At 40.1% G+C, this 144,179-nt stretch overlaps 2 protein-coding genes across 2 annotated transcripts in view; one reads left to right on the plus strand and one right to left on the minus strand.

Annotated features, from left to right (window-relative positions):
• Nucleotides 1-3,090: 3,090 nt before the first annotated feature.
• On the plus strand, nucleotides 3,091-87,914 carry PGBD5 (piggyBac transposable element derived 5; the record flags this gene model as incomplete). Its single annotated transcript, XM_081333699.1, has 7 exons — nucleotides 3,091-3,787; nucleotides 50,054-50,481; nucleotides 60,644-60,778; nucleotides 70,236-70,416; nucleotides 73,844-74,041; nucleotides 75,397-75,502; nucleotides 83,102-87,914. 7 exons carry the CDS (start codon nucleotides 3,091-3,093, stop codon nucleotides 83,295-83,297), a joined length of 1,941 nt encoding a protein of 646 aa, XP_081189825.1. The 3' UTR covers nucleotides 83,298-87,914.
• Nucleotides 87,915-96,842: 8,928 nt separating this feature from the next.
• The window catches only part of GALNT2 (polypeptide N-acetylgalactosaminyltransferase 2), a 75,376-nt gene continuing 28,039 nt past the window's right edge, over nucleotides 96,843-144,179 (minus strand). Inside the window, exons 2-16 of the mRNA XM_081312708.1 lie at nucleotides 125,866-125,956; nucleotides 123,876-124,029; nucleotides 120,713-120,811; nucleotides 120,520-120,587; nucleotides 120,040-120,105; nucleotides 119,482-119,603; nucleotides 116,333-116,420; nucleotides 111,891-111,978; nucleotides 110,606-110,709; nucleotides 109,621-109,747; nucleotides 107,532-107,624; nucleotides 106,761-106,844; nucleotides 105,190-105,316; nucleotides 102,893-103,012; nucleotides 96,843-99,595 (exon numbers count right to left, since the gene is read on the minus strand). Of these exons, the coding sequence (XP_081168834.1) occupies nucleotides 99,440-99,595; nucleotides 102,893-103,012; nucleotides 105,190-105,316; nucleotides 106,761-106,844; nucleotides 107,532-107,624; nucleotides 109,621-109,747; nucleotides 110,606-110,709; nucleotides 111,891-111,978; nucleotides 116,333-116,420; nucleotides 119,482-119,603; nucleotides 120,040-120,105; nucleotides 120,520-120,587; nucleotides 120,713-120,811; nucleotides 123,876-124,029; nucleotides 125,866-125,956 (1,587 nt within the window). The 3' untranslated portion in view covers nucleotides 96,843-99,439. The remainder of the gene's footprint in view (nucleotides 99,596-102,892; nucleotides 103,013-105,189; nucleotides 105,317-106,760; nucleotides 106,845-107,531; nucleotides 107,625-109,620; nucleotides 109,748-110,605; nucleotides 110,710-111,890; nucleotides 111,979-116,332; nucleotides 116,421-119,481; nucleotides 119,604-120,039; nucleotides 120,106-120,519; nucleotides 120,588-120,712; nucleotides 120,812-123,875; nucleotides 124,030-125,865; nucleotides 125,957-144,179) is intronic.

The raw sequence follows: 144,179 nt of genomic DNA on the forward strand, positions 1-144,179 counted from the left end.
TATATATAGAAAAGCAGCTTAGTTGAAGAAACATATCATCCTTGCATCCAAATACTCATTCAGAATGTGAGAAATGAATACACTTCATTTGCCCTCTTTTACAAAGTTAATTGGCTGCATTGCATGGCGCATCATTGTATTCACTATGTGATCCCTAATTGCTTGATACCTTGGAATAAAATAGGAAGATCTGAACGCTACATGTGGAATCAGCAGGAAAGCTACTTGTAAGAAGCATGAAAAAAGTGATTTGTCACAAAGATAAGGTTAATCCATTATACTAACAGGATTAATAAACCTGTGCAAGGAGCATGCACACTCCCACTGCTGATGTAATAGATTACTTAAATTTATACAGGGACATTTTACTACCCCTCTGTCGTACACGTTACTATCTGAATTAATCTGTAGACATGAAAGATTGGAGGACTATTTCTGAAAATTTTGTTGTACCTCATCCTATGATTTTATCTGGTTCCATTTAGAATCAGACTTTTCTCCAAGTTCTCCTTGGACAATGAATCAACTTCTAAGACCTTAGGTAGCACCCGATCCCACTCTTACTTTTTACGTCTTCATCTTTCCTGAATGAATTATTTCATTCATATTTCACCTTTCTATTCAAATAACTAATGATGCCTAACAATATAAACTCATAGAATGTAAGGATGGGAAGGATCTTGGAGATCATCTTATCCAACCCCCTGCTCAGGGCAGCAACCCAGCTATTCTAGCATCTCTGACAGGTGCCTAATCCAAACTCTAAATACTTCTGTTGAAGGAGAATCCACAACTTACCAAGATGGTCTGTTTCACTGTTGAACAGCTCTTATCATTGCCATTTTTTTTCTTGACATTGAAGTAAAACCTACAACATTCTTTTTTAGTTTAAATCCATTTTTTCTTGTCCTGCTTTCTGGAACAACTCTGAATACTCTAATTCTACTCCATCTTCTATAAGACAGCCTTCCAATATATGTTGACCATTATATCCCACTGTAATCTTCTTTTGTCCAAAATAAACAAACCTGATGCCTCCAATCATTCCTCATATGGTTTTCCTTCCAAGCCCTTATCTTCTGGGCTGTTATACTTCACACATGCTCCAGAAGCTTGATGTCTAGAACTTGGCTGCAGTATTTTAAATGCAGTCTGACCAATGTACAACCAAGAGGAAAAATAATCATCTGATATCACTAAATTGGGATCAGAGTTAATCATATGCACAAATACTTGGCAACTCTCCTCCCTGTTTTTCATGATAATCTATAAGACTTCCAGGGATATTCCAATAATCTTTATTCATCCCTCTTTTCTTCCCCTTCTTCTACCTCCTCAAGTGTTGCTAGGCATAGTTGTTTTTGTAATCCATAATCTGCTTGCATCGTATGCCCATAAGTCATTGGTGGGATTCCAATATGTGAACAACTGGTTCTCTGTGTGGATGCTCCTTCCAGAAGTCCATTCTGGGCCTGGGCAACAAAAAATTAGCTACCGGTTCTCCCGAAGTGGTGCAAAATGGCTGAATCCCACCACTGCCATAAGTGCATTAATTTTTGGTTTTCCCACTACATCACAGTTGCAATTAAAATATAGGCATAATAATTATGCAATCATCTATTTAATAGAGATCTGGATTAACTAAATTGCATGAATAAATAAATCTAATTTTCGAGTTACTTCAATTTTAAATTAATTATTTTGCTTATTCCTTTGTTTCTATTTAATGACTTAAAGTTTGAGTTAATTAAATTTCAATTGTATGTTCTGCAATATGGCTCAACAATAATTTGTTTGTGGGGGTACACGTATATATTTCTTATAAAGCAAGAGAAATACGTAGTTGGAAAGCAACAATCACCTTATGTATATGTCAGTATATGCCAGTATACGTACAGATTGGAGCAACCTTAGCAAATGAACTTTTTCAGTGCAGCCAAGAATTACTAGCACTCTGCTTCTAAAGTACAGACCACTATATGATATAGTCATTGCCATTCTTGTTGCTAGGTACAATCATTTTATTGCTATGTATGATCAATACATTGCCAGGTACGATCAACATATTTTCCATAATGGTGGCAAGGTCTCAGCTTCTGTAGTCACTTCCAGATCTCAGCTTCCCTCTTTGCAATCTTTTTGTTGTTGTTGCTTTGAAATATGCTCTGCACTCTCTTTGTCATGATGGTAAATTAGTGACACTCCTATTTACACCAACATGAAAGTAACTTGAAGACCCTAAATCATAGCTGAGTGCAGCATATTTGCCTATAGATGCTTTTTTCCTAGGAAGTGGAGGTGACAGGACGGTTATTATTGCCAGGCGCGTGTCTTACGCTGCTGTTTATGCAGAAAGGCATGCAATTTTTCTCATCCCTTTCTGCCTACAGGCATGCCTCCTGCTGGGTCCTGCTGCTTGTCCTCTTCTTACTTGAACACGTGCCAAATCTTTAATAATCAGTGGTGATCTCAACCTCTTCTTATAATAATTACTGTAATTACTGCCTTGATTCATAATCTATTCTAAAGGGTCTTGCGGCGGGACTCCAAGCATTGTGGTCTCTTCAGCACTAGATCGGCGGACAGCTCCTTCCTGCAGCATTAAAAAAAAAAACAGACAGGAGAGCTGCTGAGCTCTCTTCCCAAGGTAGATCCCACGGAGATCCGGGAAGCCGTGGGATGCGCGAGAAAGGCATCAAGCACCTTAGGGCAGGGGTCTTCAAACTTGGCCCTTTTATGACTTGTGGACTTCAACTCCCAGAATTCCTCAGCCAGCTTTGCTGGCTGAGGAATTCTGGGAGTTGAAGTCCACAAGTCATAAAAGGGCCAAGTTTGAAGACCCCTGCCTTAGGGGCACGGCTCGGAGTCAATTAGCCACTTGCAAACTTCTCGCGTTGGATGGGTAGGTAGACTTTGCGCAGCATCTCGTCGTTCTCAAAAACCAACTCTGTGATTTTAAACGGCGGAGATCCTCCCACTTAAAGGCGGGGAATGGGTGGTCTCGGGGCCTCGGGAGCGCTCATAAAACCCCCCCTCTCGTTTGAGGACTGCAGCTGTAATTGGCTAGATGAGGAGGTGCTACTGGAAGAGATGTTAAGCTGGCTGCTTCCACCCATGGCTCTGCACACACACCGGGGCGGGTTGTGCCGGGGAGAACGGGAGGCTGGGCTCCGAGGTGGCGGAGGCGGTGGAGGAGGAGAAAGCGGTGGCGGAGCCGATGTTTCCCCAGCCTGCTTGCCTACTTCGGTGACCGAGCCGCTCCTGCTGCTGGGTTGCTGCCTGCGGCCGGAGGAGCCGTCCGAACGAGGGCGGCTGTTGACGCCGCCGGTGGAGATGATGGCGGAGGGCGGCGGCGGCGGCGGCGGGCAGCGGCTCAAGGCGCTGTCCCTGTTAGAGGCAGCCCGCTGCCGCTATGAAAGCCTGCAAATTTCCGACGACGTCTTCGGGGAATCGGGCCAGGACAGCAGCGGCAACCCATTTTACAGCACCACCGCGGAGTCGCGCTCTGCCTCCGAGGAGGACGACGAGGAGGAGGAAGAGGAGGGCGAAAGCCCCGAGGGTGGACGCAGCCATCGGGGCAGGACTGGAGGACGCCAAGGCTCCAAGGCGTCGGCAGCGAAAGAGCCGGAGGAAGAGCAGCCCAAGCGGCAAGTGCAAGGTGGCTTGGAGGCGACTTTCCTGGGTCCCGCGGAGCAACAGCGGCGGGAGGAGGAGGAGGAGGAAAGCGAGAGGGGCTGGAGCCAGAGCCTGCGGAACACCCCGACCCCTTCTTTCAAGGATAGCAGCGGTAAATCGGCTCGCGTCTCGGAATGACTTGGCGGGTGACTCAGGATGTGTGGGTCTCTGTGCGTGTGCTGAGAAGTAGGGCTCTTGTTCTGGCGGAGTGTGGGAGAAAGTGGGGCTGACGAGGCAGTGAAGGTCGCCAGCCCCCGACCCCCAACCCAATACTTCGAAAGCATCCCAGAACTCCACCTTAGGGGAGAATCTTTGGGTTAGGAAAGACGCCAGGACTCGATGCAGGGCTAGACTGCTGCTTCCCATTGGGTTATAAGAAGCAGTTCGTTCCCTCACTTACGTCTCTTCCAAATGCCTTGGACTCCAACTACCATCACTCTTGGCTCAGTAATCAAGAGTCGTGGTGCCTGACCATTGGTAAGAGTTATTTAGCTCAGCTAGAAGGGCGGGGGGGGGGGGAAGGGTGATGCCTGCCTTAAAGGGTTGCATTCACTTTATTTCCACAGAAGTGTAGCTAGCCTTTGGTGACCTTCTGTTGCACTGGAGTGATTGTGATGCCTCTGCTCTTTTTTCTGCAAGTGGAAAGAGTCAAGAAGGGGGTTTGTGGAAAAGCACAGCTGTGTGGAAAAACAGTGTCCTCAGTTGTAGTCCCTTGGGGCAAGACTCCTTTATGGTAGAAAATTGTGCAAGTGCAAGGAGGAGGCAGATCTCCTGCCAATGCCAGTCACTAAATTTGTATTACTGAAATTTTATTAGTGAAATTTCAAGGCAACGTGAATACAATTCAGTGATATAAAATGGAGAAGTTAGAAATAATCTATGCCTCCAGATCTATGTGGAGAGCAGATCCTCCAAGTAATTATAAATATATAATGGGATGCATAGATTCTGAAATGCAAAGATCCTGGGCTACTGAGCTGCCTGGTTTATTATTTTTAAAAGTTCTTTGGAATATGTCACTATAGGTAAAGGGACAGCCATCTACTATAACTGCCTTCAAACTGACATATGTGGGGGCTGCTGGACTTCTGCTAGCTGTAGTCCAAAATATATTTCAAATAATTTGCTTCTTCCAAGTAATATGAACCGTGTGGTAGATCAGGACAATCTTACATGTGCCAGCTAATTGTAAAGACTTGGGCACTAACCAACCACAAACATAGGAGTATCTTCTGAGCATCTGATTTTGGATCTCCAGAATGAGATCCTAGCTCTGAATATCTAATGCACTCTAGTTTACTGAACAAATTCTTCATTATTATTATTTTTGTAATTAACACTTTGAGAGCTGGGGTGAGGGAAACAACTGCAAGTAGATTTTTAGCTTTAGTTTTCTTTGGTTTCATTTTAGTATTGTCAATCTCAGAAAGCTTGCCTTTGGAAAACAGTTGCAGAAACGGAAGTGAATCACATGCAAGTAAAGCAGGGATATGTTTGAGAGTAAGGGGTTGTTGCTTGTTGCTTTTGACAGTTAGGGGTTAAGTTCCACAATTGAATGTTCCTTATTTAGTTGCCAGGAAGAAAGAAGATGGACATATAATACATGGCAGAGAGCCAGCTTTTTAAACTCATCCTATCATATCTGGTTTTCCTCCGAAACAAGCACATTGAGCCAAGAGTCATTGAATAATGAATTATGACTTATAAACATGCATGCATGAATCAGCCGTAAGGATAATTATAATCCATATAATCCAGGATTCTGGCATTTTGCAATATTGCACAATTTGTAGTTCTTGATTACTTTCAACTTGGCTGTATGTAAAAAAAAAACTCCACTGAATTAATGTATGTAGCTTGTGGACCATCAACATCAGATGAGACCTCCAAAGACACCAGTTGTGAAAGTCAGTTTGATCAGAAACCTACGCACAATGCTTGACTGGGTCTAACAAATATGACATCTTACATATGTGCAAGACCAGATGTCATTGGAAGGTGATAGTTTGGGTGAGTGACAATTTTATTTTTGTGTTTTGCCTTTTGCATAATGCAGAATGCCCTAATTATGCTGAACATTCATTCTGCTCAGTTATAGATAGTGAAGACCTTTGGATACAAGGTGATAAAAACAAGTAAAATAAAGCCTCTTTTGACTCCTGATGATTTAAGGAACAGATCGGTGGTTTCCTAGCGAACTAAGTGATTTATTACAGCTTTCTTCTGATAGTTTTTCAAAGTTCTAAACCTAGTCAACAGATTTGGAAGACTTTGTAGTCTCTCTTCTCCTAGCACTAACCAGGCCCAAATTTGCTTAGCTTCCATGCCCAGACAAGTTTAACTGGGTGCTGCCACCTGCTGAGGTATCCCAGGCAATAGATTTTTTAGAAATAAGTCTCTTTGGAATTGGTCTGGTATTTATTAGAATTCTGAAGGGGAATAAAGTTTTATTTTCAGAAAATTGTTTTCTAGCCTGGAATATTTTTTTCTCTCTGCTATTTTTAAAATAAAACATAAAAGTATGGGCAGTATAAGGTTCAGATGGGAGATCCCAGCTGGGTTGAGCTTCTTGTATGAAGGCAAAAGGTACTGTTTGGGTACTGTGAAGCAAGCGCATGATTTTTACAACAATGTCTTAAAAGTAACCCCATCAACACTTTTGGAAGCTGCAGAGGGATCTGGAGAAGGAGAACATCAAGAGGATGGACAGATAGACGAGAATGGTACAGGAGGAGATCAAGATGCAACTCTTTTGGATGATCTTAGAGAACAGAGGGTGACGCGTGCTGCCTTAAAACGCTCAAAAAAGAAAAGAAAATAGGTCTAGTAGAAATCTATGGAACTTCCACAACATACTGATAGTCAAGTGGTAGTTGTGTTTTTAAGAGTTTTGGGATGATATGTATGGTAACAGAATCTTTAATTTGGAATTAATGGACAATTTATTACAGAGGAAGAGGAAGAAAGTTTTGTGGGTTAATGTGGGTTAATTTGTGTAAGAACTATCTATTATAGCCTATTTTGGCTAGAGAGGTTAATAGGGATAGGTGTTTGTGATGTGTAAATGAGAATATGTTTAGGAAATAGTGAATTGTGGAAGAACATAGATGGGAATGACGCTAGTTTTCTTTTATTTTAGTTCTTTATACACATTTAGTATTATTAAGGATTGGTTTACTCTATATAAGCTAGAGAGTGATGGATTTTAGAGTTTATAATTGTTAGTATATGATTGTTCCTGATTGCTTTTTAGATATATACCTTGTATTTTGCTCTGGGAAGTCGGGGGGGGGGGGAGGGGGGGAGGAGGGGAAGTAGGGGGGGGGAGGCAGGGGAGGGAGGAGGGAGAGGGGGAGGGGGGGATAGGGGGGAGGTAGGGAGGGGAGGAGGGAGGGGGAAGGGGGGGGGTTTAAAGGAAAACTGTATTTTAAAACTTTTCAATAAAAAAAAAAAAAAAAAAAAAGTATGGGCAGTGGCCTCTCCAAATCTGGACAAAATTGCAAATCTGTCCAATAGTACAGAAAACACGTAGAGCCACATTCCAGAGAAAGCTCCAGCTATGCTACCCTATCCTCCAGCCTGGGAGAACAGTCAGGTTTTTAAGGCACCTGGGACACCATCAAGGAGGAAATCATCCAGATTCCCCAAGGACTCTCTTCCCAGAAGGCAGGCATCTTGACAAGAAGGCAAGGTTTCTAGGTTCCTGAAAGGTAACATAATTTAACTGAAGGGATTTGAAATGGGCCAAACCTGTTGGTTCACATTGGCTGAACAGATAAGGCAGAAGATCCATGGTCCCTCAAATAACTGGGTCGTATAGGTCGTATAGGGCTTTATAGATCATAAGTAGTAGCAAATTGGAAATTAATGCAGTTCATGGAACGCATGACGCTTGGACATATTGAGGCATGCCCATCCATTGTATACACCTCTGCATTCTGGACCGGCTAAAGCTCTTCAAGAGCAGCCCCATTGAAGTAACTGACTATGAAACGATTAATGCATAAAGTGTCTGTCTGACAGGCCTACTGAGTCAGGAAAGAGTACAACTGGAAATGTGCAAAAGACCTTTTTGCCCACAGTTGCTAACCTGCTCTTCAGGCAGGAACTGTAAGTCCAAGAAAGACCTCCAGACCGTGCACCACTCTTGAATAGACAAATGCTACCCTATCCAGATTTCAAATGGAATCTTCCTGGATCTAGATAGCAGTAATAATAGCTACTTTGATCTTGATTGAGCTGGTCACAGTTTCTCCACATCCAAGCAATGGAAAGAAGCCTTGTCAGCTTGATTTGGGAGGCCTGCGGTCAAAAATTAAAAATGGGCATCTTTAGCATACTGCTGATATCCTGGGGGGAGGTTTGGGGTTTGCTATCATGTAGATGGTGAATAGGGGGGAGGGTCAAGTCCTGTGGTACCCCACAAATAAGGAGTCTAGGTAGCAATATCCCCCTATCCCAGGGGTAGGCAACCTTGGCTCTTTTAGGACCCGTGGATTTCAACTCTCAGAATTCCTGAGCCAGCATAGCTGGCTCAGGAAATCTGCGAGTTGAAATCCAAGGGGCCTAAAAGAGCTATGATTGCCTACCCCTGCCCTATCCCTTTAATCAACCAGCCTACTGTGAATGAAAGAAGAGAACTACAGTAAAGCGATTTCAAACTCCTGGAGCTTAGCCAGAAGGACACCATGTCTATGGTTTCAAAAATTGCTGGAGAGATCAAGGAGCATAAGGATGGGTGTACCACCCCCATACTGGCTCTGCCACAGATCTTCAGCAAGTACAACAGAGTCTGTCTATTCTAAATTTCAGCCTGAAATCTGTCTGAAACAGGTCTAAATAATCTTCTGCCTGCAGACTTCTTGATGGCTGCCATGTGACAACCTTCTGAACAACCTTCCCTTTTGTAACTATTTTGTATTAAGGTGCATTGGACAATATATATTATATTTTCCCTATTGCCCCTAAGTTTGGCCAGAGTCTAATCAAACTATAAATCAAAATGGGAGGTCTGTCTAGACATTTTGGGAAGGTTCCTTTAACTCAGCCAGGCAAAGTCAGTGGTTACATAATTTCCGTGACTGCAATATGGCTGTAGAGAACAACAGCTCAGGAACTGTACAGTCCTATGAAAGGCAGCCTTTCATTGGAGCAGTAACTTGAGGCTCTCCAGATGTTGCTGAAGTCTAGTTCCTAGCATTCCTCACAATTAGCCTTATTGGCTGTTGCTGCTGGGAGTTTTGTTTTAGCAAAATCAAGAGAGTCTCCACAGGTTTTAGACGGCTTACTATAGTTTGTGTTGTGCTTTCGTATGAATAAGCCAAAAGAAACACAACCCAATCTCTGAAATTTAGTTTTAGGTCATCCCTGGTGGAATATTAAAATGTGCCCTTTGAACCTCAATCTCTATATTCAGAAGAAATATAACCTGTTGATTTCAATAAAGCTTACCGCTATTCTTCATAAAGTAAAACCATGGAGTCGGAAAAAATAATTGAGAAACACATTCAGGATTGTGTGAATTGTAAAAAATCAAACAAAAAAAGGACTGCATCGTGAAAAAGTTTGTAGAAGTTTATAAAAATGATGTCTTTATTAGGACATTTCTATTCTGGAGGAATTCAGTGTAGCTACTGTGGTTCTTTTTTAGCTTCACAAGTCTACGGGATAGGTGGTGGAAATGCAGTGGCTGGTCCTATGTTATCTAATGGTTGCCTCTCACTCATATTTACCCACATATGCTGGCAGCACAACACCACCAATGTCCCATCAGATGGGAACTTGGCATTTTCTACATCTTTTTCCTTGATGGATGGGAGGTCTTTATATCCTTCTGTTCTACTTGCCTTTACTTTTGAGGGGAAATAAATAATGGAGATTTCAGGTGTGTACTTTATGTCAACAGTAAAAAAGGAAAGAGATTGTTCCTGTACAGCAGCTCCTATTTCCCAGGATTGCTCTAGGACTTACTGCTGGCAGCAGGTAGAAAAGGTTAATTCTGTTAACTCTTACATACCTGGTTTCATCATCTGGCAAACTGAGGTTGGTTAGTTTCTCCTCAAAGAACCTTGGACTCAGATTATCCTCTTTTTATTCCCAACTGACTGTATGCAAGTATTTGTACATCATGCTGAAAACCAGTTTGTTGTAAAGGCTGAAGGCCAGAAACTGGGAGACTTTGAGTCCTGCCTAAGGCACAAACCCAGTGGGGTGTCCTTGGGTCAGTCTGTCTTTACATTTGTCCTGAGCCAGGAAAAATGCAGATTTGTTCATGTGGTGGCCAGGAGTCAAAACTGATTCAAAGGCAGCCCCTCCTGCAACTTTATGTTAGTTCTCTTTGAGCGAGTAAAACATATTGTGTAAAATGTCCTATTGACCAAATTCACCTATTATATTTAATTATGGAGGGGGAGGAGAGACAGAGAGACAGAGACAGAGAGAGATCAAGATAGTAGACATGATAATCCAACTGAAACAGTGTCTCTCTGTACATGAATGTTATGCTGATGCATAGACAAAGGGGTGGGAGGCTTTGACAATGTGGTCATGTCTGCTGTCTAGGCCTCTTTCCCCACCCCAACTATAGCCATCGCTGCTTTATTACAAATTCTTTAACCATAGTTTTCTTAAATAAATCAAAATAGGCTTGGATTGCAGTCAAGGCTAAATAAAACATGTTTTGACTCAATGTATGTATAAATCCAGTCTCTGCTCCTTGATATTAAAATGAAAAAGAACATTCTATTGGTATTTCAGCTAGTCAAATTTTCAAAAGTCAGGACCATATGAAATGCAAAGAACTGAGGCCTTGATGTGTTGTCATGACTAAATATCTGTGTATACCCTTAAGGAAAGTGAAATTCTCAGTAGACCAGAGTTAAAGGAGAAAATGTAGTCCTACCTTCAACCAACTTTACATTAACACATTTGTTACCACTTGTTTTGTTGTGCATTGTAGCATTTTGGGCTAGTATTATTTAAAGCAACACTCACAGAAGTATAAATTAACAAGCTTCAGCAACTGGCTGTCAGTCCAGGCCAGAGATGGTTCCCGGCGAGACGGGGTTGGGGACCTCTGGTTTTCCCAGCAGTGGGGTGGGGTTTCAAATCCCCACGGCAATTGGGAACGGCAGCAGGTGTCTACACGGAGGGCCATATCAATTTTGGGGATCATGCCCCCGCTGTCTTCAAGCGGTGGTGTGCTCTGACCCTCCGGTTGGTACCCATTTATCTGGGGGTGAGGGGGATCAGGTCCCTGAGCTCAGGCTGGTGTACTTTAATGCCAGATCCGTTGTGAACAAAGCTCCCCTCATCTGTGATTTGATCGAGGAGGAATGCGCGGATCTGGCATGCATTATGGAAACCTGGTTGGGCTCGGAGGGAGGTCTCCCTCTGACTGAGCTCTGCCTTCCAGGTTTCTGTGTGCTTCACCGGCCGCGGGCTCAGGGCAGGGGTGGGGGTGTGGCGGTGGTTATTCGGGAGACCTTGTGTCCGCGGGAGACCACTGTTGTACAGGTGGGCGGGAGTGAGTCACTCCTCCTGAGGTGTGGCCCTGGGGCTCAGTTGGGCTTGTTGCTTACATACCTGGCACCCAGCTGTGTGGCAACGGCCCTGCCCGGGCTTCTCGACGCCCTCTCAGGGTTGGTGGTTGAGTTTCCCAGACTCATGGTTCTGGGCGACTTTAACCTTCCTTCTCTGGGGGGGTCGTCAGAGTTGGCTCGGGAGTTCATGGCTTCCATGACGGCCATGGACCTGACTCAAATAATCCAGGGCCCGACTCATGGGGGGGTGTCACACTCTCAACCTAGTTTTTCTATCTGGACAGTGGCTTGATGATCTGGGAGGGGGCTCGCCAACGATTACTCCCCTGTCATGGTCTGATCATCATCTCCTACGGTTGTTCTTTTGGTTTGCCGCCCCTCACTGCTGGGCTGCGGAACCGACCAGGTGGTTCCGCCCCAGGCGCCTGATGGACCCGGAACAGTTCCAGATGGTGCTTGGGCCTGTACCTATCTCCCCCACTCACAGCTCGGCTGATGCCTTGGTGGATGCCTGGGAAAGGGCTGCCACCGAGGGGCTCGACCATGTTGTACCCTTGTGACCCCTGATCCGGCGCAGATCCTGTTGGGCCCCATGGTTTTCTGTGGAGCTCCGGGAGATGAAGCGTCGGAGATGGGGTCTGGAGAGCAGTTGGAGATCGAGCCGGTCTGAATCTGACCAATTGTGGTTGAGAACCGCTACAAGGCTTTACCTCGCGGCGATGAAGACAGTGAGGTCTAATTACTTCGCTGTCCTCATCGCGTCCACAGATAATCGCCTGGCCGCTCTGTTTAGGGTGACCCGCTCCCTCCTTAATCAGGAGGTGAGGGGGGAGCCCTTGCAGGGGTGGGCTGAGGAGTTTAGTCATCATCTTGTGGACAAGATCGCTCAGATTCGGGCCGGTTTGGACTCTGACTGGGCAGAGACTGACGGGGAGGAATCGAGCGGTCTTGAGAATGCCATTTGGACTGAATTCGATCCTGTGACCCCGGATGAAGTGGACAGGTTCATGAGGAGACTGAGCTCCACCACGTGTTTATTGGACCCGTGCCCCTCCTGGCTGGTGTATGCAGCTCGGGAGAGGACAAGAGGCTGGTTCCAGGCAGTAATAACTGCTTCTTTGAGGGAGGGTATCTTCCCCGCCGCCTTGAAGGAGGCGGTGGTGAGGCTCCTCCTCAAGAAGCCTGCCCTGGACCAGGCTATTTTAAATAACTATTGTCCGGTCTCCAACCTTCGCTTTTTAGTGAAGGTTGTTGAGAGCATGGTGGCGCATCAGCTTCCCTTGTTCCTAGAGGAAACTGATTATCTAGACCCATACCAATTGGGCTTTAGGCCTGGGTACAGCATGGAGACGGCATTGGTCGTGCTGGTGAATGATCTCTGGCGGGCTCAGGACAGGGGTTGCTCCTCTGTTCTAGTCCTGTTAGATCTCTCAGCAGCTTTTGATACCATCGACCATGGTATCCTACTGCGGCATCTCAGGGGGTTGGGAGTGGGAGGCACTGTTTTACAGTGGTTCTCCTCCTACCTCCTGGGCCGCTCGCAGTCGGTGTTGACAGGAGGGCAGAGGTCGGCTCTGAGGTTTCTTGTTTGTGGAGTTCCTCAGGGGTCGGTTCTCTCCCCCCTCCTGTTCAACATCTATATGAAGACGCTGGGCGAGCTCATTCGTGGTTTCGGGGTGGGGTATCATCAGTACACTGATGATACCCAACTTTTTCTCTCCACCCCGAACCAACCCAGCGATGCCCTCGACGTGATGTCCCGTTGCCTAGAGGCAGTCCGGGTTTGGATGGGGAGAAACAGGCTTCGACTCAATCCCGCCAAGACTGAGTAGCTGTGCATACCGGCATCTTGGATGAACCAATTTTGTTCATCTTTAATTATGGGGGATGAGGTGTTACCCCCCGTTGATAGGGCTCGCAACCTGGGCATCCTCCTGGATTCACGGCTCACTTTGGAAGATCATATAGGAGCCGTGACCAGGGGGGCTTTTGCCCAGGTTCGCCTGGTGCACCAGTTGCGGCCCTATCTGGACCGAGATGCCCTACGCACAGTCACTCATGCGCTCATGACCTCCCGGTTAGACTACTGCAATGCTCTCTACATGGAGCTGCCCTTGAGGACCACTCGGAGGCTTCAGCTGGTGCAGAATGCAGCCGCGCGAGTTGTGATGGGGGTTTCCCGACACTCCCATGTAACACCTCTCCTCCGCGAGCTGCATTGGCTTCCGGTTGCCCTCCGGGTGAGATTCAAGGTGCTGGTGATGACCTATAAAGCCCTAAATGGCATGGGTCCGGGTTATCTTAGGGAGCACCTGCTGCCAGCATCAATCTCCCATTGTCCTGTGTGCTCCCACAGGGAGGGCCTCCTTAGGGTGTCGCTGGTCAGTGAGTGCCGGCGGGTTATCCCTAGGGGGAGGGCGTTCTCTGTGGGCGCGCCTGCCCTGTGGAATGACATGCCTGTGGAACTCCGGACCGCCCCCGACCTTCGTTCGTTTCGCCAGGACCTAAAAACCTGGTTGTTTGATTTAGCTGGCCTGGACTGAGGGGTTTTACATTTTTAAATTTTAAATTACATTTTAAATTTGGGCTAACGTTATTTAATTCTATTTTAATTTTAACTGTATTCTAACTTTTGTACTGTTTTAACTGTTTTTAATTTTGCCCTGTAAACCGCCCTGTGTCCTTCGGGAATAGGGCAGTATAGAAATCTAATAAATAAATAAATAAATAATAAATACATTATCATCAAACAGAGACAAAGTTCGTTGAAGCAGTTAGCCATGGAATCATTTACTCTGTGATAATATCATTAGTCATTCTCTTACTAGAAAAATGCTTAAAATGAATTGCCAATTTTGTCTTGGAGGGGAAGAGTCTAAAAGAAGGTTTTTAAAACTGAGCCCCATGATTCCAGGTGGCTTCAATGAACCTTTTCCATCTTTTTATACAATTGCAAACTTATTGCTCCTATATTTTAGGAAAGGAAGCAAATATCTAATTTAAATCAGGTTCATATTGTAGAATGTATAATATGTGTGTGTGTGTGTGTGTGTGTGTGTGTAAATTTTTTGGGTTGCTAACAAAGAGTAAAGGGAGACCGATATGATCATTTCAAACTTATTTGTTCTCATCAGTCAGCCATACCCTTCTGAGATTCGAACCTGGGCCGACTGCATCTTAAGCAGTTGTTTTAACCCCTAGGCCACAGGCTCTCTCTCTCTCTCTCTGTTAGCTGAGAAGCAAGGAAGATATGTGTTAAATGTTCAATTATTCAGCCTGAAGATGACAAGTGGGACCTTGTCGAAACGTCGCCAAGACACTATCAATCTTACACAGGAAAAGACCCGAATGTGTGTGTGTGTGTGTGTGTGTGTGTGTGTGTGTGTGTTTGTGTGTGTGTGTGTGTGTGTGTGTGTGTTAAGCATTTAGAATACCTTGCTAGGCCCCAAACATGGGACAAATCTTATTTCCTGTTTCAGCCTAACCCAAGGCCATCCACAGGCAGTAATCACAACAGTGACAGCTCATATTTGTGTAAATTTTTTTTTAGATTGCTAACAAAGAATTAAAGGGAGACTGAAATGGCCATTTCAAACTTATTTGTTCTCATCAGTAAGCCATACCCTTCTGAGATTCGAACCTGGGCCAATTGCACATTAGGCAAGGTATTCTAAATACTTAAAAAACACTTAACACATATCTCCCTTGCTTCTCAGCTAACAAAGCGAGAAAGAGCCAGTAGCCTAAAGGTTAGAACAATTGCCTAAGGTGCAATCGGCCCAGGTTCGAATCTCAGAAGGGTATGGCTGACTGATGAGAACAAATAAGTTTGAAATGGCCATTTCAGTCTCCCTTTTCTTTGTTAGCATGAATGAATAATCTTCAAATTAATATCTACAAATTGCCGCTCAACCAAACCTTGCCAGAAGACTGGAAAAAAGCCTATTTTTCAAGAAATAATCCTTTGCAAGCAGGAGAATGTCATGAAATGTAAGAACAAGTTTTCTATGACAAAATTTCAAGAAGAATTGGGCTTCTTGTGCATCCCCAACTTCTACCATTTCTTTGAATATTCACAAACCTGTGAAGAAAGATAGTAATAGAATAGACATTAAATATTTTGGATGTTGTTAAGCCTTCTAGGTTGTCTGGACAAGAAGGACAACAACGAAGACCAGCCCTGTCTAGGAAAGGTTCTTTCTGAATCATTTCCCATGACCCATGATCTGCATCTGTGGGCCAAGATGCCTTTTGCACAACAATTTTCTAATCTGTAGGCTCTTCCTCCAACCACCCAAGGACATTCTCACATACTGTACCATTACAGGGTTCCCACGAACAGCTCTTACTTAAAGCAACTAAGTAAGCAAATATGTTCTCTTTGGTCCAATAAGTGCTTAATAGAAAAGGCACTAGATAGAAAAGATAATTTCCATGAAGAATTAATGGGAACTAGGTTAGTGTATGAGGCAGCCACACTTGGCTATGTGAAGATTGTTTGTGCCAGTAGTGAAGCCAGTGGTGGGATTCAAGTACGTGAACAACTGCTTCTCTGTGTGGATGCCGCTTCCGGAAGTCCATTCTGGGTCCGGGCAACAAAAAATTAGCTACTGGTTCTGCCAAAGTGGTCTGAACCGGCTGAATCCCACCACTGAGTGAAGCCCAGAGGAATCACATTTTACTTTTATGAAGGTGTTTCCCCATTGTTCCAAGGCCTCATCTGGAAGTTCTGCCAACCAAAAGAGGATTTTGTCCTTTGAAGGGGCTGGAGGTGAAGTGATACAGCTAGTTTTGCCTTTTAGAGGTAAAGTGTGTGTGATAGATGCTGGTTCTCAAAAATGATCCAAAGCTGCATACACATTAGTTGAGCAGAGGCATCTCCTTTACTCACAGTCCTAGCCAGGGCATTAATTAACTTAACTTTTAATTTGTACTAATTTATTACGGGCACCATTGTTTAATTACTTTTAATAATTTTTAATTTTTGTATCTTGTTTTTTACAATGTATTGCCCTGTTCACCGCCCTGAGTCGGTAGGGCGGTATACAAATTAAATAAATAAATAAATAAATAAATCAGATGTTTGGCTGCTGAAAGTCAAGTAAAAAGATCCTCCCCGATCTGGCTGAAAAAGGTAACAAAGGTGGCAGATGAAATCAAATGTAAGAAGGATACACTTTCCCAAAGCGATAACCATTGGAAAAGCATCATCAATGGGTCATATGTAAATATAGTTGAAATAATATGTAAATAATAATATCACATGTAAGTAAAGTCACTTAAGTCAGTAACATTAAATATTCTGTGGCTTTGTCATGGCAAGGACTTCTGAGATGATTAAACCTAGGAGAAATCTAAAGCAAACACTGAAGTGATAAAGGTATAGCACTGGGCTATGGCAGGATTGGAGTCCACCCATCTAGTGAGAACATCCAGTTGAAAGTCCCATCTCTCTCTGAAATGAAAAAGGAGAGGAGGAGGTGGCAGATGGCTTCCCAGCCCCACCCCACTCCACCACCTTGGATTGTAAAGCTGCCTCTTTTATGGATTAAAACACAAACTGTATTTTAAAAACTTTTTAAATTTACTGCAGGGAGGACACTCATCAAGAAATTATTCCTCATCCTGGTGCCAGCAGTGTAAAAATCCCATCTCTTATGTCTACCACTCTCTCTACATTTCCACATTATTCATTTACAAATTCAGTCACAATAGGAAGAACTGGGAATTTAAATTGTCTCCTGGGAACTGGTTTGTCTAGTTTGAGAGTGACATACAATGTTCTTTGGCAATGTACACATAAATGCAAAACCACTGCAGTTTAGTCTCATTAAAGAGAACAAATGTGTTGTGTAGCACTAGAAAGTAGAAAGTCTACTCTACGTGTACTTTGACAAAGCAACTAACCTTCACTAACACTGGGATCTTCAAAAGATAATAAATAGATTTAGAAAGGAAAAATTCACAAGACATCACAATCAAGAACATCTGGGTTCATTATTTTGACTTCCATCAGCAGAAATTACATAGTGATGGCATGGGTCCGGATTACCTACAGCAGCACCTGCTGCCGGTGTCAACCTCCCTCCGTCCAGTGCGCTCCCACAGAGTGGGCCTCCTCAGGGTGCCTCCGATCAGAGAATGTCGATTGGTGGCCCCCAGGGGGAGGGCGTTCTCTGTGGGCGTGCCAGACCTATGGAACCGCTTGCCGGTTGAGCTCCGGATGGCCCCCGACCTTCGCTCCTTCCGACGCAATCTAAAAACCTATCTATTTGAACAATCCGGCCTGGTCTGATGGGTTTGGGGTTTGGATTTGATTTTAACATAGTTTTAATTGTTGTATTATATTGAGCATAATTATTTAATCTTTTTTAACTTTTGTATTTATATTTCGATATTTATTGCCCTGTACACCACCCTGAGTCCTTCGGGAGAAGGGTGGTATAAAAATTTAATAAATAAATAAATAAATAAATAAATAAATAAATAAATAAATAAATAAATAAATAAATAAATAAATAAATAAATAAATAAATAAAATAAAGTACATAGTGCAAAAATATCTAGCCACATTTGTTAGTCTCTAATTGTCATTTTGGTATCTAGCTGTACTTTTGTTATTTACTGCAAAAATAAGATTCATTCATTCACTCAATTTTGATGCAGCTTGACTCCAATGATTCTGGAAATGGCTCATGAAATGAAGAATAATATGAAAACAACAAGTAAATAGGAATAGAATAAAAAATCAATCCAGGGTAATATGCGGTAAGAATAACCCTGAGAAACAGGAAGAACAGCGGCAACCAAGGCAATGATCACTTAAGAGGAATTTGAGTCTGAGGCAAAAGCAAAAGGCACTTTCTAGATGATGATCAGCACTTTGAACCATACTGGGAACTACTCTGCCCACCAGCACAGCTCATGAAGCAAAAAGATCAAATGTGGGCATGCTGAGCCCAAGGCCATCACAACTCACTACCCTGCATTCTGGATCTGTTGGAACTTCCAGCTGGTGTTCAAGGATGCCCCCATGAGAGCTCATTGTAATTGTCAAAGTGCAAGATGACAAAGGCATAGAATATAGAATAAAGGGATTGGAAGAGACCTTGCAGGTTTTCTAAACCAACCCCCTGCTTTAGCAGGAGACCCTAGACCATTCCAGACAAATGGCTGTCCATTTTATTCTTGAAAACCTCCAGTGATGGAGCACCCATAACTTTCAGAGGTAAGCCATTCCACCGATTAATTGTTCTCACGGTCAGAAAATTTCCCAGCTTCTGCCAACCTAGCAGTTCGAAAGCACGTAAAAATGCAAGTAGAAAAATAGGGAACACTACGGTGGGAAGGTAACAGCGTTCCATGCGCCTTTGGCGTCTAGTCATGCCGGCCACATGACCACGGAGACGTCCTCGGACAAGCGCTGGCTCTTCGGCTTTGAAACGGAGATGAGCACCAGCCCCTAGAGTCTCCTGTAGTTTCTACCCATCCTGCATGATCAAACAGAGTTGGCGTGGTTTAGGTCCCATCCGTTAAACAATGCCATCTTATGAGATCCAGAAAATGGGTCTTCTCTTCTCATGCTTGTCAGAGACACAATTATATCTTTCCAACTTGGAGGAAATAAGAGCAGTTTGTATGCCGTGGTGGCGCAGTGGTTAGAATGAAGTACTGCAGGCTACTTCTGTTAACTGCCGGCTGCCAACAGTTCAGCAGTTTGATTTTTACCAGCTGAAGGTTGACTCAGCCTTCTATCCTTCTGAGGTCAGTAAAATGAGGACCCAGACTGTTGGGGGCAATATTCTGACTCTGTAAAACTGCTTAGGCAGGACTGTAAAGCGCTCTGAAGCAGTATATAAGTTTAAGTGCTATTGCTTTTGCTATTGTTGAACATGTGGAGCAAGCAGGGAAAGCACCATCTGAACATTGCTGTGAGCTTTATCAACATTGTAAGCCCATAGATACTTAAAAGTTGTTTCCAAAAGAGGCCTTCTGTCCTAGTCTACCTTGAACATTTCAGTAAAGGCAGTAAATCTTTCAGAAAGATTTTGTGCAGAGGCTTCCAACTCTCTCTTATTCAGGAGTCCAAGTTCTTATAGATAGAAGAAAAATGCTCAAAAAGCAAAATAACTATTTGAGCTTACTGAACAATAAGAGGAAGCATTGCCTGCCCATAAACTCAGTGGAACCACCTTGAGTAAACAGCCTTTCCCAGTCCTCTTTTCTGCATAGTCTTGTTTGTTTCTTCTATAGGTGTAAAATTTGAAACTCAAATACTTTGGCCACCTAATGAGAAGGAAAGACTCACTGGAGAAGAGCCTAATGCTGGGAAAGATTGAGGGCAAGAGAAGAAGGGGACGACAGAGAATGAGGTGGCTGGATGGAGTCACTGAAGCAGTAGGTGTGTGCCTAAATGGACTCCAAAAGATGGTAGAGGACAGGAAGGCCTGGAGGAACGTTGTCCATGGGGTCACGAGGGGTTGGGCACGATTTTGCAACTAACAAAAAATAGGTGTAAAATAAAATCTGAAATAGAAAAGCGGGAAAGCAAATGAAGAAACTGGGAGGGAATTGGATCACTTACATAGGTAGGTCATGTTTCAAGCAAGACTTAAAGCTCTAACAGATGTTGGCTTTCTATTTTGTTTCAAGGTCCCATTCAAGCACTTCAGTGACAGAAATAATGGTAGAAGTTGGTTTACGTACATCTCTCGGAGTTCCTGATGTATCTAAACTGGATATAAACATACCGATACAAGTGTCATGCCTGGAAACCATTATTTTTACTGGATTAGTGACAATAAAGTGATCAAGATTCTAAATCTAATATTTGGACATAATTAATCTATTATGTAATTGTAAGCAAATTGGAATTCTGTTCTTTGAATTAGAGTGAGCTAGTTTGTTAGTGGCATTTGTGATGGAATTGCCAATGGTATGTTGTGTACAGTATCAGTTCCGCAATAACTGCTCCATTTTAGAGCGGTTTATTACTGACTGAAAACAGTTATTTCTTGAGGATGAAGATATGATTGATGGAAAGGTTGTTGTTACTCACATACAATGAAACTCATATGCGGGATAGGTATTCAAGTGAACCGGCCAATGGATGGCATTTTTGAGAGGTTTACAGCCAAAGGAACAGCTCATGTACTTTGATTCCACAGAAAGCAGACTAGAATTTGAAGCAAAGAAATAGTTTTGGGTGAAAAAGAAAAATATCCAGGAAGAAAGATGTGTGATATTTTGTTATATAACAGTTAGTTCAGAGGAAACAGGATCAAGATGATTTCTGAGACAGCACTGGCTTTGAGGGAGCTAGGTATGCCTAGCCTATAAGGGGTTAGGGTTAGGGTTAGGGAGGGACATGACACTTCCAGTATTTGAAAGGCTGTCACAGAAAAGAGGGGATTGACTTATTCTCTAAAGCACAGGAGGACAGGACAAGAAGTAATGGGTCATTTGTTAAAGAGAGACCCAACCTAGAACTAAGGAGAAATTTTCTGACAGTGATTACAATGATCAATGAAATAACTTGCCTCCTGGAGTTGTGGGTGCTCCATCACTGGGGGTTTTCAAAAATAGAATTGACAACCATTTAACCAGGATGGTATACATTCTCCTGCCTTGAGCAAGGGGTTGGATTAGAAGACCTTTGAAGTTCCTTCCAGCCCTGTATTCTATGTTAATCAAGATAGTCCTGACTAGCTCACTACCAGCTTATTTAAGGGATCTTCTTTTCCCAAAGTAAATTCCATCCTAGTCCTTCATAGCCAGAAGGCTGGATCCATGTCTCAGTCCTTAGCAGGCCCCCTTGGCACAAACAACTCTTTCATGGCTTCCTCTGACAGTCCTAATCCCAAATCCTTACAGAGTTATGGAGTGTGGATTCACATGAAAAATTATTTACTCTCCCTTGCCTGATGACAACTCTGGTTGACAGTCTGAAAATCCATCTGCTGTTATTTGTCACAAAGCAAACAATTTTAAGGCTTCAAATAACCAACTTTAATAGCTAGAAACATAACTAAAGGGATGATGTCTTGCCAAGGGGCCTTGGATCACATCCAAGGTCAAGAAAGCAGGAGGAAAAACCTGTTTGCTCAAATTCTTTTATTTACAGTATAAAGAGACTTTAATGGATGCCAATGAAAAGGTTTTTGGGTGTGTTTCAGATAGATTGCACTGAATCAGTTAAGGTAGTCTATTAGCTGTCATCCAGATACAGGTCCTCACATTCATTCTGATCCCACTATCATCGTTGAATTTCTTTGGAGAGCTAATCAAAATTAAAATATTACAAAGAGAACAAATTTGGAATAAGAGGAAAAAAGGGTTATGTTCTTTTTGGATCCTCTTTTAAGTGTGATGTAAATGCAAAGAGAATTCTAGTTAACTCATCTAAAACTTACCACAGTTACCTTATGGCAAGATGGGTGGCCAATAACTTTGATAAACAAACAAACAAACAAATCTTCTGTATCCTAAGATATTTGGTTGTCCATGAAAATTGGCAAGAGGCAATGACTCTGATTATCTCAATTCACTCAGAAATGTTATTGGTTTGGAGGGTCAGTGGGTCTATCAATCACCATCATCACCATCACCCCCACCACCAACACCACCACCAACACCATCATCATTATCATAATCTTTCCTGTACTTTTATCTTTTACAAGTAGATCAGATAATACTTAAATTACTTTAGGAGCCATTCAAAAAGAATATGCTCCTCCCCTCCTCCCCAATCACAGTGTTCCACATTGAGGAATTTAATGTAATGGAAATAGAAAGCAGACCAAGAGGATACATGTAGTCCTCAAGTAGCAACTGTTCAAAGTTATGACAAGTGCTGAACAAAGGGAACCCACGATGGGTCCCCAAAATCCTGGCTGTTGCGGCATCCCCAGAGTCACACTGTTGTGATATAGGTGCTTGGTGCCTGGCTCGTGATTACAACGTTATAGTGAGCCGTGGTCTCATGATTGCAACTTCCGACATTCTCTGCTGGCTTCTCACAAGCCAAGTTAATGGGCAAGCTGGCAGGAAGTACAAAGTCATTCCCGCTCCTGTCGCTTTCTTACCCACCCATACTCTATAGCATCAGCCTGTGCTTCTGAGCACCTCCCCACAGTACCTCCTCCTCCCCTCCCCCCATGCACTCAACCACCTTGCTTGTCTAGGACTACCATCTCATTTGAAATATGCTCAAGACTTATTTATTTTTTAACAACCTGTTCGATGGTTAATTTAGTTGAGATTTTGGGAAATTGCTTCAGTTTTACTTTCTGGTTACACACAGAAAGTAAAAATTATTTTCTTTCGATAAAAATTATCCTAGGTGTCCCAAATACCTGAGAAATTATATTTTAATAGTTTCTTGCTGGAAGAAACACAGCTTGTGGATCAACAAGATGATGGTGGTGGTGGTGATGATGATTTTAATTTACATGACCACTCATGTACCATATGATTCTAGATAATTTACAACATTAAAAATGGCCCCCAAATACATCTGTAATAAAAATGCAACAAACTAGTAGAGACACACTTGATATACATAGCACTAGGCTTAGTAATTTTGTAATTTTTGTAATTTATTAATATTTCTATACCGCCCTTCTCCCGGAGGACTCAGGGCGGTGTACAGGGCAAGAATAAAACACAGAAATTTACAAAAACTAAAAGATAATTAAATGCATGCCCGATTAAAATACAATTGATACATAGTAAAAACCCCAATAAAAATGATAAAAACCCCACCAATCCCCCCTCAGGCCAGGCCGGCTTGCTCAAACAAGTATGTTTTCAGATTGCGGCGAAAGGAGCGCAGATCGGGCGCCGTCCGGAGCTCAACCGGTAACTGGTTCCATAGCTCCGGGGCGCCCACAGAGAAGGATCTCCCCCTGGGGGCCACCAGTCGGCATTCTCTGACCGGTGGCACCCTGAGGAGGCCCTCTCTGTGGGAACGCACAGGGCGCAGGGAGCTTGATGCCGGCAGCAGATGTTCCCTGAGGTACTCCGGCCCCATGCCATGGAGGGCTTTGAACACCATTACTAGCACCTTGAATCTCACCCGGAAGACAACTGGCAACCAATGCAGCTCACGGAGCAGAGGTGTCACATGGGAGTATCGGGAGACTCCCAACACAACCCTCGCGGCTGCATTCTGTACCAGTTGGAGCCTCCGGGTGGTCCTCAAGGGAAGCCCCATGTAGAGAGCGTTGCAGTAGTCTAGACGAGAGGTCACGAGCGCGTGAGTGACCGTGCATAAATCATCCCGGCTTAGATAATTCAGAAAGCACACATTAACATATACAGTATTGTTGGCTCATGTATCATCATGGCCCAAAGCTCTAGGAAAAAGTCAGGTGAACCACTGAAACTATCCAAATCTTGAGGGAGATGTTATTCCACAAGGCAGGTGCAGCAACATAGAAGTAGTACTTCCGGACTCCTTTAAGATGGTACTACTTTATATACAGGATGTTTAGATAACAATAGCAATAGCATTTAGACTTATACACTATCCCATAGTGCTTTACTGCACTCTCTGGGCAGTGTACAATGTCAGCATTCTTTGCATATTGCTCCCAACAATCTGGTTCCTCCTTTTACCAACTTCGGAAGGATGGAAGGCTGGGTCAACCTTGAGCTCCATCAGGATTGAACTCCAGGCTGTGGGCAGCTTGCCTGCAATACTGCATGTAACCAATGTGCCATCAGTTTGGGGATGGTTAATTTGGGATTTAAAGCATTGATTCTTTAGTCCAGGGGTGTCAAACTGCTGGCCCACAGGCCAGATACATCATAGCGAAACTGCACCCACCCCATTGCCGACAATGGCAAAAAAGTCATGATACATCACAACACATCACATGATGTTGCAAGTTTGACACTTCTGCTTTAGTCTATGCATCTTGGCAGAAAAAGATATATGTATCACAGTGAGGAACCCTTGAAAGGTTGAATGATGCCTCCAATGTTATAAGTCCCAACAGATGACAGTACTGCTTAGCATTTTCTTTCATTTCAGTTAGTGGGAAGTTGCTATATAGTTAATGAAATAGTAGCCTGCCATAAATACCTGTCAGCACACATTAAGATGGTGAACCAGGAAAGATGGATTTGTGTGATCAACAACAAAGTAGATGGCCTGTGACAACAACCAATGACTTTCACATGAAAAAGTTTGGTAAGCAGACTAAGAGTAATTGGCAGACCACTCAAAGGAAAATTGCTGTCAAACTTGGCATTTTGCAAGAATGCACGGGTCACATTATTGATGGCCTTCAATATCAAGAGATTAGTGCATGATGGGTTCCTCACATGTTGAGGCATTCAAGAACTGAAATAAATCAGCAACTCATGTTACCCTTATCACAATGAAGATGATGAATTTCTTTACGGTATTGTGTCAGCTAAAAAAAACATGGACTCATCATTATGACTCCCAAAATGAAGTATTAATGCATGGAATACCATGGAATTACAATCTAGGCTTTGGTAGAAAAACACTTGAATGTGGTTTTTTTGGGGAGGAGGGATGCATTGTTTTTCAAATAGCTTTCATTGAGCTTGGCACCTCTATCAGTTTACTGTACAGGTAGTCCTCAACCTATAACCACAACTGAATACTGAAACAACAAAAAAAATCCTTTGGATCATAACAGCATCATTAATCTTAATCAACTCTTATGTAATGAGGTTTTTAAAACTTTTGAGATTTTTTATAAAAGGAATAGAATTGACCTGCAAAGATTAAATGGTGAAGCTTACGGTTAAATATTTGTTAAAATATTTCCCTGTTCCTTGCAAAACCAACAATGTAAGTCAAAGCCCCATTTCTGCCCCTTCTGCCTCCACAACAATCCAGGTGTTTTCTCTTTTAATTTCCTTCTTCCAGGCTGTATTTGCTTTTCTGTGACTTTTTTTTTTCAATCCGCAAGTTATATGTCAGGTCTGTCTTTTCCCAGACCCATTTTTGAACTCGGTGTTTCTTCTACTGTACCAAATTTGGTCCCTTTCTATTCAATTCTCAGAGAATTATCCAGTGGATGGATAGAAACAATGAACAGATGAATCCCCTGTACATAGTTTGTTTTGAACATTCTGTTGGTTTGGAACAAATAAAAAGTAGAGTTTTCAAGAGAAAAAGCTATTGCAGGCATCTATGAGGGGACAAAAACCAAAAGCTGCTGATCCTGTGGACATTCCTACTGCTGCTATCTGAGCAATCACTCATGTAGGTATCGCTGTATCAGTGTTCCCTGCAATAACAAGGTCTCTGTAGTTTTGAATGTCACAATTACCTTTTGTTGCATAGGGTAACTCTAACCCTGCATTGCTAATATTTGGACTGGATGACTGGAGCATACTCATGACTGCAACATGACTACCATTTTAGTTCTCTTGGAGTTGAACCCATGTAGGAAAATTGTAGGCAAATGGCTTGGTCAGGCAGCTGCTCAATCATAATAAGAAAATTAAGTTTGTCTTGATGACAAGCAGCTCTCCGACTGCTCCTTTCCAATGTGTTGTAGCCCTCAACTGAGTAACCAATTTATCAGAGCCAGTTTGGTCTAGTGGTAAGGCACTGGGCTAGAGAGCAAGAGACCATGAGTTCAAGTCCTGTGTTGGCCATGAGAGCCATTTAGGTAACTCTCAGCCCAACTCACCTCACAGGGTTGCTATTATGGGAAAATAGGAGGAGAAAGGTATCTTGTATATATTTGTCACCATGAGTTATTTGTAAAAATAATAAAGGTGGTAAATAAAATAATAAAACAGTAGAAGGGCAGTGGTGGTGTAATGGTTAGGTTGCAGTATTGCAGGCTAATTCTGCCAACTGCCAGGAGTTTGATCCTGATTGGCTCAAATTTGACTCAGCCTTCCATCCTTCCGAGAATGGTAAAATGAGGGCCCAGATTGTTGGTGGCAATATGCTGACTCTGTAAACCGCTTAGAGAGTGCTGTAAAGCACTATGAAGCAGTATATAAGTCTAAGTGCTATTGCTATTGCTAAAATACCTACAGAAATAACAGCCATTAATAAATCCCATTAAATACTGTGTCTTCCTCCCAAATATATACAGTAAATCTTAGGTTTCAGGCAAAAGGATTCCATAACTAGGAGACAATTCTATTGAACCAAATTACTTCAGTTTTGGCACCCTACGGCAAAATAATCTGATTACTGAAAAGAAGAAGGGAGAAGGGAGAAGGGAGAAGAAGAAGAAGAAGAAGAAGAAGAAGAAGAAGAAGAAGAAGAAGAAGAAGAAGAAGAAGAAGAAGAAGAAGAAGAAGAAGAAGAAGAAGAAGAAGAAGAAGAAGAAGAAGAAGAAGAAGAAGAAGAAGAAGAAGTTGTTTGTATTACATTTTCTAGGGCCCTTGGCCAGGCAGTACACCATACCATAAATGGGACAAACAATAAAAGAGACATGGAATCTGAATTTCCAAATGGCTATAATGCATTCCTTTTTATTCTTGAAATAAAAATAGAAATTTAATCATGAGCAGGTGCTTAAAGAACAGTGTAGTCTTTATATGCCCCAAATAGAAACATAGATATGATAGAGGAAAACTGATTCACTGAAACATAGTATAGCTCATTAGAGCAATGTGCTGGGAACAGGCCAAAATAAACATCTCTCGGCCTGGCAGAATGATATTCTGTCAAACTAGCAAACTCACACCAACAGGTAGGAAAGAAATGCTTGCCCTCTTAGTTTGGCTTCTTGTTTCCAAATTTTCTTTTCATTCCCTTGGTATTCTCCCTTCTCAACATTTTGACTGCTGGCTTTGCAGATTAGCCCTGTGGTTAGATAGAGAGGTGGCTAGTTCAGGCATCAGGGACTGAACCGGACATTGTAGCCAGGTTTTCCAATGTAGGCCATGTAAATTTTTCCATGACAGTGTCCTTTCCCCCTCCCACTGAGATGAAGTTAATCGGAGTGGGTGTTGAATATTATTGCTGAATATTATTTTTGGATTGAAAATGCTGATGGGACAGGAATGCTTTTAACATTTGAAACTGTACACTAAGAAAATCACTGCATTTTGAACCCGTTGAAACTTTTGAGTTATCTTTAAGAGGAGCTCCTGTAGAGAGTATGGTTCAGATATACTCTTACTAGGGCACTTTGATCCAGAAAAGCTTACAAATGGTGCATTTAGCTGGAGCTTGGAAATGCCCTCCCTGGCCACATTTTTCATTTGCTGCTCTAGTAGAGCCATGAATCCAGAAGGACCCTCATATCATAGACTTGCTCTTTTGGGAGGAATGTGAATGTTCAGAGACAAAACTGGAGTAGTCAACAACAAATTGTAACTCCACCTTGCAAGGATTTAATCTGAGCTTTGTTTTCAGGCTTTTACAGCTCCAGGCACTGGGTCAGGATTTCCATACCATCTTTGGTCTAGCCACGTGTGGCAGTGTACTGCTGACTAAGGTCAGCATACATATAATTTGTGTGTTTGTGTACAGGTGCCTGCACGTGTGCCTATGAGTCACTATTGATTCCTGGTGATTGCCTGGAGTAGTTCTTGGTGAGGGATTTGGGGTTGTTTTTTTTGGAAGTGGTTTGCCATTGCCTCCTGAGAGAGAGAGTGACTGGCCCAAGATCACCCAGCTGGCTTTTTTAAAAGACTTTTTTAAAAAATCCTGCCTTTATTACTTTTATAAATAACTCAAGGCTGTGAACATACTTAATACTCCTTCCTCTTCCTTTTGTCCCCATCACAATCTTGTGAAATGAATTGGGCTGAGAGAGACTGGACCAAAATCACACAGCTGGCTTTAATGCCTTAAATTGGACTAGAACTCAGAGTCTCCCAATTTTGAGCCTGGTGCAATAACTGTTCTGTACACAACTGCACAGCCTCGTGATTGGCTAATCCAACCGGCGGGAATTCCTGGACACCGGGTTGGGTGCCTGAGGCAAGGCGGGAGATTCCAGTTGGTGGGTTGGCTAGCGTCCGGCGGTTGCCGGACATATAAGTGACCCGGGGCATTGCCAGTGCAGTTCTACCATGTGCAGCTAAATAAACAGTCTAGATCCTGATCCGTCTCCGTGTTATCTGTCGCCCGACTGGACACAACAATAACCACTACACAAAACTGGCTCTTAATACTTAATATAGATAATGTATTACCTAAAGCATATTCGCCCCAAAGACTTCAAGCAGATGTTAAACAGCCTGTTTAACACAAATGTGGAATCCTGGACTAGAGTATTCTTACTGGAACCTTTGCTTAGAAAGGGAGTACAAACTCTGTAATGCAGGGACTCCAGCCCCTAACTCTTGCAGAAAGTCCACCAAGATACTATGATATTGGCTGTGAGACATCTAATAGAATCAGAAAAGTGTGCAGCCTCTTGCAACAAGTCATCCAATATGACCACTATTATTTCTGCCCCATGTCAAGCCTGAATCCTGGCTATATAAGGTCTAAAAAATTCTAAGTTCCTCCAGAGGGGAACCTTCTCCAAACCTTTCCCTGCAAGGCAATGTTGGAGATCACCTGGTATTTGCTTAGGATGGCTTATCTAGAGATGATTTCTTCAAAGGAGATCCCCTACCACCTTTTTCAAGAGAGTCAGTACCTCTAACCCAAAGAAGCATTAACCACTCTAAATGAAAAAAATGGATAATATTTTAAAGTAAACAAAAACAACAACAACAATTCTTTAACCAGCTTTCCACAATTCTAACCCTTGCTGTCATCTAGCTTTTCAAGGAGTAAATGCTAGTATTGTCCTTATTCTGACATGCTATTTTATGCTGATAGAATTTCAGGGAAGGAAGGATGTGGTAATACTAGCAGCAGTTTTGAAATGCTTGAGTTACATCTTCACTAAGACAAATGAATATAAAGTATTTTAATATCTACACTAGCCAGTACTTTGTTAACAAGTGGTTGTTAAAACCAGCATTCATGGTGCAAGTCACACATTTTATTGGGAAATGCAAGAAAATATGCTAAATATGTTAGGGATTGTATAAAAGAAGTTGCTCAGAAGCTATTTCTGAGTTTGCACTTTATGAGACCACTTATAATTATGTGCATGAGTTTTGCACAGATGAAACCCTACAGTTGGCATTTCCAGCTGAATACCTCCCAGATGGTGGTTAGGATTTCTGTAGAGATCTTGGAAAATAGGCTGGTCTGTTTCCAAATACCTGGCTTCTTGCCACTCAAAATGGGTATTCCTGAGTTAGACGGATCTGCCACCTGCTTGTGTAACAGATATTTTCTCATGGGGAAAAATAAATTTGGCTTGGCTCGTTGGTTTTCTTCAAATTATTGTATATCTTATTTAATCACTGCATTAGACAAGGGTAAAATATCCAACCTACAATATGAAAAAAAGAATCACCGGTTGCATTCGATTGATAGCAAATATGGCAAACAGACTTATTTCTGTTTTATTTATTACATGTCTGTATTATATTCAATATTTAAGTTATTGGGTTACCATATTTATTAGCAATGTGCAAAAAGACTGAGACTGAAGCCCAGATTTTGGCAGTATGGGCAGAGAGAAGGAAATTGTGTGCAAATGGATACAGGATAGACCAGTTAACAACATCCCCAGATGGATCAGTTTCATCCTGAACTACCGAGTCTGAACACATTTAGAGCGAGATTGGACAACTATTTATCTGAAATGGTATAGATGGTCCTGCTCGAATAGGAGGTTGGACTAGAAGACCTCCAAGGTCCCTTCCAACTCTATTGTTCTAGGATCTATGATTCTGCAACCAGGTGCCCAGCATTATTAGGGTTCCAAATGCAAGGAGCAGCCAATCCTTTCCTATCAGGCAGTCAGACATGGAGCAGAGAGAGTTACACACAAGTGTTCTGTCTATGGCAAGGGTGTCAAACTGGTGGCCCAGGGCTGGATGCGTCATGCGCAGGCCGCACCCACCCTGGCTCCACAAAGGGCAAAAGATGTTGCAATACGTCATGATACATCACGTGATGAGATCAAGTTTGACACCCGTGGCCCATGGTTTTGATGAGATTCTATAAGTAGCAGACTTGTTATTTGTTTTTTGTTTTTAAATGTAGAACTAAACAGGAACTCAGTTGCTGAGGCAAAGGAAATGAAGACAGTTGTTGTTGCTTCACTGAATTGTAATTATTGGGTTCATGAACACAAAACTCTGTAAGGGGAAAAGAATATTAGCTTCATCAAAATTTGTTCTGCTTTTGATATTTGTGTTGATTACATTCCATTTTAACTTAGGGCAATAGAAGTTGCTTTAGTCTCTTTTTTAAAAGAATTATTTCATTAAATGAACCTTGTGGGGCACCACAAGGTTCCGTCTTAGGCCCAGTACTCTTCAATATCTTCATCAATGACTTAGGTGAGGGAATTGAAGGGGAACTCATCAAATTTGCAGATGACATCAAACTGGCAGGAGTAGCCAAAACCCCAGAAGACAAACTCAGGATCCAAAAAGATCTTGACAAACTTGAACAATGGGCCCTATCCAACAAAATGAGTTTCAATGTAGAGAAAAGCAAAGTTTTACATTAGGCAGGAAAAATCAAAGGTACAAGTACAGATCGGGCGAGACCTGGCTCAAAAACAGTAACTGTGAGAGGGACCTTGGAGTCCTACTGGACTATCACTTAGCCATGAGCCAGCAATGTGCAGCAGCAGCCAAAAAAACTAATACAAATATGGGTTGTATAAATAGAGGCATAGAATCAAGATCACACGAGGTATTAGTACCACTTTATAAAACCCTACTAAGACCACACCTGGAATACTACAGCCAATTTTGGTCACCATATCACAAAAAAGATGTTGAGAGTTTGGGAAAAATTCAGAGAAGAGCAACTAAGGTGATCAAAGGCCTGGAGACTAAAACATACAAAGAACGGCTGCAGGATCTGGGTTTGGCTAGTCTAAAGATAGCAGTATTCCAGTATTTGAGGGACTGCCACAAAGAAGAAGGCATCAAACTATTCTCCAAAGCACCAGAGGGCAGGACAAGAAACAATGGTTGGAAACTGACCAAAGAGAGAAGCAACCTGGAATTAAGGAGAAACTTCCTAACAGTGAGGACAATTAACTAATGGAATAGCTTGCCTTCAAAAATCGTGGGTGCTCCATCACTGGAGATTTTAAAAAGAAGCTAGACAGTCACTTTTCTGAGATGGTATAGGTTCTCCTGCATAAGCAGGGGGATGGACTAGAAGACCTCTAAGGTCCCTTCCTATTCTATTCTATTCTATTCTATTCTATTCTATTCTATTCTATTCTATTCTATTCTATTCTATTCTATTCTATTCTATTCTATTCTATTCTATTCTATTCTATTCTATTCTATTCTATTCTATTCATCATTATGTTTACCATTAGAGTGGCAAATGGAGTTAAATTTTTAGAAAACCAGCAAATTGTTGTTACCCTATTGTTCCTAAAGACAATGTATGTTATATGTCATAAAACAAATTTTACAAATGATGTTACTAAATTTTCTTGGCCAAACCCACAAAGCATCAATCAGGTTGCACACTTCACCTAAAATCACTTAGAGGTGATGCTAATTTGCCAACTATGCAACTGTGTCCCAAATGATTATGTTCAGAATTGGTACTCTCAAAGAGAAGCAAAGCACATACTGAAAAAGGACATACAGGTGATGGCAGAAAAAGGATAACAGATCCATTATGCTCACAGAAAAGGTTTGATGTAACCTACATTCTTTTCTTAGCTGAGCAAAAATTATCTCTCATAATTTCAAAGCTTTAGTAGAAACAGAAGTCGGGAGCAGCGGTGAAGGGGAGGAATTTTTCTAAATGACTTTGAGAATGAAAATTTCCATCTGGCTTGATATTTAAATCCGGCAGCTATAAATAACAGCTTGGACTTAGAAACTGTGGCCCTTTTATTATGGAATGAAACTACTCTTACTTCATCCCTTGATGGATAAAGAGAAGCATTGAACTAAGAGAACAAAGGTTTGTGGACAAGCCCATTGTTTCCTTCAATAGAATTAGAATAACATTAAATGCTAAGAAAATGTGAGCCCCTGTTTATAGGAAAAGAAGTGGCAGGGTGAACATTTGCAAAACTGCATTTCAATGCTAGCTCTGGCCAGATGCCATTTTAAATGATTGGAAGAGGAGGAAGGCTATGTGTGCATGCATGAGCCTGCCTCTGTGTGGGAATTCAACCTGAGCAAGGATTAATGAAGATATAACTATGATAAAAAGGAAATCTATGTGGTGGCACAGTGGTTAGAATGCAGTACTGCAGGCTACTTTTGCTGACTCCTGGCTGCCAGTAAATAGTTCGGCAGTTCAAGTCTCACCAGTTCAAGGTTGACTCAGCCTTCCACCCTTTGGACGTCAGTAAAATGAGGACCCAGATTTTGGGGGCAGTATGCTGACTCTGTAAACCTCTTAGAGAGGACTGTAAAGCACTCTGAAGCGGTATATAAGTCTAAGTGCTTTTGCTATTGCTACTTGTAGGAAATATGGCATATGGGTAGGCAAAGCATAGCCTATCCATATTAGTACATCCTACCACGGGAAGAGTTATGAGCATGTGTTTGTGTATGTATGATCGGAAATAAAGGCAGAAGGAAATGATCTGAGATCAATAATCTCATAAAGCACTATTTCTCAATCTTGGCAACTTTAAGATAGGTGGACTTCAATTCCCAGCCAGCTGTACTCATTTATTGAGATGGGCAGTTATATACTGTAAATCAGGGGTCTTCAAACTTGGTCCTTTTATGACTTGTGGACTTCAACTCCCAGAATTCCTCAGCCAGGCACGCTGGCTGAGGAATTCTGGGAGTTGAAGTCCACAAGTTATAAAAGGACCAAGTTTGAAGACCCCTGCTGTAAATGGACTAAATAAATACTTCTACCAGTTTAGGGAAAACTTGCTTAAAGGCTCCGATCTACAGATAATCCTCAACTTACAACCACAACTGAGCCCAAATTTTCCATTGCAAAGCAAGACAATTGTTAAGTGAGTTTTGTCTGATCTGTTTCTTTCCACAGTTCTTAAGTGAATTCCCCCAGTTGTTCAATTAGTAACACAGTTGTTAAACTAATCTGGCTTCCGCATTAACTTAGTTTGTCAGAAGGTCGCAAAAGGTGATCACATGGCCCTGAGATATTGCAACGGTCATAAATATGAGCCAATTGTCAAGCGCCTGGATTATGATGGCTGTGGGGGGTGTGTGTGCTGCAATGGTCATAAATGTGGAAAACGGTCATAAGTCACTTTTTTTCACTGCCACGTTTATAACTTCAAATGGTCACTAAACCAATTGTTGTAAGTTAAGGGCTACCTATGAAATGGGGATTCTTGTCATCATTTCATGAGCATTGCCATTTTAGGTAATGCAAAATATAAAGTGAGATCAGTAGGTGGTTTGTTTGTTTGTTTGTTTGTTTTCATTTTAAGGGTAACAGTCAGTAGCTGATGCCCACATCTAGGCAGAAGTAATTGCTTATCCAAAAAAATAATAATTATTTGAACATGTCATTGAGAGGCTCAAGAAAAAGAGAAAATGAAAAATATTTTTTTTCCCAAAAGTGGTAGCACAGAAGCATCAGAAACATAGAAGGTGGTATAAAAAGCCTCTGCAGAGTTTTGTCTCTCCTTTGATTAGCACTATTTCCTTCTAATGCGTTTTATATAAAAGTTCCCCTTAGTTCTAAGAAGACGAGCATACGACGTCTTGAATCTGTATGAAATCTGACTGAAAAGCTCCTTTGTTCAACCTGCTGAAGAAAAGAAAAACCGAAATAAAGGATTTTGGAAGGAGCAGAAAAGCAAATTTTGAGCTGAGGCAACTCTCAGCACAGGCTGCTTATAACTGAAATTCCAGAAACAGGTTTTCACTCAAGCAGATTTGCAACATATTTTTATTTCTTTTCTGATCCTTTTCTCCGTGTGCTTAGCGATAAAAGCCAATATTTTTGATGCATTAAAATCACTTCTATAAATCACTGTTATTTACTGTTTTCCAAGCCCCTTTTATATTTGCTTTTTAAGACTTGGGTTGCATTTTTATTTTCCATTTTCCTAACATTTTCATTGGAGATTTCAATATACCTAGCTTTAGATCTTTCTTTATCTGCTACATGTCTTTTTTTTTCTTCTATTCAATTGTATCCAATTCCCTAGAGTTGTGCCTGCAGTTTTCTTGGCAAGTTTTTTCAGAAGTGGTTTTCCATTGCCTCCTTCCTAGGGCCGAGAGAAAGTGGCTGGCCCAAGGTCAACCAAATGGCTTTGTGCCCAAAGCAGGACTAGAATTCATGGTCTGCTATTTCTAGCCTGAGATTTAACCACTACACTAAACTGGCTCTGATCTGTCTATATACTCTTTCATTTTTCTATCCTAAATAGTTTGCTTTAATGCTATCCTCTCATAATTTCATTTTTAATGGTCATATCTTGGAATCCACGGAGTTGAAGAGAGACTTCACAGTCATCAGACATGAGAGAACTGCTAGGGAAAGGTGAACAAATCATACCCACTTATTTCTTTAGCCAAAGAACACATTATCTGGAGTTTTCATAAGACAATTATCAAGGCAGGCAAGCCCAAAGCTTAAGGAAAGTTGGATTCCACATTTTTCTAGGTAATTGTAGCATGCTGTTGCCTACACATATCCCAAAGTGAGAAAGGCAATTGTGAGGTAATAAATTGGTCAGAAATAATATAGATAAGGGAGGGGGGAGGGGAAGGGGGAGGAGAGGAGAGGAGAGGAGAGAGGAGGGAAGGCTTACAGCTTTGTCAGACTAACAATAATAAAGGTAGAATAGAATAGAGCTGGAAGGGACCTTAGAGGTCTTCCAGTCCAGCCCCCTGCTCAAACAGAGAACCTATACCATTTCAGACAAGTGACTGTCTAGTCTCTTCTTAAAAACCTCCAGTCATGGAGCACCCACGATTTCTGAAAACACGCTGTTCCACTGGTTAATTGTCCTCACTGCTAGGAAGTTTCTCCTTAATTTCAGGTTGCTTCTCTCTTTGGTCAGTTTCCAACCATCGTTTCTTGTCCTGCCCCTCTAGTGCTTTGGAGAATAACATGACCCCCTCTTCTTTGTGGCAGCCCCTCAAATACTGGAATACTGCTTTCATATCACCCCTGTTTCTTCTTTTCTTTAGACTAGTCAAACCCAAGTTCTGCAGCCGTTCTTCATATGTTTTAGTCTCCAGACCTAGGATCATCTTAGTTGCTCTTCTCTGAACTTTTCCCAAAGCCTCAACATCTTTTTTGTAGTATGGTGACCAAAATTGGTTGCAGTATTCCAGGTGTACATTAGTACAGTAAGTACATTAACAGCTTTGTACATCTTTTTCCCTCACTCCCCCCCTTACATAAGTTGGGTGCATCTTACTTCTCCAAAACATTTAAACATTACCAGACCATTAATACATCATCCCACTATATCCACCAGTAAAAACCATCCAAGATATACTGAAGATATTATTATAATGAAATCAAGGGCCTCAGTCAAATCATGAATAATACTGACCTGACAGCTGAACGTTATCTTCTAGCTAAAATCTAGTTGACAGGATACTTTATTGAAAGGTAAATCTCTGACTCAGCTGAAATATGCATTGAACCAGTTTTAGGAGTAAATGTAAAGGCTTCCCCCATTACCTGTTCTTTTATTCCTAAAGGGCTACTTAATGAATTCTCCCATCTCAGTCTGAGAATGGAAGGCCCTTAAAAGGAGTGATACTAGAATCCTTGTAGTGCATTTAGCACGGAACAGTTCTTTTCCACTGGGTTCAAGAAGTTCCCCTTGACCTTCTGGAGAAGTTGGTGGAATGCAAAGAGCTGCAGAGGAAAGGAAGAGAAAGATCTGTTGTGTGAGCTTGCCTTCTGCCTGCAACATCCTGGATATCACCCAGCATTTCAGTAAATAGGGCGAGCACAAAAAAGACAGATGGGCAAGAGAGAAGTGGAAGGAAGGCAATAAAAATAGAATAGAATCCAGTAAAGATGCAGATGAAATAAGGATCTAAATAGGAGGTAAGAGAACAGGGACATAAGGAAGGTGGGTGGTGGGTGATGAAAAAGAATAAGATACTGAATGGGACACATTCACTAGCTCCCCTTCTCCTTTATTTCCCCCCCCAACTTCTTCCAGAGCAATGGACCTGACTTTCTGCTTATTCTCATCACCCAATTAATTTTCAACCCTCTGTAAGGTGTAGTGTTCTGAAAAATGTTGACTTAATCTAAAGATACCAGGTCAGTAATGCTACATTTGCTATTTGGGAGTAAAATGTCATTATCTGTCTTCTGAATGGCACACATAGAACTGAGCTCAAGTCAAATGGTGTTTAAACCATTCCTGACAACTCTCCACTGTGCTGGAATTATGAATTGGACTGCTTGATATTTCTGTGGAGGCAAACTCTATTCAAGTGTTCAAACATGGGGTCAGTAAAATATTTAGCAGAGAATGGTCATGTTTGACATACGTATTTCAAAGTAAAAGAAAATCTCAGTAGCTATTTTTGAAGATATTGAACCTGCAATTTTTTAGATACTTGCACAGCGTGGCAGACCTTTAAACTCCTTATTTTATTATCTGCTTCCCAAAACAGTCAGTTATTTAGTGATGGAAGGAGCTGAAAGTAAGGAGGTCCTTTATTAATAGTGTAAATTGTTGAATAAGCATGAACATAACTTTAAGACAATACACCATGCAAGTACGAAAGATGATAGGGGGCCTAACTAATTTCTCAAGTAAAGACATCATGAGTGTTAAGTCTTCTGTAGGATTTATTAGGATACTAACCTAAAATCAATAACTTCAATAGTGCAGGGGTAGGCAACCTCGGCTCTTTTATGACTCATGGACCTCAACTCCCAAAATTCCTGAGCTATGCTGACTCAGGAATTCTGGGAGTTGAAGTCCATGAGTCATAAAAGAGCCGAGGTTGCCTACCCCTGCAATAAGTGTAATAAACTTTTTTGTACAAAAAAGGCAGTGTTTTTCTAGATCTGGAAGAATGGCATCTTAACTGGTATCAAATTAATGAGAAATTAATTATATCCCAGAAGACCATGTCTTGTATGCTAACTTCTTTGCTTTTCATTTACAATCTCTGCAAATCTGAGAACAAAGCTTCTACATGCTATATATACTGTAATGAGATAGCGATAGCCCAAACCCACTTGTCATATGAGGTTCAGATCTACCTGCGTCTTTACTTCCTCAGTTCCTCCAGAGCGCCATGTAGAATTTGATAATTACTGATTCACTTGCTTTACGCTTTATACTATAATTCCTAGTAGAAACCTGTTTGCTCAATAGTGATTTAAAGTTGGCTTATTTTTTTTTCTAAATCATGGATTATTATAAAATGCAATTGTACAATTGTAAATACAATTGTGTTATACAATTCAGATTAATTGTCTGTCAGAAGCAGATAGCACGAAGAGTGACAGCTTATATCAAATGGAAGAAAAAAGCCTATTAACCTTTCATTGCGATAACAGGAGACAGGTGGACAAACTTTCTCAAAGTTGAAAAGGTTGCATTTAACATTTGAATGACATAATTTTCTGTTTTTTTCAAGGGGATTTCGGTACTATTTTCATATATTTTTGTCCTGTTATAAGCCTCTTTTAGAACCTAGAGTTTCTGCATGTTTACTAGTAGAACGGTAGGAAACTGCACCTTGAATTTTAGGGCTTCAGAAGGGAATTTAAGGAACAGAGATAACTAACCAAGTATAAGTCATCAATCCATAATGAAAAAGAGGAGGAGCAAGCCTATGAATCTGACATTTCTCATTCTCCTAATCAGTGCTTTTTTTGTAAAAGAAAAAGGTGCTGGAACTCACACGTGTCATACAACCCGCCTTGCCTACCCTACAAGGTTCTATCCAAAAAAGGTGCCGGAACTCCGTTCTGAGCATTCTATGAGAAAAAAAGCCCTGCTCCTAATGCTAAACCAGGTGCACTTAATACCTTCTGGATGTTTTAGACCAGGGGTGCCCAATGCCTGGGCCATGGCCCATTCAGAACTGGGTTGCGGAAGTGGCAGGCAAGAATGTGTGCGCAGCTTCATTGTGGCAAGGGTGCATGCCTGCCACTCACAGAAATGGACCTGCGCATATGAACGCGCCTGCCTGCCACGTACGCAGGACCATCCCCACCCCGTCTGCCGGTCCGCAAAGCTGAAAGATTGGAGACCCTTGTTTTAGACTGCAGTTTCCATCTGTCCTAACTACCATGCTTCCCCAAAAGTAAGACTGGGTCTTATATTAATTTTTGCTCCAAAAGATGCATTATGGCTTATTTTCTGGTTAGGTCTTATTTTCGGGGAAATATGGTACTAAATGCATCCATCTGGCTGACGATTTTAACTGGGGCTTATTTTTTGGGATGGGGCTTATATTATGAGTGCCCTGAAAAATCATGCTAGGGCTTATTTTCCAGTTGGGTCTTATTTGGGGGGAAACATGGTAACAGAGTTACAAAATAAAGTAATGCAAGTTTTAATCCAAAAAATCTAGAAGGTACCAAGTTTTCTGTTCTTCTGTTAAACTACAATTGAACTTTCTGTCTAAAATCGTTCTGTTTATTATTGTTTGGAGCTCTACTACATGTACATCATGGTAACCATAAGGCATTAGTACAAAATGTGGGAGGTGAGCATCTGTTTGAGTGTCAGTAACAGGGGTTGACAAAGCTCCCATTAGAAACCAGTTCTACTTATAATCAATACTGCAAATAATTTCATTGTGGGGTTATTACTTCCCCCCAAATTTACTGAGCATTGGGTAAAGTTTTGATCTATTATGTGGAAAAATGTAAATCGAAGCATGTATATGTTGGTAGAACAATAACTCAAGTTAACGTAAAGCAGTTTCTTGTGTCTCCTTTTCCATATTTCAGTTTTTTAAAACAGTGGTTAAGATGATAACATTATCATTATGTTGTATCCCAATATTGAAATATTGGTTTCAACTAGCATATTTGTTCAGTGTTCTTTTTTTACAAAATGATTGTGTGAATAATTGAATCATGATTGCATACACAAAAATATTGCCTGGAAATATTGTCAGAAAAATGTATTATTACCCTTTCCTATCTTCCATTAAACTCTTTTGCTTACAGGACTAGGAATTCCCTGCTAGACTATAGGTCAGTGATGGTGAACCTTTTAGAGACCGAGTGCCCAAAACCTGCCTCCCCACCCCTGTCCCTGCTCCGCCCTGCCTACTGGGCCACCCACCACCTCCACAGCCCGCCACAGATCATCCATGCAGCTCAGCAGCGCCATGCCGGCCGCGCCCTCTGCTCATGCCCCGCAGCATCATCTGCGCGCAATGGGGCACAAGGGCGGAGTCTTGTCCCCGCTGCCCAGCTACCATGTCCTTAGCTGTGCTGCTTCACATGAGCTGCACCTGGGGATGACTCTTCTCTGGGGGGGGCTGCTGGTGAGGAGGGGGCCATGGGAGGAGGCGGGGTTGTGGCGATGGTGCATGTGCTCACAGAGAGGGCTCCGAGTGCCGCCTCTGGCATGCGTGCCATAGGTTCGCCACCACTGCTATAGGTGAATCACAGCTTCTAGACCCACTTCTATTTGGATACCTCTGTTTCTCTCTTGAGCTTTTCCCCATGGGCTGGGGGAAATCAGTTGAACTTGAAATTGCTGGGATTTCAAGTAGCAATAGCAATAGCACTTAGCACTTAGACTTACTTTACAGCCCTTGCTAAGCAGTTTATAGAGTCAGCATATTGCCCCCAACAATCTGGATCCTCATTTTACCGATGGAAGGCTGAGTCAACCTTGAGCAGGTCAGGGTCAAACTCAGTGATGGGATTCAAATACCTGAACAACTGGTTCTCTGCGTGGATGCATGCCTTGGCATCTGAGGCCTAGACTTCCGGAAGTGGCATCCTCTGAGACCTAGAACGGATGTCCGGAAGCAGTGTGCATTCAGCTGGTTCTCCGAACTCAACAAAATTTAGCTACCGGTTCTGCTGAACTGGTGCAAACCGGCTGAATCTCACCACTGGTCAAACTCATGGCAGTCAGCAGAATTAGCCTGCAATACTGCATTCTAACCACTGTGCCACCACGGCTCATTGAGTACCTTTAAGAACTTTTTTTTCCCCGGTGGTACATTGCCCGTAGGAAAATTTCAATTAGACAATTATTTTCTTAATTTCACTGTATTATATTGGCCATTCAGCTTTAAGGATCTTGAGGATTTCTCAGTTTATCTTCTACAACTATAATCACACTAACTGCCTGTTTATTTTAGAAATATACTGTACTTACTTAGCTTAAACTTCAGTGTGAAATGCTGTTTTTAATTAGTAGTGAATGAAGGGGTTACTAAACAGAACAGCCTAATGGACTATCAAATGGCCATTAACCATGGTGATGGCTTTCCTACCACCACCCATCAGTTTTTTATGGGGCAAAAACTACAGTCATGTATCATGCATACTTTCAATTGATACTCCCAACCTCACATTTAACAATACACTTTTTCAATTGCTGAAATTTCTATAAGTAAGAAAGGCAATCACAATCATTAGACTGGGGATCCCAGAAAATCTAAAGATGGCCTTTAGGTTTCTGTCTTCTTAAGCTTCTTGTATTTAACCTATTAGTACTCTATCACATGAACGAAAACAAGAGAAAGAAGAGATCAAAAATATCCTAAAGATATTTAATAATGTTATACAGTAGATGCTCAGCTTTTTTGAGGCAATAGAAGACAGTTAAAAGGATCTGATCAATATACATGCTCTGAATTCTGTGAATGGAAAACTTTCTGTAATTCTGGATACAATCCAAGAAAAAAATGGTTTTATTCTCATTTTGGAGACTAAATATAAACATTGATTTAAGTATTGACTCTAAAAATAGACTACATGTTTGCAATAGTATTGCAGTAGTTGGTGTTCCATTCCAATCTGGAAATTGTTAGCTGTGCACTGATGAGAATTGAACTCACTTCTCTTTTTAATCTTGAATGGAAGCTAAATGTAGATGACTCTTCCTTTTACCAGATTAGGTTTCTGTTACTCTTTTGGATCTGAGGGTCTTTATTGCTCCTTTCAGTGGCTTGCTAGGGATTTTCTTCTAAAAAGAAGTAGGCAGCAATGCAAACAAAAAGAAGGGACTGAAGGGGGGGGAGTTAAAGTTAAGTTGATTTACATCTAACATCTTTTATTTAGTTAATTATTTTAATTAATCGAACTGAAGTTATGATCAACTCTTAGAAACTTCACAGTCAAAGTCCATATGAGGTATTTTGGCAGTAAAATGGAAGCAGTTTGCCCTTTGCTTCTAGGATGTTTCTTCTTCCCAGGCTAACCTGAAGCCCTTGTGATCTAGGAAACTATGAACCAGCCCCAAACCTGCTTATCTGGATGAGACCAGCCAGGTGCTGTTACTGTGTTAATACTGACCCATCCCTATAAATCTTTCCCCCTTTCATCATATGAAAAATTACAATTTTTGACAAGTTTGGAAAGGGCCTTCACTGCTTCCCTCCAATAATTTTCCCTTTGTTAATTTGGGAGTCCAAAATAGTGTTGATTCATTTCATTTTCTTTTCCCCCCCAAATTAGTTTCATCCAACAGGGGTGAAAATGTATCAGTCATAAGTCATAAATGACTTAGAGGAGGGAATAGAAGAACTCATCAAATTTGCACATGACACTCAAGTGACAGGAATAGCCAATACCCCAGAAGACAAGCTCAGGATCCTAAAAGACCTTGACAAAGTTGAACAATGGGCCCTATCCAACAAAATGAATTTTAATGTGGAGAAAAGCAAGTTTTATGTTGAGGCAGGAAAAATCAAAGGTACAAGTACAGATCAGGTGAGACCTGGCTCAAAAACAGTAACTGTGAGAGGGACCTTAGAGTCCTAGTGGACGACAACTTGACTATGAGTGAGCAGTGTGCAGCAGCAGCCAAAAAAGCTAATACAATCCTGGGTTGTATAAACAGAGGCATAGAATCAAGATCACATGAGGTATTAGTACCACTTTATAAAACTCTAGTAAGACCACACCTGGAATACTGCAGCCAATTTTGGTCACGGTATCACAAAAAAGATGTTGAGAGTATGGGGGAAAAATCAGAGAAGACCAATTAAAATGAGCAAAGGCCTGGAGACTAAAATATACAAAGAATGGCTGCAGGACTGGGGTTTGGCTAGTCTAAAGAAAAGAAGAAACAGGGGTGACATGATAGCAGTATTCCAGTATTTGAGGGGCTGCCACAAAGAAGAGGGGATCAGACTATTCTCCAAAGCACCAGAGGGCAAGACAAGAAACAATGGTTGGAAACTGACCAAAGAGAGAAGCAACATGGAATTAAGGAGAAACTTCCTAACAGTGAGGACAATTTAACAGTGGAACAGCTTATCTTTAGAAATCGTGGGCACTCCATCACTGGAGGTTTTAAAGAAGAAACTAAACTAGACAATCACTTGTCTGAAATGGTGTAGGTCCTCCTGCTTGAGCAGAGGGCTGGACCTAAGGGCCTCCAAGTTCCCTTCCAGCTCTATACTATTCTATTCAGTCTGTCTGTTTTTCAGTTATTTGGCCAGATTTTCATCGTTATTTCTAAGTATCACTGAAAAATTAGGGTAAGTTTTATTAATATATTTATTAATATAGGACTCCCGGGTACTTTTATAATGTACAAGTCTGTGGTTTTATTAGCATGGCAAAGAAGATAAATTTATGTAAATGGAAAGAAACTTGTCATCCTGATATTAAGGAATAGGGTTCAAGATATGAGACTATCATCTATTTTTGAAAAGTCTTTGTGTTATTCAAATGAGATAGCGAAGCAATATGATCAAGATTTAATAAAAAAGCTAAGGACTGAATTAATTTTATATGTCACCAATTTTACAATGAAGGTGATTTGGATTTTTTTTTCTGCTAATCAAAATTATCTCCTCCTCCTCCTCCTCCTCCTCCTCCTCCACCTCCTTCCTTTGTTTCCTCATAATATTTCCAGGGGCCATTTTTGCTCCCAACAGTGTTGTGATATTCTGTATTTCACCATAGGAAAAGTAAAAGGCTGTGGATTTGTTTTTCATAAACATAGAATGATTGACTAAATAGGAAAGAATCTGCGAAATAATCTATTGTTTGGAAGACTCACATTTGCAAAACTAGGCAGTGCAGCATTGGATTGTTTTGCTATTGAGTATGTTGCTGTCTAAACTGCCTATAACGCATTATATTCAATGCAGTTCAATTGGCAAACTGAATGTGCCAATTGCTCTCTCCCCTCCATCAATTTGTCTCTGCAGACTGGAACTAGCAAGACTACAGCAGTGAGACTCTTGTTTATCAGAGCCAGAACACAGCATTAAAAATACATTCATATTAAATTCTTGTCATGTCCCTTCCTGAATTCGTAGTGGGTGTTGTGTGTCTGTGTGTGTGCATCAAGAGGTGTTTGGTGTTTTTATTTTTAAATAAGAAGTATGGTTTAGTTTTAGTGTCTAGTTTCCTTGGGCAATGGTTGAATGCATAGCTTTCCTTGCATGATTTTCTCCCCCTCAAGTTTGACCAAAAGAAATCCAACAATTGGAAGCCCTTGAAAATACAATGGAGAGGGGCAAATGTGTGTGTCTAGTTTTAGAGATGTTTCATAGAACCAAGATGTTTGATCTGACAGTACTATCTGAAGTATTCTTTATGGAGTGAAGTGCATAATTCCAAAATGCTTGGGCTTGTTGCAATGCTGATCACATGACCCCAGGACACTGCAACTGTTATAAATATGAGTCAGTTCCCAAGTGTCTGTATTTTGGCATGACCACTGGGGATACTGCAACACTCATAAGTATAAAAAACAGTCATAAGTCACTTTTTCCAGTGCCGTTGTCACTTTGAATGGTCACAAAATGACTGCTTGTAAGTCGAGGACCACTTACATAGCTATATCTGAGCAAAGTGCTAACATTTTCTCTTGTTTTTCACACTAATCTGGAACTTTACAAAATCACTGTCTAGACAGATGTCAAATAAAACTGAGATCAACAATGGGAACAGCAAATCCGATGCTGGTCTAGTTTTTTTTCTGCCAGCTCAAAGATGGGTGGTTCAACTTAGTAAGGAAAAGTGACTCAGGTGTTTGTGGCCTCCATGGCAATTATGGACCTGGGGCAGGTCCATCATTGGCCAAGATGTATATACTAGGGGCTACACATTAGGCCTGTTTTATTTCAGAGCAAACACGATCTGGCTTTGTAAGACATTGTCCATTTTGTTGCTGTGGTCGGATCACTCTCTGGTTGCTTTTTGGCTGGCTGTGTGATCCTACCTCATAGGAAGAGAGGACCAGTTACATCAGCCTGTCACAGGAACCTGATGGACTTGGTTGGTTGCAGAGAAGTTTGAGGCTTTAGGTTGTATTGCCCCTGCATGGCTTTCCCTCTTGCCAGTCTTGGGGTGTTCCTTGGTTGGACAGGCTCTGGGAGACAAAGCACATAAAGAGACACCTACAACACTGGAGGAAGATGAACAGCAAACACTGGTAAGAATCCATATTAAGAATGACAAAACTGTGTTAATTCTTCACCGTTGTTGCATTTGGTGCCCCCACCCCTCTATGCTTTGCTCAAGCAGACCCAGTCTCTGCTGAGAAGGACAGATCATAGGATTAGTGCAGGACCACTGTGATAAATATTCTCACTATTTGGCAGAAAAAAGTCACTTGAATTCACTCAGAGTTGGACTCTGATACTGATATTGGGCTGGGAAAAGGTTGATTTGACTATATATGGTTTAGTTAGGCTGTGTGCATGTGCAAGTCTGCAATAGCTGTCCTTTTATTTTTCCACAAATAATCATGATTCACTATCAGCTCTTCCTGTCCTTCCAGAAAAGGCAGAGACAAACCACTGGGGAAGACAAATGAGAAGGCACCACTGTTACTGGCCTGTTCTGCAGTGGTGAGGCAAAACAGAAAAAATGAAAGATGCTACAACACTGTGGGTTGGAATTTCAAACCAAATCCCCCAATTCAAAACTTCATCCAGATCTAATACCTGGCTTGTTAATACACGTGAAAAGGATTCTAAAGTTAGAGCTGATCACAAGCTGAATATGAGTCAGCAGTTTGACTGTGCTGCTAAGAAGACAAATATCATTTTGTGCTGCATCAATCAAAGCATTGTTAAAGTTCCACTCTATTCTGTATTGTTTGGACTTCCAGGAGGAATGGTCCTTACTGGTTCCTCCTAAGTGATACTCGGTGCACATTGAGCTAAGGCCAAAGTAGGCAACTTTCTGGGTTTTAAGTCATATTTTGAATTCTGAGCGCATATAGTGAGTACCTTCAAAAAAATTGCTACCATGGGATACCCATGCCTATTCATAAAGTGGTTATAATAGTGATCTTGGCTAGTCATAAAACATCAATTTAATAAGAGTTCTTACTCTCTGTCCCCAATGCAGTAATATGGGACCCTTCTGGGATTCAAAGGCATTGCAGAAGATAGCAATAACAACAACAACAACAACAACAACAACAACAATAAAGTTGGAAGGGACCTTGGAGGCCATCTAGTCCAATCCCCTGCTCAGGCAGGAAACGTTATACCATTTCAGACAAATGGCTGTCCAGTCTCTTCTTAAAAACTTCCAGTGTTGGAGCATTCACAGCTTCTGGAGGCAGGTTGTTCCACTGATTAATTGTTCTGTCAGAAAATTTCTCCTAAGTTCTAGTTTACTTCTCTCTTTGATTAGTTTCCATCCATTGCTTCTTGTCCTGTCTTAAGGCACTTTGAAGAATAGCTTGACTCCCTGTTCTTTGTGGCAACCCCTGAGATATTGGAAGACTGCTATCATGTCACCCCTCATCCTTCTCTTCCTTAAACTAGACACACCCAATTCCAGCAACCGTTTCTTATATGTTTTAGCCTCCAATTCCCTGATCATCTTTGTTGCTCTTCTCTGTACTCTTTCTAGTCTCGACATCTTTTTCACATCGTGGTGACCAAAACTGGATGCAGTATTCCAGGTGTGGCCTTACCAAGACATTGTAAAGTGGTATTAGTACTTCACGTGATCTTGATTCTAGCCCTCTGTTAATGCAGCCTAGCACTGTGTTGGCTTTTCTAAGCAGAGAAACTGGGGTTTTGCTTGGCAGAATAATACCAATTTAACTGCATTGTACCAAATGATGGATGATGATGATGATGATGACGACGACGACGATGATGATACTAAAATAATTTTTTAAAAGACGGGTGGGGAAAGGAGCCTGGTGAACATCAATGGCAAAATCTTGGAGATACATTTTTGCTCCCAGGTATCAGGTTACCTTTCCATCAGCTTTGGGGCAGGGAAGAGGTGGTCTTCCTTGAACTTTAGGTTGATTCCCTCCTGTGGATTATGTGGCATCCATGGTTGGATGGATCATTCATATTCACATTTTGTTGCAGAAGAGAAACATCTTTTGCAAATAAATTGAAAATGTTTGTATGAAGAAAACGCATCTGTGATGCAAATAAGAACCGCCATCATAATCATTTCTCAGAAAGGAATGGCATTTGGTTGAGCTATTAAAAATACATTTAAACGAAAATGGGGAAAAATGATTTTATGTTTCACACTTCCAAATTGTGTTTTCATGTTTTAATAAATATTAGCTAATTTTTAATATACTGATCTTGTGTAACTTGTCGCCCTCCAGATGTTGTTGAACTCCTAGTAACCTCATCCATTGTTAGTGATAACAAATGCTAAACTTTGTAGCTCAGCAACATCTGGACGGCCAATTCTCCCTCTATTCTGAAGGAAAGAAACAGAACTTATTTCATAATAAGTAAGCTAAATTGTAAGTGATACAAATCTTTCAAGTACATACAGAATAACAGAGTTGGAAGGGGCCTTGGAGGTCTTCTAGTCCAACCCCCTGCTCAGGCAGGAAACCCTATATCATTTCAGACAAATGGTTGTCCAAATTAATCATAGACAGAAGGTTTTAGGAAGAGATTGGACAACCATTTATCTGAAATGGTATAGGTTTTCCTGCCTGAGCGGGAGGTTGGACTAGAAGACCTCTAAGGTCCCTTCCAACTCTGTTATTCTATTATTCTGTTACAGAGTAATCAACTTCATTGTTTTCCACAAGTTAGTTTTCCTCTATGTGCAAAGCAACCATGGTGGAAAAAATGTTGGTGTTGGAGCAAAGGATTGTCAGCATTTACTTCTTTCTCAACTATAGTGCAAGAATAACTACTCTGAAGATGCTTGAACTCTGCAGAGCTCTGCAAATGGGGTCAGGGGGCTCTCCTTCTTGAAGGTCCTCTGGCCTCCTCCTTCCTCCTGGCTCCTGAACATACACCAACCTGTTGTTGTTGCTGTTAGTGCTAGCTGTGAAGTCATGTCTGACCCATCGCGACCCCATGGACAACGTTCCTCCAGGCCTTCCTGTCCTCTACCATCTTCTGGAGTCCATTTAAGCTCACGCCTACTGCTTCAGTGACTCCATCCAGCCACCTCATTCTCTGTTGTCCCCTTCTTTTCTTGCCCTCAATCTTTCCCAGCATTAGGCTCTTCTCCAGTGAGTCCTTCCTTCTCATTAGGTGGCCAAAGTATTTGAGTTTCAGCTTCAGGATCTGGCCTTCTAAAGAGCAGTCAGGGTTGATCTCCTCTAGGACTGACCGGTTTGATCGCCTTGCAGTCCAAGGGACTCGCAGGAGTCTTCTCCAGCAGCATAGTTCAAAGGCTTCAATTCTTTGGTGCTCATCCTTTCTTATGGTCCAACTTTCACAGCCATACATTGCAACTGGGAAGACCATAGCCTTGACTATACACGCTTTTGTTGACAGGGTGATATCTCTGCTTTTTAGTGTGCTGTCTAGATTTGCCATGGCTTTCCTCCCCAGGAGCAAACATCTTTTAATTTCTTGGCTACAGTCCCCGTCTGCAGTGATCTTGGAACCCAGGAAAATAAAATCTGTCACTACCTCCATTTCTTCCCCATCTATTAGCCAGGAATTGAGAGGGCCGGATGCCATGATCCTGGTTTTCTTAGCAGGTCCTATAAGAAGAAAGCTGTGCAGGTAGCTTTGTATTTTCCCTCACAATCTAGTGGAAGCAAGCAATGTGAATTTCTGCCAGTGCAGAAAGCTCCCCCCACCATTCCTAAAAGGATATTGTTTGCACAAGACTGATGTGAATTTGGACAGGCCAGCAATTTTGCTCCTCATTTCTGAATTGACAGAAGTGAAGGTGCTTCTAGGTCGTTTTCAAACTGCTTTTGTGAAAGTGGAAAGAGTTGGCCTAGATAAAATAATGTGGATTTGATTCAACAAAATGTTTTCAGCTATGGAGAAGACAACATTGCCTTCGTTGAAGCAATAAAGCCACTTTATTTATTTATTTATTTATTTATTTATTTATTTATTTATTTATTTATTTATTTATTTATTTATTTATTTATCGCTAAATCAGGTCTGTGGTTTGTTTCTATCACTTCAAATTTTCAGGCCGGCAGACTGCAGAATTGCCTGCAGTATGATTGGAGCTGAGTAACTGGAGCAATCTTCAGCCCACACCAATTTGTGTCTACAGTCTGGATTGCTTTGCTGTGCATTGTAGGATTGTCCATACAATGTGCCACAGCTGCTCAGCATAAGCTCTGGGGGGAAAAGTTGAGAGGAGTTTTGAAATGAAGAAAGGGAGGGGAACATGGGTACTTTGTTTCTTTCTTGAAAGAAAAGGGACCATGTTGCTTCATGAGAGAGCTTAAGGAATTGCTTCATTTGAAGTTTCTTCAAAGCTTCTTATGGACCTAAGAAAAATAATGTGGAAGTGACCAAATACAAAGCCATTGGTATTAGGAAGAAAAGAATAATGAGTCCTGAAGTCTTTAGAACTCAGACTTAATGCATTGCTTTGCTTAACGTGAAATGTTAAAAATCATTGATGCCTAAATAAACCAGTTTAATAAACGGCTTTAAACAGATTATAGTTGCCTAGAAAAATATAGAATTATTAGAACTGAGTGAATATTTTCACTCTCATATTAGGTTTGATTTTGCTAAGCTGATCACTTGACTCTGCTTTTTTTCACCTTTTTCATCAGGCTTCTCTTACTTCAAGATTTACTAATCTGTGCAAAACTGATTAGAGATGCTTATCTACTTATCTCTTACAATCCTTCCTCTCAAAGTATAAAGGAAGTCTATGAAAAGAGTTCAGTAAGATATCTTTATTAACATCTCGTGTATATCTTTCTAATAATGCATACTTATCTTTTTAAAAAAAACAAGGTAGCCATATTGGGGAATGAAATATTACCTTACGCATGTGAATAAGCTATTTCTAATTTAATAAAAATGTTCTCTTATATTTTTAATCATTCTTATTTATACTCCATAGAAATACCTGTTAGATCACAGCTAAATGCATTTCTAATGAAATCAGTTCAATGTTTATCTAATGGGAAGGGAGACTTTCTCTTAAAAGAGTTAATAATTTGACCAGAAAATGACTCTGTGTCATGACTAAATTAGTTTTGGATCTCAGTAGCACTTCCTAGTCTATTCCTGAGTAGACAGGAATAGAAGTGCAGGAATAATTAGGCAGATGTTTTGAATATTGACAATAGACATGAACTGCCTTATCCTCATAGCAATGGATATAATACGACTCTGAGTGCCCATTAAGAAACAAACTATAGAAAGCAGTGCTTCATTGAGTGAGATGGACTAAGTAGCCTAATTATATTGTTTCAGGGTTCTGCTTCATTGCGAATATTCTGAATGTTTGGAAAAATGAGCTTAATTTCTATATTTTCCCCTTTTAGGTCCAACTCGCAAAATGCCACCCACTGCCAGTGCCATGGACTTTTTCCAACTCTTTGTTCCTGATAATGTGCTAAAGAACATGGTGATTCAAACCAACATGTATGCCAAGAAATACCAGGAGCGGTTTGGCAGTGATGAGGCTTGGATGGATGTCACTCTGATAGAAATCAAGGCCTTCCTTGCCTATATGATATCTACAAGCACTCACCATTGTGAGTCGGTCCTCAGCATCTGGAGTAGTGGTTTCTATAGCAACAAGAGCATCGCATTAATCATGACTCAGGCAAGATTTGAGAAGATTCTTAAATACTTCCATATTGTGGCCTTTCGTTCGAGTCAGACTACACATGGCCTCTATAAAATCCAGCCCTTTCTGGACTCTCTGCAACATAGCTTTGACTCTGCTTTCAAGCCTTCCCAAACACAGGTGAGATTTGATTTCTGGGTTGTGGGAAATCTTACTCCTTTCTTGCACTAAAACATACCATGGATCAGCAAGAAAACCTAATCTGTAAAGGAACCATGTGGGGAATGCATTGGCTTGTTTGGTTTCTTAAGGGCACATCTAAAATTTTTCAGGGCAATCAAACCCAGGCTTTAAGGTGCATTTATGGTTCTACTTCTCAGTGGTGTACAAATAGAGTAGGTGGGCTTGATGGTGGCCTTATGGGGACCCATGTCCCCTTGAACCATGCTTCAGTATGCAGTGGTGGAGAGGTATAAGTGGCAGATGTTTCCAATATGGTCAAGGGAGAGATGTCTCAGCAATCTACAAAAACCTTCTGAGTCTTTCCATGGACCTACAATGTGGGGTGACTGATGGTTACATTGAAAAAGTGGCCTTTACGTTCCAGGCGTCTGCTAAAACACAGCCCGTGACCTGGAAAAATCCCACAGTGGCTTCTTCTATTCTCTGAGTCTTCTTAAACACAACTGAGGAATGAATGTGACAACAGAGCATTCCTTAGAAATATATCATTCACTGATTCAGCTGACATGATGAAACTGGTTAGTTTTTCTTCTGCATTTATGAAATCCAGGCTGGGCATAAGGTGATTTCACACCTCAGTCTTCACATACCTCTTTAGTTCCTCAACTTCATAAATGTTAGAGAGTATGGATATAGAAGTGAGACAGAATATCTGAAAAGATTGGACCCAAGTTTATTAAAACTGAGGCATTTCGTTACATATCCAAGTAACCTCTTCAGTCAAAATGAAAATTTGGGTAGGCAGAGAGTCAGAGAGTCATTCGAAAGAACCAACTGTTGCCATACAGACTGCAGGAGGTTTCTCCCCAAAATGAAAAGCAACATGTAAATGAAGATTCAATTATGTTGGTTATTTGCAATGACTCTCTGCCTACCCAAATTTTCATTGCAACTGAAGAAGTTACTTGGATGAGTAATGAAACCTCTGAGTTTTAATAAACTTTGGTCCAGCTGCCATGATTTCAGGTACTTTGGCCCTGGATGATTGAACTTTATTTACAAGTGAGCAGAAGATGCTGATGCTTTTGAATGTGCCACATAAAGTAATCTTGAGGGGAGGGGAATTGTTGACATCTCCACGCATCCTGCCTCCTATGTTGTAATGTTGGGGCTGGACTCATGTAGGCTTTCTTGTGGGCTTCTCAAAGCCCCAAAAGCTTGCAACAGGGGAAATAAAAGGCAATGACCAGAAGTGTATATGTGTGTGTATACAGACATGAAGAATGACTCAAGAAACATTTTATTCCTATTGAGACATATGGTATGCTCAAATATGGATCTACCTCATTTAAAGGAAACAGTAAGAAGTATAGGAATCGTGACGTTGAAGAAGGATACACATCACATGACCTTGTTTGCTCTATAAGGGAAGCCATGGAGATGTTGCATTCCATTTTGAAGCAGGTAGAAATGAGCAAGCTTTTAATAATTAAACTGTGCAAATGTGCTTATATGATAGAAAAGAAGCTATCTATCATGCCTGATGGCAATTAAGAATGATATAAATAAGTCAAATACCTTAGTAGAAGTATAAGGTGATATATTTAAAAAAATGTATTGGGCTACTTTAATCTTCTCAACCTGTTTCCCCATTGTCCTCCAGCTTGACTGGATTTCAGTTGTCATTTGGATTACAATAAGCGAAGAAGCTGGGATTTGGGCCTGATATTTGCCTGCTAATATTATTTGAAAGGCTTCTCTAAATTACTTAAAATGGATGTGAGATATGAAACCTGCTTCATGCTTCCATTTTCATGCTTCAAATGGAAATGATTCTGGCAGATTGGAGGCCTTGTGTATGACACGTCATCATGATGTATATGCAAATCCACCCTGAGCTTAGGGAGATACATAATATGATTACTAATGTGCCTTCCTCTTAAGGTTTAAAATTCTTAGGTTTATTGTTTGTAAGATGGTTGACTAATCCCTGTAAATGTAATTAAGATGAAGCCAGAATAAACTGGATAACCCTACACCAAAATAATTAGTTGGCGGGAGTTACAGATTTTAATTCTGATAGCCACGAACCACAAGAATACCTACTTCAGCCTCATTCTTCTAATTATATTATTTCTTTTTATCATTAGTTGTTAAACTAATTTGAATTTATGAGATCCCTAATATCCCATCATACCTTTTTTTTCTAGTACAACCAACATATTAAATTGAAAATAAATTTTGAATCAGACTCTGCAACATACTGTCTCCCGATTTATGAACTTCAGTTCTCATCATCTCTATCCTGTATAGCCACTGGCTATGGGATGATGGAACTGAAGCCCAACACACTAGGGTGCAACTACTGTTCTCAAATGATTGCTCTGAAAGATAGTGGTAAGACTTGGTAGCTATTTTGTTGATACAAGAAGTGTCATACACACCCTCTTGCACTCAGGGGTAGCATAAGAAAAAGAAAAAGGCTTTCATTTAAGATGTCACTTGTATCGTCAAAGAGAATATAGGGAGCTAACAATGGAGCTAACAAATTAGGAACCCAGAAATATCCTGCTTCTGGTTTCAAATACTCACATATAATTACTATGATAGTTTATGGTTTACTCGATGTCAAAGAGATGACAGTTAAAGCATGCAAAGCAAAACAGAGTCTCTATCAGACCTTTGTCTAAGTTTTGTTTTAACAGGAGCAAACAGAAGAAAAGCCACCGAATCAATCAAAGATTCCAAGAGTTGAGTCAGGGTTGTCAGCCAGTCCAGAAATCAGAATTTCACAAGCAAAAACCACACCAATGTCATGCAAGAGCCAGAGATCAGAAGTTGCTTCCAGCAAAGAAGCAGGGTTCAGGACTGCCTCCTAAGGCTGCCTCCTAAGTTTGCAGCCATTTGTCATTAATAATGAGATTTACTCCCTTATTTTGCAAGGAGCCTCAACAAACACCACTGATCTGCTCTCCATTCTATTCACTGAGTATGGGAGCTGGGTGATCTTACATCCTCCTCCTCTGACTAATCCAGCTGTTCAAGTAATGTCTATTTTTGATCAGCCTCATGTGATCCCTGACTTTATCTCTCCTGAGGCTGATATTCCACTGGGTCAGCTGTAGCTGCTTAAAAATCAGATTCAAAGTCTAAGGCCTGGGCCGTGACAGCTAGCATTTTTTCCTAATTCACAAAATGTATTACAGAAAAGGGGATATTAAATAATCTTTTGCCAATGTAATGACCCTGAACACCTCATTCTAGTCTCTATGTCATTTCCAATATGATGTAATCCAGTATGATAATTCTATAAAAAGTTTTCTTTAAAATGAAGAACTGAGAGGTCCTCCCCCACTCCCAATTTAAAGAGTACAGGTTCCATAAGGAGCAAAGTCTTATTAGTATCAAAGAGCTTTTTTGCTACTTCAAGTAGCTACTGCAGGAAGATGGTAGTCCTGACAGAAATTATGATAGCAGCAGCTCTTCCTTCTATGCACTTTGCCTGGATATTTGCATAAACATAATATACATAGAGTTGCCAGATCTGGGCTGCCAAAATCTGGAGGATGGCTAGATACTGTAACCCTTTACTGCCAGTACTACCGGTACTTTGCTATGACCCTTTACTGCAAATTTCTGGATTTCTCCAATTTGAATTTGAAAGTCCCAATAATTTCTGCTTTAATTCTGAGACTGATAAAAATCAATTGATGTAATAGATTATTGTAGTGAGATACAGCGCAACAAACATGCTGAATTAAGTCAACATTTTTCACTGGTATCAATTCAGCATTTGGATTCTTCTAGCTCAGGGGTCTTCAGACTTGGCCCTTTTATGACTTGTGGACTTCAATCCCCAGAATTCCTCAGCCAGCGTGCCTGGCTGAGGAATTCTGGAAGTTGAAGTCCACAAGTCATAACAGGGCCAAGTTTGAAGACCCCTGTTAGCTGCTGGCAAACACGTGCTATGTCTTCAGTGCACTGTATATGAGACGCTCAAAACCTTGACCCAATCTCTAATTCTGCCTTTTGGATAATCTGAATGAGTATCTTTTTAGTTCATTTTCTTTTGCTATGAATATTCGTTTGTCTACGGCAGACATGTCAAACACAAGGCCTGGGGGCCAGATGTGGCCCGTGAAGTGGTTTCATGCGGCCCGCAAAGCCATCCTGGAAACAGTGATGGAACAGCCCCCACTGCCTTGGCCCTGGCCCAGAGACCCTCCTCCTGCCAGAGACCCTCAGATCTGTCCCACTCCTGCCCAGGCCCCCATAGGCACCCTTGATGCGAACGATGTAGAGCTGGCCATGCCCACCCAGTAGGCCATACGCACTTTAGCCACGCCCACACAGTAGGCCACACCCACCCGGCCCCCTGAGGGCAACCGCAATGCTGATGCGGCCCTCAATGAAATTGAGTTTGACACCCCTGGTCTACGGACACAGTTTGAATAAGAACTGTACAATGTTAAACAACTTTTAGAACATCTGATACTTTCTACGAATCTCTAATTAACCATACTTGGAAAACAGCTACAGCTTTTAAACAGGTGTTGCCTCTTGGCCAGCCTCTCTAATGGAAGGACACAGACAAGCAGATGCTTAAAGTAGCCTCCTTGCTGTGGTTTAATACCGATTTTGAATGAATTATTCAGAACCTTTTAGGTTTGGCACCTCCTTCTGTCAACAGTGTTTTGGTTATTGAATTTATTTCCTAATGTACCAAGTGTGACTATTATTTTACAGCGGTACATAACACACTGAAGAGAGCCAAAATAAACAGGATGGCATTTAAGTGCTTTTCCTAATGACAACAGGCAGTTATTAGAATAAATATTGCCTTACGTGTAGCATGCTGGAATGCGGAAATCAAGTACTCAATATTTATTTATTTAATTTATACGATAGCCTGGAGCTTTTTCGGGGAGGAGGATGAGGAGGGGGCTTGGATCATGTGAGAGGGAGTGCCAAGATTCCAGTTCAGAATATGGAAAAGTAATACACAGAATGGCTAATATTATTCACTGACCATGGCATCATCGCTTTCTACCTATTGGCCTTGCCCTGGTAGATGAGGAAGGAGTCTTCACTTGCCTGTTGTTAACTAAATATGTCTCTGTCTTTAGGGGGCAAAAAGGAACTTCCTAATAATCTCTGTCTCTCTTTCTTTCTCTCTCTCCTGTTCAATATAGTTTAGATATCTCATATATTTCTTTTAAAAAACCCAACTTTTACTTCAAATCCTAAGGAATGCCTGCTGGCATTCATTGATAGCTGGGTTAAGGCATGCAGTTATCTGCACCCAGGACAACTATATGATGAGCTTTTATTTGTTCTTTGTAAGAGGGACCTGCTGCTACTTAATTATTGAGTATTATTTTAGTATTCTGCATTTTTCTCTACTTGGGAGTGTTGAAAGAAAAGTCTTCATCATGATTCAGTCCAAGCCGGGAATAAACAACACGGTGACTGCTTTAGAAAGAAGGTTGCAGTTCATTGAAGAGGAGAGCCAGACAGAAAGATGGCTCTGGAATGAAAAAAGGGACGAGCACATGTAGGGTGTGGGTTTTTATACCCTCTGGAGCCTTTTGTTTGGAGTTGTTTCCTGTACGTCATGTGAACACCATGTTCCTGTTCCTGTTTTAGGCTTTGTATTTCCTGTGTTATTTATTTTATTTATTTATTTAGTTATATTTATATACCGCCCTATTCCCTGAGGACTCAGGGCGGTTTACAGGGAATTAAAAATCCAAAATACAAAAATTAAGAACCAAATTAAAAAATATTAAATTAACCCTGTAGTCAGTTAAAAAGAACCCCAAATTAAAAATTCCTCCTCAGTCTGGGCCCGAGAGCTCGAAGAGCCAGGTCTTCAGGCCCCGGCGGAATGATCGAAGGTCGGGGGCAGTTCTCAGCTCCACCGGCAGCTGGTTCCAGAGGGCAGGCGCTCCCACCGAGAAGGCCCTATCCCTGGGTGTCACCCGCCGGCAGTCTCTTACCAGCGGGACCCTGAGCAGACCCTCCCTGTGGGAGCGCACTGGGCGAAGGGTATTTGATACCGGCAGCAGGTGTTCCCTCAGATATCCCGGACCCAGGCCATGTAGGGCTTTATAGGTGATAACCAGCACCTTGAATTTCACCCGGAGGGCAACCGGAAGCCAATGCAGCTCACGGAGTAGAGGTGTTACATGGGAGTATCGGGAAACCCCCATTACAACTCGCGCGGCCGCATTCTGCACCAGTTGAAGCCTCCGAGTGGTCTTCAAGGGCAGCCCCATGTAGAGAGCGTTACAGTAGTCCAAACGGGAGGTCACAAGCGCATGAGTAACTGTGCGTAGGGCGTCTCGGTCCAGATAGGGACGCAACTGGTGCACCAGGCGAACCTGGGCAAAAGCCCCCCTGGTCACGGCTCCTATATGGTCTTCGAAATTGAGCCGTGAATCCAGGAGGACGCCCAAGTTGCGAGCCCTATCGACGGGGGGTAACACCTCACCCCCCATCATTAAGGATGGAATAACTTGGTTAACCCGAGATGCCGATATGCACAGCCACTCAGTCTTGGCGGGATTGAGACGAAGCCTGTTTCTCCCCATCCAGACCTGAACCGCCTCCAGGCACCGGGACATCACGGAGAGGGCATCACTGGGTTGGTTCGGGGTGGAAAGAAAAAGTTGGGTATCATCAGCGTACTGATGATACCCCACCCCAAAACCACGAATGATCTCGCCCAGCGGCTTCATATAGATGTTGAACAGGAGAGGCGAGAGAACCGACCCCTGAGGGACTCCACAAATGAGAGACCTCGGGGCGGATCTCTGCCCTCCTGTCAACACCGACTGCGAGCGGCCCTGGAGGTAGGAGGAGAACCACCGTAAAACGGTGCCTCCCACTCCCAGCCCCCTGAGACGCCGCAGTAAGATACCATGGTCGATGGTATCGAACGCCGCTGAGAGATCTAATAGGACCAGGACAGAGGAGCAACCCCTGTCCCTAGCCCTCCAGAGATCATTCACCAGCGCGACCAATGCCGTCTCCGTGCTGTGCCCGGGCCTGAAACCCGATTGGTATGGGTCCAGATAATCAGTTTCCTCCAGGAACAGAGGGAGCTGATGCGCCACCACACTCTCAACAACCTTCGCCAGAAAGCGAAGGTTGGAGACTGGACGGTAGTTGTTTAAAACAGCCGGGTCCAAAGCAGGCTTCTTGAGAAGGGGTCTCACCACCGCCTCCTTCAAGGCGGCAGGAAACACACCCTCCTTCAAGGAAGCAGTTATTACTGCATGGAACCAGCCTCGTGTTCCTTCCCGAGCCGCATAAGCTAGCCAGGAGGGGCACGGATCCAACAAACAGGTGGTGGTGCTCAGTCTCCCCATGATCCTGTCCACATCATCACGGGAAACAGGGTCGAACTCATTCCAGATAACGTGCTCAAGACCGCCTGATTCCTCCACATTAGACTCTGCCCAGTCAGAGTCCAAGCCGGTCCGGATCCGAGCGATTTTGTCCGCCAGATGATGACTAAACTCCTCGGCTCGTCCCTGCAAGGGATCCTCTCTCACCTCCTGATTAAGGAGGGAGCGAGTCACCCTAAACAGGGCGGCCGGGCGATTATCTGCGGACGCGATAAGGGCGGCAAAGTAGTTAGACTTCGCCGTCCTTATCGCCGCAAGATAAGACCTTATAAAGGTTCTTAACTGCAATCGGTCGGATTCGGATCGGCTGGATCTCCAACCGCTCTCTAGACCTCGTCTCCGCCGCTTCATCTCCCGGAGCTCCACAGAGAACCATGGGGCCCAACGGGATCTGCGTCGGGTCAGAGGTCGCATGGGTACAACGCATTCGAGTGCCCTGGTGGCTGCCGTTTCCCAGGCCTCCACCAGGGCATCGACTGGGCTGTGGGTAAGGGTGATAGGTATAGGCCCAAGCGCCCTCTGGAACCGATCTGGGTCCATTAGGCGCCTGGGGCGGAACCACCTGGTCGGCTCCGCCGCCCAGCGGCGGGGGATGGCATGACGGAAAACTAGCCTCAGGAGGTAATGGTCTGACCATGACAGAGGGGTGATGGACGGATGTATTCTGAGCTGAGTCTGGGTGTGCCCTTTGGCATCTGTGCGTTAATCCTATTATGTCCTGTCTTAGACTTTGGTTGGGGTATGTAGATTTTAGGTGTCTTCGTCTTCTTAATCTTCTAGCTGGGGGCATCCTGGATGGTTTACATCTGCATTTCTATAGAGCTGGTTTCTGCTTGGCGGAGGGAGACTTGAGGCTATTAAGAAAACTGGGCATGCTTTTCTGCCTCTTTAAGATCCTTTGAGGAAATATATTTTTCTGCCCTTTTAATATTTCCTTCTTTGGGGGGCTGGCTTCCCACAGGAGCACATAGTCTGATAATGACTGGTGCCAAGTTGATGGGTTCAACATTATTGTCAATGTAAATTTTTGTTTGTTATTTCATTATCTTATTGATTTATGACTATTTTATTTATTGGTTTTATGGTTGCTTATGATGGGCAGCCATATAAATTTTTAAAATAAATACATAAATCTATCCTGACTAAAATAGCTGCCATGTTTTCTTTTAACTTACTTACTGGGATAACTGGGTTTTTGGTTAAAATATTCTTAAACAAATAAATGGTTTGATGATGATCTATATCTTTTTTTGGGGGGAATAAACAGGTAATCTACAGACTTAATCAAGTTTAATTTAAAACAAGGGCTATCATCACTTTTATGGTGTTCACATGACATACAGGTTGCTCCTTTTACCTATCTCTAGATCCTTCCACCCTAATATTTTCCCCCATCAGTCCTAACATAGAAACTCATCTGAAAAGAAAATTGCCTAGATACAACTTATTCCAAAACTTTATAGAAGTCAGCTATTGACAGTGGAAAAATTCAAAAACTCACTCTGCCCTTTGCCACTTAAAAATCAGATTGTAATTCATGGTGGCCACTCCCATGAGACCCTCTTGTCCTCATCTCAAAATACTCCTCAAAAATGAAATGCATTCCGAAAAAATCCCAGGACAAATGGGACTGTGGATTTGCATAACAGGATTAAAAGGATGTGCTAAAATACCAACATAGACTACATTATACCTAATTACATAATATAAATAGAAGCACAATAACATTACTTCAGAAAAGAACTCTCCTTAATTTATAGTACCTGCCTCCTCCATCCTCAAGTCTTTTTACCATTCCATATGCATAAAAAAGCTAAGAGGGTAAACAAAAAAGACCAATACCCAGATAAGCAACGATTAACCTCAGGCAAACAAGCAGAAAACAATACCATAATTGAGGAACTACCAAGGAAAAAAAACAACACATCCCCATCAACACTGGTGGGTCAAGTTATTGTAGATAAACCCCACACATCTCTTGCCCTGATAATGTTGCCTAGTTGGGTAATGAAATGTCTGCAAACAACCAAGACAGCCCCAAGGATTCCACAGTTCATCCTGAGCTACATGTATTCTCTTCTATTAAAACAGTCCTTTGTTTGACTAGATAACCTTTTGTTTCCTTTTTTTAAAATGCTCATTTGATAGTTTTGAGGCTGTTGGTATCTGCAGAAGTAGAACACAACTGGCAAAAACCAACATGCACTTGGGCAAAGTTTAACATTCTGATGGGAATTACAATTACCAAGATGAGTCTTCTGGAGGAATCAAGTTCATTATAAGCATTATAAAAATCTGTCAGTGCCAAAGAAAGCACAGCAATTTATGATGGTGAATTTTTTGTTGTTAAGGTGCCATGGACAGATACAAAAACTGAATGTTCTGATCTACATAATTAGAATATGTATTCAGCAATCAGAGATACACCTCAACAACAATTATGATTTGGATAATTTATAATGCCCGGTTCATGTTTTTTTTCCTAGATATTGTTCACAAGCTTCTTTGTTTCATGGAGTATTTGGTATGACAATTGAGACTGTGTTACAGTACATATTTGATGGGTGAAAAATAGGAAAGGATTTTTTTTAAAAAAAAATATTAATGTATCTGGGCTACTTTCTAACCCATTAAGTAGGGTAGACCACTTGTATAGGAGATTGATTCAATTTTGACATGCTTAAGAGGATTTCTAAAAATGGTTTCCAAGCCTAAGACCAAATAACATTAGCATATTATGACTTTAGGTACTCCATGAGCCTCTGATTGATGAAGATCCAGTTTTCATTGCCACCTGCACAGAGCGAGAATTACGTAAGAGGAAAAAACGGAAATTCAGTCTCTGGGTACGGCAGTGTTCATCAACTGGGTTTATATGCCAGGTAAGTGCCAGAAGAATGGATTGCTAAGTTCCAAGCTATCGTTTAAAGAAGCTGGGTGGCCTGCTGTCCTTTTCAGTAGACGTCTATCCTATACAGAAAAAAAAATATAGATCCAAGTTTATAGACGTGTGATTCATACCCACTTGAAGTTTCCCCAAGATATTGAGTAGGAAGTTTTTTAGTGAAACTTCCCTAGCAACAGATGACTGTATATAGCAAGTATTGCAGCAAGAAAGAGATTTCATTGTCATGGGCATGCATAAATTACCTACTTTCAAAATTTATGTTTAGGGGCTAATCTCTGAGTACAAAACGATGGATGCTATTAAATTCCATTCAGCAGTGTTAGTTCATGCTATGGCTACGTCAATTTGATGGAGGGTAGCAATTTACTTCCCCTGAGATCCTGACAATTTTCTTTCTATCCAATCCTTCTGCTAGCTTTCTCCCAAGTGAACATTATGTTATCCATGGGAAGTAATAACTTCCCATTCTTTCTGAATCAATTACCTGGGTCAGTAGACAGGGAAATATTTCTCTTAATCTCATTCAAAGGGCAGGATATCATTTTTTTAAAAATATAAATAAATATAAATACATTTTTCCTAGACTCAAGAAGTAGGCCAACAGGTACTATTATGTTTCCATTGCTACATATATTTGGACCAGTGATGATGAGTCATTGTTGGAAGACCTGAAAGAACAGTTTGAGATAGATTGTCATAGAGAATTTTTTTTTTTAATTCCATTTATATCCCGCCCTTCTCCGAAGACTCAGGGCAGCTTACAAGCTTAGCAGTAGCCTTCATTCTATGTATATGCCTGCTTATTAGGGCTTTCGCCCCCCACCCCCAAGCGGCATTATTACAAAGTCAGCTTAATTGCCCCCAACAATCTGGGTCCTCATTTTACCTACCTCGGAAGGATGGAAGGCTGAGTCAACCTTGAGCCTGGTGGGATGCGAACCTGCACTAATTGCAGGCAGCTGGTGTTACTTAAGGAGGCATTAGCCCACTGCTCCACCAAGGCTCTAAAATGTATCTATGTATGTATTTGGTTGCTAGAAACTGAAAAAAAGTTGATGGCATGTCTATCAATCGATCGATCGATCAATCTATATGTTTGTTTGGCATGGAGGGCTAGAAAGTAGTGAATCCATACTGTAGGAAACTTTGGACTCAACTTATAATGGACCGTAACTTTCTGAATTGAAATTTTGAAATTCCCCCTTTTCACCTTCTGAAATCTGTCATGATCACCAGTTTATTTATTTATTACATGTATATATTTCCTTCTTGCTAGGAGCTACAATAAACTGGTTTCCAAAGGTTATTCGTATCATTTTATTCTCAACGGAATTTGATTAGTCATAGAAGTCATAGAATCTTAGGGCAGGAAGGGAGCTTGGAGGTCTTCTAGACATACCCAATTCCAGCAACCGTTCCTTCTATGTTTTAGCCTCCAGTCTCCTGATCGTCTTTGTTGCTCTTCTCTGTACTCTTTCTAGAGTCTCAACATTATCCTTGTTTTCCTCTCTGCATTCTTTCTAAGGTCTCAGCATCTTTTTTTATATTGTGGTGTGCTATGGAAACCTTACAGTGTGGTGTCATGATGACAAAAACTGAAGAAATTGGACTGAGCCTTATCACTTCCTCTTAACCTAAGCTAATAAAGCTAACCTCGAGCTAGCTAGACTTGAACATTGGGTCCTATCCAATAAAATGCAGTTTTATGGTGAGAAAAGTAAGATCCAGAGGGATCTACAGCTCCCCCCCCACCCCCGCCTCACCTCATTGTGGCTGCAGCAGCACGATGTTGTGAGCGGCCACAGCAGAAGTGGGCCGGCAGCCATGTGGACTGCTGGACAGGGTTGTTGGTGCCACCACGGCGAGGCGAGGCAGGTGTCACAAAAAATATAAGACACCCCTAAAATTAAGACCTAATGCCTCTCTTGGAGGCAAAAATAATATAAGACAGGGTCTTACTTTCGAGGAAACACAGTAGATCCCTCTCACAGTTACTACTGTTGAATCAGGTGTTGCCTGTTCTATACCTGTGCATTTGGGTTTTCCTGCCTAATTACTGGATCTCACTTTTCTCACCATAAAACTGCATTTTATTGGATAGGACCCAATGTTCAAGTCTAGCTAGCTCAAGACTAGTTTAGGTAGCTTAGGTTAAGAGGAAGTGATGGTAAAGCTCAGTCCAATTTCCCCAGTTTTTGTCCAGGATTTTCATCATGACACCACACTGTAAGTTTGCCATACCGCAGCATTGATCCCAAATGTTTATAGAGTAGCTCCATACCCTTCACTGTAATATTGAGTAATATTAGGTTTCAGCCATGGGAAAAAGGCATAATGAAGCAGTTCCCATGCCTACGTGGGCAAAAGAGGCAAATGAAATTACACGCATCACAATGTTATGGAATACATTATTCAAATTGGTAATGTAATCTGTTATGTTGCTACTGGTGCAAATTCCATAAATTGTTTTATTTGCACGATGATATCTGAACGCATGTGACTTCATTGCGGCTTGTACCAGATGCTTATGTGAACTGAGTGTGCAGAGAGATGTGGAGCTGACTGGTGAGTAACAGAAAGCAAACTCTGGACTCTCCAATGATGCAGAAAATCTGAGGTTTATTTTTCCCAGTCCCTTGAGCATTCAGGGACAGGAGTCAACATCAAAAAACAGGCCCTTTGGATCTCAGCAATACAAATGAAGGAATCGAAGTAACTCTCAAAATAAAATATCTAACCAAGGAAGTAAATAGGTCCGGTTGCAGTAGTTTATTTATTTTATTTATTGAGAAAATTTATATGGCCGCCCAGGGCTTTTTTTCTCATAGAACGCTCAGAACGGAGTTCCGGCACCTTTTTGGGATGGAACCTTGTAGGGTAGGCAAGGCGGGTTGTATGACGTGTGAGTTCTGGCACCTTTTTCTTTTACAAAAAAAGCACTGTGGCCGCCCAACTCACTTATGATGACTCCAAGCAGCTTATAGAAATAAGAGCCCAATACAAAAATCCAATAAATCCCCACCCCACTGTCCACAACAATCAATCCAAGTACTTGATGGGCTACATGTCACTCTGGGGTTCTGTTAGCCTTGTTGTCCAGGCTTGAGGCTTGTTCTCCTATATTCACATAGTCTCAATAAGCCTTCTGGCCTCAGCATATCACCAGGGCCTTACATGAGTAGTCTTTGGTCTCCTCCTTTCCTCTAAGTAAGGCTTTGAACCATGAGGAACCACCTCTCTTTTCTGCCTGGGCAATGAGCTCAGTCCTGGCCAGGCAACAGGGAAGGGTGGGAAAATGTATTTATACAGGCCTGATGAAGCTTGTCCAGCAGAGCACTTTCTCTGTAGGCTTCTCTTTGTCCTCCTGTGGCATCTGCCGCCTCCCTCAAGCTTCTTCTCCAACCCTCACATCTGCCTTTTCTTTAGAGCAGCCTTTATGCTTAGAGAGTGCTGAGTTTGCAGACACCCATTGCCATACTTACAAGGAAGCTGGTGTTTTCCCTTCACCACACCGAGCTATTATGAAAACACATTTTTAATTAAGCAATGTGCTGTTTTGCTTGGCATGGTAACAGACACAGAACAAAGGCTATAGATTATAAAGCGTTATCGGGCACACACAAAAAATAGGCATTTCAAACAGGCTGTAACAGTAATTTATGTTCTGTCTATCTTCATTAAACTATATCATCCAACTGTTAGGTCAATGAATATGGATAGTATTCAGCACATCATGGCATCAACCTCAACAGCATGAACAGAGGAAGACAACTGACACTTGTGTTGGCTTCCAAATAACATTCACAATAATCTCAAGAGCTTTTGTTTATCAGCGTCTTGAGAGCACTTTCTTCACACTGCAAAAGAGTCACGTAGGAAAGGATTTTTATGAAGTACTGAAATGAACGCTTCAAAGCATGAATCCCTTAGGTCCATGGTTGCAATGACAGATATGGGATTTTTCCCCCCTGGTGACTATATACTTAAATGCATATTTGACTTTATGTTGACGACCTACTGGGTGCATTTATACAAAGGCCAAGTTGAAGTCAACTACTTATTTGGAGACTGCCTGCTGTTCTGTGCAGGAAGAAAACAATAATTTGCTCAGTATTGTAAAAGAAACTTCAGTTGTGGGAGGAATGATTAGTCTTAGCCAGATATATAATTGAATTAAATGAGAAGAAATTGTATTATCTCTGCTACTATCCTCATGTGTGCATATTCCCAGAAAGGAATTTGTACAAACCTAGTGTTAAAAAAATACTTGGGATGGATAACTTGTAGTTAAGTATATTGGGGCTATCAGGCCATTGCATTAAACCATAATATGATGTACTCTTCTGGACATGATATGTTACTTGAACATAACCATTGTGCCTTGGTGGAGCAGTGGGCTAATGCCTCCTTAAGTAACACCAGCTGCCTGCAATTGGTGCAGGTTCGCATCCCACCAGGCTCAAGGTTGACTCAGCCTTCCATCCTTCCGAGGTAGGTAAAATGAGGACCCAGATTGTTGGGGGCAATTAAGCTGACTTTGTAATAATGCCGCTTGGGGTGTGTGTGAAAGCCCTAATAAGCAGGCATATACATAGAATGAAGGCTACTGCTAAGCTTGTAAGCTGCCCTGAGTCTTCGGAGAAGGGCGGGATATAAATGGAATTAAAATAAAAAAATAAAAATAAATTAGGATTTTGTGTATTACATGAAGCTAGTTCCTCTGTGCCCTAGGCTATCATCATCCATAGAGGAAAACTTGCCTTATTTTTAATAGCAGCCCCATCCCCATTGATCAAAGGATAGAACCTTCAAGCTGATCTTCTGACATGAAACTGACATTTATTAGCCTCATGTTAGAGATTCACATTCCTGTGATCTAGTAGCTTTCAGTTGCCTATTTTGGATTTGAAGAGAATCTAATTATATGACTGTGTAATGACAAAGACTTAGCTTGTCTGCATAGGAAGAATAAAGTTCAGAATTTGGAATTTAGAACCCTCTTGTATATAAAACAGAACAGAACAGAACAGAACAGAACAGAACAGAATAACAGAGTTGGAAGGGACCTTGGAGGTCTTCTAGTGCAGGGCTTTTCAACCAGTGGTACAGGTACCACCTGTGGTACATTGGCATCTGGCAGGTGGTACGTGACCATCCTAGAAAAGTGGTAGCAGGGGAGGGGAATGAGCTGAACCGGTGGCAGCACTGCACAAGCTTGAGCGAGAGATGGCTGGAGCTGCAGGGCTGTCGGGGCTCAGTGGAAGTGCCAGGATCAGTGCTTCTTTGGGGCTGTCAGGGCTCAGTGGAAGCACCAGGATCAGCACCAGGCTCCAGCTGAAGCTCGGCGCTGATCCTGGTGCTTCTGCTGAGCCCAGAAGAAGCACTGATCAGCTGGAATGTTGCAGCATCTCCAGGGTCTTGTGATTTACATTCAGATGCTTGGCAACTGATTCATATTTATGACGGTCACAGTGTCCCAGGGTCATGTGAAGTAACCAAAACCTGCTGCAACCACCCAGAAGAGGGGGGGAATAAAAACCAAACACACCTCCACCCCACCCCCACTGCCAATCCTCAACAGAAATGCTTACAATGAAAACCTCGGACAGAAGGAAGAGTGCCACTGGGCAGGCAGGTGTCTTGCTCGGCTGTGGTTTGGGGGGTACTTTTTTCAGTGCCATTGTAACTTCGAACAATCACTAAGCGAATTGTTGTAAGTCGAGGACTACCTGTACTTCATCAATTTTTTCCTTTTTTTTTTTTGGTCATCAAGTTTTTGACACCTTGCTAGGCGACTGGTGGTACTCGAATGTTGCCATATCCTAAAAGTGGTACAGTGGGTGAAAAGGTTGAAAAGCCCTGTTCTAGTCCAACCCCCTGCTCAGGCAGGAAACCCTATATCATTCTGGACAAATGGCTGTCCAGTCTCTTCTTAAAAACTTCCAGTGTTGGAGCATTCACAGCTTCTGGAGGCAGGTTGTTCCACTGATTAATTGTTCTAACTGCCAGGAACATGTCCTTGAAGCTGCAAAAAAAAGGGGGGGCTGTTTGCGAATTTGGGATACAGCCCCAGACGTTCCCACTGAATTGTACATATTGAAGTTGCAATGGGTCAAATAATTAAATATAAGGGAATAATAAGCTTGCCTGTATTTAAGTTACAAGCTTAATAGATAGATAGATAGATAGATAGATAGATAGATAGATAGATAGATAGATAGATAGATAGATAGATAGATAGATAGATAGATAGATAGATAGATAGATAGATAGATAGGATAGATAGATAGGATAGATAGATAGGATAGATAGATAGATAGATAGATAGATAGATAGATAGATAGATAGATAAATGGCAAATGACAAATAAAATAAGATCTCATTTTGGTCCTGTTGTGCCCATCTTATCCTCCTTTTTGGCATGTTGCATTTCAGTGCATAAATCAAAGTCAAGGGCACTTTTCAAGCCATAAAACATTGCCCATCCCTGCTTTCAACATCAAATAAGAGTAGTAGTGCAAGATAACAGGCAAAAGTCATTTGATCTGCTTTTGAAAGTGAACTGGCCTAATTTTGATTGAATATATGAATTTAGTTAACTCTCTAAGAAAGAGGACAATTTTCTGGCAGACATCAAGCTTGGAATTCCCAAATGGACAGCTCCTAGTTGAATCCACTGTTTCTGTGGTCGTTAGCTGTAAATTAATGCTGGGTCAAATTCTGTTCTTTTCCATTCACGAAATCTTTCACTCCCTGCAAAAGAGCTCTTTTATTCCTGATTTTTTTTTCCCCACAAGGAGTGAAAGGAATGTTTAATTTTGGAAGAGATGACCAGGGGGGCTTCTGTTCGGTTTGCCTTTCTTCTCATTTGTTTCATGTTCTTGCTTCCTCTAGAAAGTTGCTCTTTGCCTTCCTATGGTTAAATTTGCTCTGCAGTAAGAAGAAGGAGAATATAGTGTTACCATGTATGCGCACAGGGGTCTTTTTAAAACGAACCAAAGAGTACAAAAGACTAAAAGAAGCCTTAGGGCTGTTTCCATCAGATGTAATAAAGTCACGCAACCTTTTATTTCTCCTGCCCTCTCCCTGTTGACCCTGTCTAAATAGGTGCTCAGTTCTTTGCATTTCTTGTGGTCTCCTGCTGATTTTGTCCCTTCTTTGTTTAAATTGGGAGGGGAATAAAGAAAAACAGTGGGCACGTTGGCTATTATAACCTGATGAAGGGAGTGGATTTTATAATTCGGTCCTCTACGGTTTTAAATGATTTCTTGCTATCCTATCTGCGCTGGGCAAGAATAAACAAGTTTTCTTGCTTGCGCTTGTTGTTTTGGTACCCTTGGGTCAACCTGAACTCCTGGCGATTGCCTGAACGAAACCCTGCAGTTTTCTTGGCAACGTTTTTTGGAAGTTATTTGCCCTTGTCTTCTTCCTAGGGTTGGCCTAAGGTCACCCAGCTGTCTTTGTGCCTCCTGTGGGTCTAGAATTCAGTCTTCCTGGTTTCTAATTTCATGCCTTCACCACTACACTGCTACCCTTTTTAGCCTGAGATGTGCTCTAATATTTGACAACAATCTAATATTTCATCTCTGAATCATTTTAGTTTCATGGTTCTTCTGCTACTCAAATGCATGGGAATGAGATCTATGAGCCAATTTAGACTTTGCTTTTAGCCTGTTGTTGATACTTGTACATGTTTCCTGTCTTGCATTTTTACATTTGCTCCTGTTGATATGTATGAGCAACACCTATTTTATGAATGTGGCTGGTCCTTCCTTCCTTCCTTCCTTCCTTCCTTCCTTCCTTCCTTCCTCCCTCCCTCCCTCCCTCCCTCCCTCCCTCCCTCCCTCCCTTATTTTCTTTCTTTCTTTCTTTCTTTCTTTCTTTCTTTCTTTCTTTCTTTCTTTCTTTCTTTCTTTCTTTCTTTCTTTCTTTCATCTTGTAAATTATTTGTAAACTTGTGAACATTTTAAATAGAAATCTACCAGTGCAGTTTACTGCATTAAAATTTGGATGATATTGCCTACCCTAATTTTGAATAGGGCTGTTTGGCTCTCAAGCCTTAATTGATTTACTAGCTCTGCAATGAGAGTGAAAAATGTAAGCCTGGGGTGAATTTCCTTTTAAAGGGCAGAACTGTAGGAGAATTAGCCATCTGTCTTTTTTTTTTAATCAAACAGCACTGAAGAACTAAACAATTCCTGTTATATAAGCCCAGATTCAACAGTTATATCTGTCTGAAGAAAAAAAACAACAATGAAAACACAACAAATAAAAGCTGAACATTTATATCATCCATGCTTCTTCACCTATTTCCACTGTGACATGTTTTTATATAACATTTGCAAATTTACTTTTTTATGTATTTTTAAAAACAAATGCAAACATAAAGGTCTTATGCACAATAAATAGCTGTTGTGGTGCAGTAGTTAGAGTGCAGTATTGCAAGTTAAATCTGCCCACAGCTAGGAGTTCGATCCTGGCAGGGCTCAAGGTTGACTCAGCCTTCCATCTTCCTGAGGTCAGTAAAATGAGGACCCAGATTGTTGGGGGCAATATGCTGACTTTGTAAACAACTTAGAGAGGGCTGTAAAATTGTATGAAGTGGTATATAAGTCTAAGTGTTATTGCTATTGCTACTTGGGCATAATGATAAACCATATTATGAGGGAAATAAGTATTAGATTCCTCTCTAATTCTCAGGTTTCCTTCTGCTTCAGAAAAAACTATCAGGATAGGTTGGATTTCATTTAATTAACCTCTACAGTCACCTGGACTGTGATTAATTTTAAATTTGTTTTGTTCAAAACAAGTCAGATTAATAAATCACAATTTAAACTGATGTAGCCACAGTGTGAAGTTGAGCTGGCTGTTTTTAGGCTAAACATCCTTAATTCAGCCAGCATGGCAACCTGCAGTTAGACTACATTACAAGTGACCCTTTCTGAATGATTATGTCTATATAGTTTGTTTCATTGCTTGAGTGTAATCTTTGATCATTTGTTGACAACTGCTCCAGGTTTGAGATGGTATCAGCTTTTGACTCTATAGGTGGATTCTAGAGTAAAGGCTGAGTCCAAGAGATAAGTTTAAAAACTTGCTCCTTGTCAAGGATCTCGAGGAGTGAAATTGTGACCTTTTCTCTAATGGAATCAGGAATATCATTTCTTTTGTAGTATTGAGAGAAGAAAACTGGCAAAATATTGGTAAAGGATTATGCAGTTAAAATCTCATTTTACCCCACTACCAGCAGGCATAGTCAACTGGGAAATAAACAAGATTGAAGACTGCAAAATTTCACGGTCCAATGTATCTGGAGGGTGCCAGGAGGGAAAGGGTTAGTTAATAGTATGTCATAAATCTCTTTGTACATTAACTCCCCCCCTTGCTGTTCTCTGCCATTCCACCCACCCTGTTTCTTGTTTGGTGATTAGATCTATGCCCATCTGAAGGAAAGCAGTGGGACTGAAGGTTTGGATGCTTTGAAGAACAAAGCTCAGCTTCACATCATAGTGGCCAAGAGTCTTTGTCAGAATGTCACAGGAAAAAACTGTATCATCTTCACTGGTCCCAGCATTACCAGCCTGAACCTCTTTGAAGAATTTGAAAAACAAGGTTAGTGCAAGGCAATGCATGGATCTTAAAACAGTCCTTTGTGGGGCCTTTATTCTATAAAACCTGAAACCATCATGAAGGATACTCTTATTATATTGCTAGATATAAATATGGCTCTCCCAATGCAACATTGGTTTTGGAAGGTTTCCTTTGTTATTATCAGAAATTAGAGATTACTCATATTGTTTGGAGATTATTCTCATTGTTGAGTTTTGGGGTTGGGAAGAATAGCAGAATCATGAATGATATAGCATTTCTGGACCAATGAAATCAGTGAAAGATGGTTTGTGCGTGGACCTTTGTTTGGCCTTCTGCTAGCCTTTACACTGTATAATCTCTAGGAATCCTTCCTTCAGTCTTTCAGTTTGTGTTGAAAGTTGATCTTTCAACTTTTTATGTTTAAATTTCATTTTAAAGCAAATGGTAGGCTTTTCTCTTTTGACTGGCTGCAAGAATGACATGGAAAATGAAGTCTCATTGGATATACAAAAAATTAGTTGAGGCTTTTAAAATAAAAAAAATTACAGATAGTAAACCAAAAGACTGATGTGGATGAATTTTCTGAGAAGCGAGGAAAAAAGAATCAATATCAGCTTTTATGATATTATTGGAATGGACTAATAATTAAAATTGTTAAACGTAAAAGAAATGAATATAAAGTTGGTTTATTTAATCAAAATTAAAGTAGATATGTTATTATTTCTGGCAAACCTTAATGGACTTTTGCTGACACCAAGACTGATGATGCTTTAGAAATTTATTGATAGATAAATCATTGGTTGTAAATTAAAAGGAAGCGATAGTTACTAAAATTGTAAATACATATTATGATAAAGGTTGGAGGTCTCTCTTGCACACACACAGAGACACAGACACACACATATTTCTCTTCCTTTACTATGTACTTAACTTTCTTTGCTCTACATCTTTTTCATTTCCTTTGCAATTTTTACTCTTTCTACTTTTCTTTTTCAGTTTGTATTAGTTTTGTTAGCACAATTATAATCTTTAATAAAATTATTTTTAAAAAAGCTTAAACATGGGGATTTGTATCTAACATTTGGATTATGAATCTCTCTCTCTCCCCCTCCCTCCCTCCCTCTCTCTTGCTGTCTCACATATAACACAGATAACAGACATCTACACCTGTTCAGACCAATTTTATGCTTCCCATTCAAAAGAAGTCAATTTCTACTGGCATCAACAGGGTTTTCCCCCCCCCCTCCCTCCCCCCCTAACTCTGGAGAGGATTGCAGCCTCATTTGTCTACTTCTGTCACCATTTTTTCCAAAACAACAACTCCCTTGGCTTCTCTGGGAAAGATCATTAGAAGTTTCCATTAATAAATCTTCACACACAATCACACACACACACACACACACAGAGAGAGAGAGAGAGAGAGAGAGAGACTCAATCTTTGTTTTTAGTCTGCTGTTCGCTTCAGAAGCAAAGTCACTCAAAGTGATAAGTAGCATGAAAATAGCTGCTAAAAAGCTAGCTGTTTCCCTGAAAATAAGATCGGGTTTTATGTTAATTTTTGCTCCAAAGGGCACATTGGGACTTATTTTCTGGTTAGGTCTTATTTTCAGGGAAATGCGGTGCTAAATGTGTCCATCTGGCTGATGATCTTAACTGGGCTTATTTTTGGGGGGTGGGGGAGGAACTTATATTATGAGCATCCTGAAAAATCATGCTAGGGCTTATCTTCCGGTTGGGTCTTATTTTCAGGAAAATGTGGTATTGAAGGAGGGGCCAATTATTGAGTAGAGGGTATCACAGTGGTGGCTACCTTAATTTTTTTCTTTCTTAGACTGAGTGGGAGATAAAGGGTTTGATTCTGTGCATGGGAGACATTCAGTGAACCACACTAGATGACAAACCAGCATAGGATCAAATGGTGATCATCTGAACTGCCTTCATACAGAGTTTCTGCACTGTTGTTTTGGGTGAAATATGTGATTCAGACTTAAAAACAAAGGACAAGACAATTGATTCAGACAGAGTTAAATTTCACTGCATGTTCTCGTAGTAACTGTGGTTTCCCTTTCAGTTTGTTCTGTTCCAGCCTACGACCGGCCCTGATTGAATGTCAGGGACAACCCCTTTTTATAGTTAACAGGCTGGAAAAACCCAACCAAATTTATTTACAAAGAAATCAAAAGTTCAAACAAGAGTTAAACAGGAATAACAGACCAGGACTCTAGCAGATGATCTTCAAATGGTTGCCTTCAGCAACCAGCACCTCCCACACCTTCCCTTTTTTTCAGCAGTTCCAAGGCGTGGCTTCTCATTGCCTTCTCCTCCTCTCACCGAGTTGCCTCATGGCCTTTCTCTGTTCTACTCTGCTGGATTGCCTCCTGCTCCTAGCATCCCTGAATAGATCCAGCTGTGAATCATCTACGTCCAATACCTCGTGCTCACACGGCTGAGTCTGATGAGAAACATGATGGGAGGGACCAGGCTGAGAGTCCTGAAGTCCATCAGAGCCTCCCTCTGACACCAAGGCTCTCCAAACCCCTCCTCCTCCTCCTCTTCAGAATTATCAGACTCAGCTGCTGGTATCACAGGCTGATGCTGAATCACAACATAGTTGTTTAAGTTTTGCACATCTCTTTTATTAATGTGGTCCACTGAAGAAGCTCTTCAGAAGATTTTAAGCTATAATCTCTTTTTTAATGTTAATAATCAGAGATTTGTAGCACAGATCAGGGTGGTTGGAAGCTATTGGCTTCAAAATGGCGGGTGTGATGGGCAATCAGAATCCCGCCCTTGACCCATGTTAAAAAGAGATGAGGTTCTGATTATCCAATTTTGCCCACCATTTTGGAACCATTGTCCATTGATGCAGTTGCTCCTTGGTAAGATTAGGGCCATAGGTTTCTCTTTCACACATGTGTGCACCTATAAACTGCTTGTAATCAAATCATATGTTTACCTACTGCTACCACTAGATTTTCTGCCCCTAACCCTTTAATGCCATTAGACTATTTCAAAACAGTTTCATGAGAGATGTGACTTCCTTACAGATGATACTCTTTTTGACAACTAGCCAGAACTAAAGGAAAGGTGTTGTTTTAATTACCTCTGGTTTTTATCATGATTGCACTTTTTAGTTTGAAGATTGGTAAGGTACCTATGGTTGTGTGTCATTCCTGGGGATAATTAAATGATGAAATTAGTTGTGTCACCTTATCCTGAGCATGTCATATTCTCTTTTGAAATGAATAAACTACATATCAAGGCTTTCAGATTTTAATGCTTGAAAGTCTGGAGGATAATATGACAACAAACTAATGTGTGACTGAGGTGCAGTATTTGTTTGGGGTCAATTCTGGTAAATAAAAATATGACTTGGTTCAGGCTTTTATGCTAGAACCACAAGTTGATAGCATTCTAATGCAAATGTTTTATCATCTTCCAACTATAGACATTTATTGCTGTGGATTGCTAAGTACAAGGAAAAGTGACTGCACAGGGCTGCCTTCCTCAATGCTAAACAACCCAGAGACCCCCCAGTCTCGAGGACATTACAGGATAAAAATGAAAAGAAACATGTCTTTGATCTGCTGGTACAATAAAGGCTACTTTAGATTTTTGACCAATGCTTATTCTCCAGTTCAACAAGGTGAGTGGTTTGTTCTAAAGATGACTTCTTTCTATGAGAAAGGGGATAGGTAAGGTCTGGACTGTAAGAAAATCGGACAGTCTAGATTAGAATCTAGAATAGAATAAAGTTAAATGCATCTTTCAATGCCATGCACATTTTTTATAAATTTAAACCATACCATCTTTGAGCAGTAGCTTGAGAGATGGAGGAAAAACCTTTCTGCTGTTGCTTAAGACACTAGTAGAGGAAGGCTTAATCATTCTCTCTTTCTGTCACTCATGTGGACTTACACAGTTGCTGTTGTTATTTCCATTTTAAAAAATATATATTAGAATTGGTTATGTTAAATGAGAAGCATTCAAAATGAAGCAAAATATGGTGCCATGTCCAGTTGATTTTAAAAGGGTCAGCAAGCAATTCAGTCGATATTCTTAGCTTTAAGGAAATCAGAGTCCTCCAGCCACATGATTATTTAAAAGTCAACAAGTTACTCAACAGCCAGTATTAAAAAGTAGCACCTCTTTAGAATCTGCCAATCTAATATGGCCCACTTTGTAAGGATTTAGCAACTTCCTTGAAGACCAAGAACCCTTAACAAACAGCTGTCCTCTTTGCAGACAACTGGTAAATATTCTGACAAGGGGTACAATATCCCATGGCTTACATCCAGGAAATAAAATTGTCTCTAGGTAACAAACTGAAGAATTAGATGGATGTGTGCATGTATTTTCCTCAATCACTTTCATAAACATCTCAATATAGGAGAGGAAGAAGGCTAGCTAAGGTAGCCTATTTACAGAACTCTTCAGCTCTGTCTCTTGTAATTATTGCGTCTTGACTCTACTTTCTAGAGATTTTCTAAATATTTGGAAACTTACGCTGTGCAGAGGAGTGTCCAACCTTGGCAACTTTAAGATGTTTTTTTCACAAGGAACTGGACTTTCTTGTTTTTCTTTGAAGAGGTTTTGCTTCTCATCCAAGAAGCTTCTTCAGTTCTGACTGGATGGTGGGGAGCTGAAGAAGCTTCTTGGATGAGAAGTGAAACGTCTTCCAAGAAAGAAAGTTGCCTTGTGAAAAAGCATATTTGGGACAACTATGACCTGGATGATTGAGAATCTCCATGGATGACTTGTGGACTTCATCTCCCAGAATTTAACTGCCCTCACTGTCTGGGGAATTCTGGGAGTTGAAGTGCACAGATCTTAAAGTTGCCCAGGTTGGACACCCCTCCCCCCACTGTATAGTATGCTACTTCCTGTGTGCTCTTGGAATACTGAGCCAAGTTGACCTGTGCCCATTGAGTCATCAAATCCAGTAGTATTTTCAATCAACAGTATAACCTGGTGGTATTTTATGTATTTTGGTTGCAACAGGAGTTATCATTAAGAGGAAGAGTGGAGAGATCCCATGCCCTCTTGCAGTGGAAGCCTTTGCTGCTCATCTTAGTTACATTTGCAAATATGATGACAAATATAGCAAGTAAGTAAACAACAACTTATGTGATTGGAAGTGTGAAACTTTTAAACAAAATTCAGGACCCAATATGACTCTCTGTACAGAATGATGCCAAAAAAGAAATGACCTACCAACTTTTTCTGAAAATGATTCTGACCATTTTTGGCAGAAGGTTTGTTTTTAAAGAAGGTAATTGTTTAAGGTACTTTAGCAATTTTCAAGTATTTGGGAATAATATGTGAACAGTTACTTGTTTCCAAGTCATGTGAAGAAAGCGTGCTTGTCAAATCTTCACTTCTGCAGTAGTTCAAAAAGATTCAAAAGAAATGCAGCCGTTGAGGACCATTACAGGAATGAAAACTTAAATTCAAAGAAAATATTGGGAAAACTGAATATTATTAGCCTTAAGGAGAGAGCCTAGAAGCATATGTGGAACTCTGAAATATTTGAAAGACTGTTACATAATAATAATAATAATAATAATAATAATAATAATAATAATAATAATAATAATAATAATAATAATAATAATAATAATATAAAAAGTTGGAAGGGACCTTGGAGATCATCTAGTCCAACCCCCTTCTCAGGCAGGAAACAAGGCCACAACCTGCTTCCTTTTATTTCAGAGGACAGATAATAGCACAGGAAAGGAGATTCCAACTCTTCCCAACAGTAAGAATAGTTTGATAGTGGAATCACTTACCAAATAAAGTGATAGCTACCTCTTTGGTCTGTGCATTCATAGACTTCTAGGTCCTTTATCATGGATGCTTTATTTTGGATTCCTGAACTGCATTTAGACTGCAGTGGAGGGTGGAACTCAGTAACCAAGCAGACATCTTCCAGTCATATGATCTGTGGATTTATGCTAGTTAGAGACTGATTTGATTCTGTAAACTGCTATAGGTCTGTGTCCAGCAGTTAAAATTATATTCTTACATATAGAAATATATTATAAGATTCTACATTTACGCAAGAAAAACCAAATGCACAGGTATCGTATAGGTGATACCTTGCTCAATAGTAATAAGTGTGAGAGGGATCTCAGGGTTCTAGTTGACTAAATATGAGCCAGCAGTGTGCGGTAGTTGCCAAAAAAGCCAACACAATGCTAGGCTGCATTAACAGAGGGACAGAATCAATATCACACGAAGTGTTAATACCACTTTACAATACCTTGGTAAGGCCACACTTGGAATACTGCATCCAGTTTTGGTCACCCAATGAAAAAAAAATGTTGAGACTCTAAAAAGAGTACAGAGAAGAGCAACAAAGATGATTGGGGGACTGGAGGCTAAAACATATAAGGAACCTTTGCTGGAACTGGGTATATCCAGTTTAATGAAGAGAAGGATGAGGGCTGACATGATAGCAGTGTTCCAATATCTCAGGGATCGCCACAAAGAAGAGGGAGCCAAGCTATTCTCCAAAGCACCTGAAGGCAAGACAAGAAACAACGGAAAGAAACTAACCAAAGAGAGAAGCAACCTAGAACTAAGGAGAAATTTCCTGACAGTTAGAACAATTAATCAGTGGAACAACCTGCCTCCAGAAGCTGTGAATGCTCCAACACTGGAAGTTTGAAGAAGAGCCTGGACAGCCCATTTGTCTGGAATGGTATAGGGTTTCCTGCCTGAGCAGGGGGTTGGACTAGATGACCTCCAAGGTCCCTTCCATCATCATCATCGTTGTCATCATCATCATCATCATCATCATCATCATCATCATCATCATCATTGAAAAGTGACTCTAGACAGTACTACTTCATACTGCAAGTAGGAAACTGCACATTTTAATGTTCTTCCACATGAAAAGAGAGCCACTTTGGTGTAGTGACAAAGGCATCTGGGTAGAAACTAGAAGACCGTAAGTTCTAGTGTCACCCTAGACACAAAGTCAGCTAGGTGACCTTGGGCCAGTCACTCTCTCACAGCCCTAGGAAGTAAATCTGAAATCTTGCCCAGAAAACTGCAGGGACTTGTTCAGGAAGTTGCTAGGGATCAATGCTGACTCAAAAGAACACATCACACAAACATGTACATACACAAATATGGATTGTGTTTGGAACATAACTGCTGTATACCAGTATGGTTTTTTTAAGCTTCCTTCCCCCCCCCCCTAAAAAACTGCTTTTACATCCCCAAGTACATTTTCACAGAGATTCAATATCCAGGGGTGATTATTTAATTATTATTATTTAATCTTTCTTTTCATTTGAAAACAAGAGTAGAGGACTAAGTTCTGATGAACTTGGGGGTTGTAGTGGCTTTGCAAGGACAGAGAGATTTCTAGTAAGACACTTGAGAAAAAATCTAGCTATCTTTCTACACCTTCAACAAGAGGAAACTTACATTTTGATATTTAGTATTAAATCTATTTGGGTTTAAAGACATACCAAGCAGCACTTTAGATGACATACCTTTTCCCAGAATTTGCCAATTATTAGACAAAAGGAGATGGCTGCTTTAAGCAGCAGATTTTGAGTGGGTACATGCTGGATTTGAGTTCATCGCAGCTTTGATCAGCTCTACAATTTCTAAAATGTCTTCCTTTCAGCCTATTCCAAAATTGTTTCAACCAGATGAAATAGCTTCAGCTCAGCTTTGTATCTAAAGATGGTATCCCAATGAAGGTATGGAAATCACAAGGGGAAAAATAGAGGATATCTATTTGGTATATCTTTGGCGGGGGGAGGGGAAATCTCTCGTGATCTCCCTGTTCCCCAAATCCAACGGTTTAAGCAAATTTTCCTTGGCAGGACCGCTTGTGATATGACCAGATCACTTTCCCTTTAAAAATAGACAGGGCCTGCAAAACACCAGTGACAGCCATTCAACACATGAATCATATAAAGCCTCAGAGTTGAGCAAACAAGAAATCTCTGCCTGACTAGAAACTTGGGACATTTCCCAAACATTTCAGGAAGGGAAAGGCAGAACCTGGCCATGGTTCTCAAGCTTGTTTCCTGGCAGGCATGAGAAATTAGTGGCATTGCCAGCTTTTCAAAGATCATTGACTCTCCAAATGGACTTTGGCACTGTAAAATGGTAGCAGGTAAGTCCAGAAAATTGAGGCTTGTCCCAGAGGAGTTTCATTTATTAACAGATTTTTCAGCTGCCCTACAACTTCTGTCTCAAGGACAGTTTTTAAACAGACATTAGTAGTCTCAATTCTTATGCAGTAAAATAAGTTGAGAGATTTGTGGCAAGCTACTGTAATAAGCTAACTTCTCATATATTTGACAATGTGGTGGGCTGGGGAACATGGAAAAAACTTCTTCCAAGGTAGATAGGCAATTCAGAAATTTGAAAAATAAATAAACATAAATAATTTCCCTCACACTTTAGATATAACACGGCAGTTTTGCCTAGTCTGGACTACCAAGAGTCCCAGTCAGTGTGACCCATAACTTACCAGCTAGATTCTGGAAGTTTGGGTTCCAATGTATCAGAAGGATATTTATTAGTGAAAGTTCAACAAATATGATAAACTGTATATGGTGCACACCATTTTTTTATTGAAAAGTTTTACAATACATTTTTAAATACAAAAAACTCCCTCCTCCCCCTCCCCTCTCCCCAACCCTCCCCTCCCCTCCCCTCCCCCCTCCCCGACTTCCCAGTGCTGAATACAGGGTATAGTGATACAAACATAAGCTAGAATATGCTAACAACAAAAATAAGACAATAAATTCTATCGCACTTTAACTCTCCATAGTCATAATTATATTACTAACAGATAACAAATAACTAATAATACATCATATAAAACCACTACTTATTCAAATGCTAAATGAAACTTTTTAGTCCCATATTTATTCTGAATATATTCAATCCATCTTCTCCATTCCACAATATATCTCTGTTGCGATTGTTCTTTCAAATAAGCTGAAATCTTTGCCATTTCCGCCAAGTTAGAAACTTTCAAAGTCCACTCTTCTATAGTCGGCAGTTCCTCCTTCTTCCAATATTGCGCTACTAAAAGTCTTGCTGCCATAATTAGATTCAACATCAACTTAGTGTCTATAACAGTAGTATCTGTAATAATACCCAATAAAAACAATTGCGGAGAAAACTTTATCCTTTTCTTAAATATCTTTTGCATATTCCACCAAATTTTAATCCAAAAAGCTTTAACCTTTTTAAAAGTCCACCATATATGAAAATACGTTGCATCCTCACCACCACACCTCCAACATTTGGGCTGGCAATTCGGATACATACTTGCTAATTTTTTAGGGTCTAAGTGCCACCTATAAAACATTTTATAAAAATTCTCTCTTAAATTTTGGGCCTGCGTAAATTTTACATTTCTAACCCAGATCTTTTCCCAAGTATCCATTGTTATAACTTCTTGAAAATTCTGGGCCCACTTTATCATACAATCTTTAACAAGTTCTGTTTCTGAATCAATTTCTATCAATGCATTATATATCCTTTTTATATGTGCTTGACCTTGATCTCTAATTTGTTTTACCAAATTTTCATCAATCATCGAAAAACCAACTTTCTGGTCCTCTTTCCATCTTGCCTGTAACTGCCCATACTGAAATCAAGTTTGTACAATCTTTTCTTCTTTTAAAATATTATATGGCTTTAATTGCCATACATTCCTTTCTAAACTTAAGATCTCCTTGTACGTAGTCTCATCATGTTTAAATCCCACATTTATATTTTCTATTGCATGTTTAGGTATTGTCCAAATTGGTATCTTATAATTTAACTTATGTCTATACTTTTTCCAAACTCGCAACAGAGCATACCTTAGTATATGTATCTTAAACACATTATCCACCTTCTTATCATACAATAAATATGCATGCCAACCAAATAACAAATCATAACCCTCACGATTTAATAGTCTCCCTTGTGTTAAACCAGTCACTTATCGATGACAAAGCAGCAGCCTCATAATATAATTTGAAATTAGGCATTTTAAGACCACCTCTTTCACGCGTATCATATGGTGCACACCATTGAATTAATCCCTAAGTTCATTTTGGAGAACAAGAGATTTTCCATCTGAGCTGATGATGTTGTAATCATAATGGCTTAGTAGGATTGTATTTCCAAATTGATCCATGTAAAAAGCTCTTAAGCTAAAGAAAAACTGAAATAATTCAGAAGCTTCATTTTCAGTATACTGATGTATTTTTGCCAAATTAAGGAGAAGGGAAGAATATTGGTATTTAGTCTAACTGCAGACAGAACAGATTGTCTGACCCAAGGTCACTGAACATTCTTACTGGAGGTTTTTCCCCTCCTAAATTATCTACAGTTTACATGAGGTTTTAGAAATAATGATGAATTGATAGGAGTCACTTATATCACAGTGTCAGAAAACCATATCCTCTTCTGAGTGACATAATAGAATATAAGTAAAAGCGTTTTTGATAATAATAATAATAATAATAATAATAATAATAATAATAATAATAATAATAATAATAATAATAATAATAATAAGAAGAAGAAGAAGAAGAAGAAGAAGAAGAAGAAGAAGTAGTAGTAGTTGGAAGGGACCTTAGAGGTCATCTAGTCCAACCCCCTGCTCAGGCAGGAAACCCTATACCATTTCAGGCAAGTGGCTGGCCAGTCTCTTCTTAAAAACTTCCAGTGTTGGAGCATTCACCACTTCTGGAGGCAGGTTGTTCCACTGGTTAATTGTTCTAACTATCAGGAAGTTTCTCCTTAGTTCTAGGTTGCTTCTCTCCTTGACTAGTTTCCATCCGTTGCTTCTTGTATAATACAATATATTGCATTATAGTTGATGTTACATGTGGTTGACTATTTTAATGGACATGGCTTATCAATTGTCGTAATATTTGGGAATGATAAATTCCAAGATGACAATCACACTTCTGTGATCTAGGCCATTTATGTTCAAGGTAAGTTTTGAACAATTTAATCCATTATTTTAGTGAAATAAAAACATGGAATAAATGAAATGAGATTCTACCACTATCTTGTGCCAAGGAAAACCAAACATTAAAGACATTTCTTACATTCTTCTTGTTTGGTTCCGTGTAATATTGGGAGAAAAATGTTTGCTAAAAACACACAGACAGTTACGTATACTGCAGTGATGTGAGGTATTTGCGGTGCTCTAAAACTGTAAGGGCTAAAGCTGACAATGCAGGGCTCTGGACTAGACAAAATTGCTGTGTTAAAATTAAGCAGCTGCTTGCCATTCTCAAGGTGTATAAAGGGGTGACCAAGAATCTGCTACCTAAAATGGGAAGCAGGAAAAGATTTAAGGTTTAAATGACTAAGATATATGTATATGTCTTGGTTTCTGTGTGGCACCAGACAAATCTTCTGAGTATAACCAATAAAATAACTGCATCTTTGAAGATTTCTGTGGCTATCTATATTGTAGAGCTGAATTTCTGGCAGAGGAGAGATTTATAACCTGAATATCCTCTGAAAGTTGTGAACAGAGTGTACCGTAGACTGGAAAGTGGAGCAGTGGAATGGGACTAGTTGTTCTAGCAGATTGCTGAACTTCTACAGAAAAAGGAGAGAACCTGACAAAGCCAAGCTGAGGCATCACTTAGTCAGGCCTTTGTACAAGAGTTCATTGAAATTTATTAGGTGGAAGCTGAAGCCGAATTCAGTTTCTAAGCTAATACTTGTGTGATGTGTTTTTGAAAAATTCACAGGGGCAGTTGTAGCATCACATTAGTCTGGCTTGTGCAAGCAGTAAAGTAGCCAAATTGGATGGTGGATTGTTGTGCACTATCAACATCCAAGAAAAGAACAACACCGTTCTTAAAAGTGAAGTGTTGTCTACTTTTAAAAACAGAAATCAAAGCTTTCATGAGTATCAATTGTGGTCTATTCAAAGGCAACACCAAAAAGAGACTTGGTTCATTGGTTTATTTTAGGACTTCTAGAGTTCATGATTGGTTCTTACTCATTTGGTTTGTTGTGATTTTGCTTCTACCTCTAGTGTATTGACACACAAAGGCACTTAACTTATGCAGTGGAGAGCAATGGAAAACTAACATAAATCTTGGACGCAGTGATTCCTGCAAAAAACACTATGAAATTATATGAAATGCATCGCAGAAATCCACTAGGAATAAATCAATCACAGATTTTAAGGTTATATTTCAGTCTGAAGTAGTAAAGATAACATACAACTTGAGATCTTCATTTAAATGCAAAAGACCAGCTGGGCTGCTGCTTCATTTGCCATCTTATTTCCCTTATTCCTCAAAGTATGAAAAGTCTGAAGCATTCAATCTAGGAAGATCTCAAAATTATACTATGAGAAAACTTGAGTAATCAAATTTCTGGATCCCTGTCATCTCCAATTTAGATTGTCTACTTGTCTACAAAGAATTAGGATCATGTGAATTCACAGAACAGATACATAGCTGAAAGAACTTTGAATATTGAAGTGCTAAAAGGTTCTGGAAGGTCACAGATGGGGTATCATTCTGTGTCATTCATAATTACCTTGGAAGATAAAGCAAATTTAGAACACCCTGCATTTAGATTCTGCCACTTTTAGAAGACATCCCTTCCTTTTTTGACTTAAGACACATTTTAAAAATTCATTTCATGACCTCAACGTTCTCTCTCTCTCTCTCTCTTTCTCTTTGGTGCTTTCCAGGTATTTCATTTCTCATAAACCAAACAAAACCTGGCAACAAGTCTTCTGGTTTTCCATCAGCATTGCCATAAACAATGCTTACATCCTGTACAAAATGTCTGACGCCTATCCTGTGAAAAAGTACAGCCGAGTACAATTTGGTGAGAGACTCGTAAAGGAGCTGCTTGGATTGGAGGAGCCCTCACCTGGCCATTGATGGATCCTTCTTCACAGCTTAGGCTAGGAGTGGGGGAGATGGAGGAAAGAAGAGGGAAAGAACTCTGGGATGCCAAGATGGGTAACTTACTATTCCATGTGACAAAATAACTAGGGAAGCCCTTAAGTATGTTGGTGTCTTCCCAATGGCCTTGTTGATGTTCAAAGGGCCCTCAAGAGAGCACTGTACGAAAGCTGCACATGTGAGTGCAACACAAGCATCGGTGAATCAGAAGTGAATTTATGTTAGCTATTGCTCAATCTGATTTTTCAAACAGGGTCTTAGTTGTCACACAAATCCTTTTCCCTGTCCCTTTTCAAGACAGAAAGGCTCAGCAGTTCCAGTTGGGCATGTTATTGTTTGTTTTTTAATCAGTGCACAATGTGTAAAGTTATGCACTGCTGTGTGGCTGAGGAGAGGTTGCTAGAAGAGAAATATATATATATATATTAAAAAATATATAAAAATTCTATTTTGCAAGCCAGTGATTAGGCAATGGAAGATGAAGACAGTAGACTGAAGATTTTATTTTGTTGCAATGCTTTTAGATTGTAAAAGGGGATATAATTTTGACAGAAAAATGCTTTTTTTAATATAAAGGAACAGTGAGAAACTGGAAAGTTTACCAAACTAAGTTCATTGTGCTATCTGAAGTCCAAGATTAATTTCAGTTATGCCATAACAAAAGCATAAGAGATTTAATTGCAGTCATCCTGTATTATTCTCCAGACACTGAATTTTTTTCTACACAGTGTGAGAAACATCTAAAAGATTCTCTGAGGAGCTAGTTTCTCCTTAATGGTGGCTGGATTTGTGCCTTTTGCACAGTGCTGCATAAACATATATGCCACATCCAGAAATAGTTAAAAGGTAAAATTGGAGGCCCCAAACCTAAGGATATATACTGGTAAGTCTAAAACCAAATGACATAAACAGTTTGTTGCAAGTTGATGAGTCATTTGTGAAATTGCTGAGTGAGGCACAATATATTTCCAAGTGTGTTATTTCCATTTGTCCTTTAAAAATTCTTACCCAAAATAATTTAACATTTCTAGATGCTGATAAATATCTAAGTACCCTATACATCTCCATACTGATGAATGAATACTGTTCATGAAGTCACTGCCAAAACATTATGACAACATTTTTTTATTTTGCTCAGTTAACATCAGACTTGTCAGCTAGCTTTTTCCCAAGGCATTTACTTCATTATGATTCCATTGTGTTGGGCATCTTGCTGCCTTGTCGTTTATGACAAACGAGACACTTTTCTGAAGAAAAAAAATCATTGCAATACTAGACAATCAGAATCACTTGCATGATAAACTTTGCTATGAACCAGTTCCAAAGCATTAAAAAAATAGTCATGCCTCCACTTCAGCACAAAAAGTGCTGAGTATCACATGGTTTCCAGCCGCATGTAGGCATGAAAAAAATTGCACAAAATTACATTACAGAGTTTGTAGCATTGCTTTGTGTGATGCAATTTAAATATTCAGAGATGACATTCCCTTTTAAAGCAAATGATCACACATGGAAAGATGTGTTTAAGTACTTTTGTAATTAACTCCTATTTTCATAATGGTTTAATAGTTAAGAGCCCAACACATCTGGAAGGAAAGATTTCGGAAGGCCTCCACAGAGGTAATACCAATGTAAACGTCTTTATGTCCTCTGTGGGTCTTAGGGGGCTCAGGGGCTGCAAAACCAGTATTAGATGCTCCCAATGACAGGAGCTAATAAGTATGTGAGCTGGTGCAGTTTGAATCAATTGCATTTTCTGAGTATTTTTCAGAGTAGTCCCCAGTAGTTAGTGTTACAGTAGTCTAGACTCTAGCCAAATGGCGACAGGGGCCTGAGTTGCTGTACCTAGACCTTCTTGGCTCAAGTCAAATTGCATATGATATACCAGCTGAAGCTGGGCATAGGCCATCTGGCCTCAGCTTCCACCTTCTGTTCCAGTAGAAGCTGTGAGTCCAGAAGGATCCCATATCACAAACCTGCTTCTTGATAGGTATTGCTTGTCCATCAGGAAACAACTCTTAATGACAGACAACCCCGATGTATCCACAACCGTTCAGACGTAGCGATTTGGCAATCAGAATTTGCAATCCTTCAGTAAAAAAAGCCATCCTATTTCCCCTAGGCTTACTGCTTTGGTGTTGGAAGTTAAGGAAAGGTAAGGCATTGGTCTGCATCTATGTTTCTGCATTTAATAATGGGGAATCAGAAATGTACACACAGGTACACCATCTCCTGCACTATTGAATTGTTCGTCATGATGCTTATGTGAATTCGGTGAATCTTTAGTTGTACCAGAGTGAGTGGGGGCACCTAAAAACAAAAAGGAAAATACAATAGCCTCTGAAGGCTCAGGAGACAAGGAGCCAGTGACATCATCACTAGGAAGGCAGAATTTAAGGGCCTTTTAGGTTTTTGGCAATTTTCTTGTATTTTTAATGAATTAAGTAGCTTATTGGAATATTAACATACTGATTTTAGTTTATGTCACCCTCTACTACCACTATGCTGCTTTATTGCCAAATTTAAATAGGACTTTCAAGACTGCAAACATGGGAAGAGCTTTGAATCTAGTATGCCATCCATCTATCCACCCACCCACCCACTCCTGGTGTACCTGTTCCTTAATAAAAATGAAGTCAGCTTCCAATGAAGAATCTTACGCTGTCCATCTATGATAGACTTCAGTTTCCACATGTATTATCTAGCATGGCTTATTATGCCCCAGATTGAGGAAGATTGCCCTGGTTACCAAGGTACTGAATATATCTTGGATCCTAAGACTGTCCTCTTCTGAGTGCCATTAGCCAATGGCAACTGCCGATAAGCAAGGTAGCATTTAAAAGTTAACTAGCAAATGTCCATTGAGATATAGTTACATCTTAATTAGTTGCATTTAAATTAGATATTTACTATGTTTACAACCAACTTTGAAGACTTTTTTATGTTCAAAGAACATCTTACCACTTTAAGCATATTAAAGACCTTCCCCCACTTAAGCCAGGTTTAGACTTCTGAGTCACTGCATGTCAAAGAACATAGGTGTCTGTCATTCAGAGACAGTTGCTGTTGCATTTATAGGTCTGTGAATGTTACGTTCTGGCAAGGGGACACTCAAATCTCAAAGCACAGAAGACATAGACTGATTGCCCAATCAACATGCAGGATGCGCATATCCATACAACACTTAGTTGAGATTTGGGAGGTGTGCTCGTCGGCCTGTCTGCAACCATCTGCATCTTACACTTACCCATCAATCCCTTCACACCACAGGTGTGTGTTGACATCTACCATACACACAATTGTGGACAAGTCTAAATCAACCTTTACACTTAAGCATGGCACAAACACACACTGTGAATCTTTTTATTTCTGCCATGCTGTCATTTCACCTCTAGCCTATCTACTGAGTGTTATTTTCCCCCCACCCACTTTTTTTTCTGGAATTGTCCAAAAATAGCCATCAGGTATGTAAAATGTGTTAGGCTTTGTTACCCATTTCTTTGGAAGGACGTTAGATGACTGCAGTGACTGGAAATAGAGGCAAGGAGGCAGGATAGGAGTCAGTCATATATCCTGGTAGAGTTTGCTGCCAACTCAAGGATGGTGGATAGAACTAACTCACAGTGTAAGGGAGGGGGCACACAATTTTGCTTCAAAATAGTTAGCATTTGCAATATAGTATGATACCTTTGTATTCAAACTTTCATTGGTTGCATAATGCCTGTTTATTCAAAGCTTAGTTTAAGGAGGTTTTCTTCCAAAAAAGAGTAAGGATTTCAGCCATGTTGGTTGACCATTAAAAGCATCCTACTCATCTCAAATATACTTTAATTAAGTACCACTCCTTAACAAGCAACTTCATTCCATTTAACACAACATGCTCCTTATAGAATTAGCTAGTCTTGGTGAATTATTTTTTGTGGTGAAAAAAAATCTTCCCGTAGATAAAGAGTTGATTGATTTGCTTGAATTAACATAGGTCAGCTTTCCTCAACTTTAGCATAGTTGGAGGGCATGGACAAAGTATTCTTCTTGAGAAAGGCTGATCTAGATGTGTTTCAACATCCTGAACTCTTATGAGGTCTTTGGTCTTCATTACTTCATTACTTTGTTTTACCAATTATGCCTATATTTCTTTAATTGGGCTAGCAATATCAGCAGGAGGGCTCATTTCCCATATTCAGTGGGGTGTATAAGATAATACCGGTAATATTTCATTCAATATTTCATTCTTAAAAATGTGAAATTGTATTATAGTCTTCCTTGTACTTTTCTTGAAATTTAGAATTTCTATACAAGGATCTCTAAGCATACCAATTTCCTCCCAATTTCTCACTGATGCTTAAGAGCATTGTTCATCTTACAAGACTTGTTGACTACTCTTAAGAGTTCTCCTGTAAGGATATAGTGCCCTGATACTAACAGCAGACTATTCAAGGTGAGGATGTATTCATATATTTAACAATGAATTTTGGGTATCGAGTTATGCATTCATCTGTGTAAAGACCATCCAGATAAAAGACAGGCAGAGCTTTTTTTCTCATAGAACGCTCAGAACGGAGTTCCGGCACCTTTTTTGGATGGAACCTTGTAGGGTAGGCAAGGTGGGTTGTATGACATGTGTGAGTTCCGGCACCTTTTTCTTTTACAAAAAAGCACTGAAGACAGGTATAGTGATGGACAGAACTCGTTTCAAAGGTGCTTTTCCAAAAGGCAATTTGGACTTTTTTTTCCTTGAGGAAGATGTTTCGCTTCTTATCCAAGAAGTTTCTTCAGTTCTGACTGAATGGTGGGGGGGGGAGGGGAGAAGGGGAAGAGAAGGATTTATATTCCTTTGACCTCCCCACCTTTCAGTCAGAACTGAAGAAGCTTCTTGGATGAGAAGCGAAACATCTTCCTCAAGGAAAAAACAAAGTCCAGTTGCCTTTTGGAAAAGCACCTTTGAGATAATCGTGACCTGGATGACTGAGAATAACATGCCACGGTGAACCTTCCCTAGAGCTATCCCAGGGCACATAAACCCACTCAAAAGATATCAGGCACAGCACACTCCCTGTGCCTTTCCTGGCACACTACACATTTATTGTCACTCAGTGAGATCCTGGCACATGATAACCAGCATTTCACTCAGTGACACTAAATATCAGTTTTTGTAAAAACAAAAAACAAAGAAACGTGTAAATCATTATACCATGGTTTAAGAAGTAGAACATGTTAAACCAGCTTTTTAAGTGTGAAAACACTGCTATTCAAATTGGAAGTTTTTAAGAAGAGATTGGACAACCATTTATCTGAAATGGTATAGGGTTTCCTGCCTGAGCACCGGGTTGGACTAGAAGACCTCCAGGTTTGATATCATTCTGTACCCACTAGATTGGCATCCAGATTCTTCTTGAGTGTTTAGGTATAGGGCTCAGGCACCATATTCACAGGGACGCGGTGGCTCAGTGGGTTGGGACACTGAGCTTGTCGATCGGAAGGTCAGCAGTTTGGCGGGTCGAATCCCGAGTGCCGCGTAACAGAGTGAGCGCCTGTTACTCGTCCCAGCTTCTGCCCACCTAGCAGTTCGAAAGCACGTAAAAAATGCAAGTAGAAAAATAGGGAGCACTCCGGTGGGAAGGTAACAGCGTTCCGTGCGCCTTTGGCGTCTAGTCATGCCAGCCACATGACCACGGAGACGTCCTCAGACAAGCGCTGGCTCTTCGGCTTTGAAACGGAGACGAGCGCCGGCCCCTAGAGTCGGAAACGACTAGCACGCACGTGCGGGGGAACCTTTACCTTTACCATATTCATTAATTGGATGAAGTGAAAATAGCTCTTTTCTGGGTGGTAATGTGAAATGTACGAAGCTGAAGAGGTGTGGACACGACAAGATCTGAGGAGATTTTTTAAAAATTGAAAAGTTTCATGCAACAAAATTATAATGCAGGAGGAACGCAGAGTAGAAAGTTACATTCCTGAGCAGCAGATGGAAGTCCACTTGCCTTTATGATCATGGATCAGTATATTTTGTAATCATTTTGGTAAGCAGAAAGGCCAATGGGAACTACTATTTTCCCGTTCTTCTAGTAGCTCTTAACTGCTATCATTCATTCTCAAAATAATTTTGTAATGGCATTTGCAAATTAATCTGCATTAACATGTACAATTAATAAAGATCTTGCATTCCACCACGAGAGATAGGGGAAGTGGAAAATAGTTGCTGCAACTTAGCTTGTTTATTATTTCATATTTTTGGCCTCTTTTTTTCTTTTTTTCTTTAATCTGACATAGTAGCAAAAAAAAGTTCAACCTCACAAATAGAAAAATTTAGAGGAGACAAAAATAATCGGCCTAGGTAAATTAACCTATCTAAAGCATTACTATTGAAACTTGTTTAATTGGTTAGGGAAAGTGAAGGACGACATGAACTAGATGTGTGCAGAAGTCCAAAACAATTGATGTAGAGTTCACAGCTTGGTAAAAAGTAGTATGAATGTCTATCTTATACTGGCTTAGGACACGCTGTACTTTTCTGGTTATTGAGACCTCATTCTTTTCCTCTCCAAAAATAAAAGCAATCAAAATAGGAGGTCTTTGATAAATAAAACCAGAAATGACCCAGGTCTGTTCCATCTATGCATACTACAATGTTACGGCTGCTGCACTATCGGTCAACACACAACAGCAAGAGCTCAGGGGCTAATTTTAGTAAAAACAGGCCAAGCCATCATAGAGGAAATAAATGGATATTTGGAAGGGAAGCCCTATGAGCTATATTTTTTTCCTTTCCATTTTTGCAACGTACGTGTCATTAAATGAAGTAATACCCAGTACACTAGTGTAGTGCTGTTACTGTGACAAGTGTGTTCAGCAATTTGTGTGTGATCAACTCTGCTCACAATACACCCATCAGTGGCTGAAGTTCAGTCATAAGCTTCCTTCCCAAAGTGTGTTTGTTGAACAGGAGGTTTTTGTTAAACCATGTCAATGCCGGATTAAATGTGCAGTGCTGTTTTATTATTTGGGTTGAAACGAAATATTGATTTTATACATATGCATCTATTCAAGGAAAGCTTGTGTGGAAGCCCCTACACATAAGTAAGGTTCCCATCTGTATTTCTGGCTCTTTGGTTCAAGCGAGGACCTAAATCTTTGTGACTGTTTTTTGTTCTACACAAAAGCACGCTTGCAATAAATTTTTAGAGGTTTTCTATGCCATGAGCTAAATTCTAAAATGTGAAATATGCTAACAACACAACTCAATGGATTTATAATATCACTCTGATGTCATGTGTTTTTTTTCCTTCCTTTCACAAAGTTTGTCTTACAGTCAACAACTTTGAAATACAGTCAAATATAGATTATAAATTAGTTTTCCTTGCCTCATTTTTCCTGGGGGAGGGAGGAATTTGGGTCACAGAAAAGAAATCTAAGCTACAAGATTATGGTTTAGGCACTGGGTAAAAGGAAACAGACATGCAGCTATATTCATATTAAATTTTAAAAAAAAATTTATTGAAAAGTTTTACAGTACATTTTATTTTTACCACAACAAAACAAAACCCCTCCCAACCCCCTCCCCTCTTCCCAACCCTCCCCAACACCTCCCTCCCTCCCCCTCCCCCCTCCCCGACTTCCCAGAGCTAAATACAAGGTATAAAAATACAAACAATCCTAGTCTACCATATGCAAACAACAATAAACTATTAAATCTATCACACTTTAACTCTTATAAAATAACTACAAGCCATATAAATATCACATTAGTACTTATTCAAATGCTAAGTGAAACTTTTTAGTCCCATATTTATTCTGAATATAATCAATCCATTTTTTCCACTCCACAATATATCTCTGTTGCGAATGGTCTTTCAAATACGCTGAGATCTTTGCCATTTCCGCCAGGTTGGAAACTTTTAAAGTCCATTCTTCTATAGTCGGCAGTTCTTCCTTCTTCCAATATTGCCCTACTAAAAGTCTTGCTGCCGTAATTAAGTTCAACATCAACTTAATGTCCACAACAGTAGTATCAGTAGTAATACCCAGTAAAAACAATTGCGGACAAAGCTTTATCCTTTTCTTAAATATCTTCTGCATATTCCACCAAATTTTAATCCAAAATGCTTTAACCTTTTTACAGGTCCACCATATATGAAAATACGTTGCATCTTCACCACCACACCTCCAGCATTTAGGCTGGCAGTTCGGATACATACTTGCTAATTTTTTAGGATCTAAATGCCACCTATAAAACATTTTATAAAAGTTCTCTCTTAAATTTTGAGTAAATTTAAAAAATTAACATAGTGGTTAATATCTTTATCAATCTGAATCAGCATGCTATCAGTAAGTGGCATTTACTCTTTGAGGCCAACCTACGTACTAATCATGCTATTATCCCTCAGGATAAACCATGTTATGTAAATTGCAAAACAAGAGTAAGAAGTTGTAAGCAAAGGAAATGAAAGGTAGGCAATAAGAGTAAAGGAAATCTAACAAAATGCACTTTACACCAACCTCATTTGCTATACATCTTCCTAACTTTTTGCCTTGTAAAACACGGCATTAAATTTAGAAAAAAGATTGCCAAGTAGTAGAAGCAACCAAAATCGCAGAAACTGAATGAGGCGCAAACTTTAACTCAAAACCTGGAATTTCATTAGTGGCTAATGAACAAAGTTTCATTCTCCCCTGGAATAAGTTATAATTGTACCTTTAATAATAATTTAATAAATAAGCCAATAGCTTTAACTTGGAAATAACAACAGCTGTGCTAAATGGTGTCTTTTGAATCGAAACAGTGGTTGCTTGAAGAGCTACAATTTTCTGTTGCATGCCAGTCAGCTAAAAATATTTTGGGAAGTAGCTGAAAATCTACATTCATCATGAACCTCAACTGATGCTCAAAGCAATAGCAATCATGTGTCAGATCTGAGAGGGCAATATAGATGTTTCGCTAGCAACATCTATGATTTTCCCCTCCCCACTTGTTAAATAAACACCATTTGTAATAATCACAAATACAATGACCATTATAAATACGCTGTACTAGAAGTGTGGCTTTTGTCTCATGGAATGCATTTTTGTTACATCCTGTGGGGAAATCAATTACGGTATCTCTCATCTCTGCTGCAGTATTTCATCATCCTAATTCCAGATATTTGGATGTAAACCAACTTTGCCTGGCACATTAATCTGTCAGTCTATCACAGGTAAACTAAATAGCCACAATAGATATTTATAGGAAGAACAATTATTTTTTTCAGAGTTAAACACAGAAATATGGTTGCTATAGAAATGAAAAGGAGCATTTTAGGAAATTGAATTATTAAACCTTCAAAGAAAAAAAATACCACAGTAATGCTATTTTGATAATAAGGTTAGATACAAGAAACCAATAGGATAAATTCCTTCCCTACTTCTAAGTAGTATTTCATGCCTATAATTCTTTGCCATCTTAAATACTGCAAGCAAGTAGACATTGTATGAAAGCCAGGCTAGTCTGGTGGCCAAAAATCAAAAGGAGAGAGATTACTTTTCCAGGCTAACAAATGTTATTAAAGTTGGCAGATGATTGCATATATTACTTTAGAGGATGTGCCGGCAATGCCTTTCTTGATTCTATGTAGGACTAGCAGGCCAAACTTTGGGCAGAAGAATTAATAGACTCAGGCTTGACATCAGGCCTCTAAAGAAGGAACATTTCAATCAGAACATTTCAATTTTCCACATACTCCTTGACAGATCTCAAAGTAGCCATCTTGGAAGTAGTAACAATAAAAAAGAGATTGCTAAATTCACATACATCATGAAGTTTCAGGCTATCTCAGAAGCTCTCAACAATGGGTTTTTAACACATTACAACTGTTAATTGATAAGGAACTTGTAATTTGCCCCATTTGTATCTGATGCAACCACTGTTTTCTCTCCTTCCTCCATCCATGCTTCCACCTTAACCCAGTTTAAACCCAGCATCAGTCTAGCTCTGTGGTGGCGAACCTATGGCACGCGTGCCACAGGTGGCACACAGAGTCCTCTTTGTGGGCACATGCGCCACTGTCCCAGTCCTAGGCCTTCAGCTGGGTTTTATAAAACCTTTTCGCTTTAGGTCTCCACCGCTGTGTACAAAAAAAAAAGGTTCAGTCAATCAATTTCAACTTCTTGCGGGGGAAAAAAAGATCTCGCAAAGTTGGAATTGATCGATTGAACTTTTTAGTCCCACCCAGTCTGCCGTTACCACCCAGTGGGCCATGCCCACCAAATAGGCCATGCCCGCCCAATAAGCCACACCCACCCAATTGGCCACACCCACTCAATGGGCCATGCCCACCTGGCACCTGACGATATGTAAGTGGGTTTTGGGTTGCAGTTTGGGCACTCGATCTCTAAAAGGTTTGCCATCACTGGTCTAGCTACTCCAATGCATCTGATGAAGTCAGTTGTGGCCCACAGAAACTTGTATTTTAATAAAATATATTGATGTGGAAAAATGCTACTTGAATCCTTTTGATTTAAACAGGAAATGGAAATCCTTTGATTCCCATTTCAAGAAAGCATAAAACAGAGCTGTGTCTTGGTTCAAAGAATACCTTCCCTGATACTCTGTGAAGTCAGCTTAGTGCTCTTGGCATTAACTCTGATCCATGTTGATTCTGGATAGAAAAAAAGCACAGCATTAGCTAAACATGATACATACAGTAGCAAAACCTATTTGCATATATAAGGATATATCATAATGAATATGCGGATGAGAAGCATCTAATCATTCTGAAACATTTCAAAATACCTTTAAAAAATTAGTTTCATTTATGTGTCATTGCAATCTGTTACAGTGATCTTTGAGGATACTGGATTTCACTCAGAGGGACTTTTTATGATGCTTTTAGGAACTTTGTTGCAAAGTATTGGGGTCAAAGTTTATACAATTCGAAATTACTATACCTTACATTGTATGCCAATATATAAATTTCATAGGCCTGAAGTTTTTGGTTTAGGAACTTCATTGCAAAACATGAAGAGCTCTCAGTTCTGGTTTAGGTAAAAAAAACTACAATTATTCTTTGCTCAACCATACAATTTTTAGAATAGGAAGGCTAAGCTCTGTACTTTTTGTGCCTGACACATTCCCAGCTTGTTGGACGAAGCGCTACTACCAGGTTACCCAAGGGCAATGGCTTTTCATTGAAAGCTCAGGAACATGACACAGTTGCATAAGTAGGGTGGCAACAGGAAAATAAAAAAAGAATCAATTGTTAACTATGAGAACCTACTGCTTAGAACAGGGGTTTTCAACCTTTCACCAACTGTACCACTTTTAGGATATGGCAATGTATGAGTACCACCTAGCAATGTGTCAAAAACTTGATGACCAAAAAAAACACCTGTTCAAAGTTGCAATTGCATTGAAATGACTTATGACCATTTTTCACACTTATGACCATTGCAGCATGCCCAGGGTCATGTGATTTATATTTGGATGCTTGGCAACTGATTCATATTTATGATGGTCAGTGTCCCAGGGTCATGTGATCCCCTTTTGCAACCTTCTGACAAACAAAGTCAATGGCAGGGCTGCTGGTGGCCAAGTGCTAAGGTGGTCCTTCCCTCCCTCCCTCCTTCCCTGCCTCCCTCTTTCTCATTCCCATCTCCTTCTGAAAGAATTTGATGACCCCACCCCCCACCCCATATTTTTCTTCTTCCATATATTCATCAAACAAGGAAAAGCTCCAGAGACAGAAAAGACAAGCCATTGAGGGAACTAGCTTAAAAAGGCACATTCCCCTTTAAGAATTAGCTACTGGCTAGAAAGGAAAGTTAAGGAGCGCAGCCGGCACTTAAGGAAGAAAAAAAATGTAGTAAGTACAGCTGCCAGCTAAGGAAGCCTCCCCAAATGGCTCCATTCGTAAGTAAAGGAATGCTACAGGCAAAATCCATTCAGGAGAAAAATACTTCAAAATCCCTTGCAGCAAAACTTACAGCTAACAATAGCAGAGCAATAGAAGCTAACACGAGAAATCAGCCAAATAGAAATTGCCAAACACTCCTTAAGAACACAAAGCCCACATTGCACAAATCCCAGAACTTCAAAGTCACAAAAGCACATAAGAATCCTTCCACTCTCCATCTCCTTCTCTCCGTGCCTCACCTCCAGCCGATGCTGCCTTTCTTAATTGCTGCCTTTCTTCATTCCTTGTGGAGGGCGACCCCTCTCCCGCTGCATTTCTTGCCTCTTTGTTGGTGCCAGCACAGGTGGCTGCCACAGAAGTTGTAGAACAGCTCATGGCCGACCTGCTTGATCTCCTCTCCCCTCAACCCTCCTTCTTCTTTCCTTTCTGTGCAGCTAAAGCTGACTCCGCCTCCTCCCAAGGCTGCTTCTTTTCTCTCTCCCTCTCCTGCCCAAACTGCCTCCTGTCTCTGCCCCTCCTCCTCCTTTCTCATGGGGGAGGGCGGGGGAGTGAACCAGAAGTGAGCCTGGGGCCTTTGCCTCACCACAGCCACTCTGAAGCTCTGGAGGACTATCTCACAATAAATCCTTGCCTGCGCTGGCTCGTTCTCTCCCCCACTGCACTTGGCTGGGCAGGGCTACGTACCACCTGCCATGTGCTAATGTACCACAGGTGGTACGTGTACCACCGGTTGAAAAGCCCTGGCTTAGAAGACCAGCCTAATGTTCACTAAGGTCCCCTTATTTTGCTGGATTCCAATTGCAGTTTTCTTTATTATTATTATTATTATTATTATTATTATTATTATACATTTTATTATAGAGTAAAATACAAAATACAAAGCAAATAGTTTTTAATTCTACCTCCATGAATTAAGTTATTTTAATAAATTTATAGCACCTTGATTTACAAAAGTACTTCATGTGTACCAATTCCCTAAGTGCAGAGTTGGTAAATTTATCACTTTAACTGGCAAATTAAAGCTCTTTTATTTCAAATTTTAGTTTTGTACATTTGTTTTCAAAATTAAAACACTAACATCAAACTTCCCTAAATTTGTATTGGCAAAAGTGATTGATGAGAATATCACGTTTCACTGAGCATTCTCATCTTTAAGAAATAAAAAAATAAGTTTGGCTATATTTTCCATGCCATTTAAATTGTAGGCAGATTGTGATGTGCTCTTAAACTCAATTAAAGAAAGTTAAGGTAAAATAGCTGTACTCTTAATAGACGCTTGTGCCCAGTTTTAGATTTTTGTTTACAATATAAAAATTGCATTCAGCAGTAAAATACTTGCCCAAATCAGTTCTCATCTAGAAAACATGAAATTGGTAAAAATCAATCACAGGCGACCCAAATATAGCAAAAGGTTGGGTTTTTAAAGTCCCCATCCCCGCAAGACAACTTTCTATTTGTGAAGCACATGCAAAAAAAAATGTCCCAAGTTCATTGTTAACTGTGGACATTGTGGCAGATAAAGGCAAGAGGCAAGAGTTGACCGAGTAGATCAAAAGGTGTTCACTAAAGTTCAGGTACGCTGACCAGGATTTCAGCAGTGCAGACAGAATGACAGCAGACTCTGTTATCTTATCTATAAAGTATTTATTTTCTTAAGTTAAACAAACAGTTTTTTTCAAGGATGGTTTCCATCTATAAAATGAACAAAGTACAAGCTCTGTACAGCAGATTTTAAAGAACCAACAGAAATAATTTTCTAAACCACATTTAATTTGTAAAAGGAAATGTACATGTACCACCATTATTTCTGCTTTAAAGTAGCTAAGATTAGGACAGAGATGACATGGTAACTGCTTATTAAATTTCCTGGTAGTTTACAATAAAAAAAAAGATCGAGGGAAGGTTCAACTATTTCCTGTATCTAACTTCAATACCTACCACTGAATGCCTCTGCATTATCTTCAATTCGTTTGAAAATCTTTTTCAACAAGGTCTTTAGTATTTTGCACTGACAAGGAGGTGTGCAAAAGCAGTGCTTGGTACAATACACATGAAGTTCATAGTTGTGAAAAAAAAGAAAAGAAAGAAGAACGTAGTCACAGTAAATAACTTTGGCACACTGTGTCATGTAAACATAGCTAGCATCACATTACTGCATTTTCTGATCCAGCGTCCATGCCTAATGATCACTTTCATCCCTAGAACTTGAATACAACACATAGATAACATTTAAGACTTTTTGTTTTTTGAAATCCTGCTAACACACCTGCTTAAATATTAGTCAAGATAATAGCCTTGCAGAATTCAAAATCGGCTATTCGTTGAATAACTTCTACCACCCTCCCTCAAAAAAACCCTTTACAATTTAGCTTCCTTTCTCCCCCCCCCCCACAAGAGTTCTTCCTCCAAAGTCCTGGATTATAATTAGTTGGCTACTTAATAAGCACTTCAGTGCTCTCCCCAATGCCACAGTTTTATAAGTGAATGTTACCTTCATCTCATGACTTGGGCAGCCTTAAAAAAATGAATTTCAAAAAAAAAGGCAAAGACCGCATTTATTATTTTTCCTGTCAAGGACATAATTACATGAGAGGTTTTAATCACAGAGAGGCAAATTTAGTCTGGAAAAGAGTAATAAGAATGGAACCATCATTCTTAATTAAAACAATGTAGTACCTCAAAACAGTATCAACAGAAACCACAAGCATGCCATATAAATTCAAAGCTTCACTGGCTTATCTGAAGCATTGCAAAACCAAAGTCCTCATTTGAGTGGAAAGATGCCCTTTTTTTTTTTTGCAACAAATACTGTGGCCGTCATGGAAAAATGCACTTTCCAGAATACTCTCAAATGCATGTAGCCAGAAGACGAACACTGTCAAGAAATGATTGCATAATAATTTACCTTTGTCATTTTGTAATCATTGGGGGGGGCATGTTCTCTGAACGTTTTCATTTCTGTTTAAAATCTTACATAAACGGTGTTTTAAAAAACAGTTGATGCGGACAACGCACACAGTGATGACATTGCTATGATATAAAATGGAATGGAACAATCACTTCCAAAGTTTTACTTCTGCACCAATCTTGAGACATAGTGAAATGTCATAAAAGAAAAACCTCAAACCATGATGCTCAAAAGCAGATGCCTATCAGCTGCAGTGTTGGTCATTAGTAATAGGCTGCTTGTAACTTCACAAGAAGGCTACTTGTGGTCTTGTGCTATCTGTCATTCTGACAACTTTTTAAAAGGAGTTAACAGCAAAGAAGAGAAACCAAGAACCAAAGTCCCAAAGCTGCATTTTAAAACCTAGTTTTCGACGCAAGGTAGTCGAAAGTTGCTCAATACAAATACACCGAGTTATCCAGAGCACATGGCATGTAATTCCTGAACAGAAGGTGACAATGCTGGTGAGATGAAGCGGGCAAGCCTCTTTCTGCCATTCCACTAACCTCTGCAACAGAGGTCTGGCCACTTTCAGGAGAACGAAGTGGGAAAAAAAAAGGCACACTTTACAAAGCAGAAGCATCCAGTGTTTGCGTGAACACAATGCAGCGGCACAAACTTGCATCTTCACAAAATGCTGTTCTTCTACAACTGTCCAATCTTATTTTCCAGTCAAGTGTTAAAACGCTTTGTTGATAAATTACAGGATGATGAAAAATTGATAAGAAAGTTGTAAATTTCGACAATATATATTTTATATATATATATATATATATATTTATATATTTATATTTATATATAGCGTTTATATCTGGAGTCTCGTCATAGAAAAGTCCATGGTCCGAAATATCAAGTACACATGGCAAAACCTTCCAAATGATGCTTTTGACTGCTGGAAACCACAAACGCCTATTTTTATGTTAGTGGAGACTGCTCGTGAGATTCTTCCCACCACTTCCCTCCCAAGTATGCCCATCCCTTCCCGGTGTTGAAAGCAGGATTCTACCATGTATCTGTGGTTTCTAAGGAGGTTAATCATCTGCTCTGAAAATACTAAGTTGAAGGTGGGGAGGAGCCAACAGGCCTTGATGGAAGAGTGGGGGGGGGGGTTAAGCACTGCTTCAGCTATGTTTGATCAGATGATGGCAGGATCCTTTGATTTCCTTATGTTCACTTTACTTTTCAAATAATGATGGAATACTGAGGTATATAAAGTATCGGTAATGCAATCAAAATGTTGCCCAAGGTTTAGGAAATGAGACAGTACTTCTGTCCGAGGGTTTCTACTGCTGTAGATTAAGTGTGAACTTCCACTGCTGTGACAGTGAAGGACTGCAGACTTCAACAGTCAGACCACCATTTTTGGCATTTCGGCTGTCTAAACACAAGTTGCTGCCCACGTACCGCAGTTTGGTATTGCTTTCTATTTGTTCCCATTTCTACAAAAGAAAAAGGTACACAGATTAGATAAGTACAAATTTTTTTAAAAAAAACACCCAACATTCCTAAGGTCATGTCCTCAACTTACAACAGTTCATTTAGTGGCCATTTGAAGTGACAATGACACTGAAAAAGTGACTTATGACCGTTTTTCACACTTGCGACCACTGCAGCATCCCCAGGGTCACCTGATCAAAATTCAGATGCTTGACAACTGGTTCATATTTATGACGGTTGCAGTGTCCCAGGGTCATGTGATCAACCTTTTCCAACCTTCTGACAAGCAAAGTCAATGGGGAAGTCAGTTAAGTTACTAACTTAACAACAGTGGCAAGAAAGGTAGTAAAATGGGGTAGTAAAATTCACTTAACAGAAATTTTGGTCGTAAGTCGACGACTACCTGTATTAGCCCACTGCCTGGTGGAGCAGTGGGCTAATGCCTCCTTAAGTAACACCAGCTGCCTGCAATTAGTGCAGGTTCGAGTCCCACCAGGCTCAAGGTTGACTCAGCCTTCCATCCTTCCGAGGTAGGTAAAATGAGGACCCAGATTGTTGGGGGCAATTAAGCTGACTTTGTAATAATGCTGCTTGGGGGGTGTATGAAAGCCCTAATAAGCAGGCATGTACATAGAATGAAGGCTACTGCTAAGCTTGTAAGCCGCCCTGAGTCTTCGGAGAAGGGCGGGATATAAATGGAATTAAAATAAATAAAATAAATAAATTAGATGGGCTCCAAACCATCCAACCTGCATTCAGATGAAAACAAGTTTCAAGCTCTCAAGGCTTTAAAATGTCTTCATATGTAACATAGCTTTATGTCATCTCCTCTGCTTTTTTTTTTAAACAAGCACACTGAATTTTTCTGTTCCATAGTCCTTCCTATACTTAGCTAAGGAGAAGTTTTGTAAAAACTGTCCAGTTTGCTGTTGTCTTCTTAGAATCCATAGCATTATTTCTTAAAGAGCAAGAATTGACTCAAAGTCCAGCAACAAAACATAAACCGGCACAGGAAAATGACATGAGCAACAGAGAGTGGATCGGCCTCTTCTCTGGGACTACAATCTTAAATGACACAGGAAGAAAATGAACCTAGAACAGGGGTGTCAAACTCAATTTCATTGAGGGCCACATCAGCATTTATGGTTGTCCTCGGGGGGGGCAGCTGGGGGTGGCTAGGATGGGCGTGGTCTACTGGGTGGGTGTGGCTAGGATGGGCATGGCCTACTGGGTGGGCATGGCCAGCTCGACATCACTTGCTTCAGGGGTTCCTGGGTAGGACTGGGGCAGATCTGAGGGTCTCTGGCAGAGAAGGGTGGGACCAGGGCGAGTGCTGGGACATGGTCCCTCCCACCTCCCTCCCTTCCATCCTCTGTTCTTTCCTTCCTCCCTCCCACCCTCCATTCCTTCCTTCCTCTGTTCCTTCCTTGGTATATGATGGTATATGGTATATGACATACAGTTTATCAATAAATGATCGGAATCTATTCCTGAAGTTTCCTTGGCAGCATCGCTTACTGATAATTCTAGTCTGTGATTAGCACAATGCCAAACTATAATAGACGGAAAACGTTCTGACAGCAATTTTTTCACTCCGCTTTTACATCCCATCATCTCAGCGGCACCATTGCATGCCAGAGAAATCAAATATTATTTCAAATAATCTTCTGTCATCCCATAAGAGTAAAGACATTGGAGTAAGGAATCAAATATCCCTTCTGCTGTTACTTTTTCAAGTTCTACCAAGTCCAAAAACAAATTTACCGGTGAATTCATTCCCATACCTTCGATACAGCATCGAACAAATACTATGAGGGTAGTTTTTTTGCTTATTGTGGTTGATTCATCAATTATCAATGATTATTATTGGATCAATTTCTTTAACCACAGTTTTCCTCATTTCTTCACTTATATGATTAACAATTATATAATCTTAAAGGGCTTGCCATTGTGACAGAAGATTGCTACCACTGCTCCAGGGTTTGGCTAATTTAAATATGCATAGCATAATTAGATTTATTATTGCTGCTAAAGCTATTGATTACGGATTCACATTTCCCATGGATTGTCTTCTGTCCATGGGAAGGAAGCTTGGTTGATTCTAAATTTCATAATTTTAGTTATTCCTTTGTGGCAGGGTATATATGAGAACAAGCTGCAAAGGTCTTTCAAAACATGTTTCTCACATATTTATATTTTTGAATCATAAATAGTAAATCTTTTTTCTTTCCAATGATCCAAACTAATGCTTTAGATAAGCACATAAAAAGAAAACAGCAGAAACAGCTACAAATTAACTCAACAGTTCTATGCTTAGCAACATTTCCATTTAATCAAAGTTCTTGCTCTTTCCAAATCTATTTCAGGGTTTATTTTTATTTTTTATTTTAATTCCATTTATATCCCGCCCTTCTCCGAAGACTCAGGGCGGCTTACAAGCTTAGCAGTAGCCTTCATTCTATGTATATGCCTGCTTATTAGGGCTTTCACACACACCCCATGCGGCATTATTACAAAGTCAGCTTAATTGCCCCCAACAATCTGGGTCCTCATTTTACCTACCTCGGAAGGATGGAAGGCTGAGTCAACCTTGAGCCTGGTGGGATGCGAACCTGCACTAATTGCAGGCAGCTGGTGTTACTTAAGGAGGCATTAGCCCACTGCTCCACCAAGTCACCAAAGCATAGCTGACTCAGGAATTCTGGAAGTTGAAGTCTGTGAGTCATAAAAGAGCCTGAACATAAAGGATGAAGGTAGGATAAACCCTACATTTATTTCAATTTCATATTAGTTCAGTTTTAATTAAAAAGTCAGCTTAAATTATTTAAACACAGTTAAGCGACTAGTCTTTTATATTTAATAAATGTGTTCTTTGGTCTCACTGATAGTTGCAGGTTTTTTTTCAACATTTCTTCAAGCCTACCCGAGGGACTGTAATCCCTGGTTTCTAGGAGCTTCTAGGCAGACTCAGCTTCTACATCCAGGCTATAATTGGATTGCATTATAGCAGCATGCCAGAAATCCCACACCGGACCAAGTCCCAAGACCTCAGAGTTCATAAGGAAGGACCAGGCTATTGGAAAGAGGCGTAAGTCTACAGCAGGGGTGGGGAACCTTGGCTCTTTTATGACTTGTGGACTTCAACTCCCAGAATTACTCAGCCAGCATGGCTGGCTCAGAAATTCTGGGAGTTGAAGTCCACAAGTCATAAAAGAGCCAAGGTTCCCCACCCCTGCTCTAGAGGGTCCTATCTCATCTTGGAGAGCATTCAAAACTCTGGCTGCATTCCAGGTACTGACCTGTCTATTGTCATTCTCTCTGCAGCCCTGAAGTTTGATGAGTGAGCCAGCAGCTAGATCCACAACCGTAAGGCACAAATCCATGTGCTTCACTGACTTGTCCTTTGTTAAGGCCCATTCCTGGAACATAAAGCGAGGACACAGAATTACCCCCACGTCCACATCCTGCCTGCAATCATTCCATCTCTTTTAATCCCATCTTCTAACTATCCAATTTTTATTTTGTGGGGAAAACTCATTTAATAATGAAATGTTGAAAAAGTAAAGGGGGCAGTTAAGAAATCAAATACTTAACTACTTTTTTTCAAGCAGCTCCTTTTTTCTTTTTAACATTTCTAAGCAATATGAAATAACAGTACAGTGGAGGCTCTAGTATTAAGTATTAACATCAAGGACATTAAGAATTAAGTTCAAGGACAGCAATCATTTTTATATGATACTATGAAATAATATAAAGCATTTTAAAATTCCCCAGCAATGCCATACTTAGCTTTAATTGTACAATTCAAACAACCTTATATTTATTAACATTTCAGAAACTATATTTTTAAAGTTTTAAAGCCATCCTACTGTTAACAATTTCTGATTTATATTGTATAAATTCCGCTGTAATAAGCTAATTATATGTATTTCACATTATTCACATCTCATAATGCAATAAAACAACTACAGGGGCAGAGGGTGTAAATGGCTGGCCTCATCTAACACTGCTGGTAATTTGCATTCCTTTTTTTTCTTTTGAAAGAAAAAGTCAAATCGCATCTTTCTTTGGAAGCTCAATATTAGGTCAGAATATATTTACATTTATGTACTATATTCACTAGACTAGACCTACAGTAATCTTGTAAGTTTCACGAGAAATAATTGTCATATACCTCCATCTGCTGGTGCTATGGCGCAACAGCATCCAGTTATCATATTTACCAAATAAGACAAACCTCTCATCTCTCTACAGAAGACAGAAAACTTATGTGATGCCCAATTTCTCCATCTATACCAGGGGTAGGCAACCTCGGCTCTTTTATGACTCATGGACTTCAACTCCCAGAATTACTGAGTCAGTGCTGACTCAGGAATTCTGGGAGTTGAAGTCCATGAGTCATAAAAGAGCCGAGGTTGCCTACCCCTGATCTATACCGAGTCAATTTAAATTTGCCACTCCAAAAAACAAACTGGAGTCAATCCTTCCACCCCCAAATAAACATCTGTGAATGTGATGTACTTCTGTATCTGTGTGTCACACCTTTGTGTGTGTGTAGATACACACACACACACACACACACACACATCTAAAAGAAGCCACACTCTAGAAGAAGGGAGAAGGATAAATCAATGCATCTTAACTGAATGATCAGCTACTGGTTAACATTAATCCCCTATAAAATAAAATACCCTAAGTGTAAATTTAATTGATTCCCATTTACGCAAACTGATCATGAGCCAATTTCACGCCGAAGAATGAAGAAAAATATTTAGCAGCCCCTCCCTCCCTTTTTCCAACCCAAACAAGAGAGGAAAGGAAGAGGGAGGAAGAGGCGAGAAGAGAGGAAAAAGAACATGGGAGATGTGGGGAGGGAGAGAAGTAGGAATAGCAGGAACTGAACAGGGAAGGAAATAAACAAGGAAGAAGTGATCTCTTGATGCGAGAACTGGCAAGGCAGCAGGGGAAATAGACCTCCAGTCAACAGAAGCGACAGACATTTGCTCTTCAGCTTCTGCTCTTCTTCTCAGCAAACGCAAAGGAGATGTACTTCCCCTTCACAAGAATTCATAAAGGGAAAGGGGTGTGTGTGGGGGGGAGGGAGGCTCATCTGATTCCTGCAGAGTAACTGTGGTCACTCTAACTATTTTGCATTCAGAAAAGCAATAAACCCACGCAACTGAGAAGGGCAGGTCAACTAAAATCCTTTGTCCCATTTCATTTCTCTTCTAAGTTTCTTCTTCTTTTTTTTAGTTTTAACCTTTTAATTTTTTCATAACCCTTATATTAAACCTTTGTAAAATGTGTGTGTGTGTGTGTGTGTGTGTGTGTTTGTATACGTACTCTCTCTTTCTCTCTGTGTGTGTATATATCTTGCTTAATGACTGTTTGCTCCTAATCAGTCTAAGTTGCGATGGTGCTGAATGAAGGGATTTACAATCGGTGCCTGCAGTGACAGATAGTGAGGCTCCCACAGTTATGGTTATATGATCAAAGTTCATGTTGGGGTGTTGCAAAGAATTAGAACTCAAGTTGATTTTTCACCCCTGTTTAAGAACCAGGTGATGATTTTTTGATCTATTATTACTATACTTGCCTGATTTCCCCCAGCATTATGACATTCATAAACACCGACAACGCCATCTGCAAAATGGCCTAATGTGTCAAGGCAATTGGTTCCTTGCTGCAAAGCCCCAAAAGCTATATCCTGGTGATCAGGTACCCTGGGGAGGGGGAGGGGGAGAGAGAGAGAGAGAGAAGCTTGTTAATTCTAAGCAAAATGCAACTTTAAAAACTTATTCTACTTGATATCAATGTTAGAGATGCATCTATGCCAGGGGTCTTCAAACGTGGCCCTTTTATGACTTGTAGACTTCAACTCCCAAAATTGAAGAGTTGAAGTCCACAAGTCATAAGAGGGCCAAATTTAAAGACCCCTGAACTACGCAATTCAGTACAATTTTCCAGAATTTTAGTTTTATTCAGTTTCTCACCAAACCCCCAAATTTCATTCTAAGCTCAAGAAGAGCTGGAGACCTCGAGAGCAGTGATACAGAGAGAGCAATTACAAAGTTTCCCAATCAGCAAGTCCTCTGATTTCAACAGATTTAAAATTAAAGTTGATAAAGAAATGAATTACTTATTAAAACATTTTTTTAATAGCCACCCAACTCACACATGAGTGACTCTGGGTGGCTCACGACAACTTTGGGTGGCTTAGATAAGGCTATTTTAGCACACAATGAATTCTGGCAGAATCTATTTGCTGATTAAGCTGTAAGAAAATTACACTGTACTGATTGGGTTAAACCTATTTCCTTCATTAAATGAAGGAATGAAAATAGATCTAATTGCATTTGATCATCAGTGCCATTTGCTTTCTGAATGGTGTGGATCCATTCTTATTCCCACTTTGAAAATTACTTCCTCTTCAGGAGTGCTCACATTTAGGAGGTAGAGAAATGAAGAGGTTATACTTATGGCAGGGGTAGGCAACCTTGGCTCTTTTATGACTCGTGGACTTCAACTCCCAGAATTCCTGAGCCAGCATGGCTGGCTCAGGAATTCTGGGAGTTGAAGTCCACGAGTCATAAAAGAGCCAAGGTTGCCTACCCCTGACTTAGGGCTATGCAAACATTCCTATCAATAACTCTGGCTCTTTTTATCACTGCTGTACAATCAAGACTATCTAGTTCTGTCATCAAGATTTCCAATAAGCCAACAATTTTCGGAGGTAGAAAGGGATGAGTAACAATGCAGAAATGCTTCCTTACTTCAAGCCCCAGATCTGACTATGGCAGCTGACTGAATTGGCTGCTGAAGAACAACCCTCTATGGCACACGGGAATTGACAGCCAGAGTTTATCTTGGGCTGATATCCGCCACCTAACCATGCTGCAGGTTATGAAGACATTAGATCAGACGAAAAAGAGGTTAGAACAGGGGTGTCAAACTGCCGACCCACAAGCCGGATGCGTCATGCCAAAACTGCGCCCACCCCATTGCCAGCAATGGAAAAAAAGTCAAGATGTGTGACGCAACACGTCACTTGACGTTGCGAGTTTGACACCCCTGGATTAGAAGGAAGGCCCAGAAGACAAAAAATCCAAAGTACATTTATCAGTCTGGCATCAGTTAAAATAATTTTACATAGGCAAAAATTTTTACCTTAATTCAGGATATACATTTTCAAGGTACCACTTGAATGGTTTGCAGCTAAGTCTCTTTCTCAACTCCATTCGGCTTTGAATACTGTCAAGAGAAAAAGCTTTTCATTGCATCTAAAAACTTCGCCAATCCAAAAGCTATTTTTATGGACAACCTATTATTTAAGTGGAGGGACGCGGTGGCTCAGTGGGTTAGGACGCTGAGCTTGTCGATCAGAAGGTCGGCAGTTTGGCGGGTCGAATCCCGAGTGCCGCATAACAGAGTGAGCGCCTGTTACTCGTCCCAGCTTCTGCCCACCTAGCAGTTTGAAAGCACGTAAAAATGCAAGTAGAAAAATAGGGACCACTACGGTGGGAAGGTAACAGCGTTCCGTGCGCCTTTGGCGTCTAGTCATGCCGGCCACATGACCACGGAGACGTCCTCGGACAAGCGCTGGCTCTTTGGCTTTGAAACGGAGATGAGCACCGGCCCCTAGAGTCGGAAACGACTAGCACGCATGTGCGGGGGAACCTTTACCTTTACCTTTACCTTTATTATTTAAGTAAGAAGCTGGAAGCTTAGTATGGTCTGCAACGTTTAGGCCTCAATTCCCATCATTCCAGCTGCCCTAGCCACTAGCCACTAGAAGTCCTAAAATGGGCAATACCATCTTGCCTTCTTCTGATTACAGCCAAAGATTAAAGGTTTGGTGCTTATTTTAATGCCATTTATTTCGACCCTGCCACTTCCGGTCAATAGGCTCAAATGGCTGAAAGAAATAACTGGACTTACTTGCCATAAGGTACATTTCTGGCAGAAGGCACTGCTGCATAATAGAAATTTTTGTATTCATCCATCCAGACTTCTGCTGCTCTGCGTGTATTTCTGGAAATAATTTAAGGCACAGTATTAATTTTGTTCCCTGGTATTGGTTTACTCCTTTGGAAAAGCGAAAAGCCTCCCACTTTTAAGGAAACCGCCAGGCAGAATAAATTACCTCTCAAAAAACACCATTTGTTGGCTTTCTATTCTTTAGCTCCTTTCTTCGGGGTTTGTCTTTGTGGAAGGAAAATGGCCCGAAGGATCATTAATTCCTCATCACTGTAATCCCTACGCTTAGACTAAAGGGTACATCTAGCACTCTTCCGTACTCCAAAGCCCTGGCTAAATAGAAGTAATACTCATTTATCTTGTAGAAGAGACACAGTCTCATTTTTAAGTCACAGTTACCTTATGCCTTCGGCACATCTGTGCTCTCAGGACAGCTCACATGAGAAAACAGATCACGCAGTCTTTTCCAGATATTTCATCACGTCATTCCAAAACTACTGGAAGAAGTGAGATTAGCAGGGATGCAGTATTCCACTTTCCCTGATGTGGTTCTACCTTTTAAAGCATGTCAAGCACATTTCTGGCTATTCAGAAGAGTTCTGAATTCTTCTGCTCAATCTTCAATTCCCTTTGTTCATACCTGCCGCTTAGCAAGCGCCAAATCCTAAGACTTCTCCCAACAAGATGCTTCCCAGATCTGTAAAGTCAGCTCCCAGATTTTACTAGCCAAATGCCATCTTATTAAGCAATTTGGTACAGAGGCTAATATCTGATAATCAAGGTAGATCTATACAAAACTTGAATGTATGTTGGACACACACATACTGATTCTTTTTTCTGTTTTTAACAAAAAGATTTGAAAGAAACCTTCTGGCTTACCAAGGAAGATATTAATATTAACACATGGATAGTATACACTAAATGTATCGGGGAAAAAGATGCCAAACTAAAAATATACTATATATTATATAGTATGAATAATTATAACAAAGGATTTGCTATAGTCTAGGTCAGGGGCCGGCACACGGGCCGGATGAATCATGCCGAAACCGCGCCCACCCCAGCTCCAGCAATGGGGGGAAAAGTCACGATACATCACGACACGTCACGTGATGTGGTAAGTTTGACACCCCTAATCTAGGTCATTACATTGTTCTGACAGTTTATTTCCAATTTTAATGATGATGTTGAAGTTTTAAAATAAACTCATCCAAAATTACATGTAAGCTTTTGCTGTCCGATAAGTAAAAAAAACCAACAACAAACCATTATACATTTCTGCTAATTGGTATTGTTTTAGTTTTGGTCTTGTTTCCATTGTTTGGTGAAGGAGCCCATCTCCTGATTATATGTGCTAACAACCATTGACTGTGACATTCTTCTTGGCTGCTGTGCATGTTAATTTTCTACATGGCATGGGTCCGGAATACCTTGGGGAGCACCTGCGGCCGGCGTCAACTTCCCTCCGCCCAGTACGCTCCCACAGAGAGGGCCTCCTCAGGGTGCCACCGGTCAAAGAATGCCGACTGGTGGCCCCCAGGGGGAGGGCGTTCTCTGTGGGCGCGCCGGATTTATGGAACCATCTTCCGGTCGAGCTCCGGATGGCGCCTGACCTCCGCTCCTTCCGGCGCGATCTTAAAACCTACCTCTTTGAACAAGCTGGCCTGGCCTGATGGGATGGGGTCGGGTTTTATAAATTGATCTTAACCTTTTAATCTGTATTAATTTATTACGGGCATTACTGTTTAATTACTTTTTAATGTTTGTACCTTGTTTTTTATTATGTATTGCCCTGTTCACCGCCCTGAGTCCTTCGGGAGAAGGGCGGTATACAAATTAAATAAATAAATAAATAAATAAATAAATAAATAAATAAATAAATAAATAAATAAATAAATAAATAAATAAATAAATAAATAAATAATTTTCGTATTTATGATGGAAATTTGTTTTTAATTTATTTTAAGATTGTTCGCTATCCTGGGTCACGTGTTGATATGGGTGGCCACATACAATGAATGAATGAATGGTTATTGACTCTTAAATTTACCTTGCAAAAACAGTTCCACTTCCTCCTGGAAAGGTATAAGGATGTTGCTTGCGGAAGACGTGACCGACTCGGCTGCATGGGATGATTTCAAGACTCCCACCGCATTGCCACACACGGAATGAAATCTCTGCATTCAGAAAGCAACCAATATACGGAATAGGTTTTTTTTTCTTTTTTTCCCCATCTTGCTATGCATCCTTCTTTTCCATCTAACAAGAATACATATTTTTTTTAAAATCCTGCTTTTAATCGAGACAAAGGGATAGAGAATCATGTTCACCTTTTATTGAGAAATTAAGCTTATGTAACTATGAAGTTATTCTATTTCTCTATCCAAAATGGGCCACTTTTTGTATTTGCGGTTCAAATAAGTAAAAGGTGGCTTAAAATCCAATGTTTAGCAGATAACCACAATAATATGGGCATCATACAATTACTTGGCTTTAACATGAGCACCTAAGTGTCAGAATGAGAAAATGAAATTGAGATGTATAATTTAACATAAAATCACAAATGCTCTTAAGGTATCAATTTCTAAACTAATAAAACCAAATTAGTTTAATTTGCTTAAATAAAATACCCAGATGGTGACTATTCCTATGAACTACATGCCCTACTTTTAAGTATTTAAAATGCACGGAATATCTTCACAACCTTGTTAAGTGGAACACTTCAACAATTATTTTTAATTAGCACAGAATGCATTTCAAGTAATATATGACTTTTTAAAAGATAAAGATCCTGTGCCTGCTTTCTTTAAACATTACACTGACTTTCGTCTTCATACTTTTTTTTTTATAGAAAAGTCTAATTCTACAATGGAGCCATGTTGTGGCTGAATATTTGCCAATAACCTACTTACAAATATCAACTGCTGCTTTAATCCTTTCCAGGCAGAGATCTAAAGAAATGAACTGCCAAAAATGAGGCTAAGATTTTATTTCAATTCATTTCAAAAACAATGCTGTAAGTAAAAAAATCATACCTAGATTTTCTCCACCCCATACATCCATCATCATATCATACTTTCCCAATTCTTCAAAATAAAGTTTGTCCATCACAAAGAGTCCACCAGCTATCATTGGAGTTCTAAAAAGAAGGAAGAGGTAAAGAGCAGATAAATTATTACAGTATACACTCACACATTACACCTTAAGGTTCCAAATGAGTATTTTCTGTCCATATTTAAAAACTATTCAATTCCTTTTTAGCCATCTATAATCATTGCTGCAATGGAAAACTCTATCACTCACTCATGAACTCAGGATTTATATATGGCCAACTAGGTCTTAATTCCTTAGATGTGTAATTGGTTACCGGAAATTTCTGAAATGCTATACAAAATAATACACAATAATATCAAGCCATAGTTATTCTGCACAATATAAGTTGGTTCTCAAATAATGAATGCTATCTTTGAATTATTTTACTAGCATTTTCAATAATAGGTTCCCCAATGATCACTGTCCAACTTAAATAGATAATTCTGCTACCTTGTAAGAGTCATGCTTTCTATTTTTCATAGAATCTTGCAGAATTATAAAATTCACTGCAAGTGGTAGCAATGTTATTATGCATAACAGAATTTTGTAGCAGTACCAATTTTGATACTTGCATGGAAGAGAAATGATTCTTTTAATAATACTGGATAAATTAAAATTTTAGTCTATCTAGTTTGATTATTACTAGTAATACTCAAAGTATGAACACAAGAAAAAAATATATATGTTTTTATCTCTTGTTAAACCTTCTTGGTACCAGCACACTAATATGAGATCAAGTAATTCTCTATCTGCTGATTTGGCCAGTGTGTTAATTGGAGAGCTTTGCATCATTTCTTCCACTTTCCAGGTGTGGTTGCACAACAAGGAAGTAAGGCAATAAATCAAGGCTCATGCAGAATGGATTTCAATTCCACACATGCTGTTAAACATTATCATTTATACAACTGAATGCATACTTTGTGCAGGCAGTGTTTCGCTATGTATTATTTGCAGTAATAGTTTCATCACTGTTAATGACAGTCAAAGCAACACATTTGTTATAAGGCATGAAAATGGCAGAAAATAGCAATGTTTGTCTTCAAGCAGGAGTCGGCAGTATTTCGAAACATCGCTTGCATTTGGCAATACTGGGTTTGTGTTGTATGAGGTATCAATTAATTCAACAGGAGCCTGCCAAATCTAACTTGGGAGACGGTAACTCAAAGTTGCACTTACTAAGAACAACAATATTGTTTTGTGAGGGGAAGGGTGTTGGCAGGAACATACTTTATGGGAGCAACTGGATTTCCTTGCCGTCCTCTTCTTTGCTCAGGGGTCATGTAATCCCACTTGAATACCAAATTCCAATCAAAGCCTAAGAGATTGCAGGGAGAAACAGAAGGGAAAAAGGGCAAAGTCACAATGTATATGCTGGATATTAATAAACGTCCCCTTTAACTTTTGCCTAGATATATGGTCTTTTGAGTTACAGATTATAGACAGGAAGCTATTCAGATATGATTTTGGTAAAATTCAGCTGGACATAATGCTAGGTTCATTTCACCTGATTTTTTCCCCATTATATGACACTTTCAGAAATAGATGGGACAGAAGTTAAGATGACATTAATAAAATCCTAAGACAAATTTGAGTGCTTTTTAAGTAGAAAAGTGAGATTTATTAAACATTAGAATAAATAATGTTGTTTATTTTTTTAAAAAAGCTCTTATTTCCTAATTTTATGTGATTGCCACAAAAAATATTCTTCACAACGACAACTTAATTTGGATTGCCAGAAACCCTGTCAGATTCCCCAGTTTTGAAATGTCAATCAGCAATCTGAATATTTTTCCTGTTCATTTTTTTTCCCTGTATTTTGCTACACTTTTAAAACTGTTTTGACTTATTTTTGTGCCTGGAGGAAATCACAAAAGAAATCTGTGTGTAACCACCAGGTATCAGCTGATCTGACCAGGAGATGGCACTGAAGTCAGAAGCTCTAATCTGTGTTTCTTGTCCTTCCTGCCAAGTCTTCTACCTCCAGCTGCTATTTCCAAAATTGTTATTTTAGCTTCTCCACTCCCACAGTAGATACCATCTGACTACATTTGAAGGAACGGCAATCCACTGACACCTCCTCAAGCTCCATGGGAACCATCTGTTGCTTAAACTCCTCTTCTCCAAGAACTGTCTTTGGCAGAAACCATTTTCCAGCTATCATACAACATCAGAATATAACGGGGGGGGGGGAAGAGATGCCTCTATTGAACAGCCTCCTGCTAACTATCCTCCTGCTCATATTGCTGCTACTACTCAGCTTGTTACTACAATAGCTTTCCCCTCTGTTAATTTATCAGAAGGTAAGCTTCCGAGTCCTCCCACAAAAGGTAGATTAAAAATATCTTCCATTTTAATCATGCTAAGTGAGCACCTTGCAGCATGTAAGATGTCACAAGTGCTGTGTTTGTATTACAATATTTCAAAAGCCGTTTAGTTGCATTCTTAGCATTTTAGACACATGACCAACAGTACTTTTCCCATGTTAATAGAATACCATACTAAAAAAAAGATCTAACTTCCACCATTGGAAATTATAGCTGTTTCATTTGAAAAAGATGTGTCATTTTAATACTGCACTGTGGTGGGGAATAGGGCAGCATGCTGAGATTACCCAGTCTTCATTTACAGCAGAGAGATAATATTTCACTGTATTTCACTTTATAAAATATCATTAATATACGAATGGTGTTAAAAGCAATCATGAATGCAAAACCTCAACATGTACATACACTGCAGTAAACATTAGGGGGCTCTTTTGGAACGTGAATACACAGGAAAACCTGAGGTGTCAGTGGTATTAAAGAAATATTACTGACACTAACACATAACATGAATGTATCAACTCAGTTTCATTAGCGCAGGGGTGTCAAACTGCCGGCCCACGGGCCGGACATGTCACATAGAAGCCGTGCCCACCCCATTGCCAGCAATGGCAAAACCGTCCTGATACGTTGTGCGACGTCACGTGACGTCGCGAGTTTGACATTTCTGCATTAGAGGATCATAGCGGACCGGCACTGAGATAACCTGTATGGTTGCAGGACCACACAGATGTCATCTTTTTATTTTTTCATGCTGAAATCAAATCAAACCACCTACACTCCAATGTCTCCTTTTTCAACCCTTTTCAACAACTACATTTGATCCCAAATTGCATAATTACTTAGTGTATAATTATGCTGAGAATGGCAAAATACAGGCAGCACTTTTATATTCAAGAGATTCTACCTATTATAGCACACCGAAATACAGTAGACTGCCATGATCAGCAAATATCCAGAGCAACAAACACTCACAATAGATGCCATACACAGTATTTCAAGGTGTACCAGAGTACTCAGGAGAGAAGTGATTGATGTCAAGAATACAAATGTGTTCTTAATCTTAGCTACAACAGATTTTGACGGCAATGCCTCTGACTATTTTTAGCACTCCAGATTTCCGTCTTTGCTTTTACCTTTGAATTCAAGAAAATTCAAGTCTAGTCTTTCCTAATTCCTTTTACGAAAGAAATCCCTCACACAAAGGACAAATATGAAAACCTGAAATCAAGAATCAGTGCTCAGTGTTCTTCCTTATCTTCTTTTAAATCCTCAATACTATAACACTGGCTACTTCACCATTGCTAAAATACTATTGGGTATATTGCAATTAATTCCCTGCAGAGAGCTAAAGAGAAAGTATATTTGTTTAGTCCATCGCATTATTCCATGATTTTAGCAAAGCACGTTTATAAAGGTACATTACATGCAGACCTAAACACAGTTCTTTTCTCACACTAGATGGGATGCAGAATCGGGTCATTTAAATTGTCAGGGAACCAGCTATATATCTACATAGCACCAGAACAGATATCAATAGAATGGAGAGATAAATGGCAAAGAATGCATCAAAGTATATACAAAAAAAATCAATTTCTGTATTTGCATCAAATGTTGAGACACAAGTAAGGTGCAATTTGCATCACCACATATATCATCATTGTGATGCAAACTTGGCTTTCTGTAGATGCCTCTCAGCATATTATCCTGCAGGAGTTGATGACAGCTTCAAATGGAGGGTACAAAATATTCTGAATTTGAAACAGTGGTTTTGATTTCAAAACAGGATGTTCCAACAATTCCAGAAGTGATCTGAATTCAGAACAGCTCTGAATCAAATTCAGAACAGTCAGCTCAGAGTTCAAACAGGGATGTTTACAGATCAAAACAATTGTAGAATAGCTCAAGCAACCCACTTCAAATTTAAAGTAACCATTTCAAAATGTTCCAGCTCAATATATTTTGAGTACCCATGATCAAGAGGCTGGAAATTAATAAACAACATGCTGGAATTCCCAATCTATTTTCTCTTTTTTATCTATTTAAATGAAGCAATTAACAGTCTGCTAGATAAGCTTGACTCTTGGTGACTTCAAAGGCATAATGACTACCTTTCTCAGCAGTGAGGGGGATGTGATTTGATATTAACTATCTTCTCTGATGTTCTTTGAACTTCTCAGTTTAGCCAGAGTGTTTCTCGACCTTGACCACTTGAAGTTGTGTGGAGTTCAACTCCCAGAATCCTCCAGCCACCCATGCAGGTTGGGGAATTCTGGATATTGAAGTCCACACATCTTCAAGTATCTAAAGTTGAGAATCATTGGTTTAGCCAACAGCCCTAGAACAGGCACGCTGGCTGAGGAATTCTGGGAACTGAAGTCCACAAGTCATAAAAGGGCCAGGTCTGAAGACCCCTGCCCTAGAATAACCCTGGTAGTTTCCCCCATTCCAGGTGCTAATTAGACCTGATCCCTGATTAGCTTTTCTTGAAGTCAGCTTGGTGCTGCTGCTACCTGAGCTGAAAAATTCTAGTCCAAGAATAAATAGCTGATAGTCACTTGCTGAGCTTATCCTAGAATTCAATTCCATCCTAATCTAGATACAGTTGTATTTCTCCTTTATGGACCAGACTTGCAGGTCCTGAATGTAAATCTGCTCCCAGATACTGAATTCATACATCACAATTAGGAGAGGAAATTTTTTTACCATTTTCATCACCTGCTGAACCTTTTTTTGGGAATATATAGAAATGTTTTAGAAAGTAAGGAAAAGAAAACAAGATATTTTATTTCAATTTCCCAAGTCTCATTGACAAAGCTGAGACACAAACCTCACAGATTGAAATCTGGTAGTTCCCACATCTGAGCCCATGGAACTATAAAAACTCAGAAAGCTATACTGCAGTGTTTCAGGATATTTGTATGTATTTTCGATAGCACCTCTTCAAGACCTTAGGCCAGGCATGTCAAACTGCCGGCCCGCTGGCCAGATGCATCACGCCAAAACCGCCTCCACCCCATTGCCGGCAATGGGAAAAAAGTCACGATACGTCGGGCGACGTCACATGACGTCACGAGTTTGGCATGCCTGCCTTAGGCAGAAATGGTTTCCATCCCTTGCATCTGGGCCTTTTAGCAGGAAAGGCTTTACTCCCCTGCAAGATTTCTGTTGCGCACTGACTAAAAACATGAACAAGATCATTGCTCTAAAGGCTGGAAGCATGCTCTGACGTTTACTCCATTTATTTACACAGAGATAGAAAGGTATACGTTTCTCAAGTTAGTATTTGGATTATTGTGACACATTTAGAGACCCTGGAAAGGCTTCACATTCCAATAAAATACATACCGCCTTTTAAATCAGCTGAGGCCCCCACATACTGGAAATTGTCCATATTAATTACATCAATTATGGGAGATACAACACGGGTCTTGTCCTAAAATATGTTTCAAAACAAAAGTTAATGAACAATAGGCTCTTGTGTTGTTTTGCATGTTACAAAAATATGATCTTTTTTAGAAGGCTACCTTTTAAATCCAATGCCACACACACACACACACACACACACACACACACACATATGTGTAGATCTTTGGTCATTCGGGTTTTTCCCCACGTAAAATTGGAGGTATCAGGGCAACGTTTCGACGAAATCTCATCCGTCATCCTCAGGCTGGTGACTTCAGCTTCGTTCTTCTAGGAGGTGTGTGTGATAGTGGCTGTTTTTTCTTTTCTTTTCTTCTGGCAGTTTAAAAAAGAAAAAACAGCCACTATCACACACTTCTCCCAGAAGAACGAAGCTGAAGTCACCAGCCTGAGGATGACAGATGAGATTTCGTCGAAACGTTGCCCTGATACCTCCAATTTTACGTGGGGAAAAACCCGAATGACCAAAGATCTACATACAAACACCCGCAAAAACCTCAGAAAATACACACACACACACACACACACACACACATATACATACACACACACACACACACACACACACACACACACACACCGTATTTTCCGGCGTATAAGACGACTGGGCGTATAAGACGACCCCCTACATTTCCTGTTAAATTATAGGGTTTGGGCTATACTCGCCGTATAAGACTACCCCTCTTCCAACGCACACCAAATAAAAATTAAAAAACATCAGATTTGATTTTAATATGGTAATTTTAATTCAAATGCTTATGACATGCAGGTACTTAGTAGGAAAACTGTCACTTATAAACATAAGGCTGTTTGTCATCAAACATGTAAACATAAAACAGTGCAAGTGGACTAAACTTAATAACAATAATAATCATAATCATAATCATAATCATAATCATAATAATAATAATAATAATAATAATAATAATAATAATAAGAAGAAGAAGAAGAAGTAGTAGTAGTTGAAAGGGACCTTGGAGGTCATCTAGTCCAACCCCCTGCTAAGGCAGGAAACCCTATACCATTTCAGACAAATGGCTGTCCAGTCTCTTCTTAAAAACTTCCAGTGTTGGAGCATTCACCACTTCTGGAGGCAGGTTGTTCCACTGGTTAATTGTTCTAACTGTCAGGAAGTTTCTCCTTAGTTCTAGGTTGCTTCTCTCCTTGACTAGTTTCCATCCGTTGCTTCTTGTCCTGCTTTCAGGTGCTTTGGAGAATAGCTTGGCTCCCTCTTCTTTGTGGCAGCCCCTGAGATATTGGATCCCTGCTATCATGTCACCCCTCACCCTTCTCTTCGTTAAACTACACATACCCAATTCCAGCAACCGTTTCCTATTTTCCTAATTCACTTTTTCACTTTTCCTAATTCACTCTAAAGCTTTCCCTGCACAGAGCCTTAAGTAACACCAGCTGCCTGCAATTAGTGCAGGTTCTCATCCCACCAGGCTCAAGTTTGAGTCAGCCTTCCATCCTTCCGAGGTGGGTAAAATGAGGACTCAGATTGTTGGGAGCAATAAACTGACTTTGTAATAATGCTGCTGGGGGGGGGGGGTGAAAGCCCTAATAAACAGGCATATACACAGAATGAAGGCTATTGCTAAGCACATTGATTTGTGCTTTAAATTGTAAGCCGCCCTGAGTCTTCGGAGAAGGGCGGGATATAAATGGGATTAAAAAAAAAAAAGACCAAATGGGAGATCCGGTCCAGGTTTTCCAGCCCGCCCGCCCAGTTCCTGAGTCAAATGTGTCCTTAGAGCTAAGCAGCTGCTCTGGCTACGGCATTCCCCACCTGCCTTTCAAGTTGCTCTTGCATTCCCCACCTGCCTACAGCTGGTCTTCAACTTTAGAAGGAAAGACGCCCAGACCCCAGCCTGTAAAAAATCACAGACTGCAGCTTCTACTCCAATTGGTCCCGCTTTCCCTGCACAGACTAAATAGAAGATCCACTCCAGGTTTTCCAGCCAGCCCTGTCCCTAAAGTTTCAGCACCCGGCTATAAGACGACCCCTGACTTTTGAGAAGATTTTCATGGGTTAAAAAGTCGTCTTATACGCCGGAAACTACAGTAGGCTAGCATTGAAACACACAGCCCCTTCCAAAAAAGAAAAAAAAATCCACCCTCCTGCTCTACGAACCTGCTGTTTATTGCAATTAAGTACAATAGGCTTCCTGAGTTATTTTGCTAACTCAGTTCAATTCTCAAGAAAATTAAACATTCTAAATCATACCGGGATAGGTTTGAAAAAGCTCCATGTAGCATAAGGCCCGGTTATTTGCCTGGCTCCTATAGTGTCTGCCCCACAGTATCTGCCTGACTGGTTTGATCTGGTTTCTTCAGCTTCTTCGCAGAGGCAGCACTTGCTGTCTGTTGCTGTCTTCTCAATTCTGGTTTTGTATGGACGTGTTCTACAGGCTTGCTCTTGTGCAGCCAGAATTTGTCCCTCTGTCTTTTTCAACTTTCTTGCTCTTAGCCACTGCCAAGTCTTTATTAATTGTTACTGTATTTATTATTATGCTTCAATTTAGAATTCAGTCAATAAACTGATTTTCAAAAACCCTCCAAAAGTACTGCTGAAAATTAAATGGAGACCACTGCAAATAGTTCTCAACTTACAAACAGAATTGAACCCAAAGTTTTTTTTGTGTTTGTAAGCAAGAGAGTTATTAAGTGAGTTCTGTCCTGTTTTATGACCTTTCTTGCCACACTTTTGTTAAGTGAATCGCTGCAGATGTTAAGCTAGTAGCACGGTTGTTCAGTAAATCTGTCTTCCCCATTGACGTTGCATGTCAGAAAGTTACAAAAGTTGATCACCTGGCTCCGGGACACTCCAACCGTCACAAATATGAATCAGTTGTAAAGGGTATGAATTTTGATCATGTGACCATGGGGATGCTGCAATGGCTGTTAAATGTGAAAACCGCTCGTAAGTCACTTTTTACAGTGCCGTTCTAACTTTGAAAGGTCACTAAACGAATGAGTTTTAAGTGGCAGACCACCTGTACTTTTCAATGCAAAAGAGGATCCAGAGGCCCTTTCTTAGGGACAATTAAAGAATGTTCCTTGCAACTAACCTCGGCTACTCTCTCCAGGAGAGGCTCCAGCCAGTGCTCGTTGCATTCACAGTGACTATCCAAGAACGTGAGTACTTTTGCTTGGGCTGCATCTGCCCCTCGAACACGAGAGCGCATCAAACCTGAAAATCAAGGACACGTACTTGATTTGCATTTTTGCTTACCCTCGTGATATTAATCTACCTAACAATCTGACAAAAAGACTGGTAAACCAATCAGAGGTTTTCCCATATAAAGTGCCTAGGAAGAGTTCAACAGAAACAATCTTCAGGCACTTGTAACTTAGAGCAGTACAAGAAAGCAATTAGAGAGGGGGGGAAAAATCAGATCCCCACTTCTGAAGCTGTTGATTTAAGTAAGGCTTCCAAGGGAGATGTTGCTTAAGGGAAAAAAAAAAGTGAGCTGGAAAACATAATTTAAAACAGCTATCAGACGAAATGCCCTGCCTCCATTGTGCAATCTATTTCTTCTACACTCAAGGCTTGCAGAAAGAGAAAATTGCTCTTTTAACCAAAGCTTCAATCTTCATGTTGTTTCCAGTCCTAACAGGGCGCTCACCTTCCCGGCGGTCATTTCGAAGTGTCTTCACTTTCTCAATTTTACCTAATAGAGCACCGTCCTCAGCTAGAAAAAGAAAAGAAAATCAGTTAATTCTTTATCTTGTGTCAAGAAACTGTCACAAAGAATCTTCCCTCCTTGAAAAGTCCCCAAATTTCAGAGCTAAAACTCATCTGATTTCCTCCAGTTTTCCACTCTAAGCCTATTTTGCAAGTCTGAATGATGACAATTTCATCTTTAAAAAAAATAGAAGAGGCAGCTACTTAAGGCAGATTATGGTATTAAAGATGCCAGAAAGTAAATGCTTTGGAAACTAAAAGCAATGTAGGACCCTAGACAAATATACTGTATGCCCAGTCAACTCAGAGAACTCCAGCAGTGCTTTTCAAACAGCATGGATCACAAGTCCCACAGTCCTTTGTCAGAACAACATAATATCTCACGTACTGCACTAAATAACAGCCTTGTGAAAATACTTACGATCATTGCTGTAGTCATCTACTAATATAATTTCCTTAATAAGATGTGGTGGGCTTTTTTTGAGAACACTAAAAAGAAAAAAAAATCAGATAAGAATAATCACCTAGTTCAATACACTGAGGAAAAGGGGAAAAAAGAATTATCACTTTGTGGTAACCCTTTGTGGTTTAAGAAAGTGTTGCAGAAATAATACCTGACAACAGTTCGAAGGAGAGCTGATCGGGCCTCATTGTGAAAAGTGATGATTACACTAGTGGCTGGTAAGTCTACCCGCCATTGTTTTCGCTGACACCTTAAAAGAAAGGACAAAAAGATATCAAATGTTAAACCTCTGCCCCATAGTGTCACTGACATGGAGATTCTCATTAAAAGCTGACCCCAGACATCTGCATTAGATCTTTTAGGAAAGGAGCAAGAGCAAAAAGATCGAAGGAAAGAACAACTGCCATTCTCTAGGCCAGGGTTTCTCAACTTTAGCAGCTTCGAGATAGGTGGGCTTCAACTCTCCCATGCTGGCTGGGGAATTCTGGGGCTTGATTCCACAGACAGTGTCTTAAAACTTCCAAGGTTGAGAAAAACTGCTCTAGGCTGTGGTTCCAGGTGCCCAAATGAGCCCAGAAGACTACTGAATATTTAGTTTGAAGACTGCAGGAAATGTTACAAGCTCGTCACTAAGACGATCTACAACTTTACAAGTGTGAGCCATATTCAGGGTTGTCCCAAAAGGTGCTTTTCGAAAGGCAACTGGCCTTTCTTGGTTTTTTTCCTTGAAAATGTTTCTTCAGTTAAAGGTAAAGTTAAAGGTTCCCCCGCACATCTGTGCTAGTCGTTTCCAACTCTAGGGGCCGGTGCTCATCTCCGTTTCAAAGCCAAAGAGCCAGCGCTTGTCCGAGGACGTCTCCGTGGTCATGTGGCCGGTATGACTAGACGCCAAAGGCGCACGGAACGCTGTTACCTTCCCACCGGAGTGGTCCCTATTTTTCTACTTGCATTTTTACGTGCTTTCGAACTGCTAGGTTGGCAGAAGCTGGGACGAGTAACAGGCGCTCACTCTGTTACGCGGCACTCGGGATTCGACCCGCCAAACTGCCGACCTTCTGATCGACAAGCTCAGCGTCCTAACCCATTGAGCCACCGTGTCCCTTTTCTTCAGTTAGCACTCATCTAATGACCAAATGACAGCTAAGGATTATAAATTCGTCCATCCCCCACCATTCAGCCAAAACTGAAGAAGCTTCTTGGATGAGAAGCGAAACATTTTCAAGGGGGGAAAAAAAAGAAAGTCCAGTTTCCTTTTGAAAAAACACTTTTGGGACAATCATGACCTGGATGATTGAGAATCTCCATAGACATTTATTCATGGAAGAGTTATTATGTATTTATCAGTCATGTATCCCTATGTTTCTGATCCTTATAAGGTATTAGTTTGGTACAAATATTTCAGTTTATAAAATGGAACACTTACTGTTATTTCGAAAAATATAAAATCACATTCATATGTAGTAATTTGATATATTTTAAAATTTACGTGTTTTTTTAGAATGCCTGAAGGGGAAAGTCTCATTTTCTGCAATGCCTCAGAGCTTAATAAATGCAAACATTTCTAAGAATGCTTTCTTCCACAATTGCTTATTGAGAATAAACTATCAACTTGAATTACTGCTGAAATATTCTGCACCATGTTCTTTTCATTTACAATCCATGCTACGTTAAGTTTTATCAATCCTGGGGGAGGAGGCCCTGTATGGTGGCAAGACATACATATTCAAGGTTTCACAAAGCGTTCAGCCTGTATGGGGTCTAAAACAAATAGGTTATTAGGAATTTGCTATCCTGTTTCCTTAAGAGATGGACAACTTACAAGATATAACACTGAAAAACGCGTAGTTCAACCAAAGTCTACCATTAAAAATATAAATGATCCACATAAAGCTAATTAAAATGAACTAGTTTAGCAGTCTAAGGCGGGGTGCCCAACCCCCGGGCTGCGGCCCACTAACAGGCCATGGTCTGTTTGAAACCAGGCCATGTGAGCAATGGGCAGGCACATGCACAAGCAAACCTCCACTTGCACAAGCAGTGGGCCCTTGCACTCACGCGGAAAGCTCCACTCGTGCGAATAGAGGGGGCTTAAGTAAAAGGCGCTGGTGCTCATGCGCAAAGGTCTACTTGTGCAAGTGGAGGGCGCTCATGCACAAAACTCCATTTCATAGACAACAGGACCATTTCATCTCAGTGACAAACTTGTAACATTTATGCTGTAGTCTTCAAACCAAATATTAAGCAGTCTTTTGGGATCATTTGGGCACATGGAATCACATGATCTTTTGTTCATTCCCCAAATTCCAGAATTAATTAAAGCAGGTAAATATTTCCCATGCCACTGAACCATTCCTTAATATAAGAAACAAAAGCAATTTTCCAATGCTTTTGTTAACTGCATAACAAGCACGTAACTTTGCATCTATGTTTGCATCTGATCAATTCTAATTTTAGTCTGAACACTGCAGACAAAAATTAGAATTGAAGGATGCCACATTTTTCCCCCTGTTCCCAGTATTTTTAAAATTTCAGCAAAATGCTTATTTCTTTATCAAAACAATTAAACATAAATAAAAAAAACCAAGATCACAAGAGGGAATGCATCAGAATATTCCATATGATGAAACTAATGTGCAGGCTCCCTACTGCCAGGGGTTTTCCAGGCCGGTGGAAAAAAGACGTGTTTGGAGGGCGTTCCAGAATCACAGACAGTGAGAGGTAAAAAGGAGCCAAGGAATAAAGAATACATATCTTAATTTTGCCTTATGTGTGAGACAGTTACCCTGCACATTTATTTGAAAAATATTAATAAGCCAACTCTGTTTCTAATAGATGTTTATAAGGTGTTAAGTAAAACAAACATCCAAAAAGATTAAAAACACATCAACATTGACATTTAAACCAGTAAGAGTGGAATTAAATCTTCAGTTGTGCACAGCATCCCAGTTAAGCAAGAATTAGAAACCATAATAATGCCAAGCAGGAAAATAATTGAGATGCCAATGCTGACACAGTACCAAGGACATTGCCTTTCTAACTAACGTATTCCAGATCAAGCAAGTCTTGTACAGACTGTATAATTTATTCTTGAATTGCTTTGTATTCTTTTAGAATTGTCATTCAGTGCTATGAATTACTGAGAATGTTATGACAGAAATATAAATAGGATCAAACAATCTGAGCTACCCACCACTGAACTCTTTGAGAGCTACAGCTGAGCAATTTGCTTAATATTCATTTTCTAGTTTGGGTACTTTTCAACTTAGGCACTGCTTGTTACAAGAAAACTATTTCTAAAGATATGTGGTACTTACTGATCATGTCTTGTATCCTGAACATTTCTGTCCATTCGTAGTTTATCACTCTCCACTTGATTAAACTTATTGCGAGCGTATGGGTCTTGACCAGCTTTGACCATAGTGACTCCAACATAAGTATCTTGGTCAAAGTCTTGCCACCTAACTTTTCCTAAGAAGAAGAAAAACTGGTATTAATAGAAGACCAAAGATAAATTCTGGCTTTGGTAAAACACTTTTCAGTATATAGACAAATATAGCAAAGAACTCAAGGACTAGCAATAGATGATCTCTCTCTCTTCCAAACCCACTCAAACTTTACTGTACCTCCTACACTTGTAACATTGCTGTCACTTTTTAAATTCTGGATAGCATCTCCACTCTGGTCTGCTATTTGCTTTGAAAGAAAACAGAAATGGAGCAGCTGATGTATGGTTCTAGCTTTTGGCACGTTTGCATGTGAAAAGTGTACAGGGTCATAACTGCACCCTTCATCGAATGTATTAGTGACTATACCATGACTTCATTTTATCTACTCTTGCTGGTGTAGGAAATGTTTTAGCAGCCACATGTAAATCAATCTGTCTTCAATTTAAATATTAAAATTATTTCAATACTAGCATTTCAAACACACAACGTAGAGAACGCTAAATGTTCCCACAGAACAGCTTCTGAAGGCAATATGACATGTATGTCAGGATCATTTTTGCTTTTTGGATTTGCAGAATACTTCCTTATTGGACCATCCACTAAATTTTACTTTATATAAGCTATTTATATCCCCACTAAAAACCCTTGAATAATCTTACAAATACCTGCAAAGATCTTTCCACTCAATCTCATGGTACTGTAACTCTTTTAAGAAAATGGATATTTGATTCCCACATTATTAGAAAGGCTGTGACTAGCCTGCATTCAACCATGTCTTCCTGCTGGCTGGACAAATATCAAGTCTTCCACACAGAAGCCCAAACAAATATTTTGTGTTGACTTGTACTATCTTTGCTGATAAGGAGTGTTAGTTTAGATTCCCATAGGAAAAATTGCTGGTAGGAAATAAGAGGAGCTGTGGGTTGAACTGGCATCAAGAGAAAGACTTGAAACATTAAAATATAACTATCTTCCCATTCATTTCATATATTTGTTTTGTGATTCCATGCATATTTTTCTCTGTATATGATAAAATCATTTCAACTTATTCCTCAGTACTGGTCATTCACTTTTATATTCAATCCATACTTATGTGATATTTTATTGTTCTTGATCCTCTTGTTTTATTGTTCATGCTTTAATAGTCCGGGCCCACTCTTTTTAATTTAATTTTTTTCCTTACAGATTAAACTCTTTATTTGGGTGACTAAGTTGGCTGGCTCACCCAAGCTTTACAGTACACTAGCAGAATCATACTGTCCCAAATTTAGAGTCTAAACCAAGTCTAATGCACCATACTACTTGTGTTTTTCATTATTTATATTGTGCACATTTTACAATCTGTGTGTAGTACCTATAAAAACTTTATGTTGGTATAGCTTATCAAAACTATTCCAAAACTGCCCCAGAGCCACTTAACTAGTGATACATTTTATCTTTCACAGATTGGTCCCAACAGTGATTAAAATTCTATTCCACAGTAAGCTAGTGTGTGAAGTTTTTCACTGTTATGATTTGCTTACTTTAAAAGATGAAAGGAAACATAGTTCATTTGATGTTTTGGTACCTCTGACTCTTCAGAAACATTCCCATTTCAGATCTTTTTTTTTATCAGTCAGGACGAGTAAAGGTTTTCAATATGAAGACAGTAAGGTTTCCAGAACCTTAATTTTTGTTGCACAATGATTCAGGATGGGTTGGTTTAAAACCTTTTCAGCAGGTTAAAAGTTCCCTTTTTAACAGTACAGCCCAATAATGTCTACTCAAAAATATGCCCCACTGAATACAGTCAGTTTTAAGCTGAGGTTAACTATACCTTCAAAAGTTCTTTAAAAGTAACAATCAACTACTTCAGTACCTGGAGGCAGGGTCTCCATGTTTTGTGACTTTTCATCCCCATTACTGTGTTGATCTTTCTTTTTTAATGTGTTGATATTATTTGGATCCTCCTAGGAGAACACAGATTCATCATTAAAACAATACTTCAAAATGCTGTTCTACAAAAAACAGAAATGGCTATTTTTACTTTTTTGGAACCAAGAGGTCTTTAACATCAATTAAAATGACAATGCCAACGAGATCACTGAGCAATGGTATTGAGTACATTATACACAACTTGTTATTGTGCAAAACCTATAGAGCTTGACACATCCCATTTCAAGTTCAAAACAGCTGTTTGGACCACTCCAGCTTTTGAAACAAATATTTTCCACATCTTTTATTCATTCATCTCAGGCATTTTCCAAATGCTTGCCCTATAACATATAACACATCAGTTGGAGTCCTCTTATAAATCAGTTCCCTTTATCGTTACAGGTAATCCTTAATTAACAACCACTTGTTCAGTGATTATTCAAACTTATGATGGTGCTGAACAAATGGCACTAATGAGCAGTCTCCAAAGTTTTTACTGTTGTAGCTCCCCCACCATGGCCACATGATCATGATCCAGGCGCTCAGCTACTGCCTCACAATTGCAACACTGCAGTGTCCTGCAGCCATATGATTGCCATTTACAACTTTCACTTCTGGATTCTGACAAGCCAATAGAGAAGCCAGCAGAAGGTTGAGGGTAACTATGTGACGTCTCGTTTCTTTGCTCTGGGATTTGCTTAAAGAAAGAAATTGGAAGTGCTGGAATTGCCCTGGCTAAAAGCAGCATGTTCATGCCACATTGTTTTATGACCGTGTCACATAACGACAGAAATTCTGATCCCAATTACTGTTGTTAACTAAGAACTACCTATATTATTAAACTGTATAAAATTACTCTAATTGGCCCCACTTCATTAATTATCCAAGTCAGAGACACCCTATTTACAAACAATGGAATGAAGACAGTTCAATCTTATTTACTACAATGGGGTTGAAAAAAACCTCACCTGCCAATAAAAAGCGGAAGGAAGTAGAAAAAGTAGAAGACAACCAATAAGGTGGATGAATAGGATCAAAGAGATCACCAGAACATCTTTGGAAGAATTACAGATTATCATCAGGAACCAATGCAAAAGGGAAAAGAAACATTTGTTCATATAAATCACCAGGATCAGATCCTACCTAATAACAAAAATTATCTAACCACTACAAAATAACAACTATACAGCTGCAGCAAATTGTTTTTCCCCGCCTTGTCAACTTTCAGGTTTTAAAATGCTTTTCATGATGTTCCACTTCAGTTAAAAATACTTTTTAACTTTTCTGAACCCGTATTTGTTATTCCGTATTAGAAAATTCCCTAAGTAATACTTAAGATTCAGACAATTCTAAGAAGCAGGACTTGTAAAGGGCTTGTTTTCTATTTCACTGCACTTTAATTTGCAACCGAGGGATTAGGCAACAAGACTTAAAATATCTTGCCATTTTGTCCCAAGCAATTAATTCTCAGCACTGGTATTGCAGTGAATTCTCAGCACAAGTCGTCACAAATATCAGAGACTCCCATTCTCCTAGGTATGCACAACGAGTAGAGTACTTTGAAATACACAGAACAGAGAGAAGCCTTTTCAGACCAAAGGCAGATTAGGAATTGGCCAGATAATTGTGGCACAACTTGCAATAGCAATAGCACTTAAGACATATACTGCTTCACAGTGCTTTACAGTCCTCTCTAAGCGGTGTACAGAGTCAACATATTGCATCCAACAATCTGGGCCATCCTCGGAAGGGTGGAAGGCTGAGTCAACCTTGAGCCAGTCAGGATCAAATTCCTGGCAGAAAAGCAGAGATAGCCTGCACTGCTCCATTCTAACTACAGCTCTGGTGCAACTGAAATCATGGCGAATCTAGCAAGTAAAATGTTCTTCAAAAATTAATAGGGAACTCCTAAGGACAACTTTAGTCCATAGACTTGGACTCCTGCTGTGCAGGCCCCGCTGAGTTGACTGAGGCATGGTCTGACATCATTCTCTGGAAAGACTTCAAGCCTATGGGTGTTGAGAAAGTGGACAAGGTTCTTGTGATGTGTGTACAACTACCTGTTTATTAGATCCATGTCTCTCCTAATTGGTTAAGACAACTTGGAAAGTGAGGTACAGACAAGGTCCATAGCAAACGTATCCTTGAATGAAGAGGTGGTTCCATCTGATCTTAAATACACTGATGATACCTAATTATACATCACAGTCCCTGGCTGCCCTAATGATGTCATCAGGATTATGACTTGATGTCTAGAGACTGAGGGAATCTGGATATGGAAGAACAGAATCAGGCTCAACTCTAGCAAGACTAGGTAGCTGTGAATTTTGAAGCTTCTTAGATCTCCAATTCTGAATAGTATTGCACATGCGGGGAAAAATCTAATGCAAGATCTGAAGGTGTTCCTCGATTCATGATTCCTGCCTGAAGGGAAGATTTCAACCATGGCTCAGACATTGTGTGCCAGTTGTTCCCATTTCTAGATCTGGAGGTAACATTCATGGTCACTCATACCTGGGTCTTCTTTTGTGTGGATTGCTGCAATGTGCTCTACAAAAGACTGCACTTGAAGATCTCTCAGAAGCTCCAACTGATGCAAAATGCAGTAGTTATCTCTCATCTCAGAACAGCCATGTAATTCTGCTAATTTGCAAGCTCAAATGGTTGCCAGGGGGCTTCTAAGCGCAATTCAAGGTGCTGGCTATCGTATTAAACACCTTCATTTTTGCAGGACTGATTATCCATCCATTAAGAGTCAACAAGAAGGCATGCTCAGCATCCCGTTTCTTAAGCAATGTCTTCTTATGGCACTTAGGAGAATGCCTATTTGATCACTGTGCCTACTCTATGTGTTAATATTCGTTCCAAGAGCCAGATATCCCAGACCCTGCCTGTCCTCTGCATGGCTTTGAAAAACCTAGAGTCCTTCCAGGCGTTAAGTCCCTGGGGTTCATATTGTTTGAATTATTTCCAGGGTAATTTATTTTGTTACATGACTGTTCATTTCATAGTTTTATTGTTATTTAAACTTTACACTGGGCTGAGTTGTTATGAGGATGGCTATATACGCTGGCTAAATAAATACATTTAGTATTATTTTATAGTTAGGAAATCCAGTGCTGCCACTTTCGTTTCTTCTGTATATTATTTTATTCAGTAAACATTAGAACAATTTTATGAAGGTAACTTCTCCTAAGACTTTTTTTGACACCTTGCTAGGCGACTGGTGGTACTCGGATGTTGCCACATCCTAAAAGTGGTACAATGGGTGAAAAGGTTGAAAAGCCCTGATCTACAGAAAGAGTAGAAGGGGATAAAGAGCTATATGTATATTACCAGAGTAACTCAAGCTTAAAATAGGTAATAAGGCACTTTAAAACGAAAGACAAAATAATAAGTGTGCATCACAGGAGAAATTTCTGAACACCTTGGCTGTCCCCACTAAGGATGAAAGATGAAGGGTAAAGGTTAAAGTGAAGGCAGTCCTGTTGGTTCTCCTGCAAAAGGGTCAGTAAGATTGGCTTCACTTATGTACAGCCGCTTCTCACATGAGAAGACAGATTAAACATTCTCAACAGGGAAAAAAAAATACCTACGTAGAGACTGTTAATAATCATATTTCTTTTAGGTCAGAAACAATAAAGTTAGAAATCAGAAGTTTTGGATGGAAGGAAGGATGAACAGACTCAGAGTCTTAACAAGCAATTAATGCACTGGAGTTGCAAACAAGTCACACGTTAAAAAGGATAACAGCAGAGCCATTTCTCAAGAATAAACTTTAATACACAAAGAAACTGGCTTATGTAATACAAAGTCAAGAGACAGCAAAAATATAAAAGAAGTTGCAAATATTTAGGCTAACCAAGAAAGCATGACACATAAACCTCAGACACTGAATACCATAAAGTCCTCTTTTTATTTAGAAGAATTGACGTAAAAGCTACACAAAGCTATACAAACACTAGACTATTCACATGTTTACAAATGAAGAAAGTCACATTATTTAGGGAAGGAAAAAAGTCATATCATCTTTCTTCTGCTACGCAGGGATTGAATAAATTTAACATCTACCACATAAAACTTCACATTGTATAAAAATCTACAAAACTGAAACAGATAAAATAGGATTCTGAATTAATTGTCATTTTGTAAGGAATTTAACCCGTAAAATTACTTTTAACTCTCTGAATAACTCAAAATTTTGCTATTTTACCCTTAAGAATTACAAGATGACTGTGGCAAAGTGGAGACCTCTCCTCACGCACTATATAACACTCTGTTTCCCAGTATAGTACAACAGCAGCCTCCAACCTTTGAGGCTTGGCAGCTGGGAGGAGGGGGAGGGAACCAGGCCGTGCATGCAAGCATCAGACTGGCCGGCGCAGCTCAACTTGCACAAATTGAGCAGTGTACACACGTGCATGTGCGCCCGGCCCGCTGCTCAGGCAAGTCAAATTCCGTGTATCCGTCTGCGCACCAGCCCCCCCCCCCCACTCACGCAGCCCAGCTACAAAAAGGCCACAGCCCAGGAGTTGGGTGGTTTCTGCACATAAAAGAAATGGCTTTGACTAAAAGAAAAATACGGTTTCCTGAACTTCAAAAGGAGGCATGGATGCCATACTAAAATGTTACTGTCACCTTTATTAAAAGGCTAACGACGAAGTCTAAAATTCCAGATAACTATTACTTTTCAATGCTACCTCAAAATGTTTTGATGGAAAATGGAAGGATTACAATGCATACTGCCTGGCTTTCTGAAGAAAATGGCAAGATATACATATAACAAAACAGAATAAAAGCAAACCATGAAAAAATTAAACAATGAGGAGAGGATAAATTATAATGGGTCCCCACAGTTTAATAAAGATTAAAAATACACAGTTTCCCAAGATTTATTCTAGAAAACATTCTTTCTTTTAAACTACCTTGTAGTAGAAAAGTACTGTAATTATCTTTTTTTACTGAATAAACACATTTTTGAAGGTCATAGCAAATGTAATTTATTGTCAAGCTTTCCAAACAAATATAAGCAAAACCACTAAATGGGTGAGTGGAGAAAAAACAAAGTAGACCATATTGACAGGCTAGTAATAACCACTAGGATCATTATTAAGCTGAAAATGAATTCTAGCATATTTCTATGTGACAAAAATGCTGCAAAAAACATGAAAGCGAATAGAATAGAATAGAATAGAATAGAATAGAATAGAATAGAATAGAATAGAATAGAATAGAATAGAATAGAATAGAATAGAATAGAATAGAATAGAATAGAATAGAATAGAATAGAATGACATAACTGGAAGGGACCTTGGAGGTTGTCTAGTCCAACCCCCATCCAATCTCTTCTTAAAAACCTCCAGTGTCGGAGCATTCACAACTTCTGGAGGCAAGTTGTTCCACTGATTAATTGTTCTAACTGTCATGAAATTTCTCCTTAGTTCTAGTTTGCTTCTCTCCTTGATTAGTTTCCACCCATTGCTTCTTGTCCTGCCTTTAGGTACTGTGGAAAATAGCTTGACTCCCTCTTCTTTGTGGCAGCCCCTGAGATACTGGAACACTGCTATCATGTCACCCCTAGTCCTTTTCATTAAACTGGACATACCCAATTCCAGCAACCATTCTTTATATGTTTTAGCCTTCAGACCCTTGATCATCTTTGTTGCTCTTCTCTGCACTCTTTCTAGAATGTCAACATCTTTTTTACATTGTGGTGCCCAAAACTTTAAAAAGCAGACTTTAAGAGAAAATAAAAGGGTGTGCTAGTACTCCAGTTTTAATGCAAGCAACAATTTTCTAGCAACATAAATTGTTTCTCTAGATAATTTTTTTCTTCCATCCAAAGCAAATAGTGGGGTGCCAGGAAAATCAACACCGTGATTATTAAGAATTAGTACACTACCAATAAGGAAGAACTTAATGTTTTTATAACCACTGCAAATGAGAAGAACTGAATGAGCCAGAAAAGTCGATGATTAATTCTGTAGATAAGAGGACAGCAGGAGGTAGGTGCCATCTGTGAAATCTAGTGATCCTGAATTTACTGCAACAGCAGTCATTGTTTATTCAGTAATTACCGAATAAAGAGAATAGAGAGATGAAGAAACAAGATCACATGCCACCAATTAAGTGTAGGGGGGAAATCCTGTTTATATAAGGAAACAGCATTTGAACATCTAGCATGGGCAGCAGGCAGATGAAAATCAACTGCAACCAATTTGGAAAATACCTCATCATCTCTAAACTTATCCTTCGGCTTGGAAAATACACTTTGAAATCTTCTCAGTTATGTGGGAACAACCTTGAGGAAAGAGAGTGCAGCCGAGGGAACTGCAAGATAAAGGGCAACATAGAAATACAGGCAGGGCAAGAGACTCAGAAGAGAAACTGCCTGGTTTCTGAGCTCTCAAGAGGATGAGGAGGCAGATATACTTTCAGACTTGCAAGATTCTGTTATGGTAACCTGACAATAAAGTAGAATGAGTTCATCTGAGTGTATTTTTCTGTCTAGTGTATCTTTCCAAAATGATCATTAAGGAGGGGGGGGGGTGAATCAAACAGATAAAAATTGGCTAAGGAGCCTTATTATGTAGTATTCAGTAGCTGTGCAAGACGTTTCACACAAACTCACCAACATATGCATGGGTCATGATCAAGAACTTTCTGCCAGATTTTTGAGTGACTGTCTTTCTAACTATAGTTAGGCAGGATGACTGGTCTTCTGAGTAATTTTTTCTCCAGACATAGAAGGAACTGTAGAGAGGAGGAAGGGCAGGGAAAGAAAAAGTGCAGAAGCTGCCCAAACAGTATTTTCAAAGCTACTTGAAAGTTATTTATTTATTTATTATTATTATTTATTAAATTTTTATACCGCCCTTCTCCCGAAAGACTCAGGGCGGTGAACAGGGCATATCTTAAAACTACAAAAGTACAAAAGTTAAAAAAGAATTAAATTATTGCCCACAATAAAAACAATAAAAAATATATATAAATATTAAAACCCTAAGTGATTCCCCATCAGGCCAGGCCAGCTTGTTCAAATAAATGGGTCTTTAACCCGCGCCGGAAGGAGCGGAGATCCGGTGCCATCCGGAGCTCAACCGGCAGCTGGTTCCACAAAGCCGGAGCGCCCACAGAGAAGGCCCTCCCCCTGGGGGCCACCAGCCGACATTCTCTGACCGGAGGCACCCTGAGGAGGCCCTCTCTGTGGGAACGCACGGGGCGGAGGGGAGTCGACGCCGGCAGCAGGTGGTCCCCGAGGTATTCCGGACCCATGCCAAGTTCCTATTGACTCACAATTATATCTGTTTTTAAGACTGAGGAGAAAGTAAAACGTTTGGGTATTACTATGACAAATGTGAATTGTATGCTATTTCAAAATAACTATCTTAAGACATGGAGTGAAGTTTAAAAAGATATGTAAAGATGGGATAAGATATAATTGTCACTGGTGGGGACAATTTTTGTGATTAAGATGAATGTTTTAACCTAAAATGTTATTTTTGTCTTTTTTGACACCCGATATACCATTTAAACAATGGCAAAAGGATATAACTAAATTTATATGGAAGGGGGGGGGAAATCAGGTTAAGTAAAATGTATCACAAGATGCAAAGGAAAGAGGAGGATTGGGCCCGCCAGATTTGAAATTATATTTTACTACTTCCTGTTAGCTTGAGTGAAATAGTAGGTGCTGTTAAGAAATTACAGATAGTCCTCGACTTACAAGCATTCAGTGAAGCTACAGTGGCACTGAAAAAAGTGACTTATGACCAGTTTTCATACTTTTAGCTGTTGCAGCATCCTCATGGGCACATGATCAAAATACAGGGACTTGGCAATTGGCATTTGCCGTATTTATGACGGCTGCAATATCCCAAGGTTATGCGATGACCATGTGTAACCTTCCAGCTGGATTCCGACAAGTAGTCAATGGGGGAACCCAGATTCGATTAATGACTGATTCACTTAACAACTGTGGCAAAAAGGTCATAAAATGGGGTTAAAACTCACTTAATGACTTGCCTTGCTTAGCAATAGAAGTTTGGGACCCATTTCTGGTCATAAATCGAGAATGTTAAGGTTGTTGGAGTTAGGAGGACAGGATCTGAGATTGGGATGGCATGGATATCTATGATAAGATAAAATTAAACTTGATATAAATTTCAAAACTCTTGTCAGGTGAGCCATTCTTAGTTTGAAATGTATATCTGTCTGAAAACACCAAGTATTTTATATCCAAGAAATTATGAGTAAACGTAAATGGTTAACTTATCAGGAAGCACTAGACTTTGTAAAATAAAATCAAGAGAAAATTTGACAACAGAAGGATATACTTGTCAATGATTTTCTTATGTACAATTATCAGAAAGACTTAAAGTGGATAAAGGCGACAACAACTGACAGGTCGAGAGTGGGATAAGATAAACACACCATCAGTTCCTAGAGATCCATTATATGTGACACGTAAAAAAGTCCAAACATTTGGATAAATAAATACACTAATTTAGAAGATTGTAAAGACTGCTATACAACTGAACTATAGGGTTGCATTTAAAGGTTTCTGCTTCCACACAAGGGAGAGGCATTTTTTTACCCCTTCCCTTTAAAAATGTCTCATAAATTCGGTGAACTTTCCAGAATGACATACTTAGTGATAATCATTGGGGGGGGGGGGGGACTGAGAAAATGTGCTGTTCCTGGGACCCACTTAGCAGAAGCCTCTTGCAGAAAGCCACTTTCATCCACAAGTGTCTTTCGGTACATGGAAGGGATCCAGTCCAAAGGATCAAAACGTGACTAATAAGAGGTAAAACTACTGACTTTTGATAGCCTCGGATTCTATTTCCTGAGAGGGCAACCAACACAAATAAGAATTAGAAGGCCATTGCTCAGAAAGAAAAAACAGAAATATTATACAAACCAAGTAGCCATCCCCTCCCCCACCTGGAAATGAATACATTTCAAAACACTCTCGCTTTTAAAAGCATTACTCAGTCTTGGCTCAAACTATTTCCCATCTGCTAAATGTGCTTTGACTCTTAATTAATACAAATATATTCAGAACAAAAAAACTGCAAAGAAAGATGTAAGAGCCATAAAAATGAGGAAGACTGGAAAAGTATAATAATAATAATAAAGTGAGCAGAGTTCAAATGTAGATGGACATGTCCTTTTGATCCCTTGACAGAAATATGAATATGGTTTGCTTCTGCTCTCTTCTGAAATTGTTTTAAACTTCCCAATCTAACTTAAAGACCTATTTCCCCAATGGTTCCCTTCACCGATGACAGAGAAGTTTGCAGCTGGTTATTTACATGACTTTGGGTCAGCCATTTTTTCTCAGCCAACCCATCTCGTAGGGTTATTACTGCAGGGAAAATGGGAGGTGGGAGCAATTAGTATGTGCACTACCTTGAAACTGACTGAAATCAAAGGTAGGACAAAAAAGTTAAATCAAGAATAGCCCCTCAGATCTCTGTCAGAGAACCATACATAATGATATCAAGAGAGTAAAATAATTAAAATGGGGGGCGGTTATTGTTTGTTTGTTTTTTAAAAAAATTCTTTTATATCGTGTTTTTATTTCCTGTAAGCCGCCCTGAGTAGTCAATGAGTAGGTGACAATATAAAATTTCCAAATAAATAAATAAATAAAAATGGACTGGTTACATAGCAAGAAGAACTGATGGCAGGTGGCCCAAGGCAGTTATAGAATGGATCCCACTTGATTAAAAAAAAACGTCCACGAAAGAGACCTAAAATAAGATGGATCGGTGACATCAACAAGTATTGTAGGTCCAATTGGCAAAAGAAAGCTCAGGACCTTATAGGTTGGAAACATGTGAAAGAGGCCTTCATCCTGCAATGGATAGACAATGACTAAAATTATCATTATAGTTATTCTTTGCAATATCATTCAGAGTCACATAAAATAGCTAGTAAGAATAAGTGTCAGTAGACTTGAAAAAAACCTGGAAGTTGCTTGATCGCTTCCCTAACCCTTACTGACAGTAGCCAGTGCATTTGACTGGCACACATTTCCTTCCCTTCTTCATTGTGGCAAGTCACCAATTACTACTTTTTTCTGTAGTTCAGGGACCTATCATTCTATACCAGGGGTAGGCAACCTCGGCTCTTTTATGACTCATGGACTTCAACTCCCAGAATTCCTGAGTCAGCTACGCTGACTCAGGAATTCTGGGAGTTGAAATCCACCAGTCATAAAAGAGCCAAGGTTGCTTACCCCTGGTCTATGGAGATTCTCAGTCATCCAGGTCATAGTTCTCCCAAAGATGCTTTTTCAGGAGGCAACTGGACTTTGTTTTTCTTTGAAGACATTTCCCTACGCTGACTCAGGAATTCTGGGAGTTGAAGTCCATGAGTCATAAAAGAGCCGAGGTTGCCTACCCCTGTTCTACACCCTTGTTTTGCAGCATCTTTTTTTCTTCCTCCGAGAGGAAAAATCAGAGCACATTTCCTCTCTGAAATTCTAAAGACTTGTTTTCTGAGTTTCTGCTTCTTCTGTATGTCTTCCTCCTGGTTGTTACTCTTATCCATCCACAGATCCTGCTCCTTTGATTGCCTTCTTGTTTCATTTTTTACTGTAGCACTTCTTTAAAAAAAATCAGGAAGATCTTCAACCTCTCTCAATAGCTGAAGTGCTATTAGCCATTCACACCTCCAATCCACTGATTTCTTCAAGCACTGCTAAAAGCTTGTACTTATTGCAAGTATATGCTAAATTATTTCAAGCAGCAATTTAAACCTATGGCAAGCAAGACTAAAGTACTAAGATTTAATTGTTCATCTTTATTTTTTAATTGGTTTTTAAGGAAGCACCAAATGTCTCCTTCGTTCCCTCAGGTAATCCAAGTTCATATTATTGATTTAGAGCAGACATGTCAAACTCGTAACGTCACGTGACGTCACGCAACATATCGCGACGGTTTTGCCATTGCTGGCAATGGGATGGGCGTGGCTTCCGGATGACGCATCCGGCCCGTGGGGCGGCAGTTTGACACCCCTGATTTAGAGGAAAAATGAGTTACGTACATCCCCTTTAAGCTGTCCCATCAACCTTATATTCTTCCTGCAATCTCTGCTTACTCATCAGGAAACAATCATTAAATCACTCATAAAGGCAATCAACAGCTATCAGTATAGAGCAGTGGCCCCCAACCTTTTGGCACCAGGGCCCGGTTCTGTGGAGATTTTTTGAGGACCCAAGGAGGTGAGGTTTCACGTGCTGCCTGCTTCTCATGGATGGGGCTTCATTTGTTTGTGCAGCCCAGTTTCTGGCATGCCGCAGCCCACTGCCAGTCCACAGACCAGGGATTGGGGACCTCTGGTATAGAGAACTTGCAACCAGCAGCTCTTCAGATATCCTCATAGCTAACACGCAATCCCCCTCCAGTCAAAATGCTTTCTTCTTCCTTCTTCCTATCTTCCTATTTATTATGAGGGTAAAGCACTGAAAATATTACATATATTAGTATTCCAGCCCACTACACTGGAATGAATTCTGATCAATAGCATCTTTCACGTCCTCATGTATTAACTTTTTCCTAAATCAAAGTACATAAATGCAATACAGCTGACTCACAACTTTCATAATCTTTTAATTAATAGCTCAGAACTGACAAGCACAGGCATACTGCAGCTCACTGGAATGACTTATGTTTTGTATTTCACAGGTTTGGGTAGTCATTTCAAGTCTTCACAGCTGTAATAAATTATGACAGTAGCATAAGTAAAATTCTTATGCTCGTAGGAATATATTAGAGGTAAGGTTCAGATTCAAGTGCAAAAAAGATACATTAGAATGTGTGGGAGCTTGGTGTGTCTGCAACTCCTTCAAGAAATGGCAAATTTTCCTGGGATTGGCTGGGTATCTTCCACAACGGCTGCATGTTCCTAGGGGAAAAACATACCTGGAAGATGTTATGCTAGTGCCACTGAAGATTTCAAAGCACCTTTTTGGAGTCAAATCTCAAAGCTTATGTACTGGCCATAAAATACCCAGATTAATCAAAGGGCCTACACATGATACTTGAAAGAATTAAATAAAAACATGCACATGTGCCCTTCTATGTAGGCATCCAAACCTTCTCCTTAAAGTTCTTCAGAACCTGAGTCTCATCTGTCATCATTATTTTTAACAATTTTATTCCAAATAATTTTAGCTGATAATAAGAGGGAATATTGCTTAAGCAGCTCAGACATCTACAAAAAAAAACACACAAAGCACTGCAATCTTTGCTGGAAAGTACAAAACTAAGCTCAAATTCTTTTCTCCCAAGAAATCAAAGTTCAGGTCAAAAAGTTCTTATGTTTTGAATGAGCCAGATAAAAGCAATAATGTTGAAATAAAACTAAACATTACTTTTAAGGAAAGGAAAAAAAATAGCAAATTCCATTTCCAACTAAATGAATTCTAGAATTATAACCGATTTTGATACAGTGTCCTCCTATGGTAAAGAACTCTTATCAAGCAGCATAAAAAAAAACTCAACTTCTTTCATATTCTGTTATTTATGAACTACGTACTATTCTGCCTATTAACTTGCTTTGTGCCATCTGCAAAATAGCATTTCTTTTTTGAGGAACAGGCCATGTCACTAATCTCATTAAATTTTTACCATACTTCATCTGCCCATATTCCCATTTACTTTGGGATATTTATTTTAATGTTATTCTTCCATTCTTAATTACCAAAGCTTAAAAGATAATTCATATAATTTTTAAGAGTTACTGAAGCACAGCTGTATGGGAGATTTGCCATTATTCTTTTTTAAAATTTTAGGCAATAGGTTAGGCACGCTCTATCTTACTGAGCCATATTTTATTCCATGCTGGTACTTCCTTAAGCGTATAGTTTTACTTGCTTATATTCAGAAATTAACTATTGTGTTTCTGCAATGCTTTTATTATAAGGGAGGGAGATCCTGCACCTGTATTAATGAAATCCTGTAAAAATGGGGATTCCATTCCAAGTGATTCACACAATGAAAAAATTAAGGGGGAAAAACCTGACCTGTCAATCTAGCTGACAGATAATCAGTCAAAGCCCAAGAAAACAAATTGCTAAGGAGAAAACTGATAGCTCTCATTATTTTATGTACAAAGAGGACAGGAATCTCCCTTTTCCCTTTTGTCATTCACAAGAAGGAATAGGAGTTGGCTGGCTCAAAGCAGGTTAAGAAAAGCAGCCCAAATTCTTAGAAATCCATGTTGAGAACAGGAAATTAAACACTTGGCATCAGTGAACACTAGATGCAGTATGCTTTTTTTTGCTATGTTTTACAAGCAAGGAATCGGGCTGCTGTATTTCTTTATTCTGTGTCTCTATTTCTCTTTCTATCTCTCTGTGTATGTGTGGAGAGAGATTTTGGGCTGACAGAACAGGTAACTGAAATCAATCTGTACAGAAACTATTGGTGTTTTTTCCATTCTCCTTTTGTATCATTGAACTTCTTTCTAGCTCTTTCAGACTGACATATATAATAAAGATGCAAATTCTTATTGAATAATGCCACTCATTCTGGAGAATGGGACCAATGTAAAGCAGGGGTCCCCAACCCTCAGTCCATGGACCAGCACTGGTCCATGGCATGCCAGCAACTGGGCCGCGCAAACAAGTGAAGCCCCATCTGTGGGTTGCAGGCAGCATGCAAAACCACGGCCCTTCCGGTCCACGGAAAAACCTTTCTCCACGGAACTGGTCCCTGGTCCCCAAAAGGTTGGGGTCTGCTGATATAAAGCATCTGGTCAGTTACTAAAGAATGCAGAATTGCCACTTGCTTCCTCCCAATTAATCGAAGGCAGAGAAGGATCTCTCTGGAGAAAAATATCTGGGGGAAACGTTATAGAATCAGTGTTTCCCAGGAATTGCAGTAGGATTCTAAATAAAGGGCTCGGAGACTTTCTTGTGGGATCCAATGGGGCAAAGCCCACTACTTTTTATGCGTGTATTCAGGTTAATGAGCTGTTACAAAGAGGAAAAATGTACCCAAAGCTACTATACTGTACTGGACTACAGCTTTAATATACAAGGTAATTCCATGATATTTAGGCACAAGCAAATTTAACTGAATTCACTGGGGTTTCCCTCCCAATTAAGCATGTATAGAACTTCAGACTAAAACTGGACAAAATATATGCAAACATTCTAATGAACCAGGGTACCACTGTCATTTTTAGTAGGCTATGTAATTAATTAATCCAAAAGTCTAGCTCAGGGATCAGCACCATGGCATTTCCTATCCATTCCTCAGAAATAAAGGAAAACATAAAACAGAAATAAGATGGAAACATAAAATAGTATATAACATCCATTTTGAATATATATACTTTAGTACAACATCATGGCCTCCAGAGCCACAAATAGATTGATATTGTTTTAATTGCAAGGCTCATAATATGATTTACTAGATATATATGTATGTAGGAATAGCTAGGGATGTGTGTGCGTGTCTGTGTCTGTGTATTATGTTCAGGGATATTAATCTTGTATTTATATTATTCACTAAACTCATATACAATAACCCCAAATTAATATAAACTCTGGGGAAAAGTGAAGTCCATCAAATATTTGCAAATGTCTGTAAAAAGTGTGCTCTCATTAAAAGTCAATGCAGTAACAGAAAATCTAAGCCTTCAAAACAGAAATCATTCATTCAGGAAAAATCATTAAAAATCATTTCATTTCTGAACATACTCTTGGTAGACTAGTAGGGTTTTAAATGACATGCACGAAAATCTTTAAGCAGCATTCTCAACTCTTGCAAATCAAAGAGCAGCAATCTAGCTATTCAAGTTGTTGTGGGGTTTTTTTTTGAATTATCAAAAAGATAAAACTGGATCTGAAGATGTCTGTCTCGTCTTGTTAACACTGGATGTTTACTTTGAACAATATATAATTTATGTCCCAACAGATCAAACTGTTTCAAGATCCAGGCACTTAGAACAAACTGTACTAGCAGATGAGAAAGGGAATAATACAACAGAAAGAAACCATTTTGTATCAGCAATATCATTTTTTTTTACTAAAGATAGGATATTACTAAAATCATGGAGCAAATGAATAAGGGGAGCAGAGAGATATTTGGAAAAGTAGTTTAGATGAGCAGAATAAGAAGGGAGACTGCTGAATGAATACTATGAAGTGCTGTATGTATGCATTTATTTATTTATTTTCTATCTCAATCAATGACTACTGTATGGGCAGCTTACAATTAAAAAAAATATACTGCATTTAAAACGGTAAAAACATTTTACAACAAAAACTATTTTGAAAATCCAAAATAAATATACATGGCACTTGGGATACTTAGCATATCCAGCACTTCAGGTTCATGAACACAGCCAGGTTTCTAGAGCTTAATAAAAGGCTACCATTCTAATCTCTGAAGAGAGGATATTCCACAGCAGGGTCTTCTAATCTAAAGGTCCTCAACCTATGGGCTGCGGCTCGCTACTGGGCTATGGCCTTTTGGCTACTCGGCTGCATGAGTGGCTGGCCAGTACGCACATGCATGTGCGCGTGCTTACCCCCCCCTTGCGCCGGTGCCAGCCAATCCACGAGTCACATGGTGGTGCTAGCAAGCCCATTTGCAGAGCGTACATGCTAATGGCCCCATTCGCGCCCTTGCGCATGCAGCCACATTTGCATCTGTGTGCATGTGCGCAGAAAGGTTGGCGACCCATCCTAATCCCTACCAGCCTATACACTTTGGCTGATGGGATCTGCAGCATGCCCAAACTGATAGATCAAACTGGATGGGTGGAGACTCTCGGAAAAAGGTGCTTTCTCAGGTAATCCTGTTTTTATTTCCTAAGTACTGCTGAGAGCTCATTGTTACTGGAGTATCGCTTGCTGCTGACCTTCTTGAGTTTGGCATGGAGGTCAAGAAGCAGGAATTTCCTGAATAAGTTCCACTGTCTAAATCTGAAACTGACTTACAGGTGCATTTAAAAATTATAGCCTACAAGAAAGAGACAGAAATAATAGATTATAAATGAAATTGAATGAAGATGTTAAGACTAAGATAGATATAGAAATAAAAAATCAGAAGATCAATATGGATTTTTTTTTCCTTTGGATTTACAAAAGCTATTTGCTGGAGTTGTCACAATGGAATTATAAAAGGGGCCCGACAAAGATGACAAGAGCTTTGAGAGAAGAGACAAAGAGAATATGACACAGTGGTTGTTAGAACTTTCTCTGAAGAATGTAAAGATTGGGAGGGGAAAAAATAACAATAGCAACAGCACTTAGATTTATATACTGCTTCACAGTGCTTTACAGCCCTCTCTAAGTGGTTTTACAGAGTCAGCATATTGCCCTCCAACTATCTGGGTCCTTATTTTACCTATCTCAGAAGGGTAGACGGGTGAGTCAATCTTGAGCCGGTCAGAATCAAACTGCTGACAGTCGGCAGTCAGTAGAAGTAGTCTGCAGTACTAATCATTGCGCCAATTGGTTTATTTTTATCAAAGTTAAAATAATGGGTTGCTAGATCTAGTGATGTCTAACAGTTTTCAGGGAGCGGAGATTGGCTATTTCTGACAATGTTTAATTGCTCTTTGACTGGAATTGAACTTTGATTTATTTGGAGAGAGGAAATATGGAGATCTGTTTAAATATAAATATAAAAGGAAGCATTCAAATAGGGTGTAAAAGATGACATTTCTAATATTTATGTTTTTATTTCTGATTACCGTTGCTGGTTAACATAGAGAGATGAGGTTTTAGAGATGGGGCTTTCAGAGAATGGGGTAAGGTATGGAATGAATTTGGCTGTATTTTAAGAGGCACTGATAAGTTGTTAATGTTGATTCTATTTGCTGGGGATATAGGGGGAGGCTTTGTCTATCTTTTTATTTGTCTTATTTTTCTGCATTTTTATTTTTTTAAAAAAAAGCAATGTATTTATGTACTAAATAGGTATACCGGTTTTATTTGTACAAAATAATATTTAATACATTATTGAGAAAAAAGCAGGAACTTTTTCTATGCTTTGTTATTCATCCGCCGAACATGGAGGCAGACGGAACTGATTTCTGGCCTGCAGAAAGCTGCTGTCTTTATATATAGATATTCCCCTGAAGACAAGAACTGCACATGCTACAAATGCAGGCAGATTGTCCTCATGAAAGATAAAGTAAAAGGACTACAGGCAAAACTGTCTAACTCCCCACTTACCAGGGAAGATGGAGAATTGTTGATGAAACCTATAAAGGGGCTTGTGTCCCAGAAGAAAACCAAGCACAGGGGATGAAAAGCTGAAGTAATATGACTCTAAGATCCAAGCCTGTCAAGAAGGCTTGGATAAATCTTAGGATAAATTCCAGAGCCTCACTATTGATGTTTCTGACCCCTGGATGAAGAGCAACTACCACAAGCGCCTGCCCTGAAGCTGAAAAAGTAACCATTAGACATCAGAAACACCCTACTGAACTGAATGAAGGCAGGAATCTGTTGGCTAGACAGACGGTAAAGCCAAGTGGGCTGCTTTCCTGGAATATACATTCAGGACTGAACAATCTCTCACCCCTGACTCTTTCAATCGACTGACAAATTTCTCTTATCATTGATCCACATGGGAACAAACAGCAGAACTTTGAAGGTATCACAAGGGTATCATGGAGTGCTGGACAGGAGAGTGAAGTTGCTGACAACTCATTTGGTTGTATACTTCATTTCTTATGAAAGAATATGACTACACAGGGAAGAGCTAAGTTACAGGTAACAGAAATGGGTCCTTTCATGACTATGCCATCTTGGGATTCAGAAATAAAAGCTAAAACATAGTTGTATAAACACACCAGATTCCAAGAGTCCCTGCTTCCATAAAATTAAAGAAATGCTAAGCAAGAGGCCATGGAAACATTTTCAGGCCAAATGGTACACACCAGGGTTGGGTTTGTGTTTTTTTAAAAAAAAAGATGCAATAAGGACAATCACATGCCATTCCAATTAGGAAAACAAGAAAATAAAACAGGAGATAACTTAGTAAACCACTGGAAACATCTAGGGCAGGGATGTCAAACTGCTGGCCGTGGGCCGGATGCATCATGTGGAAGCTGCGCCCACCCCATTGGCAGCAATAGCAAAACCGTCCCGATACGTTGCGCGATGTCACGTGACGTCGCAAATTTGACATGTATGATCTAGGGAGCTCTCAACCAAACTAGGAGCCAAAAGGAACATGTATAGTAAACAGAAGATGGGTTTAATTAAGGAGATATTCCAGC

The sequence above is a fragment of the Vipera berus genome, assembly GCF_964194415.1.
Source record: "Vipera berus genome assembly, chromosome: 1".
NCBI classification, from domain to species: Eukaryota; Metazoa; Chordata; class Lepidosauria; order Squamata; family Viperidae; genus Vipera; species Vipera berus.